The sequence below is a fragment of the Calonectris borealis genome, unplaced genomic scaffold, assembly GCF_964195595.1.
Source record: "Calonectris borealis unplaced genomic scaffold, bCalBor7.hap1.2 HAP1_SCAFFOLD_170, whole genome shotgun sequence".
Taxonomy (NCBI): domain Eukaryota; kingdom Metazoa; phylum Chordata; class Aves; order Procellariiformes; family Procellariidae; genus Calonectris; species Calonectris borealis.
In genome coordinates this window covers 1-119,099 of record NW_027441556.1, presented here as the reverse complement: position 1 = coordinate 119,099, position 119,099 = coordinate 1, and the positions used below count along the sequence as shown (strand labels likewise).

At 41.1% G+C, this 119,099-nt stretch overlaps 2 protein-coding genes across 12 annotated transcripts; both read right to left on the bottom strand.

Moving 5' to 3' along the window:
• Positions 1-7,119: 7,119 nt before the first annotated feature.
• FAM149A (family with sequence similarity 149 member A) lies at positions 7,120-55,665 on the bottom strand. 5 transcript variants are annotated; one of them, XM_075139349.1, is made up of 15 exons: positions 53,067-54,022; positions 35,204-35,314; positions 32,020-32,152; positions 30,396-30,538; positions 21,501-21,626; positions 21,169-21,345; positions 19,135-19,325; positions 17,607-17,761; positions 14,619-14,722; positions 14,166-14,393; positions 13,729-13,849; positions 12,809-12,949; positions 12,341-12,419; positions 9,146-11,504; positions 7,120-8,946 (listed from the first exon to the last, which is right to left on the bottom strand). In XM_075139349.1, exons 1-14 carry the CDS (start codon positions 53,360-53,362, stop codon positions 11,431-11,433), a joined length of 2,079 nt encoding a protein of 692 aa, XP_074995450.1. In that variant the 5' UTR covers positions 53,363-54,022; the 3' UTR covers positions 7,120-8,946; positions 9,146-11,430. The 5 variants fall into 5 exon arrangements, with proteins under 5 accessions (XP_074995450.1, XP_074995452.1, XP_074995453.1 ...); XM_075139351.1 differs by lacking the exons at positions 7,120-8,946; positions 53,067-54,022 and adding an exon at positions 55,624-55,665 and having other exon boundaries at positions 10,147-11,504; XM_075139352.1 differs by lacking the exons at positions 7,120-8,946; positions 53,067-54,022 and adding an exon at positions 55,624-55,665 and having other exon boundaries at positions 10,147-11,504; positions 12,821-12,949.
• TLR3 (toll like receptor 3) lies at positions 54,112-66,864 on the bottom strand. Of its 7 annotated transcripts, none has more exons than XR_012671591.1 (7): positions 66,745-66,829; positions 65,884-66,212; positions 63,399-63,847; positions 61,803-61,994; positions 58,349-60,174; positions 57,365-57,708; positions 54,112-55,680 (listed from the first exon to the last, which is right to left on the bottom strand). XR_012671591.1 is itself a non-coding variant. In XM_075139346.1 (7 exons), exons 4-7 carry the CDS (start codon positions 63,837-63,839, stop codon positions 57,480-57,482), a joined length of 2,688 nt encoding a protein of 895 aa, XP_074995447.1. In that variant the 5' UTR covers positions 63,840-63,847; positions 65,884-65,996; positions 66,103-66,212; positions 66,745-66,829; the 3' UTR covers positions 54,112-57,479. The 7 variants fall into 7 exon arrangements, 6 of the variants coding, with proteins under 6 accessions (XP_074995447.1, XP_074995444.1, XP_074995445.1 ...); XM_075139346.1 differs by having other exon boundaries at positions 54,112-57,708; positions 65,884-65,996; positions 66,103-66,212; XM_075139343.1 differs by having other exon boundaries at positions 54,112-57,708.
• Positions 66,865-119,099: the final 52,235 nt, after the last annotated feature.

Below are 119,099 nucleotides of genomic sequence, written 5' to 3'. Positions count from 1 at the left end.
TGTGTTAGTTATCTCATGCCCAGTAATCAACAATATTTTAGTCAAATCAATTTCTTTTTGATAACAGTGATCACACCATCGATTAGCGTGATTAAGCCGAACCCACCATTTTTTTCCCACATTGATAACATTCACATAACACCCAGGGTTTACATCGGTGACAGTTTTCGCATCCGATTGCTTTTTTCTATTTCATAAGGAGAGTTCATAACAACGTACAGTCTCGGTCGTTACAATTCCTTTGATACGTCTTCCTCTTCTTGTGAGAGTGCAGGCTTCACCGCTCGGCTAGGCACCCATATTGGTCCCTTATCTGTGGAAACACACATGTATCCCCTCCCATTAAATATTACCGAAACTGGGCCCAGCCACATGCCAGTGATTGGGTCTCGATACATTACTTTTAGTTTTGGAAGCGTTGTATGAGAGTTAAACTTAAGGTTTTGGTGATGGATTATAATCGATGGCTCTTCTCTGTCTCCCATCAGACACAAATAATTTAGGGTAAATAGGACTTTATGCAGTCTCATCTGCGGGTCCTTTTCTTCCTCCTTTTGCTTTGCTAGATAGTCCTTCAATACCTCATGCGTGCGTTCTACAAGGCTCTGCCCCGCCGGTGAGTTTGGGATGCCAGTAATATGCTTGACCCCCCATCTCATCAGAAAGGTTCTCAACTTCTGACTGGTGTAAGCAGGGCCATTGTCTGTTTTCAGTTGTTCTGGCACACCCAACACCGCGAAGCAAGCAAGGAGGTGCTTACACACGTGATGAGCCTTCTCACCCCATAAAGCCGTGGTCCATATTACTTTAGAGAAGTATCTATGGTGACATGTACATATTTGAGCTGCCCAAATTCAGCGATATGAGTTACATCAGTCTGCCAGAGCTCTAAAGCCTTGAGACCTTTTGGATTAATGCCCAGCCCTATTCCAGGTCCATGATTTCCACACTTGGGACAGGCCTGTATGATAGAGTGAGCTTCGTTTTCTGATAACCCATATTGCCTTCTTAAACCCTTTGAGTTTTGATGAAATATTTCATGACCCTGCCTAGCTTGTAAAAATTTATCTACAGGTGGTACATGACACGCTGGACTGACAAGATTGTCCGCTACCTGATTGCCTTGTCCTAAACCCAACTCCCATTGATGGCTACGGATATGAATGACACAACACGGAGCCGCTCGCTGGGAGATGGTCGATCTTAATTGAATAAACAGTTTTCCTAGCTGAGGATTATTTGTTTCCCTAATCAGTGCGTCTTGAATTCTTGGTATAAGCCCAGCTACACATAGAGAATCAGTCACCACATTCAAAGGATGATCATGCCAATTCCCTAACGCCCATACCACCACCATTAATTCTAAAGTCTGTAAGGTATCTCCAGCTTGCCCTTGCAAAATCTTTTTGCACCATTGATCTGTTTCCAACCATACGCATGCAGCTTGTCTAGAGCGTTTTCCCGCATCCGTGTATACCGTCAACCCCTCGAGTATCGGGCTATCAACCACTTTAGGTTTTTCTAGCCACTGATTTCGTTTTAGAATCTGCCACAATTTCCCTTGAGGTTGCTGAGAGTGCACCTTTCCGCTAAATCCTAGCAGAGATTCTTGAATGGCCAGCATGTGGCGTATCCACCATTCTAAATCTACAGCGTTAACAGGAATACTAATGTCTGCTGGTTCCTGTCCTGTCAGCTCTATAATTCGCGTTCTCCCTTTTCGGATTAATTCCCCTACGGCTTCAGGACGAGTTTGTATACTGAAACGTGGTTGTACCCGTAAGAAAACCCATTCCAAAATTTGAAAAAAGGAGGAATTTGGCAAGTTATCATTATTCTTGTTGTCAATGGCAGTCACGGAATTCATTCCCTGTTGTCCCTTCGTCTCCCCCTTCTTGTTTTGCCATTGACAACAGCTGCTAATGGTTGTACTACTTCCTTGACAGCACTTTGCACCACAGCTGCCATCGACTCATTTTGTTTTTGAGCCCCCGCTCTTTCCACCCAAGGAAGCATTTCTTCCACTCCTGCCCCTTTAGGCAGACTGGCTAGAATGGCCTTGGTAGTTTTATTGGCGTTATCAAAGGCCAAAATTCTAAACATTTGTTGTTTATTGTCCTCTCCCAAATCCGCGTGGTTCATTACTGCGTCCCAAAGCCTATCAATAAAGTTGCTATACTTCTCAGTTGCACCTTGTGTCACCGAGCTGAAAGAAGGGGCTGCCGATCCCGGTAAGCAAAGAAACGCATCTAAAGCAAGGTTAGAAGATAGCTGTAACATATTGACAGGAAAAGTCAGTTGGACATTTATATCCGCATAACGTCCCCCCCCAATGAGCATTTCAGCTGTGACCCCATATAATGGACCTCCTTGCTGTTGATGTTGGGCAGCAGCATTCACTGCCCTCTGAGACCATGACGATCCCCATAACAAAAACTGTGTAGGTGTCAACAGAAGCCTCATCAGACTTTGGCAATCATGGGGACACATCGAATCAGCAGAAAAAATCCAAATAACGATCTGTCGTGAGGCTTCCGATTTAACACCATACTGCGATATAGTATTTTTGGCTTGTTGTAGAATCTTCCAATCATGTGGTTCCCATTTTCCTTGACCGTTTTCCTGTACCACCGGAAAAGCCATGGGGCCAATGTTGGATGCAACCCCCCACTGTCCTTCCAAAATAGCATCCCGAACAACTCGACTCCATCGGCCAGGATGGGTAGCTGCAATAGGTCCAGAGAAACAGGGTGGCAGATTGTCTCTCGACCCTGCGTTTGACCAAGGTTCTCCTTTTTGCTGAGTCTGTGTAGTTAATTCCTCTAGTTGTTGCACAGCCTCTTTTAACAGCTGATTAATACTTTCTGTTGAATTTTTCTCTTTTCCGCTACATGGCGGTGTGGCTGCGCCGGAGGAATCACTGGAGAGAGGAGGGGCAGTGGGAGGAGGGCGGCACCTTTCCCCGCCTTGAATTGGGGGGGTGGGTGGAGCTGGCCACTCCTCCCCCTTCATGCTCGGCGGTTGAACTTCCGCTTTTGTCCCACACTGCTGCTTTGCTTTAGCCCCGGCAAACTTCCAGCTTTTCTAGCGAAGACGACATTATGACATTGGGCGTTTTAACCTCAGAGTCCTGCTCAACTTTATCACACAATTCGGCAACAGTCTTACAGGTGGACCCCGTCATACCCTTCACAGCAGGCAGCCCAAAAAATCGCGCGATAGGTCCCGCCTTGGATTCCATGCTCTTAGACTTTTCCGGTATGGGGTCCGGAGCCAGCATCTGAGCAGCCTTAATCTCACAGACTTAATCTCCTTCTCCAATTTTTCATCACCTTCAATAATCTTCTGCCACATTAGTTTCCCCAGCTCCCGCCATTCAGGCACAGAAAACGTGTGAGTGTCTTTAAAATGTCCCAAACGTTGTCCTAACTTAATTAGCTTGATAAGCTGTTTCACCGTTGTCTTGATCCCTCTCTTTAGAGAGTATACCTGCGAGCAACGTAGCAGCTGCCTCACTTTCCATGATGGCAGCTCACCCTCTGGGAGGCAGTTGGCCACTCTGCACCGTTATCTATTCTATTTGTTTGAGCAATAGAATAGTATTTCTCCCAGTCGCTTGTTTCCCACTCCCCTTCTCTTGCTGCTCTTACCGCAGTCTCGAAGAATTGTAGCTTGTAACCATCGACCTCTGGGTTACAATCCCAGCACGTTTCCGCATCCTCTGCTACCAGATGTCGGAGTGACCAGGGGTCGGAGTGGGAGGCGATCCCGGAGTAATGATGAGTCCCAATATGGCTAAGGTCATTCTCGTTTATTTCAAAATACTGCGCTACTTTTATAAGCCAGCCACACTAACACACGCACCTACGAATCCTCTATTGGTTTACAGTCAGCAAGCACACGAATCTTAATATACACAGATTGGTCAAAAGCAGGTGTCCACGCGAACGCTTTCCCTGCCTGCATTCCGTTACCTAAGCTGCTGATAGTTACATTCCTCAGCCTGCTTCCCTATTCTGCTATCGCTTCAGAGACTCTAAAACTACAATTGCTCTTTAGCAACCCTTTGCCTTATACTGTTGTTAACAAATCCTCAGTGCTTGGAATGTTCATAGGATGTCCGTTATTTAATAAAAATCCTTCCACAGGTTCCTCTGACTCAAGTGAAGATTGAAGAAGTCCTTCGCAGGCCCGTGCAATACCTCAGAAGGAAAACACACAAACCGCTGTCAAGAGAAAAACCACCTTTTTGCTGATTTGGGGAGGATGGATTTTCTCAACACCACCTTTCTCCATCTGTTTTCACGTGCTCAGGGAACACCATTTTGCCATACAGAACTGCTCCAGTGCTCTCCAACATGATGCCTAAAGGGTTTCAAGTGCTTCAGATGGGGAGCACCTTTCTTAAGTTGGGTTAATGGCTCAAAGGGGTTACACAAACCAGAGCCCATACAGACCCACGATCAAGAAGGGCACTGCAAAGCATACTGATGCTTCTCTGCTCAAATGACCTTTGCTGACCTCACTGTTGAATGCTCAGTCACAGGCTAAAGCATGCCAGTAACGCGACTGGCAGCACTAGCACCTCTGTCACAACTTGCAAATTATTTGGGTAGAAGTGGTGTCATACCCACCATAAACCCTGCTGCCCTTCCTGCCTCAGGAGGAGCCAGGGTCTCTTCTCACTGCTGCAGGGCTGCTGAGCACCTGTTCCTCAAAGCCTCCAATGCTCAGAAACCTTGTGGTCAAACAGAAGTTCAGTGAAATGGCAGCATGGCTTACACCCCATTTGCAAAAATTCACCCCCTGAATATACCATAAAAGCTTCTTATAGCCATGGTCATGTTTCTCCTGTCCGTTTTGTACCAAAATTGACTCCACTGACTGCACCAGCATTTTTAGTAAACCAACAAACAGCATAAACAAAGCAACTAAGACAAGAAACACAAATAGAGAAAGCTCAGAACATCAGAAGCTAAGGGAGGGCTGATGACCCTCCGCAGCAGAAGGGAATAAATGCTGGCACTTTGTTCCAGCACTCTCCCAGCAAACACCTTATCATAAATGTCGACTGTTGCATTCTTCTGCACAGTAAACAGCTGGAAATGAACTTTGCTACTCTTGCTGTTATTTGTAATGGTTTGTAACAGAAAGTAGCAGATACATACCCTGTCCTGCAAACGCATAAGGCAAGCTACATAGCCATCAGTCCTCTCTTTTGTTCCTTACGTCCCAGGAAGGAAGCGAGCATGCAGGATTAAGAGGTTCACCTTTTGTCTTTGTAACATGGAGATCAGCTGGGTAATTATACTCTCTTCTTTATAAAAAAACAAAAACTTGCAGTTTGTTGCCTTCACAGAGCTGATAATTAGATGAAGTGGTTAATTGTGATTCTGAGTCAAAATCTGTGTTTCTAACTGCTGATAACTCCTTCTGCAGGAAAAAAAAGAAAAACAGTGAAACAGCAGGGACAGGGTGAAAAGCCACAGGGAAAGCAGCAGGGAACATAGCAGAACAAACACTGCAAAATCCTGCCAGCAGCTGGCAATGGTGATGCTGCTACTAACGAAAAGCAGCAGCTACACTGGAAGGAGATGTAAAAGATATATCCAAAAAATAAGAAATAAGGCCTGGCATCTCTGAGGCCTAATTATGTCACAGAGATCATTACGAACCTTTACTAAAAGGTTCAGAGGAGGATGTTCTGTAGGAGAGGCACACATCTATCAATAGAGTTTTCTACCGGATTGCGTTTAGCATTCCTTTTTCACCTGGAGAGCTATTTGCTCGGTGTTGGGTTTCAGCGGGCACTCTACTGGTTAGTGAATCTTTGCTTTCATAATGCAGAGCAAATCTGCTTTTGCTCAGCCTCACACCTAAGTGGAAGCCTATCTGCCCGTGTGGACAGAAGACACGCATCCTGTCAGGCAGCTATGTCAGCCCACAAGCACGATGGTAACGCAGGCTTCTGCTGGTCTCTAGAAAGCAGGTCTGGATTCTTCAATAAGGAAATTGATAAAATCATCATTACCAGCAAGAAAAACAAGGCTAAAATGGATCCGATTCGACAGAAGGACAACAGAAAAGTACACAACACATTCTGAAAAACTGTGGTGTGCTCCTTATATTAAGTCCTCTGCTTCAGCCAAGACATACCTGACTTTTTTGCCATCTCTTGCAAAGCACACAGCATCCACAGTAAGCAAGACTAACCAGTTGCTAACTTAGCAATCACTAAAATTCATTTGCAATTAGGAAGGGCTTTTCCTAGAAAGAGCTTCCCTCTTTCTCAACATACGTGATTACAACATGATTAAACTTTACGTAGAAAGTTACTTGCACTGCAAAAAAAAAAAAAATAGTAGTCCACAACAACCATCACCTGCACCAAAAAAAGATACCACAGCATGTCTCCATTTGAAAAGACACCGTCAGTGCTGAACAGCTCAGAGATCTCCCCATCCCAAAAACTCGGCCTTCAAAGCCCAAAGCTTGATGAAGACTTCAGCTTCAAATCCTTCTGTGGATTATCTTTCCTCACACAGGTAAAGGAGATTAACAGCATTTGAGAGACAGAGACCACAGCTATGTTTTTCAGAGACAGACTAATTTCTGTGATGCTCACCTCAATCAAGCATACCTTGCTATGGTTTCTGCAACCTGGTGTTCACTGTACAGCAACAACTGCTCTGTTCTGTAGCCCTGTTCTGTAGCCATCATTTGGGACTCCTTCACAATGTGAAGTTTTGCATTATCCCCAACAGAATAAAAAAGTTTGCCTCCTCTCTAAGAAACGAAAATCTTCCAAGCCAGGAAGATGTATGCCAGGATAATAACATGCCTTGCAAGACAGCAGGCTACAGCTTGAGGCACCACCCATCCCCCAGAACACAGCCCACTGTTGTAAAGCAGTTCTAATAATGTACCAATGATGTTGTCATAACTAATACACATTACTACTAAGCAGCTACCAAAGCATCACACCTATGTTTATTGATCTATGTTGTCATGGTTTAACCCACCCCAGCCGGCAACTAAGCACCACGCAGCTGCTCGCTCACTCCCCCACAGTGGGATGGGGGAGAGAATCAGAAGGGTAAAAGTGAGAAAACTCGTGGGTTGAGATAAAGACAGTTTAATAGGTAAAGCAAAAGCCGCACATGCAAGCAAAGCAAAACAAGGAATTCATTCACTAATTCCCACTGGCAGGCAGGTGTTCAGCCATCTCCAGGAAAGCAGGGCTCCATCACGCATAACGGTTACTTGGGAAGACAAACACCATCACTCCAAATGTCCCCCCCTTCCTTCTTCTTCCCCAGCTTTATATGCTGAGCATGACATCATATGGTATGGAATATCCCTTTGGCCAGTTGGGGTCAGCTGTCCTGGGTGTGCCACCTCCCAGCTCTTGTGTATCTTCAGCCTTCTCAGTCGGTGGAGCACGAGAAGCTGAAGTGTCGTTGACTTAGTGTAAGCACTACTTAGCAACAACAAAAACATCAGTGTGTTATCAACATTCTTCTCATACTAAATCCAAAACACAGCACTATACCAGCTACTAGGAAGAAAATTAACTCTATCTCAGCCGAAACCAGGATATATGTGTCAAGGAAAAAGCATACTCCCGAGTTGGATGGCCACAGCTTGCCCCAAGTTCACGGGTGGAGATTCTGCCCACTGTTCTGTGGTTTGACTAGATCCTACAGGGCCTCCTCCTTGCTAAACTCTAGCAAGTTTAAAGAAAGCATTTAGCAGCATGCTACACAGTACATGAAGCAAGCCAGAGGTCATGGAGCATGAATAAAAAGGTCAGTTTAAGATAAGTAAGAACTTGTGATGGTGTATCACAGAAACACACAAGACTGCAAATCTGCCCACCCGCACTCTTGCAACATGGAATATTTGATGTCTGACATTTGATCTAGGAAATTTACTGTCCACATTTGATGTGCATGCATATACACAGTGACAGATGAACAGCCTGTTAGAAGCTTTGGTGGGTTGCCCTTGGCCAACAGCCAGACACCCATCTATTCGCTCATGCACTCCCCTTTCTCACAGGACAGGGAGAGAAAACAGAATGAAAAAGCTCATGGGTCAAGATAAAGACTGGGAGATTGCTTACTAGTTACCATCATGGGCAAAACAGACTCAACTCGGGGAAATTTAGTTTAATTTATTGCCAATTAAAAATAGAGAGCTGCGAAGTGAGAAACAAAAATGGAATGTTCCTCTCTGCCACTCCCTCTTCCTCTTCCTCACACTTTTCTCCTGCTCCACCATGGGAGAGGAGAGGACGGGCTGCAGCTTTTGAGGATAAACCTGCTCCAGCGTGGTTTCTCCATGGGCTGCTGGGGAACCTCCGCCCTGGCACCTAGAGCACAAACTCCTCCTCCTTCACTGACCTTAGTGTTTGCACTGCTCTTTCGTGCTCTCTTTTTTCCCCCTTCTCCTCTGTCTGTCCAGCATTTTTGGCACCCTTTCTTAAATACATTTTCACAGAGGTGCCACCAGCTTGGCTGCTAGGCTCAGCTATGTCCTGCAGTGGGTTCATTACGGAGCCTAGCGGGAACCAGCTGTGTTCTCTTCTCTGGCCTTTTCTCACAGAGCCCACCCCAGCAGCACCCCTGCTGCCAACACCTTGACACCTGCCACAGCTGAAAAGCCTATGGTGAAATAACTGCAAGACTGAAGGGGAAAATGGGGGTGAAATTTCCGCCACATTGCCCCCTAGTGAGACCAGAGACGTCAGCAACAAAGCGATGGATACACGCAAACTATCAACAACATTAATTATCTGGAAAGCATACAGATGCCTTCCCTTACAATTTTCAGGGAAGAATCGCTCAGGCCTGAACTCCTCCAGGTCAGGGAAGATCTCAGGGTCTCTGTGCAGGGCGTAAGTTATGACAAGAATATTTGTGCCTTTTGGTACTTGATATCCTCCTGAAGAGAAAAGGGAAAGGGAGGAGAAGGGTCAAAACAACAGCAAATAAGTGACTTTCTATACACAACAGCACAGTAAAAAATAAAACCCTTTACTTGGGAAACCTCCTCAGTACTCTCTCCTGCAGATGTTCCAGCACTCATCCCAACCACCTCTAGCTATTTAAAGTTCCAGAATGGCCACAAGACACGTTCCTACCTCCACTTCTTCAACCTTGGTAAAGGAGGAATGGAAAACGTACCAAACACCTCATCCAGTTCTCTGTGAACCTTCTTCTGGGCTTCAGGATTATGTCCAAGTAAGTACAGGGCCCTGTTCATAGCAGCTGCTGTTGTATCATGGCCCTACAGGTCCAGATTTACAAAGATATTCACTTCAACACATTCCTGTGCACAAGCAGGCTTCATGAATACTTAGGTGTGCAGGTAGTATGGAAAGTGAGACTTATTAGTCCCGTGACCACGAGAAAAACAAAAATCAAGAGTGAAGAACTCTATCCAACATGCTAATTATCAGGACGTTAAGATGACCCATGATTCTGTCAGGTGCCAGAAAACTGACCAAAAAGTTAAAATACTTCTGGTAGCCAACAAACATCCCTCTTCCCTCTCCTCTGCCACCTGAGAGAGTTCCACTGCTGCTCTAGTAATTAGCAGATCTTTCCTTTCCTTTTAAGCTGCAGAAGCAGATGCTTGTTGCTCTGGTCTTCTCTCCATTCAGAAATCCAGTGACTGAGCTCCATTGCTTTGCAGAGGTCAGCAATCTTCTCTCCTTCACAAAGTGCCAGATGATGAACCACTCTTCACTGTGTGGTTCCCACTTCTGCCATTACAGAACCAAACCGGTGCATATTCATCTTTTCATTTAGTCCCTAGTGTAAGATCTGGGTTGCCATGAAGTGCCACATTTTGCCATCGTTTCTCTGCATTTTGTCAATGTCTATATAGTACAGGAGGGAGCACTCACGACAGCAGAAGTATATTTTGGACACACTGCTGAAGAAGACTTAAATGTGAATTTTGAAAGTTGTGTCATCTTTGAGCTGAGATTTCTGAAGAAACTGCATCAAATTGACCTCCAAATGTATGAAATCAACCTGCAACTCCAAAGCAAAAGCATTCTGCTTTCTCAGATAACTATACCATAATATCACCGGTGAGTAAACTTAGTGTAGCCCAATGAGAAAAATACTAAGCCAGTAATTTAAAAATGCTTTCATTTACTCAAAAGAATGCAGTGCTTGATGGCCATTTACAAAAACCAGAAATGTGATTAACAGTACAAAGTATACATTACAAATGCTTTGCTTTGGATTACCAATCCTTGAACATTCATAAAAAGAAGTGAGAAGAACTGGTATTACTTCCCAAGTAGAAGAAACTGATACTATTCTTAACTGCATAATTTGGGCAACTAATTAAGTTTTTCTCCTCCTCTCTTTCCCCTTCAACAGTTCTTCAACCACATCTACTTGAACTGCTGTCTCTGTGATGGAAGGAGGAATCCCTGACTGCAAATGCACACAGTACTAATAGCCAGGGACCTGATCAGGGCTGTGATCTCTGGGCAGAACGCAATCCCAGTCACCTCTTTGATCTTCCCACTTGGGTCTACACAAAGAGCTATGAAATAATGCTTTCATCACTTAAGTACATATTTTCATGTTAAAGCTTTGAAGGCTCGGGTATTTCAAAATATGATTGATTCGTACAATAACAGGCAATATTTTTTAAGAAATCTCAAGAAGTGGGAACAGTCTTACCGACTTGTCCCCATGCAGGTTCAATTGCTCAGCATCTATAAACATGTTTGCCTGGCAGGGAAAACATTGCTTCCTGTAAACAAAGTTTATCCCAGCAGTTCCCATAGTTACTGACAATTAGAACAGCGTAAGTAGAAGCAATGAATTAATTTCATCTCAAAAGAATTAAAGGAAGAAGAAAAAGTAGGGACAGACAATATTTACAAGAAAGCAGCTGCAATAACCAGACAGACTGAAAATGGAGAAATGTTAAAACAGCAGTTAAAGAGAAGGTACCATAAAATCCTCCTTAAAAGTATAAATTTTATATATGAGTGATGTTCGGATATACTAGAACATCTTTAACACTGAGGAAACACGAAAAAGTGGGACAGGACTTCATGGCCTAAACATAACTTATTTGCTTCTACAGGTATAATAACAATTCCCTAAGGAAAGACAGAAAAAGGAGGAATGCCTGAGAAGAAAGTGCAGCAGCAGCATCTTAACTCTGCAAACAGAACAGACATCTCAACCATTTATTTCATTTTGCTCTAATTTTTAATCTAACCTCTGGTCAGACAACTTTAAAAGAAGGCAATGCAGGCATCCTGAGGATTGCAAGGCTCAGCAGAAACCAGCACTCTGCACATGTTCTTTGTAACACAAGACACTAGCTGGCAAATTTAGTGTTTCAGTCTTCCGTTCAGTGCAGGGGGTTTCTGTTTCTTCCTAAGCTGGGTTAAGAAGCAATCTGAAATCTTTTCCTTGAGGTTGGAGGGTTTCTCTGAAAGGATCTGTGGTAATGCTGTGAGCCTAGAAAAGATAAAGCATTGTTTGTTAATTGTGGTGGAATCTGAAAGACACTCCAAAATTATGTACGAGTTACTTCCATCAGCCTGCTCAGATCAATGTTTGCTAACCTGCCCTTATTCTTACATCACCTTTTATATAATTATGCCAATCATATATTTATTTAAACTCAAGGAACTTCCAAACAAAGGAAGGTTATGTACAAGCACTCAAATACCTCAGGAACTAGCTAGTCAGCTTTATTGTAACAATGGAACTAAATAAGCCAGGTAGGGCTGCTCTCTTTTTTGGTGTTATAAGTGGAAGACATAATTGCAAATCAATATTCATTTTTTAATTTATTTAAAAGAACTTTATACTTATGTTAAAAATGCATATTTTCAATTTTATTTCTCCCCCACATAAAAAGTTTACTAATTTGGGGAATTTAGATGGGGGCTAAAATAAAATTTATGTCATGAAACAGTTCACAAACATGTATTTGTGTTGCCACTCTAACAGCTGCAAAACATCTAGCCTTTACATCACGTACTCTCACCATAATTGTAAATATGCTGAAATCTTAAAAAAAAAAAAGTACATTAAGATGAGAGGGCATCCTTTTCCGTCCACGTCACAACAATGAAAAGAAGCTTTGCAGGGTTCCTAACAGTCAGTCAGGGCTCTCTCAGACCAAGTGAGAAAAAACTTCAAAAGCAGACTCAAAAGATCTTGCCAAGCACACCTGTTCTTCTTTTATGCCGAGATGGCTCTCCCTGAGCACTTTACTTCTCAACTGTACTATAGGTTAATAGGTTTTGTTGGCCTTTTGCCTTCCAAGTGATTCTTACTTTGCCTACCTATTAAAAATCCTTGACCTGTCCCTCTGTGGTTAGCAAAATCCATGGGAGTCAGTGATCTTTTCTGAGGTGTATCTGTCTGTAAAAAGGAAAGACATACTATTAGCTAGTCTGGTATGCTTATCTACTGAAATGGTTTGATTACAGTTTTTACGATCTAGTCCAGCAGAGTGAGTCCTACCAAGCTACAAAACCCGAAGCAGTACTAAAAATGCACACCTCTAGTGCACAGACACCCTCAAAGGAACTGTTTCATGCATTAGACTTGAAAAAAATCTCTTCCTCATACACTAGTCCTGCTTTTCAAGGTCCCACATCCTCCCAAAGCCTTTTAACATCCTCCTCTCTACAGGTAGCAGGAATCTCTGTACACCAGAAATCAGGAGACCCCGAGTAAAAGAGACCTTCTGTAGACCAACAGTGGGCACGAATGGAAGCTTCTTCACTTTTCCATGTCTCTATACTTACATTGTAACATACCCTGAATGTATGAGTTGTGTTGGGCCTTGAAAATTGATCAATAATAACAGTTCTTTCTCTGAGTGGCCGTTGCTCTGTAATGCCAGGCACTGCACTTGACACTCTGCTATGAGCATATCGTCCTCGAAGCTGAGAGAATGAAAAAGAGAATGCAGCTATTGAATTGGTTAAAATAATAATTTTTCCACTGCCATACAAAAAACACCAGAGAAGAAGAAAAGAAAAATATGTTTTCACTAACCAAACGCACTGATTCAAGGTAACTTAAGGGTACTGATGTTTTTCAAAGAGATTTGAGACTGTTCCCTAACATTAGTCTATAATCCCCAAAGGCTTATATTAATTAAAATAATAATAATAATACTTTACATGTATGTCAATTCAAAATACTGTTCAGAAGCAAAATAATATCAAAATATTAATTTACTTTCATTGTGGTGATTTATTACTTTCCTATCCTTCAAAAATAGGCCAGTATCAATAAGATTTATTTTTTTTTAAGTCAGTATCCTTTTCTACTTCAGTCAGCGTAATTTTCTACTTCTTATAACTTAACATTAGTGAATAAAACACTGAAAAGAGCTATTTAAATCCAAATGCATGTAAGTGTAAGGTTATTATCTGGTTGGTTGGTTGTTTTTCTCTTTTTTCTTTTTTTTTTTTTTTAAAACAGATTTTTCTGTTTTCAGAGGAAAGTCTTGCCACCATGATCTGTTTGTGAGGTTTTAAACGGGCTTCTCTTGCATTCTAATGGTACCCCAAGGTAACACACATTTGCATGTTAAGACCATGTATTAAATACGAACCAACACAAACTGTAAAATTGCTCATTTCAACCAGTGACACAGAGCAATTTATTTCCAAATAGCTTGAAGTGCTTCACCAGTATAAAAATGAACCCAACTTACAGAGCTCTGTTGCAATCGAGGTACTGAAAGATATTGTTCAACAGCCTCTGAGTTTATTGGTGGTAACTTGTTCCGGGTTGTAGGTGCATGAGCAGAAGATAAACGATCCGAGCTGGCACCCCTACAGAATTTTAAGGGTTCCTCTTTTAGGAAAAATCATATTAAAGACTTCTTCACTGAAGTAATATGAAATTATTGAGCGGTACATTTATTTATAGAGCTCAGCTACAGAAAGTAACAGCACCTAATATAGCAATAAAAAAATAAAACAAATGCCCCTCCTCAAAAAACACGGTTCTGCTTTCTTTCTTTTTTTCTCTGAATTCTAGAATCAATAATAAATCTCGGGTTAGTTCTCAAGTATTTTGCAAAATCCTTCACTGGTGAAATTTCAGTAAAGTTCTGAGGAAAGCAAAGAATAAAATGAAAAAACTCACAATTTAGTCCCCCTAAGGATTTCATCATTGTACATATTAGGAGCTTTTGAGAAGAGTTGGTCAGAAGTGAGAGAAGGTAACCTACAATGGCTTGGTAGCTTCCTAGAAGATGCCAGCAGTACCCGAGATGATGAGAGAACACTGTTATCAGCAATTCTCCTCAACCTAGCATGCACTGAATTTGGAGCGCTGGAGCCAATGCTATGCTGTTTGTCTTCTTGCTCATTCCTAGGGAAAAAGGAAGGAGAATGAGATAGGGAATGAGGATGAAGGCAAAAAAAAAGTAAAAGGATTTCTTAACAGAGTATCATTGCAACCTCTACAAATCATTGCCACATCAGTGATGCACACAAAGGAGATGACTGCCTTCTTATTGCCTTTTTATAATTGTGAAACATCTTTTACATAATATGAATTATGTCGCATTTTGAAAGTGTCAATACCAATACCTACAGTATTTTTTCTATTGTGGCAACATGCCTCTGTTGGAGCGGTTTTGCTTGAATTGTCATCACACCATTCAAATCACTAGAGAAGTTGCTAGAGAAACGGTGAACCTAGTAAAAGTAACAAATACACATTAACCTTTTTTCAAAGGAAGACCTCAAAAAGCCTGTAGTTAGGAGATATTTTACTTGTTTCTTAGAAAAGTTTCTGTTAAGATGGTTCAGTAGAATTCTCAGTAGTAGACAGGACAAATATGTTGGTTTGCTTATTTTAAACAGATTCTTACAAACAGAATTTGGGTAACTTAGTTACTGAATTGCAACTCAATTTGCAATGTAAGTTTCAGTTGAAGCCAGAGTTTGATTCTCCGAAGTTTCCATTTTCTCTCAGCACAGTCCAGCCCAAGGGCACAGATTCTAAGCATTATTTATCGCAGCATTTTACTACTTCTGGCTGCTGGGACCACTACAGAACCAAGTGTGCCAGCAGGGAGCACCGAGATTCCTGTGCTATCGCTTCCGTGTTTCTTATCTCGCTATCTAGCAAGCATGGGAAAAGAGCAGACAAAATAGAATGAAGTTGCTTGAACTGAACAGAGAGAGACAGGAAAAAACAGAAGCAGTGGCTGGAAAAGAAAAAACGTGCAAAACAGAAGCCAGGGGACAGAGGGAAGAGGCAAGCGGGACAAAAAAGGGCATTTTATCAATACAAACACAAGCTTCCACAAAGACAGGTAAGGCCTAGTGCCAGCGCGCTGGTTAACATACAGCAGAGTCCCCCTCTGCAAGAGGCAAAGGAAATGAAAAGGAATGAGAGTCTGAAACTCACAGGGTTGCGAGTAAAGCACTTTAAGTTGCACTTTCACATCCCTGCAGTCCAGGGAAGAGCCTCATTTGTTTTCTTAATTCTACCAAGAAGAAATGACTGGACCACAATAAAAGCAGAATTATTTTCTAAGGACAGAATACAGTCTATCAAGTGTTTTTTTGTAAACCAACTTCAGCCATATCTTAGTGGTAAACAGAGTCTTTAAGAACCACCAAAGAAGAATGAGATAGTAAACAAGAAAGGCACATTTAATGAACCTTCATTTTAAATGAAATGACTTATTTTAAGTATACCTACTTGCTTTTTAAAAAGAAAAAAGGAAAAAAAGGAAAAAAGGGAAAAAAAAGGGAAAAAAAAGGGAAAAAAAAGGGAAAAAAAAGGGAAAAAAAAGGGAAAAAAAAGGGAAAAAAAAAGGGAAAAAAAAGGGAGGAAAGGGGGAAAGGGGGGAAAGGGGGGAAAGGGGGGAAAGGGGGGAAAGGGGGGAAAGGGGGGAAAGGGGGGAAAGGGGGGAAAGGGGGGAAAGGGGGGAAAGGGGGGGGGAAAGGGAGGGGGAAAAGGGGGGGGAAAGGGAGGGGGAAAAGGGGGGGGAAAGGGGGGGGGAAAGGGGGGGGAAAGGGGGGGGGAAAGGGGGGGGGGAAAAGGGGGGGGAAGGGGGGGGGAAGGGGGGGGAAAGGGGGGGGGAAAGGGGGGGGAAAGGGGGGGGGAAAGGGGGGGGGAAAGGGGGGGAAAGGGGGGGGGAAAGGGGGGGGGAAAGGGGGGGGGAAAGGGGGGGGGAAAGGGGGGGGGAAAGGGGGGGGGAAAGGGGGGGGGAAAGGGGGGGGGAAAGGGGGGAGGAAAGGGGGGGGGAAGGGGGGGGGAAAGGGGGGGGGAAAGGGGGGGGGAAAGGGGGGGGGAAAGGGGGGGGAAAGGGAGGGGGAAAGGGAGGGGGAAAGGGGGGGGAAAGGGGGGGGGAAAGGGGGGGGGAAAGGGAGGGGGAAAGGGAGGGGGAAAGGGGGGGGGAAAAGGGGGGGGGAAAAGGGGGGGGGAAAAGGGGGGGGAAAAGGGGGGGGAAAAGGGGGGGGAAAAGGGGGGGGGAAAAGGGGGGGGGAAAAGGGGGGGGGAAAAGGGGGGGGGAAAAGGGGGGGGGAAAAGGGGGGGGGAAAAGGGGGGGAAAAGGGGGGGGAAAAGGGGGGGGAAAAGGGGGGGAAAAGGGGGGGGAAAAGGGGGGGGGGAAAAGGGGGGGGGAAAGGGGGGGAAAAGGGGGGGGAAAAGGGGGGGGAAAAGGGGGGGGAAAAGGGGGGGGAAAAGGGGGGGGAAAAGGGGGGGGAAAGGGGGGGAAAAGGGGGGGGAAAAGGGGGGGGAAAAGGGGGGGGGAAAGGGGGGGGGAAGGGGGGGGGGAAGGGGGGGGGAAGGGGGGGGGGAAGGGGGGGGGAAGGGGGGGGGAAGGGGGGGGGGAAGGGGGGGGGGAAAGGGGGGGGGAAGGGGGGGGGGAAGGGGGGGGGAAAGGGGGGGGGGAAAGGGGGGGGGGAAAGGGGGGGGGAAAGGGGGGGGGAAGGGGGGGAAGGGGGGGGGGAAAGGGGGGGAAAGGGGGGGAAAGGGGGGGAAAGGGGGGGAAAGGGGGGGAAAGGGGGGGAAAAGGGGGGAAAGGGGGGGAAAAGGGGGGAAAGGGGGGAAAAGGGGGGAAAAGGAAAGGGGGGAAAAGGGGGGAAAAGGGGGGAAAAAGGGGGAAAAGGGGGGAAAAGGGGGGAAAAGGGGGGAAAAAGGGGGAAAAAGGGGGAAAAAAGGGGGAAAAAGGGGGAAAAAAGGGGGAAAAAAAAGGGGGAAAAAAGGGGGAAAAAAGGGGGAAAAAGGGGGAAAAAGGGGGGGAAAAAGGGGGGAAAAAGGGGGAAAAAGGGGGAAAAAAGGGGGGAAAAAAGGGGGGAAAAAAGGGGGAAAAAAGGGGGGAAAAAAGGGGGGAAAAAAGGGGGAAAAAAGGGGGGAAAAAAGGGGGGAAAAAAGGGGGGAAAAAAGGGGGGAAAAAAGGGGGAAAAAAGGGGGGAAAAAAGGGGGGAAAAAAGGGGGGAAAAAAGGGGGGAAAAAAGGGGGGAAAAAAGGGGGAAAAAAAAAAGAGCCTTTTCTAGCTTCAACCAGGACTCCGTCCAAAGTTAGCAGAAAAAAGAACACCGTTTGACAGAAAGTTATTTTTACCTGCGAGGAAACAAAATGAGACCCAAAAGACACACTTCGTGCTTCAGAGCCTCTGGAAAGAGGAACGCTCCCAGCATCTGCTGTAATACGAACAACTGGCAAATGTGGCAGTTTTGCTCTAACAGCTTTCAGTTTTTCCACCTGTTTGTCACCCTCTGCACAACAGCAAAAAAAAGCACAGGAAATAACTTGCTTTTTGTACATTTACCAGCCATCATTTGTTGAGATTCAAACAATATTACACTGCATAGTAAATAAAAACTTTCATATAGTTTTAAGTCTACGTGATATTTAAAAATCTACCATAAATGATGTTTTTCTGAAAGCATTTCCCATTTGTTTATGCTTTCTCTGACACCGACAAACAAGTTGGTCTATACAAGTAGAGTTGGAGGGGGTTGTTTAAGAAAAAACTGCTAAGACTCTTGGAATGTTATTCAAAGTTTCCCAAAGATTTTTTTTAAAGCAGAAAAAAAAAATAGATGAACAGGAAAAAAAAGTCTATTGATCCTATCCTTGTCTGACAGCAGCTACACACTGTTTCATTTTGGGTATACACCATCATCTTATTTCAATTATAAACCCAAATTCTTTTACATTCCTAGTCCAAATACTTTGGTTAGCTACCTATTTGTCATAAGTCAACACCCTTCACAAAGATAACACAAAACTGCTACGCTATCCTCCCTAAACTATAATTTTGGGCTAAACAATCCACCTGTGGTGTGAAAAGCCCTTTTATATTTCAGTAACACCTGAAATGTTAAGTTCTGATGCTGCAAGTATTTTGAGAAATTTTGCCATTTCTCACTTTGTGGTAGACTTATATTTGAGGTTGAGTGTACCTTACATCTGAGGTAATCTCCAAAACCCACCCCCAGGTATTCTTCTGTTACTGTCCTTTTAAAATACATTAAAAGAAGAATTAAAATTTCCCTCAGCCTCCAAAGACAACACATGCACACTAAATAGAATTTGACTTCTAGTTAATTTTTCCAGTTTTTGCTTTTCCTCACTACAGTCTGTTAGAATACAAATAAAATAAAATTGCATGCGTCACCATTTCTTCATCCTATATTAAACTCATGAACTCCTGCACTGTCAGCAAGGCTGTCTATCTCGCTTTAACAATCTGACTACCTAAGGGTTCTTTTTATTAACAAAGCACAAACAATAAGGACTTTGATTCCTAGGTTCCAGATTCAGATCACGTCATCAGTGATTCCTTGCTAACAGCATTGATTTGCATCCCGAGCCAATGATTAATTTTTTTTTTTTTTAAACATGCTCTTCTGCAATGAAGCTCTTTCAGTCTTCAATTTTTCCTTTTTTTTCCTTCATTCTTCCTTTTTTTACACCTCTCATACAAAGCTTGCTGAAAAATAGTAGGACTGTTTATACTGGAGGGGGGCGCTATCTTAAAATAACCAGATTTCCCAAGCTTTAAGAAAACAAAAAGAAAAAAAAGAAAAAAAATCACTTTCCTGAGTTAGATTCAATAAATACCACATCTAAAAATACCAAATACCTGTGATACTAGTTTCCCAATTTTTTTTAATCAATTCCTCCAATATTCCAGTTACATTGCTCCAGATACAATCAAATATTTCAGAAGCCACGGCATCTTTGATACAGGCATTGGGAGAAACAGGGGGAATGCCACGCTTACTCCTCTTCTCAGCAAGACGCATTTTCTTTTGTTCCCAACTCTCATCATCACTAATAAAGGAAGCAAATTCAAATTAATTCCCATGGGTTTTAACTTTTTTTCCCCCCTTCTAATACACTGAACGAATAGAAACATACATGTGGAAGACAAGCAAGTCGGATGTACATCACAAACAAATTCAAATTCAAACACACAGAGTACCCATGGGAACAAAACCTATCGAATACATATAATGATTTCTTTTTCTTTTGCTTGCAGGTAAAAAAAATTAAAAATCCAGTCAGGGCATTACAACAGAAAGATCTGCAGCTCTAGAAGGAACAGCTTTATACATGGCACTTAGCCATTTGAGACTAAATCCTACGCTTTTTACCGTAACATAAGGGAACTATTGTCTGTTGCATTTGGCAGGAGGACTATCACATAGAACATTTCATTTATATCACGTCCTGTGTACCTGCACACATCTGCAACACTTCACCACTGATCAAAGACAAACAACTTTAAAGGATTTCTGCAGCCTGACAAGAACAGCAGAGCCCATAGCCTTACGCTCACCTCCTTCCCTTCCTCTACTGCGTGGACAGTTACCCTTTGCTTCCCCCCACCCCCTTCCTACCTAGGGAAGCACAGTGTAGCAACATTTCTACCTTGATCTTCTAATACACTTCCTAGGAAAAAAGTTTTAACCTTTTGTTTGTTTGGTTGGTTGGTTGGTTTGGTTTGTTTTAACCCCATGATATTTCCTTCTAAGGAAGTGCCTTTTTTTTTTGAGATTTCAAGGATGATCCCAAATTCATACTGGTTTCTACTATCTCCCTTTCTCTTCTCAGCCACTTCTTTCACCTCTTCCTCAAACTGGACCGCAAACTTCTTAACTATAACTGAATGGTCCAATTCACAAAATGACCAAGCTATTTTCATACCAGGCTTTGTAACTCCAAATGTTTTAGTTATGGAAAATAAGGTATTTCAGAATCTAATCCTGAAAAGGAAACAAGAAACAACGTATCAAGGAGGCACAAAGAAGAGCACCTTCAGTCAAGTCCCTCTCCCAAATTACGTTTGCTTACTTAGCAATGCTTCACTTCTTAATCCTAAATCCTTTCCAAAATGGTAGGCACCCAGGCCCTCTCTTTCAAAAACAGGACTGAAAGGGTCTACCTGGGTCTCAGTCTGGTTTCTCAGTTTTTCAGAACAACCATGTCGTTTTCCTTTAAATGCATCAAGCTTTAGCACAAAAAGTTATGCTTTGTGCCCTACTAGTCCTACAAAATCTTCCCTCTCGTAGAGGCCTTTTAGAAAACAGCACGTTACGGTCTTTATTCTACCCAGTAGCCTAGCTGCTGGAACATTCAACTGGGCCATGGGAAACCTGGGTTGCATTGTCGAGAAGACAGTTGCATTACTCCTGTCACCCACCAGAGTGCTCTAAATGCAGGTTGTATCCTGCACGCCTCCTCACAAAGATGTTATACACTGCACAAAAAGAATTTAAGATCCATTAGGGCAGACAATGAGAGCACGTACAGTGTAATGACCCTGAACAACCTGGTGGTCAAGGCACTCATCTGGGAAGCAGGGATTCCTTCATTCTACTCCCTGTCTCAAAATTAAATATTCATTCTATTGAATCTCCGTGCACAAAACACCTGAAAACAGCTAGTGGTTAAGACACATTCCTCTGACATGGGAGATGTGAGTTTTGAACCACTAGAAAGACAACATACCTAATCTTCCACATGCCCAGTAAGTGCTCTGACCACTGTGCTACTGAATACAGGAACAGAAGGAACTGTATTTTACAGAAGAGAAACACAGTTATGAACCCTGACTGGGCTCACTGATAATTTTTCATTATTTTCTTAAAAAATACATATATCTGTTATTTACAGCTCCTTGTTGTCAAAGGCAAGATATTCTTCTATTTTTCCATCCACATCATAGATTTCTTCTTCCAGGAATGAATACATGGATGAGTCAGAGGCAGAAATCCTAGTGGAACTTGAATCTAGTGATTTATGTATTGGAGATGCTGTTGGGATCAGTTTAGAGCCTGAAATGCAGAGCCTGAAAAAATATCAAATATTCAAATATTAAATATTCAAAGAAAGAAGAAAGTGCATATTTAATTACACTGAAATGTTTCAATAATACAAAAGTAATAAGTGTACATATTTCTGAAGAGGGAAGACCAAAAAGAAAACTTAAAAAAATTAACATACTCTTTTATATTACTAGTACATTCATGGAGGCCAGGTAAGCACTTAGTATCCACAGAGGTATCACTTCTGCTCTGAAAATGCTGAAAGCCTTCATCCTTCGGCAATAGGACCTGCCTTCCTAGAACCCTGAATAAAAAGGAGAGAGCGAGTGATATTTTAGATGGAAATCTACTGCATATGCAAATATCAAGAATACAAATACCTGCAAACAGTAGGCAATGCAAAAGCACACCTTACATTTGCTTTGAAAAAGCAATCTATGGAGGGGCCAGGGCCTTGTGTAATACATTTAACATTGCCTAGTATTTAAGTCATTAAAGTTAAGCTGATTTACGCAAGATGAGATTCTAGCTTATAATTTTTAAGAGCAAACAGTCAAACTTATTAGATTGTTCTAAAGTAAACACACTTCCCTTCTTATCAAAACTCCATAAGAAATGTTTAAAAATGGATGCAGAAGACAAATAACATCTGCTATGACTTCACTTATCCAACTGCAGTATCCATCAACATGAGCAGGAGTCCTAGTCCAAAATGTTTACAAGGATAGTTAAGACTAGAATTAATGTTCAGAAAATGCACAAAATCCAACATGCATAATGCACAGAGGCAGAGAGAAAAGATAAAAGCAACTCTATTTAAATGTACACAAAATTACTCTAGAAAATAATTTCTGAACACAGTACAGGTAAATAATAATCACTGCTTACTGAACTGTGTTTCACTAGAATTCACAAGGGATCTCAAAAGAACTTGCCAGTCGCAGCTGTCGGGCAAGCAGCAATGTTCAGACTCACCTGAACACATTTTCTTGAGACTATCTTTCACAAAACAGCACTTTATATGACATGAAGGTCTAAGCAATAGGCTTTTTTACTTTTTATTTTGTAAGCCAAGAACAAAAAGCTTTCTCTTGAAATAGATCTGACCTTTCTCTTTGTCGTGGTTTAACCTGGCAGGCAGCTAAATACCACGCAGTCGCTCACTCACTCCCCCCCACCCCGCAGTGGGACAGGGAGAGAATCGGAAGGGTGAGAGCGAGAAAAACTCGTGGGTTGAGATAAAGACAGTTTAATAGAACAGAAAAGGGAAAATAATAATGATAATGATGATAGAATATACAAAATGAGTGATGCACAATGCAATTGCTCACCACCCGCGCTGACCGATAACCAAGTAGCGATCGCTACTTCCTGGATCATGCCTACCGTTCATATACTGAGCATGACGTCACATGGTATGGAATACCCCGTTAGCCAGCTGGGCTAGATGTTAGTTGGGCTAACATCAGTGTGTTATCAACATTCTCCTCATACTAAATCCAAAACACAGCACTAGGAAGAAATTTAACTCTATCCCAGCCAAAACCAGGACAGCATCCACCCCTTATTCTACACCATTTACGTAATGCCTAGGTCTCACATTTTTCAATACATTTCAATTAATCACCATCACCTTTCTTGTCTTTTTTTATATATATATATATATATATACACACACACAGAGATATCATTCCCTTAGTCCATGAGCCATCCCTCTAAAATGTCCATTGAGTTCATTTAGTCCACGACTTTGGGCTCCATCTGTCATAACAGTCTTTCAAGGCAGGAGAGATGGTGTGTGGTGTTGGACTGTTGCATCCTGAAGCCAGTTCTCATTTCCAGTATTGCTGCGCTCGCCCGGTTCTATCATCGTTGCACTTAGCTCGGTTTCATCGTAGTTAGTTCATTCTTCATTAATCTGGGTGATTTTATTGCTATAGCAACCACAGAAATAATGATGATATACAATATCATATAACAATTAACATCATAAAATTCAGTTTATTGGCTATTTTCACCCAAAATCAAATCCCCTTGAGGTACACATCAGACTTCCCCTTCCTTTCTCATAACCCACCAAATGCACCCAGGTCCTTGAGCAAAAGCAATCCCACGAATGGGTTTTCCCTTGCCAGAGGCAGGAGTAACCCAGATTGTCTTCCCCAGAATATTTCTTACGTGCACGGCAGGGACTTTATCCCCCTCTACAGTACGTAAGAGTTTTGATTGGGCAGGGCCAGCTCGATTGAAAGATCCCCTGGTGTTGACTAACCAGGTGGCTTTTGCTAAATGTGTATCCCAATGCTTGAATGTCCCACCACCCATTGCCCTCAGTGTTGTCTTTAGCAGTCCGTTGTATTGTTCAATTTTCCCAGAGGCTGGTGCATGGTAGGGGATGTGATAGACCCACTCAATGCCATGCTCTTTGGCCCAGGTGTCTATGAGGGTGTTTTGGAAATGAGTTCCGTTGTCTGACTCAATTCTTTCTGGGGTGCCATGTCACCATAGGTCTTTACAAGGCCTAGGATAGTGTTCCAGGCAGTGGCATGGGACACAGGATATGTTTCCAGCCATGCGGTGGTTGCTTCCACCATGGTGAGCACATAGCACTTGCCTTGGCCGGTTTGTTGGAGTGTGATATAATCAATCTGCCAGGCCTCCCCATATTTGTATTTCAACCATCGTCCCCCATACCAAAGAGGCCTTACTCGCTTGGCTTGCTTGATTGCAGCGCACATTTCACATTCATGGACAACCTGTGCAATAGTGTCCATGGTCAAGTCCACCCCTTGATCAAGAGCCCATCTATATGTTGCATCTCTTCCTTGATGGCCTGAGGTGTCATGGGCCCGCTGAGCTATAAATAATTCACCCTTATGTTGCCAGTCCAGATCCACCCAAGCCACTTCAATTCTAGCAGCCTGGTCCACCTGCTGGTTGTTTTGGTGCTCTTCACTGGCCCAACTCTTGGGTACGTGAGCATCTACGTGATGTACTTTTACAGCCAGGTTCTCTACCCGGGCAGCAATATCTTGCCACAACGCAGCAGCCCAGATGGGTTTACCTCTGCACTGCCAGTTGTTCTGCTTCCACAGCTGCAACCACCCCCACAGGGCATTTGCCACCATCCATGAGTCAGTATAAAGTACTGGCTATTTTTTTCATTCAGCAATGTCCAAGGCCAGCTGGATGGCTTTCACCTCTGCAAACTGGCTCGAGTCATCTTCTCCTTCAGCAGTTTCTGCGACTTGCCATACAGGACTTCATACAGCAGCCTTCCACTTCCGATGCTTTCCCAACAAGGCGACAGGACCCATCAGTGAACAGGGCATATTGCTTCTTGTTTTCTAGTAGTTTATTATACAGTGGAGCCTCTTCAGCCCACGTCACCACCTCCTCTGGGGATATTCCAAAATCTTTGCCTTCTGGCCAGTTCGTGATCACTTCCAAGATTCCTGGGCGACCGGGGTTTCCTATTCGGGCCCGTTGTGCGATCAGTGCGACCCACTTACTCCACGTAGCATCAGTTGCATGATGTGTAGAGGGGACGCTCCCTTTGAACATCCAGCCCAGCACCGGCAGTCGGGGTGCCAGGAGGAGCTGTGCTTCAGTACCAACCACTTCCGAAGCAGCTCGAATCCCTTCATATGCTGCCAATATCTCCTTCTCAGTTGGAGTGTAGCGGGCCTCGGATCCTCTGTATCCCCGACTCCAGAACCCTAAGGGTCGACCTCGAGTCTCCCCTGGTGCTTTCTGCCAGAGGCTCCAGGTAGGGCCATTCTCCCTAGCCGTGGTGTAGAGCACGTTCTTTACATCTTGTCCTGCCCGGACTGGCCCAGGGGCTACTGCATGAACTATCTCCCGTTTAACTTGTTCAATGGCTTGTCGTTGCTCAGGGCCCCATTTGAAATTGTTCTTCCGAGTCACTTGATAGAGAGGGCTTACAATCAGGCTGTAATCTGGAATATACATACTCCAAAAACCCACAACGTCTAAGAAAGCTTGTGTTTCCTTTTTGCTAGTTGGTGGGGACATGGCTGTTGTTTTGTTGATCACATCCATTGGGATCTGACGACATCCATCTTGCCATTTTATTCCTAAAAACTGGATCTCCTGTGCAGGTCCCTTGACCTTACTTTGTTTTATGGCAAAACCAGCCTTCAGAAGGATTTGAATTATTTTCTTCCCTTTCTCAAAAGCTTCTTCCACTGTGTTGCCCCACACAATGATGTCATCAATGTACTGCAGGTGTTCCGGAGCCTCACCCTGTTCCAGTGTGGTGTGGATCAGTCCATGGCAAATGGTAGAGCTGTGTTTCCACCCCTGGGGCAGTCGGTTCCAGGGGTACTGGACGCCCCTCCAAGTGAAAGCAAACTGTGGCCTGCACTCTGCCACCAAAGGGATTGAGAAGAACACATTAGTGATATCAGTTGTGGCGTACCACTTGGCTGCCTTTGACTCCAGTTCGTATTGGGAGTTCTAGCATGTCCGGCACGGCAGCACTCAGTGGCGGCGTGACTTCGTTCAGGCCACGGTAGTCTACTGTTAGTCTCCACTCTCCATTGGACTTTCGCACTGGCCATATGGGACTGTTAAAGAGTGAGCGAGTCTTGCTGATCACTCCTTGGCTCTCCAGTCGACGAATCAGCTCATGGATGGGGATGAGGGAATCTCGGTTGGTGCAATATTGCCGCCGGTGCACTGTTGTGGTAGCGATTGGTACCTGTTGTTCTTCAACCCTCAGCAACCCCACAACAGAAGGGTCCTCCGAGAGACCAGGCAAGGTGGACAGCTGTTTAATTTCCTCCGTCTCCAGGGCAGCTATACCAAAAGCCCACCGGTACCCTTTTGGGTCCTTGAAATACCCTCTCCTGAGATAGTCTATGCCAAGGATGCACGGAGCCTCTGGGCCAGTCACAATGGGGTGCTTCTGCCACTCATTCCCGGTCAGGCTCACTTCGGCCTCCAATACAGTTAACTCTTGGGATCCCCCTGTCACTCCAGAAATACAAATGGGTTCTGCCCCTATATAGTTTGATGGCATCAGGGTACACTGTGCACCGGTGTCTACGAGAGCCTTATACTCCTGTGGCTCTGATGTGCCAGGCCATCGAATCCACACAGTCCAGTAAACCTGGTTGTCCCTTTCCTCCACCTGGCCGGAGGCAGGGCCCCTCTAGTTCTGGTCATAGTATCCGTTTCTCATTTCTTGGAAATGCGAGTCAAGAATTTCTTCATCACAATCCAAAGTAAGATCAAACTTTCTACTCTGTCTGTTCACTGGAAACTGGACTGTTGTGAGACAGGTTTTTCCTGAAAACTGGAGCAGCATTTTTCCTGAGAGAACCCCCTTGTGTCATTGTTTTTCCTTGCAACTCACGTACCTGTGCCTCTAGGATGAAGGTAGGTCTTCCATCCCACTGCCTCATGTCCTCTCCGTGGTCACGCAGGTAAAACCACAGGGTGCCCCGTGGTGTGTACCTTCTATATCCTCTCTCTCAAGGAGAAAAACGCGGACTCCTAATGGCTGAGATACTGGTCCATACGGGTGGAGAATAGGACATATCCTCTTTGAGTTGCTGGAACTCCTGGGACAGTTTCTCCACAGCCGAGACAAGGGAGGAGGAGACAGTTTCTTCGTATTCCTGGAGTCTGCTAACAACACCATCCACCATTGGTGCTTCTTCCTCTTTCCAGCACAGTACTGCTGGAACGAACTGGCATATGATGCTGGGGCGCTCCGTACCAACTTCCACCACATGGGTTGCATGCACTGGCCTTCATCTGGATCTTTGGGCGTTTGGTCGTTGTCCAGGTCACTATAAACCACCTCCAGCACGCCTAATTCTCTCAGGTACTGGATACCTCTCTCCATAGTGGTCCACTTGCCTGGGCGATATATAATATCTTCCTTGAAGGGGTATCTTTCCTTCACGCCTGACAGCAGTCGCCTCCAGAGGCTGAGGACCTGTGTCCCTTTTCCAATTGCTTTGTCAACGCCCCCTTCCCTAGCAAGGAATCCCAGCTGTTTGGCTTCCTTCCCCTCTAATTCCAGGCTACTGGCCCCATTATCCCAGCATCGGAGCAGCCAGGTAACAATATGCTCGCCTGGACGACGGCTGAAATCTCCGCATATCTCGCAACTCATTCAGGGATAGGGATCGGGTGGTTTCCGTCTTGTTTATGAGTTCTTCCTCTTCCTCCTCCCCTCCTCATGATGGCCCTGCTTTTCCCTTTCTAAACGACCTGACTTCCGCCTCAAAGATTTCTTCTTCTGTACAGGGGCGACGGATACCAGCAAGGGTTGGTCCTCTGGTTCAGCCATAGTACCTGTTGCTGGGGTTTGGGTAGCTGCAGTGCCTGTTGCGGGGGCTGGCATAACTGTAGTGACTGTTGCCAGGGTTTGAGTAGCCACAGTGGTTGTCGTGGGAGTTGAAGTAGCCACCGTGCCTGTCATGGGGGTTTGAGTAGCCACCGTGTCTGTTGCCGGGGTTGATGTCTGGACAGTATTCCTGAATAGTTGTTTAACCCTAAACAAGACCTGAATCACATTCAGGATACATAGCAATATGAACATGCTTGTTTGAACATCCCAAGGATATTCAAAATTCTCAGGGAATATTGTGGGCATCTTCATGAAGAGGATAGAAGAAAAAGGAGTTTCTGAAGATATAGAAGGGAAGATGAACAAGTGGGAGAAAGTGTCCCATCCTGTCTCCCCCCTAAATTCATTCATCGAGGTGAAGAGGTAAAAAGTGTAATTATTAATACTTTCCAAAAGATAGCTCCCAAAGAACAGGAATGATGGCAGTGCTGAATATGGGCTCGTGACCAATAATTTTATCATAACATAAACCAGTGTCGTGCAGTATAGCAAAGCGATGACCAACCCCACATAAAAACTGATAATCAGCAGTATAGACAGCCAGTAAGGTGCTACATACCAAAACTCCAAAAACAGATCCAACAATTCTGTGAGCAAATAAACCAACATTGTAACCAGCAAGTACTAAACTGATATAATGAATGCTTATTAACAAATTTTGTTTTAACCCGTTTGGGTCAGATGTGTCATTATCTCAACCCTTCAAGCCCCACGTTGGGCGCCAAAAAGGACTGTCGTGGTTTAACCTGGCAGGCAGCCAAATACCACGCAGTCGCTCACTCACTCCCCCCCACCCCGCAGTGGGACAGGGAGAGAATCGGAAGGGTGAGAGCGAGAAAAACTCGTGGGTTGAGATAAAGACAGTTTAATAGAACAGAAAAGGGAAAATAATAATGATAATGATGATAGAATATACAAAATGAGTGATGCACAATGCAATTGCTCACCACCCGCGCTGACCGATAACCAAGTAGCGATCGCTACTTCCTGGATCACGCCTACCATTCATATACTGAGCATGACATCACACGGTATGGAACACCCTGTTAGCCAGCTGGGCTAGCCGTCCTGGCTGTGCTCCCTCCCAGTCTAGTTTGGTAGCAGAGCATAGTTGTTCTTGACAAGGTACTGAGCAACAACTGAAAACATCAGTGTGTTATCAACATTCTCCTCATACTAAATCCAAAACACAGCACTAGGAAGAAATTTAACTCTATCCCAGCCGAAACCAGGACACTTATTGATGACAGTTCTCAAGTATATTTATTCTCACATGCTATGCTGAGTATTCATATATCGACATAGCTATTCTACAAATCGAAAAAAAGGACAGCCAGCGAGCTCTTTGAAGCACAACTCTCAGAAATAAATCTGGCATCCCAGAAGTTATTCTTTTGAGTAACTAGTCAACACAAACTGAGTTTTAACGTTTAAGCTTAATAATGAAAATTTTTTTTTTTCTTCTTAAACCACAGGATGTACCACATCCCTTAGTACCAAATGACATAGAGCTCCCAGATTTCTTCAGTTCGCTTTCAACCTCTTGGACTTGGTTGGTATTGCCAGCACTAGATTTGAATCAGAAAATCGTAAGTACGGGGACTCGCTTACTTAAAAAAATTCTACTTAGTAAAAATACTCTGAAAATATAGTGAAATGACTTAATATTTTGAGTTAATTACACAGCACTAAAACCTGTCTCCATTTTATGAATGTTCTATTAATTTTTACAGTATCTAAAAAAGGCAAAGCATGCCTTAACGCTAGTGAAAATTGCCTCAGTTTTATTTAACAGTTCTCTCTTGTTCCTGACAAAGTGTGACAAGCTTTGTTAGTTGATTTTAGTTTATACTCACTAGTAACAAGCCTCTGCAAATTATCTAAAAGCATTGAAAGCATATCACAATTATTGACAACGTTCTTTTTAACGGTGTTAACAAACTATTGACTAGAAGACAGATATATGCAGGTCTATGTTTAGAATAGCTTAGAGCCACAACATCTCACTAAGAATGACATGCCATCATTTATGAAGGCAGGACAGTACAACGCAGTGCAACACTGACTTCTGTCCCCTGTGTTGTAAGAAGCGGTCATCAGGCTGCCTAGACATTTTGCATATCTATGCAAAACAATTCTCATTAATCATGTATGCATCCTCATACCTGTTCCAACTAGTTATTGTCGGGTTAATATCACACACTGTTTTACATTGATTTACATAGCCTAGGAAGACATTATGGCTGTGCAGTATATGTGAAACATGCGGTCGCCTTCATTTTTCATTTCTTTATAGAAGACTTAGTAACAGAATTAACACGGAATTTCTTGGAATTTCACAGTATGTCTTCACTTACAGTAAAAAAAAAAAAAATTCATTACAAGATGTGTTCTTTATTTAGAAAAAGTAATTATGAAAATGATTCATTATTATTTTCTCATTACACCCTGCTAAAATATCTTTGTCTACAATCATTGTATTAAGCAAAATAAAGAGCATTAGCTGCTAGTGCATCACCACCCAAACTTACTGCGTAACTATGGCACAGCTCAGTCCCAGAGATCCAGATTTAAATGCAAAGGTGTTACTGGTGCCATACATCAGGAGCAATTCACATGTGGGTACCCCAAAAATTCAAATTAGAGTGATAACTGGTTAAAACTAGTACCAGCAAGAAATTTCCTTACCTTAGATGAGGAAATTGTTCAACCCAGTCTGTACATTCTGCCTGCAGGCTCTGAGTTTGGGAGGTCACTTTTCCTTCGAACAGCATTTCATCAATCTCCCAAAATAACTGATGCACTCTCTGTGTGTTGGCTTTATCAAATTCCTACATATTATAAAATTAATAGTTGTTAGCAAATATGCATACATATTCATATTAAAAACCCCACAATATTTAAAGAACAGGACAACTTGGACCAATTTGGCTGAGCATCTCAGAATGGATTTTCAGACGGCCTACTTTGGAGACACAATTTATATGGTGCAGTGCAAAAAAAAAAAACAAACTAGGTAGTTGGCCTGAGCAAGGTGATTTAGCAAAAAGGAACTAGCTCTCTAGGATTAGCCAACAGAAAACACCAGTTATAAGATGTCTGGACTCCTGGCTCCCTCCCTGCTCCAACATGGAGTGCAGCATGCACATTGCACCTCTGTGACCCATGGCACCAAAGCTCCCTGCTCTTTTGAGCAGCGCTTTTCCTTTCTGAGTAAAACAGCTAAGAGGGCCAAGAGGGGACACCTTCCATCTGTATGACATAGTCTGGTCCTTAGGAAACAACCCTCAGTGTGAGATATGGCCTTCCACACATCTTCACTGAAGCGACAACTCAGTACAACCAGAAATGGGCAAGTGCGGGGGCTTATGAAGGTAGCAGGGAAGAGCCTGACTTTATCCAGGGATGTGGAAACGAGCACTTAGCTGAGGGTTCCTCAGCTGTTCATAATAATATTTGGCCATTTATATTAGACACTCTGAAACACAGAAAAAAGTGGTAATACTTGGTGCCCAAATCACATCTGTTCACTTCCAGCTGAGTGCCCCAACCACTTCAGGCTACAGAAGGGATCACACCAAAAAGGAGTGGGAAAATAACTCTCACCCAAGTTATTGTATGATCCAGGGTCAGGCTTTCTCCTGGAGGGCTGGAAGTGACAGATGTCAGTACGCTAAAAGTTAGGATATTGTACAAAAGGTACAGCAGAACTACCACTACCAGCCATGGATGGCTTTTTAAAATGAAAGTGGCAGTGACCGCAATGCTTTTGGATTTATTCAACGCTGCCAGCCTGCACCAAGCATGCCTCAGAGGTCAGCCTCCCTAACAGGCTTAACCTCTCTCTGCATCATCTACGAAACAGAACTGAGCTTAGGTAAGAGCTAAATATTTACTCAGACTGGGACATTTACATGCATGCTCATGAATGTACTTTATGACTCAAAACATTGAGAATAGTTCAATTTAAACACTGCCTGCATTATGCAGTATTTGAAAACACATATTATATCACTCCCTTGGACTCAGAAATCTAAGTCTACCTTCGTTGGCAAAATAGGTTTGTTTTCCCCAAATTTCATCATTTCATATTTTTATTCCATTTTCCTTTGTTACACATCAGCTGCACTGATATCAACTTGCAAACAGAACTATTTTTTTAAAAATTCAATTAATATACTTAATCATTAGGCTATAATGAATAAAAGTGGTTAACTTCTCCTACAGGATGTGCTGCATGTCCATTTTCTGTAAAAATTAATCTATTCTACAATATTTAGATAAAGTGTACTGTAAAGTTTCTGTGACGTACATCATCCCTCCAGGAGTAAACCGAACTTCTTTCAGTAGACAAACCAGTAGTATAGCTGTTTATTCCAGACCAAGAATTATTCAGCTCTGTGGGTGTTGTACGACCACTAGATGAAAGTGATGAAAGCGTTTCACTGTGAAAAGAAGACAAATTAAAATGAAGAACACAATGGTTTTCTGTTTAAACATTTTAAAAATAACACAACTGATCACATAAATGGACAGTGATTACATATTCCTGTTGGATGCAAGGTTTTCAGGACATGCTGTTAAGAGTCGATGTGCCACATGTGCCACAAAAAGAACGGGCGGGGAAGGCGACCGGCCTGGCTGAACGGGGAGCTCTGGCTGGGACTCAGGGAAAAAAGGAGAGTTTATCACTTGTGGAGGAAGGGTCAGGCAACTCAGGAAGAGTACAGGGATCGCGTTAGGTCGTGCAGAGAGGAAATTAGAAAGGCAAAAGCCCGGCTAGAACTCAACCTGGCCACTGTCGTGAGAGACAACAAAAAATGCTTTTATAAGTATGTTAATGACAAAAGGAGAGCCAAGAAGAATCTCCCTCCTCTATTGGATGCGGGGGGGAACGTTGCCACCAAGGACGAGGAAAAGGCTGAGATACTCAACACCTACTTTGCCTCAGTCTTTAGTAGTCAGAGTGGTTATCCTCAGGGTACTCAGCCCCCTGAGCTGGAAGACAGGGATGACGAGCAGGATAAACCCCCCATAATTCAAGAGGATGAAGTTCATGACCTGCTATGCCACCTGGATGTTCACAAGTCTATGGGGCCAGATGGGATCCACCCGAGGGTACTGAGGGAGCTGGCGGAAGAGCTTGCCGAGCCGCTCTCCATCATTTACCAGCAGTCCTGGTTAACTGGGGAGGTCCCGGACGACTGGAGGCTTGCCAATGTGACGCCCATCTACAAGAAGGGCCGGAGGGAGGATCCGGGGAACTACAGACCGGTCAGCCTGACCTCGGTGCCGGGGAAGATCATGGAGCGGTTGGTTTTGAGGGCGCTCACGAGCCATGTCCGGGACAACCAGGGGATCAGGCCCAGCCAGCAGGGGTTCATGGAAGGCAGGTCCTGCTTGACCAACCTGATCTCCTTCTATGACCAGGTGACCCGCCTAGTGGATGAGGGAAAGGCTGTGGATGTGGTCTACTTGGACTTCAGTAAGGCCTTTGACACTGTCTCCCACAGCATTCTCCTAGAGAAGCTGGCGGCTCACGGCCTAGACAGGTGCACTCTTCGCTGGGTAAAAAACTGGCTGGACGGCCGAGCCCAGAGAGTTGTGGTGAACGGAGTTAAATCCAGTTGGCGGCCGGTCACGAGCGGTGTTCCCCAGGGCTCAGTACTGGGGCCGGTCCTGTTCAATATCTTCATCAATGATCTGGACGAGGGGATCGAGTGCTCCCTCAGTAAGTTTGCAGATGACACCAAGCTGGGCGGGAGTGTTGATCTGCTGGAGGGTAGGAAGGCTCTGCAGAGGGACCTGGACAGGCTGGATCGATGGGCCGAGGCCAACTGTATGAGGTTCAACAAGGCCAAGTGCCGGGTCCTGCCCTTCGGCCACAACAACCCCAGGCAACGCTACAGGCTTGGGGAAGAGTGGCTGGAAAGCTGCCCAGAGGAAAAGGACCTGGGGGTGCTGGTTGACAGCCGGCTGAACATGAGCCGGCAGTGTGCCCAGGTGGCCAAGAAGGCCAATGGCATCCTGGCCTGTATCAGAAATAGTGTGGCCAGCAGGAGCAGGGAGGTGATCGTGCCCCTGTACTCGGCCCTGGTGAGGCCGCACCTCGAATACTGTGTTCAGTTTTGGGCCCCTCACTACAAGAAGGACATGGAGGTGCTGGAGCGTGTCCAGAGGAGGGCAACGAAGCTGGTGAAGGGCCTGGAGCACAAGTCTTATGGGGAGCGGCTGAGGGAACTGGGGTTGTTTAGTCTGGAGAAGAGGAGGCTGAGGGGAGACCTCATCGCGCTCTACAACTACCTGAAAGGAGGTTGTAGCGAGGTGGGGGTCGGTCTCTTCTCCCAAGTAACTAGCGATAGGACAAGAGGAAATGGCCTCAAGTTGCGCCAAGGGAGGTTTAGATTGAACATTAGGAAAAATTTCTTTACTGAAAGAGTGGTCAGGCCTTGGAACAGGCTGCCCAGGGAAGTGGTTGAGTCACCATCCCTGGAGGTATTTAAAAGACGTGTAGATGAGGCCCTTAGGGACATGGTGTAGTGGGCATGGTGGTGTTGGGTTGACGGTTGGACACGATGATCTTAGAGGTCTTTTCCAACCTGTATGATTCTATGATTCTATGATTCTATGATGTGAAGAGTTGCAAATGTACGTTTTTTAAGTAGAGTGCAACCAGTACATGCTCCTGTTTGTACCATTTACTGCCTTAAAGGCAATTCCGTCTACAATGTTATGCTTTTATATATATGTATATTACTGCAACTGTAAGTGGACTCTAGAATATATCCACACATATATATCCACACACGTACCAAGCACTTCCACCTCTAACAATTATTTTGATTTCCCCAGTTCAGCTAAAGGGCACATCAAAACTATACATTAAAGATAACATAAGCCTTCTTTAACTCTATTAGAAGCTATCACAAGAAAATCATGCAAAACGGAGCATAACATCTCTACAAATGTTTCGAATAGCACTGAGTTACATATCCATACACAATGTCTTTTATGCTGTTAGACCTGGTGCACTTTAAACCTTGAGCTCTGGGATTCCAGCGCTCAGAAAGCTCTAGCTGGTCCCTGCCAGCTACCATCTACCCTGGGATGCAGTGAAAGCAAGGGCAGTCAGATGTGCAGGCCAGGCAAATCCTAACCAGTGCCAACTGGAATGAAATTTCTTGAAAGTTAACTGAGGTGCAACGCTGGTGAGCATTATTTGCATTTAACCATGAAGTCTGACTTCCCTCCCAGGCTTAATCAGTGCCCTTCACTATGCTCTAAAAATATGCAAATCCATAACACAAACCAGGAGTAAAGTTCAAACCCTCTAAACAGTGGGTTAGGTCAATTTATATCCTGCATTATATCCTGCAACAGTTTTCATCTGTGAGAATGACTAGAAGCATGACTAGTGAAAATGAATACCAATCTTGAAAGATCTATTTAAGCCAAGAGTCCGTTACTGAAGTACTATTTCAGAAGTGAATGCATACCAAGTATAATTGTCGATGGCTTCCTGCACATTTCTCTCAAATACTGCTGGAAGAGATTCTCCACTTTTTCCAGAAAGACATTGATTCGCAGAACCTCTGGACAGTCCCTTCCTATAAACACAGAAACACATCATTCCATAATATTAAATATGGTTAACTGACACCTCCACTGGAGAGGAAAAAAAAAAAAAAAGATGACAACAACTCTGTTGAATTTTTTTTCAATCCTATCCATCAACGCAAACATTTGCTTGAAACAAACTACCTTGTTTTAAAATAGTTTTTATTTACCTTATTTACAAAAGTATTTTTCAGAAAAATGTACATTTAATTTGAGATTTATTTTACCCCACAGGCATCCTCCTTCAATTTTGCACTTTAAAACTTGCACGAAGCACACAAAACGCAGCAGCACCTCACTATTGCAGGAATAGAGCAAAGGCACAAACCAGTAATTGTCCATACAGTAGTTATTTAGCTATGTGTTTCTGTTCAATCATTAACATAGAGTCCATTTTCTCAGATGTCTCTCTGCATAAAAAGAAGTTACAGATATGGTGCCAAGCAAACAGTGGTCTTTACTAAAACTATGAACTCTCAACTTGGCTGTTTTAAGGGATCCGAGATATTAGTGTATCAGGAAACATGGGAATTTTCTCAATATATTTACAGGCCACAAAGCATCAGTTCTTCCAGTACCAAGGACTCCTTAACGCTATCTTAAAAACCAAGCCACAAACTTTCTAGTATTATGCCTTTCCAGCATAAGAAATGCTAGAACCTGTCTTTTTTGGTTCTCCAAATTCCTGAACACATGCTCAAACTTTAAAACCATCTCTTACAAACCACAGATAGAGCAAGACAGAGGAATGCCTGCACTTTTATTGCTAGCCTTAAAAGAATACCTTTTAATGAAGGAAAAGGCTTTTTTTTTTTAAACAGAAAGTGTTTATAATCATACATTTCTATAATCCCTCTAAGTTCTATCATTAATACGTAAACCAACCTCTTCAGAATATATGGTTGTGTTAAAGTGTTCCTCAGAAACACTTTTACAGCAAGAGATTACTTCATCTGTGGAAGTTTCTATTTTCATCCCATAAAATCCTCAGGTTATAACCATGAATAGCAGCACGATTGCATCAAAGTACATTTGTGAATGAGTAACTGTAAGAAAACAGCTCACAGTTCAAGAATTTTCTTGATTTCTTTAGCCAAGAACTGTAGGTTGGCCCTGCAATAGTTAGGATTGCTCTGCCTTCTTCCTATCCTTTCTGATATTTATCTTGCCTTTATACAGATTACAAAGATACACACACATCACACATCCTACTCCTATGCCTTGGCTAATAAGCCACCAAAAACCTACCACAAGTTTAAACATCAGGGAAGACCTTGAATTGCAAATCCTTGGAGGCTGGTACAACAGCAGTGGACAGTATCTCTACGTGTTTGCTTTGAATTTCCTCCCTCTTCCCTAGGCATCTGCTTTTGGCCACTGTCAGAACCAAGAGGCCCTATGAAAAGTGGTACAGTTCAGTCCCATGAAAACTTCATTTTGTCATAACACCAAGATCTACCTCCCAGGCAATAACAGAGAGCTCACAGTCCATCTTCTACATGGAAAGCTGGTTCCTTCTGTTCACGTACATCCCTCTCTGCCATTTCATTTGCCCTGTTACTGCTCAGATAGTCTTATAAGACCTTTCTCGATATTTTTTCATAGCTGACCCTTGTCCTTAGTATTTTTCCATAGCTTAATATCACCACCAAGCCTTCTCACTTCACTGCTCACCCCTTTATCTGGTCAAACAGCTTGAACTGCCCTGGACAGATCCCTATGAAACACCACTGGAGGAGGAAACCATTTACTGCTACCCTCTTGTTTCCCACTGTAGTTACTTGCCTGTGCAAGAACCCTTTCCTCCTGTATTCCAGGTGCTTCATTTACTCGACAGACTTTTAGCAACCTAAGCTAACTACACTGATTGAATCTCCTGTATCTATAAGGCTTTCTGACTTCTCAAGGAACCCCAGGTGGAAGCTTTTTGTGGCTTTGAAGGAAACCTGAACCTACAAACATGAAAAAACAGAAATACCACCAATAAAATTTCACAAACTTTCTCTGTGAAACAAAGCATATGCATTACACTTAATGGCATAGTACATGATGCAAGGTGGAGCAAAAAAGTGTTTCTGCTACATCGTTCTACTGCGTGCAGTGGTACTACTCCTCCTGACTCCTTGGACCACATTAGAAGGTGGCCAGGTACCATTAGAAGGTAAGCCAGGAAACGACTGTAATAAAACAAAACGAAAGGAAAAAACCCTCCCAGCACATCCGTAGCACACTTCCCCAGCGCTGGCAAGCGAACACCGGGGACTGCAGCAGCCCGCTCCCGACTGCTCTCCAGCCCTAATGAAAGTCTCTGCAATTGCAGGCATTAAACGATGACGTACAAAATAATAACGCTGTCCGCCTACACCGCCAGTGCTTCAGCCGCCCGGGGAGGGTTAGCAAGCCGGCCCCGGCCCCCTCCCTGCGGCAGGCTGCAGCCCCCCGCAACCAGGCAAGAACCAGGGCGCAGCCCCCCCGGTCCGGCCGCCCACACTCACCCCACGACGAGGAGCCCCTGGCCGCTGCAGCAGCCGCCCGGCGGGCCGGCGCCCCGCGCCCTGCGCATGGGGGGGTCGGGGGCGGCGCAGCGCGGCGCAGGCCCCCGGGCGGCCCCTCGCACCGCCCCCGGCCGCTGCAGGGCGGCGAGGAGGAAGAGGACGAGGAGACGGCGGCGGCCCGGCAGCGCCCGCCCCGCAGCGCCTCGCCCCCCGCCCTGCCCTCGGCCCGCGGGCGGGCAGCGCCGGGGTGGCTCTGCAGCGGCACCCCCGCGCCCCGGGGCAAGGGCTGGGCTCCCCCAGGGCTCCCGACGCAAAAGGGCGCCCGCAAAAGTAAGCCTCAGCCTGAACGGGAGGGGTGCGTATCTCCCCCGCCTCTGAACACACAGCCAAAAAAGGCTCGTTTAGGGCCCTTCTGCCCAGGGAGGGTTTCCCTTGCCTTTATAGATAAAAAGTTACGCGGTGCTGGACAACTGAATAACAATTTTCCTTGTTAATTAATTGAGTTATCCTCCAAACCATCCCTGTGCAAATCATCGCTCTCCCGGAGCACGGGTGACAGGGCAGAGTACAGGCTGTCAGCTGCAGATTCACACTAGACCATTCACCTCTAGCTCCACTATATAAATTCTGGTGTCTATGTATTTTGCTAAAAGCCTCTCTCAGAGGAGGAAGTACATCTGTTCGTAAGCAAGAAGAAAATGAGTATTCTTACTGGGAAAGAAGAAGAAAGGCAACATTAAAAATCCTGAAAATTAAGACTGGAAAAGTATGGTCTGTGAAACCTCTCGCTTCCGGAAAACAAACGGCAGCATTTATATGATATTTAAAGTTTCATAACCAAAAAAAACACTACACGCTAAGAAAAGTGTATGGAAAACGACTATGCATTTTTCCTCTGACATTTAAAGAATTCTTGCCAAACATAGTTTTTAAAAAAGTCCACATTCTTCTGATCCAGTGAAACATTAAGATTTTACTTTTACATGTGTTGTAACAGCTCTCCTTGCCTTTAGCAGTCATTCTTCTGTAAGAGTAGGTTTATCTGAAATCTCACACACAGAAAAAAGCATAATTCTTTGTCAAGCTACATGTATCCAACAAACAGCTGAAGATCTAGAACATGTCCAGGTTAAGAAAACACAACATTAACTCTAAATACTGCACGTATATATGTTCATGGAATGCAACTTTTACAAACAGAACACTGTAAATCTCACAAAACAGAACTACAGTTGCACTTCCAAGAATATTTAGAACATGAAGCAAATTATTTCCCTGAAACCTGGCAGAAACCTGAAGATTTTCTATATCTTATTTCAAACTATGTATCCTGAAACCCTGTTTTGAGCTAAGGGAACTGAATGCTGTAATGCTATGCAGGCTCTAAAAGGATTTCGCTATCATCTAGTTTTGGTCACTTCTGTCCTAAAGATCACACATGTACAAAAATAGTCGTTAAGAGTCTTTTGCTTTTTTTTTCTATTTTCTAATCTGCCAGAACAGATTAGAAGAAAGGCAACACACTGCCTAACAAAGGGCCAAGACCACACACCCCTACATAAAGTCCGAGCAGGCAAGCTTTGCAGCAGAGATTTACACTATCAGTCCAGGGACAATGCGTATTTGCAGACTCCTCATGTTCACATATGCAAGCAGCAGAGAATGGCAAGCAAAAATGCAGATACAAAGTCATCAATCACTTTTTTTTTAACCCTTGTGTCAAGGGTAACGATTATGGACGTTACATAACTAATTATGCTACAAAATCTCTACCGCGAGGAAGACTGATATCCACAGTAATTGTCTGTGCCCCAGCTGACTGCCGTGGTCACCTCAGCTTCCTCCCCCTTCAATATGCCTTACAACTTACACTTCAAAACATTAAAAAAAGAAAAAAAGGCATTTCCACAGTGGCAGAACTCCAGTTTGCACAAAACATTGAAGGCAGCACTGGCTGTTACTTCAGCTCAACAAAAGGTTTCAGTAGGGGAACACGTTAGCACATGGGATAGCCTCTTCTAGCTGAAAAAGTGAAAAGAAGCACATTCACAGCGCAGACAACTGAAAGCAAAAAGAAGAAAGAAACCCTGTGATCTTTTCTCTAAATCCCCAAATCTCGTGGGACAGGCATTTCCAATAACAGTTTATTAATAAATAGGCACATAACATAACAATGAAGTGTGTTTAAACTGGTTCTACTGCGTGTAATTTGTTTCCTTTAAAAACAACATTCACAGCACAGAGCCAATGCACAAAAATAATTCTATACTAGGCTGAATTAACCTCAATCAAACCGTTGGACGTGCTGTTTATTTCAGACTGCTCTAAGTCACTACATTTCCTTACAGGCGAGAAAATAATAGTCTCAAACAAAACTGTGTCAAAACAAAGGAAAATATAAGGCTGCTCGTGAGTTTGAATGATGTGAAAAAAGGATCGTGACTGAAATAGAGCAAAATAAGAACGCAAAACAGGACGAGAGAAGGCCTGAGCAATTGAAGCAGCTTGTGTCTTCAGTCAAATTTCAAGATCTTTGTTTTTTATTTGTTTATTGTAAAGAGGCATGGGGGGGCTAGAGCCTTGTGGGCAGGAAAAGAGTCTTAAATTTGGTCGATCTTACATTTATGTATTCATTGCAAGACATACACAAAACGTTTGATTTTTCTCCCCTCTTTCCTGAAGCAATACACAAAATTTGCCTAGCTGCTTAGATCAAAATGGGATAAATATAATAAGCCCAGAAGTTTCACAGTTGCATTTAGAGGTCGAACTGTGCTCCAGAAGCATTTATACCATCAACCTCAGAATGCTATACAGAGGTAAGAGAGCCCTTTGGTCTACATTAAGAAGAAAAGAAGGGGGCATCAGATACAAGGAAAAATAGACTAAACAAGAAGAAAAAGTGAGCCCGTATGGACAAAAAGCTGAAATTTAAAAAAAAAAAAAAATTAGAGCTTCGGCTTTCCTTTCCTATTACAAGTCAGGAAAAATATGTCCCACCACACATGAAGGGCTTGATATGAAGGCATAACAGAAATTTTAAAAGAGAAGTTGCAGGCTTAAGACAACACAAAGGCAAGAGAACTGATGAATATGGAAGGAGAAATGTTTTGAGATTAATTGAAAAAAAGGAAGATGAGGATGTGAAGGAAGAGACCTAGCATAAGATGCACAAGCCATTACATGGGGTTTTGAAGACAAAGAGCTGGAAGGTGGTATGTGAGGTCACAGTTCTGAAGGGGGACAGGATGTATGATTTCATCAGTAGCAGATTATTTTCACAGCTGATTTGAAACATAACTGCTAGTTTTGAGGTCAGCATTATGTAAGGTAGGTTTTGATTATTATTCCCCTAAATATATTATTTTCGTTTATCCACTCTTAAGCTCATATCCCACATTTTCCTACATTCACTTAGTGTAAAGACTGAGACTACTAACTAAAAAGTTAGATTTTGTGTAACCTTTTTGCTTTTTGGAAGGCTTGTTTGTCATTGCAACTGCAAGAAATAGTCACTGGTCAGCCCTCACACACTGCCACCAAGTTATACAAAAAACGTTAATAGGAAAAAACACAATAGCAACTGCATTACTCTAAACCAACGCCTTTCTTCCTCTCTTCCCACCAAGGCAATGATAATTTTATGGATAATTAATTGAGAAGGAGTATATTATTATTATTATTACTACTACTACTTCCACCACCCTAATTTGGAACTGGAGAGTGTTATAAAAGGAGATGCCAAAAGGCATTCAACCAGAGGAGTTTAGAAAAGTCAATGAACAGAGAAAAACACTAACTTTACTAGCTATTGTACATGTACATGAGACCTCTCTAACAGATGAGTAGACATCTATTTTGTAGCCACAGCCTCTGATAAAAATATTTATTATACACTGCTCCATTGCCAACAACGTATAATATCCTGATCTCTAATAAAGCTGCTGCCTTGTTGTCTAAGAGAATTCATTTTCTCAGATCTCCCATCTTCTTTACATATTCTTTTCTATTTTGGAAGCATGATTTGTAACAAATGTAAATATACTAAATACATCATACTCTCATAACATGACATGCTTTATCTTAAAATCTGACATTATTAATTTCATTCATATTCTCACTTTCTGCTGGTTGTTCCATCCCATGCTTAGTTTGTAAAACCAAGAGATAACTATTATTTCTATGACAGATTTATAGAAAACTTTGATATGAGTGAGACTATTAAAAAAAAAAGGTCTCTTTAGCATAAACGTATACATCTGTGGGAAGAAATTGATTTTGAAATCACACCATCCTTTGTTACACTGGTTTGGGACAATTACCATGGGAGCCTATTTCTTATTCTTCTTTGAAGCGATATAATGAACAGAAGTTGTTACTCCACAAATCCACCCTGCTTAAATATTCCTCTGTAAAGGGTTACTGGCAACACAGTGCCCACCTGGAGCAGTTTCATGGGAGTGAATAGACCACTCCTGGTCACTATCTTATTCACAGAGCAGAACACATAAACTTCATTACAAACGACACTGAGTTATCGTCACTGCACAAAAGGGCCCTTCCACATGTCCCCCAGCTGCTTTCTGCATCAATGACGAACAGTATTCCAGGCATGCAATGCAGCATTGTAGTTGAACTTTATACCACAGAAAGTACAAAGCTCATAGGAAATACACACACCCTCTTCCACCTAGGTGAGGTAGTCATCTGTCCAACTTGGTTGCAGTTGACCCTGCATTGCTTGACAAGACAGATGTTTATTTACTTATTTTTTTCAGACAGACTCAGAGGACCTTTAAGAAGATAAGAGCACTTCCACCCTCTTGTAACAACTTCAGTGACCACAAATTGCCAAGTATGACAGACAGTACTGAACATCGTTGGCAGATCCTAGAGGAGGTATATCTGAAGACCCTGCTGTAGCAACAGTGCTCAGGGCTGAGCATACTTACGTGTGGTTAATACAACAGCACCAAATGCTTCCTTCAGCAGTCTGGACCTTTTATGAGACAGATCCAGTGACTTTCACAACTGTTGAAAGCACTCAGTTTGGCTCAGCCTTTAATTACTTATTGCGGCATTACAAAGGAAATCAAGGTAGTTGACAACAATGCGTGTTCCTGCTTACAATCCCTAATTCTTCAGCTTTCTCAAAGTTAAGACAATTATGGTATATCTTGAAAAGTCATCTCTGGAATAGTTTAGCTGAGGTAATCCCAGTAGGTACACAGCAAATGAAGCAGAATCATGAGAAATTTAATAGATCTTTCATGTAGCATTCGGCAGAAAATTATTTTAAGACAGCTATAATATCCATTTTGCCTGTTTGCTTAGAAATGACATGGCTCAATGAGGGAGGAAAAAAAGTCTGCCGTGGAAGGAGGTATAGCAAACATTTACCTTCTACGCTTCCAGCAACATATCATCTTTATCATTATCATTACTGAACATGCCAGAGGCTGTGTAGCAGATTTGACAGCTAGCAGAGATACACAGCAAAAAATGTCAGCACACGTCTTTGTTGATCAGTGTCACTCCAGACCCAGAGATGTTTTTCATTTTGCTCTCTTACCTATTAACGAGCATTGTCAAAAGCATTTCAGTACTTTCAGTCATCTTGCTCATTGTTCAAGGAAGTATTGACTTCATCTGAAGGTTGAAAATAATAACCTTTACAGAGTTTTTCTACTGTTAGCCTTTTATTGTACCACTCGATTGGGCCCTTCCTTTTTCAGAAATGGCACTTACTATCTTTGAATCTATATACGGGTTACTGATGCTTTGATGATTAGACGACCTTGGGAGCATTCATACAGTTGAACTTTTAGTGAATTTTCAGGTGACAATCTTTTTGATCTGACCAAATTAGCATAATTTGCCACAATGTAAAGTTCTTCGTATGTAGCTAAAAAAAATCTTTTCCTAAATAATCATAAAAGCCATGCTTGGTTCTAAAAGAAGATAGCTTTAGAATACACTGCCTTCAGCTCCAGAAAGGAGGTAACCTTGAAAGACTTTGTCAAAGGAATATCATTGCTTATCAGTGCAACGTAGCTGATCAATACACATCCTCATTATCTCATGATAACACTGCAATGACTATGGTCTAGGTAGGCAAATGGCCTCCAAGATTGATCTTATGATCAAATCCTTCATGATTTGGTCTTATAACTCAGTTTTGGGTAGCAATTGCATAATGGCTAGAGGGGAAAAAAAAAAAATCTTGGCCAGCAGAAGACCCCACTGCAGCTCGGAACCACTATTTCTCTTTGCCTCCAAGTAGCAACAGGTTGTCTCAGAACCTGAATCCCAGAGCACAGAGGTTCCTTGGTACTTTCCCGCATCACCTTCTACAACTTGTTAGTCCTCTGTGGCAGCCTTCTGCACACAGCGTTCACTAGCTGCACTCAAAATCACCTCTTTTACCCAAGAGCTGCTTCTCCTTAGGGTTAAGGTCTCCACTTGATATTGCATCTGGAGGGAAGAAAAATCAAAAATAAGTGAACATAACTTTCTTTTAAACCACTGACAACACATATAGCAGTGCACATATAGTATCCTCCTGCATCTTCAGGGGTACTTCTGAAGAGGTGGAATAAGGGAAAAAAAGGCCATCACACAAATAAGACTCTACACTGCACTGGTGAAGGCCCACCTTAAGTACCGTGTGCAGTTTTGGGTGCCTCAATATGAGGAGGACATCAAACTATCAGAGCGTGTCCAGAGGAGGGCGACCAAGATGGTGAAAGGTCTCGAGGGCAAGACTTACAAGTGGCTGAAGTCACTTGGTTTGTTCAGCTTGGAGAAGAGAAGGCTGAGGAGTGACCTCATCACAGTCTGCCACAAGGTGGGCAGTGGAGGGGGAGGTGCTGATGTCCTCTCTCTGGTGACCAGCGATAGGACACATGGAAATGGTATGAAGCTGCGTCAGGGGAAGTTCAGATCGGACATTAGGAAAAGGTTCTTCACTGAGAAGGTCAGTCGCAGGTCGGTGGAACAGGCTTCCCAGGGAAGTGGTCATGGCACCGAGCCTATCAGAGTCCAATGAGCACCTGGACGATGCTCTTAGTCATATGGTTTAGTTTTAGGTAGTCCTGCGAGGGAGTTGGACTTGATGATCCTTATGGGTCCCTTCCAAATTGAGATATTCTATGATTCTAAGAATAATACCCTGTACATACAACACAGCATTCTAGGTGGATATTTGTACTACACAGACTTAAGTGCAATGTCTAATATTAGGCATTTTCATATTGAATCCTGAAATAGATTTAAGGCTTTTGCCACCATGATCTGCGTTGAGTTCTGCTCCTATCTTTACAGGACAGAGTAACAACAAACTGTTTTGATTTTAAAGCTAGGCTTAGTTCTTTAAACTGTATGTATATAGTAAATTTATTCTTCTACAAATTTTGAATATATTTCAAAATTATAAAGCCTTTAAGATGGCATGAGCTTGCTGAGTATTATATATTTTTTATCTACTTTTAATTTTAGTTCATTGTGAAAATGGAAACACAACTATAATAGTTGGTTCTAGGAAATACAAACAATTTCTGAGAACAAGATATGCATATTAAGTACCTCTTCTATTTATAGAAGTAAATCTGACTTTTTAATATAAATTATGAATTAAGAAAAATACTATCATTTTAATTAACTGCAATAATAAAGAATGCTAATTAGTGTCTTAGAGAAGGTGCTTTGTTTCTTTGGATCTGATAGGAGATATGTACTGCTGCAGGATCAAGTGTCTGTGAACAGACAGGGAGGGAGGGAGTAGCACCCTAACAAAACATTTGCAAGTGGTCCACAAGACTTTCCCTTTATATATTTGTCACTGATATACGTTTGAAAATTCAGTTAATATCTTTTCATAACAGACTTCTTTCATCAGCATAACATCAAAGAGCTCAGAAAAACTTTCATTTCAAGCAATGAAGTTGTTTAAGACTCTGTTTTAAATACCTTACAAAATTTTTCGGTGAGATCAAGACATTGAGTTTATAATGTTAAAAAAAAAAAAATATATATATATATAGCTACTGCATCTAGTCTGCTTTTCACACAATGAAAACTGTACTTTCACTTTTATTCACTTAAACTTCCAGATAATGTTCAATACACTAATTCATCTGCTACATTGCCAGTAATACTCGGTATCAAACTTCAGCAAGTGCTCCAATATTCTGCCAAAACATTACACTCCAGAAGCCTCTCCCTCCAATTCTGTAGCCATTAGCAACAAAAACAAGGATACAACTGAAACGCTGCCAGTACGGGTACACACCTCTTCCAGCACTTATCTCAAGTATAATCAATCTTTCGGTAAGTTCCCAGAGCAGCATGTCCTTATTTCAATGTTTTTTTTTCGTATCAGGAGGCATTAAAGAGCATATTTCACACATTTTAAAGCACGAGTGCTCACTATCTAAATATGCTGAAATAGAGGCGTGTCAGCCAGAGCAGAGGTATTGCATGCTGATGATGGACAGTGTTCAGTTAGGTAATCTCCTGCTGCACATCCATAAGAAATCCCTCATGCATACTAACACTTTCTGATTATTAAGAGCAGCCATCGAGTCACTGTGCTAATCCTCTATTCCTCGCTGGTTGCAGCCTGTGGGACATGATGCCACTACGTCACCCAGCAGCTAACCAGCTTTCTCCTCACGTTAGCACCTATGAACTGAATACACATGCACAGCAGCGTTCAAGCTGTGTGTCCATAAACAGGTCAACAGACAAAGGCATTTCTTCTTAACATAGGGGGGGAAAATTATGTACACTTTAATTTCACGTTATGGAAAGATAATAAAGAAACCAAAATCATGTTCAAGTGTTGAACAATGCATTAAAACCTCTGGTGACTGTTGAGATAAGAAGATGGTTTTAGATAGTAGATAGAAAGACAGTAACCAATCTATTCAGAAGAAGCTACATGGCCAAAAGACGACGTATTTTGAAGACTATTAGGAGTTCAACACACCTAGCCAGGAGCGGGAACAGTAAGGATGTAAAAGCTATCACTCATTCAGAAAGTATTGTGAAAGGCAATGAGCAGGAGGAAGAGGGGGAATAACAGAAAAGGAGATGAAAACAATGGAGAGAACATGAAAGCCTCTAGAAAGAGGCTGTAAAATAGAAAGCAAGACAAAAGGTTTGGGTTCTTTATGTCATGTTTTAGTTCTGTATTACCCCTTGTAGCATAATAAGCTGTAATAAAAAATCTACAAGAATTTACATTTTGGTGAAGAAAATTAAAGTTCCAAGTATGCTTTTTGTAAAGCGTTGGAATACAGTCATGTCATTAAAAATATTAAAGTAGTCAATCAGTATGACTTTGGGCAATTGGTCACATTAAGTATTTTTACCAGAATGTGTTTTCCTTGGTTACAAACTAGACATACTTTGTAAATATATGTTGAACTCTAAACACATACTCTCTAAATCTGTACACATGGCTTGCTTGTATTCCATCTCAGCAGCTATGCATTATTTAATGTTTTACTTCTGCACCGCTTAGGTAGTTGGGACACATTTTAGTGAGTGACAAGTACAGGTTATTGAGGTAGAACTTGTTCAACTTTCACATATGTAATCCCATATTTTTAATCTACTAAAATTGTGAAACGCTTTCATATGTGCTTCTGTTTTATTTACCAATGGACAGTTATTTGCTGACCATACAACTGAATGCTGTGTTTCATTTTGCCTCACTATGAAGATGTCTGGATGAAAACATTGTAACGATATTCTCAGAGATTGTTAAACTGTCTCATTGCCAGATATTTCATTGCACTGTTTAAAGCATACTATTAAGGATTTATCCCTTACAGTTTATAGAATAAAAGCATTCCAGGCTCTCTGAATGGGGTATAAAGTGTGCGTATACATATTTTTAGCAGAAATGCTAAAAAGCTTTACACGTTAATCCTCGCATAGTTCCAGAGCTTCTAAGAACTATTTAGAATGTGCTTTTGTAAAAAATACAAGGGTAAGGGAAAAAAAATATTTTTAGCAATTGCTTCCTATATTGGTCACTTAAGACTTCCCTTTCAGAAGAAATTATCTGGTAAAAATAATCTGTGTGTCAACTTGTGTACATTACACAGATGTGTTTTCAAGTGAAGGAGTCAAAACAGTACAGAAATCCTCACCCCTATTACCCATATAGCCTACATGTATACACATGCACAAGTACACACACCACTTCTAAAATTTTCCAACAAGATTCTGGCAACAGCTAGAAAAGACTGGTTCATTCAGTCCCAAGTTCAGTGTTTTGTGAAGACAGGAAATCTCTAAATCCTTTAGAACTTGATCAAGCTGACAGGAGCTATTTCACCACTGAAAAGACCACGAACTTCCAACAAACTACTGCAGGATCCAACAACCTTCTATCTTATCAGAAATATTGCAGAAAAAAAATACTGGTGCCACTATGGGCCAAAGCAAAACTAAAAAGTGTAACCCCACAAACAATTGCACGCTGACGAGCAATAAAAAAAACATTATAGACATTATAAAGTAGAATGCATTTCTAGCCCCCAACTCACAAGATTTTAGAGGAATTCACAGTCACAGTGAGGTGTAACAACAAGGGCCCAGGTCCCATCCTCTTCTCCTTTCCATGGCTAATGCTAGTCCCGCTCACCGACCACTGGATCAGAAATAAAATGCCTGGTTGTAAAAATACCACCTTCGTTTTCTATAAACGACACAGACTAATATTAAAGGTACACAAGAGTAAGTTCTTAGCATCTGAAAGCACTAAAAGAACTTTGAGGAAAATTGGGATTCTTTGGTTTTAGCTTTTTTTTTTTTGACATTTCTCTAGCTGATTAGCTACTTGCTGGAAACTTCATAAGACTTTACCAAAAACCTTATCTTACATATAATATTATAAAATGCTAGGAATTATTTTTACTTCCATCCATCTAGAGGAACATGGACTTCGATAGTACCATGTAAAATTACAATTTACCTCTAAGCTCTTTTGCACTTATTTGCAATGAAAAAAATAGACCACGGCAAACCACCACGTTACTACATTTATTCTTTCAGATCAGTACAACAATAGAAATGAGCAGCTAAGTAACACTGCAATGCTTTATCTAGGTTAGTATGCATTGCAGCGTGAAAGAGATCTATTGCTTTCAGTGGTTAAAACAGGAGACAGGAAATCTGAGTTTCCATCTTCTGCAGCTCATCAAGTTACTTATACCCACATTTTCAAAGTTAATCATTTTGAAGGCCAAAGCTTGAGCTACTGAGAAATAAAAGCTAGCAGTAGATAGTGACATTTTTACATCGCAGATAAAGCTACCCTTCTCATACCAAGTTCACAAACACGTTTTCCACGTGTTAGAACTATCCTGAAAATGGGGAGCAGTGCAATTAATTTCTACAAAATATTACCCACTCCTAAACAACATAACTTAAGCCTTGCCCAATTTACCCTTAGATCAGCTAAGGGCTGTTATCTCCTCTAGTTATTGCAACATGTTAGGATAGCAATAACGACGTTTCTTAAAAAAGGAATCTACGCTTGGTGTCACCAGCATATTGTGGTAAGCTTAGCACAAGGCATCTTATTATCCTCCCAGGTATTTTCATGATCTTATATAGCAGAATATATTTTTTCAAACAAAGTAATAAAAATGGATTTTTTTTTCCTCTATTTGAAGAAAAAGAGATGTATTCATTACCGCTCCTTCAATTTGATTAGAAGGATAAGAAATCACTATGTAAATAAACAGTAAATGTAAAATCCTACAAAGTGCTGCTACGGTTTAGCCCTACACAGTATTAGGACCAGTTGTTGGTAGTTGCAGAGCTCAGAAAATTCTCCCAAAGTACCTGGGAAAGATAGGAAGAAATCAGTGCTAGACGTTCACTATTTTGCACTCTCAGGGTATTTTGATTGCTATCAACTTGTCAGCACCTAAGAAAAAAATAGTAAGACATAAAATGGATCCTTTCATTTATTAACCAACTACTCCTAGTTAAATGGACATGAACCAGCAATGTGCGCTCGCAGCCCAGAAGGCCAACTGTATCCTGGGCTGCACCAAAAGAAGCGTGGACAGCAGGTCGAGGGAGGTGATTCTGCCCCTCTACTCTGCTCTGGTGAGACCCCACCTGGAGTACTGCGTCCAGCTCTGGAGCCCTCAGCACAGGAGAGACGTGGACAAGTTGGAGCGGGTCCAGAGGAGGGCCACAAAAATGATCAGAGGGATGAAACGCCTCGCCTATGAGGAAAGGCTGAGAGAGTTGGGGTTATTCAGCCTGGAGAAGAGAAGGCTCCGGGGAGACCTTATTGCGGCCTTTCAGTACTTAAAGGGGGCTTAGAAGAAAGATGGGGACAGACTTTTTAGCAGGGCCTGTTGCAACAGCACAAGGGGGAATGGTTTTAAACTAAAAGAGGGTAGATTTAGACTAGATGTAAGGAAGAAATTTTTCACAACGAGGGTGGTGAAACACTAGAACAGATTACCCAGAGAGGTCGTAGATGCCCCATCCCTGGAAACATTCCAGGTCGGGTTGGACGTGGCTCTGAGCAACCTGATTTAGTTGAAGATGTCCCTGCTCATTGCAGGGGGGTTGGACTAGATGACCTTTAAAGGTCCCTTCCAACCTAAACTATTCTATGATTCTAAATTGCTATTGATGAAAGTACACTGGCCATTGGCAATGTCTTCTGAAACATTTTAAACAGGAACAAAACATGTCAGAGAGGAACTTCATTTGCATAAGTAAAAGCTTCCTATGTGTAACTATCAATAATATCATATTCTGTAACTCACAAATTCAAATCTGAACTCTAAGCAAGGAAAACTAACGTTTTCAATATTTAATTAAGATGCCTCTCCTAAAAGCTTAAGTGGAACCATCTAATTAAAAAATGCTAATGTGCAGGTATAGACTTTCCTTGTCAAAGTGCTGTATCTTATTCCTTCTTCTACATCTTTCTGGTTTGGTTTTGTTTTTTTGAAGACAGATGATACCTTATCAGAATAAGCTTGACTGCTATGAATAAAATATTTGAAATGCCACCATGCATACAAAAGTATAACAGTAGGGGATAATTAGGGGATATCAGTTAGAAGTGTTTCAATAGCAAGCAAAAATAAACATTTTGCTGCACACAACCAGTTTTAGTGTAATAGGGTTTACTCTTCATCCCAATACAACCAATTAGTTTGTCTTAAAGTGAGTTTCATCCTTTTGGTTTTTTTAATGATAAAAGTCATCAGCCCTTCAACAGGAATACCGGCTCATACAGCATTATACTTGGCTTTATTTTTGGTACTAAAAAAAAAAAGAAAAAACTACTGAGAAATTATAGACAAACAACACTGATTTGGTTCCAGTATTGTTTATATAAATCATCAAATACCTTCTAAACAGAACTCTGTCAATACACTTCAAACCAGATTAACCTCCCTATTCCAGAAAGGCTACTATTCTACACAAATGCAGAAAATGTTTAAGCCTGAAAGAGCTTACAATTTATTCCGAAACAAAAGCAAACGCATTAGATGGGAGTAGGGGGAAATAAAAGAAGTGTATCAGGGAGGGTTTGTGTTCCTACTTGTGTTATTTTCACAGTGTTACAAAGCTTAGTTACATGGCAATTATAATATTTCAATTCATTTCCTATTTGTTAAAATAAATTCATAAATATCTAGATAAAAGTATGTATTTGCAAATATGCATTGTCAATGGTTATCCAGGAAAAAACAATCTAAAGCACCTTTACATGATGCTGACATTAGGACTGGCAGTTACAGTTCAGACAGCAATCCTGGAGTCATCATGGATTCAATATACAGTGACAACTAAAGCCACCAACAAAACACTGGTCCACATCAAGGAGGATATTGAGACAGAAATGAAAAACATCACTTTGCTGCTGCGTAAAACCTTATCGTGTCCACAAACAGAATACTGTGCGCAGTTCTCGTCCCTGCGTCTCAAGAAAGACATACTGGGGTAAGAGTAAGAGACTTTCAAGACATTGTTGCTACTAAAACTTACAGAAACAAACAGGACCAGCACATTCAAAAACAGATCAACCACATTCACAGACATCAGGCCCATAAACCAATTCCAAAAGGACTAAATAGGTGCCTACTTTCTAACATACCTACTCTAATGACCGTGGACGCTGGGCAAGAAGCACAATTTCTCTGCCAGGGAATAGCTAGAGACTGATCAGAAAGCCAGAGAACTATTATTTAAATATTATGCTACATGGAAACCAAACTAAAAGTAGAGTTCTAAAACCCATCTGAAAGTTTAACAGAGTACTAAAGAGATTTCAGTCCTAAAAAGTTAAAAACTTAACTTTTCAAAATATATTAATTCCCACTGACATCTGACAAAATATTAAGTGTTTTTCTGATTGTCAGTAATATCAGACTAGCATAGTTTAGTACTACAGAGGCAGCAATTATAGATGTTCATGTAATATATACAGTAGCCTTTTTTTGAGTACAAAATACTCCACCAATACAGTAATACAACTATTACTAGCTTTAGTAAGCTCTTCTGCTTTACATATGCTAAGAAACCACTTTCTGCTTTACTATACCTTTGCTTCAGCAGAATATCACCAGTTGAATCCTACAGCACACATACTTAACAGGTTTCTTTATCTTCAGCAAAACCTAAACGTTGTCAAGGTTGAACTTGAAGATTAAAGGCAGAAGCATCCAAACAACGTTTCATAGCCATTATCGACACTTTAGATTTTTACACGGCAGTGACTGAAACGTGTGCTTTCAGCTGATGCACAGCTGCAACTTCGGGACAGATTTTGATACAACTCGTGCACCTGCATGTGGTATCTTTACGATCCCCACTCAAGCTCACTCCCTGCGCTCCGCCTGGACTTCGGCTGCTCTCCCTGCTCAGCCTCTCCTACAAGCCTGGGGCGTTGTTCCCCAGGACGGGGCAGTTTTCTTCCGCCCATGCGGGGCCGGGCTCTGACCTCCGTTCCCCCGACATACAGCCGCCCGCCAGCACAGTCCAGCTCTTTGCTTCTTACAGGCGCCGAAAACGGCTCTCGTGCGAATCATCGCTTCTGCTCTTTCCTACCTCTAGCATACCCCTGGGGGAAGGAACCTCCAGCGTGACCTCTCAGGACACGCACAGGCGGAAAAGGCTGGTGGGGGGGAACCCCACAGGAGAGAGGGGCGCACAGCCTCCACCCCCCCAGGTTTAGGGGGCGAGCACTCACGCGGGGCGCCGCGGGCTGCGGGCCACCTCCTCGCCGTCGCTCTCCGCCGCCGCCTCCTCCCCGATGTCGGGCAGGGTGATGAGCAGGCCCTTGGCGCCCGCCCGCCCCCCGGGCTCCTTCTCCGCCGCGGCGGCTGCCGGGCGCGGGGGGCGGCCGCCCGCTCCCCCCGGCGGCACCGCCGTGCCCGGGGCGCAGCCCCCGCCGGACGGGGGGCGCGGGCTGGGGGGCGGCGGAGCGCGGGGGCTGGGGCGCAGCTTGGCCAGGAGGGCGCCCAGGTCCAGCGCCGCCACCTTCATGGCGGCTGGGCGGCAGCCCCTTCCCGCCGCCGCAAGCCCGGCCGGGGCTGCCCGCCGCCTCCTGCCCGGCCCCGCCGGCGTTGCTAGGCTAAACAAACCCCGCCGAGGCACGCACCGCCCTCGGCGGGCTCCAAAAAGCCTGCGAGCGAGCCGCCATCAGCCGACGCACCCGAGTCATATGGAAGCGTAGGGCAGCGACCTGTTGCAGCCCGTGAGTTAAGGAAATAAAGCCTGGCATTTTCCTTTAATTAAAATCCCACCTAATATTAAAGGGCAGAAACCAACCCCGTTTGCCATGGTCGCATGGCGCCACCGCATCTTTCCTTTGGGCGGTGCACGCGTCTGCGCGGAGAAAGGGTTTAACATAAACGGGGAACGAGATCGACCCAATCCAGTACACCTTTTTACACCATGTCAGGCAACCGCAGAAGGGAGCTGCGAGGAGAAACAGCCGGCGTGCAAAGATGCTACCAACAATCTCAGGCAGCTTAGAGAGCAGTAGAGGGTGTCAGGATCAAAGACCATTCTCTCTTTTGTCACAAATACCAGGCAGTAGGAGGCACCCGAGGAGGGGCTGGGGCAAATACTGGGCCAGCTTTGCAACACAGGGTTGTCTGTCTGGATGGAGAGGAGTGGTGATGCCAGCAGCAGCATGGGAACACTGTATTATGGACAGGGCAAACATTGTGTCAACTCAGAATATGGCAGGTGGCATGGCCCTTGGCAGCGTCCAAAAGAACAGCACAGGCTGAAAGACAGTACAGTTCCTTTATACGTACAAGCCCAGGATCATACATCAAGCAACTAGTTGCACTATCAACTTAAAGCTGGCAGCTGCTAGTAGATGACAGCTACGGATACGAAGTGGGGAATTTTATCCCTGCCTTGTCTTCCTAGCACATCAAGGAGTGCAATGAGCTGGCAAGGTAGGGCACACACAACACCAAGTACAGGACTGAGATTTGAAATTGGGATATTCTTGACCTTTTTTCTTACAAACTGAAATAAATATGTTCTGACCAAACCTCATGGAATAGGCCCGTATAAACCTAAGAGCAACACGATCTGTGTTTACTCCTCACTGTGCCAAAAAGCCTTGACTGAGCCACGATGAAAGTAGCACAACTGACCGTGTTGGTGTGTAGTATATTTATCTCAGCTGCAGCCCTGAAGCAACACTGCAGAAGATCTGGAATAGAACCTGTTATGAACATCACTGTCTGTAACTTGTTCATTACTCCCTGTCATTCAAGAACCACAGAAACAGTCAGGTTCCACCCCAAATCTACAGACTTGAGCATTCTGCCTCGCTCAAGTCCTTCAGATATTCTGCTTTCAGTACAGATGATTCCTCTTTAGTCCTAGGTAATATCTTTGATACTACAAGTTTGGAACTATTTTTCATTTATTTGGTATCCAACTCCTCAGCAAATCAGCATACTATAGTCTGATGCTGCCCACTGCAAAGAAACTACCCACCTGAGATATAGACTGTTAATCCGGAAAGCACTTACAACTTGTCACCACAGTAGGCCCCTCAATTTACTTTCAATAATATTGTCAAACAAATGTACAGGAGCAGAGCAGAAGTAGGTAGCTTTCAGACAAACAGGGAAAATTTATATGAAAATTTATGTCAAGTATAATTGATGATTATCATTGGCCCTGTGCTTATTGCTTTTGTGCTTTTTTTTTAAACATTAACCTAATTCTCATTGTGAGCCTTTATAATATCTTTTTCTGTTGTAAATTATTTTAAACTGAATGTAGATACTAAAACAACTGTTTAGAATGCATCATCACATTTTTATCATTTAAAATTATTTTCACCCATCAGCAAGTACTTTTAGTTTGTATTCTTAGCTATTTTACAAAACTAAGCATCCATAACACATTTTCTCAAGGTTCTGAGACTGATTTTGGGGGCATTTGTAATAACAAGAAAAATCTTTACAGAATTTAGACACGCTGTCATTTGTCAGGGCTTAAGGGCCAGAAAAGACCATTTGATCATCTAGTCCGACCTCTTGTATCACATTTCACCTTGGCATTTCTCCATGCATTCTCTGCATCTTTATGTCATTTTTAATATCCATGTGAACAGCTAACATTTTCTAAACAGTTTATATTGATGTGGAATAAGAAATTCTGCTACTATGTGTCATTACAGATTTAGGAAACATAGGAACCCTTTCACATGTTAGTCTTTAAATAAGAGAAAGAACGATTGACATGGTGCATACCTGGCACCCCATCCTTACCAACTTGCCTCCTCAACTTTCATGGCCAAAGCAGGAAGAAAGAATTTGTCACTTCACCTGAAAAGGTCAGAAAGATGAGATGAAAGCATCACAATGGGGATAATCCTATTACTGTAATTAGGGAATCATCATCTATCACTTCAACTGTAAACAAAGCCTTTTTTGTTTTCACCCAGGACTTCCTGAGCAAGTGAAGACAGTCTACAACCCCCTTCACTCTGCCTGTGCATGCAAAATCTACTTCATTAATTATTTGTCTCATTTATGTTTTTTATCATAAAAATATTCTTGAGCTATTGAAGGATCACACACCTACTAAAAATTGACAATGTTTTATAAGGTCCTTGGAGCAGCAATTAAATATGAACAAAAACATACAAATGACTGTCTAGTGTCTAATTTACAATAAATTGTGCTCAAGCACTCCATAAAATTGTAACCAGCCTCAAACATTATGAACATCCTTTCAGAGCACACTTTGCTGGTTCTCAGCTCTCTCCAGATCAAGCTACTAGCCCATATATGTTTGAACCTTAATGCTCTAGCAATTGCCAACTAGCCCATGTTTCTGTAAAGTATGTTAAGGAAAAAACAAACTAGATTAATATATAAGAAATTAAACTACAGGATTCTACCTGATTTCTTTACAATTTTCTTTTTAGATATCAAAGGCAAAACTATATACAAGTCATAAAGAAAAAGGAAACAAAAAATTTGAAATTAATCTACTTTTGAAATTTTTCTCTCTACCTGTAACTGTAGCCACAGTAATATTTCTGATATGGTTTAAAACTATTTCTTTTTGGGGGTTATTTTTTGTTGTTGTTGTTTCACCATTATTAAAGATTGTTGTTGTTTTACCATTAACAAAGATTTCAGTAATGAAATCACAGTAGCAAAACCTCCCCCACAAAGTTGTCTTCTGGTTATGCTACAGAAATATCTATGCCTTTACTCATTTTAATACAGGTGCACCAGCTGTGCCTTGGCCATGTTTCACATTCATTTCAAGTTCTATTTAATGGCCCACATACAGTTGTATGCGCATTCACAGAATTAGGGTGGCATCTCAGAGTATAAATGTCCTTCTGCCAGCTCACTGAATTTCAGTAGGGAAGAGTAAAATTTTTTTTCTAATCATACCACGTTGATTAAATCATTTGACTCATTAGTCTGAAAACCTGTTTTTGATAGTCACCAGTACTAGCCCCACCCAGAAGGCATAAGCAGTCCTTCACTGTGTGTTCTGAACAGGCTGCTCACAGGGTCAAGTTTCTTTCTGCGGCTTTCTCTTAAAACAAAGGTTTTAAAAATCACTTTGAAACTCTGCTATGTTTCTTGGTTTCAACTACAGAAATAATTTTCCATGTTACCCACTGTGCTTCACATAGAAAGCTTTCCAATTTTAATTTCACTGAATCTCCCCTTGTGTTATGAAAGCAAGCAGTGTCCACCCTACCTTCTACACAAAATTTGCTATTTCATCATTATTGCATTCTCTTTTACATATCCCTTTAAAGTAGAGAGCCTATGTCTTTTCTGCACTACATCAGATGGACATTTTTCCTAGGACATCAGTCATTCTCACTGCTTTTCAGAATTTCTACCACATTTTTGATACACAGACTGAAATGACTATCAATCATGATCCATTTTAACATGTGACTTCCGTGCAAGTGAATTAAAATATCAGCAAGAACATGAATATAGACAAGTAAATTTAAATGATAGTGACTCTTACATATCTTTCCAGCATGACAAACTTTTTTCAGGTTTTCCTGAAGGCTTGATAGTTTTCCAATGATAGAAAATATGCAACAAAATGACCCCATAATTCAAATCTGTACTTTCAAAATTCAGTGTGCTTTACTATTAGATTTAAGTGCCATCACTAATTGCTGATGAAATGCATTGACTCTTTCTTTCTGGGCTGGCCAGTTCAAGATGCAGTGAGATTTGAACATCCCTCTTCTCAGGTGAAGTGCATGATATAACTTGTAATCTTGGATATCATGAAGAAAGATCAATATGATGGAGTCCCGACTTTGTTCAATAGCTTGCTGGAGAGCATGATACACCTTAAAACTGAAGCAAAAATAAGACAAAAATATACGTTTTCTTTCATGTGGAGGGAAAAAATGACAAACAGTTCTTTTAATAGCTCACATAATAGCACCTGCAAACTCAAGGACTGGACACAAACAGGGGTCTTAATGTCTCTTCTATGATATTCTATGTCATTACTTATGTTAAATTAGTTACCTTCTAACTAAAGAAAAAAATCATCCTCTAAAAATATAACCTAAGCCTACTGTCTTGATATAGCCTTGTTCAGCAAAGTTCCTTTCTTGTCAAGATCACTGTTAAGAAAGGTGAAAAGTCTCACTTAAAGACAAATAAAAATTGTCTTTGGATGCTAGTGATCTCACCCATTATTGCTCTTTATCAAGTATGTAATTTTAAGGAAAGGTGACAGCTTGGCTTTTTGAAAAAAATATATTGACTGAGAGATTCAAATTTCCACTAGTGCACATGTGGAGCAATTAACTTAGGAATTATTCTGAAGTTACAATATATTAAGTAAATATATTAAAGTAGAATTTGCATGATATTTTTATTAAATGGTATTTTTGATTAAATGACACAGCAAAAAATATTACCTTGTTAAAAAAAAATCGGTTAAGAAATTTCCTCCGTTACATATAAAATTTTATAGCCTACTCACTTTTTGCACCAGGGATCCTGTAAAAGCTGTTCAGTCACAACAAAAATAATCTTCCTGCTCATTTTGATACTGTTAATTGTGGCTTCAAATTCAGATATGCCCGCTTCAAAGTCCCGTTCTTCTAAACAAAACCTGGTTTGAAAGTGGTTTTTTTTTTCCAGAGAGATGAAATTCTTAGACACCCAGTTCTTGTCCTGTCTTGCATGAATAACATAGGCATCATAAGCAAACTCTTCCTGTTGTCTGTCAAGTTCTTTAAAACCGAGTATTCGATTTACTGAAATATTCCAGTAGAAAGCTATTCTCCACCCTTCAAAATGGATGATAAGAACAATAAAAATTACTAGCATCACAATAGTGGTAGTGATCACAAACAGAAGTTTAAATGGAGCACTGTCTTTGCAGGCTGAGCTATCAAAATGCAACACCAGACTACCGTGATACTTAGGTGGGGTGTTGCAAATGTACTGGGACCTCAATCCAGGTATATATGCTTGGGTAACATTAAGCCAATCAGCGAACCAAGCAATGCTTTCACAGGTGCAATCAAATGGATTGGAATCCATCTCTAGCATTCTCAAGCTCTTGAAAGCTGGGCCAAACACTTTTTCTTCAACTGAGGTTATCAGATTTTTCTGAAGTTTCAATGAATTCAGAGAGGCTTGGTCATCAAAGAGAGTGGCTGGAAGTAAATTCAAATTATTTGATTCTAAATCCAAGTGTTTTAATTGAAACAGACCCTTGAAAACCTGAACTGGAATCTCATCAAGCCCATTTGATTTTAAATTAAGAATACGCAAGTTGGGAAGATCTTTTAAAAAAAGAACAGGGCCACCTGGATTTGCATGTTTCCAAAGTCGGGCTAAATTATTGTGCTGCAAGTCCAGAATGTCAAGTTTGTGAAGTCCATCAAACAAGTCTTCTTTTATGTTTGCTATATTGTTATTGCTGATGTCCAGGATAGTCAGATTTTGTAGAGGATGAAAAGGCGAAGGAGAAAGTGCCAGATTACTGCAACCTACCTTCCTCAGCATAAGTTTTCTAAGGCTTGGGACAAAAATGAATGATTCACTTCGCAAAGCCAAGTTTTTGTTATAGGAAAGATAAATATCTTGTATATTATTGAGGCCTTTAAACTCATGACCTGTGAGCTCTTGACTAATTTCATTGAGACCAAGATCAAGAATTTTCAGGTGTCCCAAGCAGGAAAATGCCTCACTTTCTATTGTAGAGATTCTTGTTTTTGTGAGGTTGAGAACCTGCAAACTGGAATTAGCAAGTGATGAAAATGTTTTATTAGTTATTCTTTGCAAGTTGATGTTGCAGTTACAAAGACTCAGGTATTTCAGGTTGTTCAGACCTGTGAACGTATTAGCAGTAATTCCTGGAAAATTGTTATTATCCATTATGAGGTACTCCAGCTGGTATAACCAATGAAAGGAAAAATCTTCAATTTTCCGAGTAAGTGAATTTATGAGATTCAGATGTTTGAGGCTGGATAATCCATAAAATAAACGTGAAGATACATGAATGTTATTATGCTTCAGGTTTAAGTATTGTAAACTTGAAAGCCACTGAAATGAGTCATCTTCTATCACAGATAGAGAATTTTGGGAAAGGTTTAAAACTGTAAGATTTGTTCCTTGCAGTCCCTGGAAAGTTGACTTGCCAATGTATGAAAGCTTCACATGGCTTAGTGAGAGGTTCTGAATCGCTGTGTTTGATAATTCTGTACAAAGTTTCTTTGTGTGATTTTCACCAAGTTCAACATTGTTCAGTATGAGACCAAACAGATTTCCAATTGCATGTAAACATCCCATGTGAAACTGAAAGGAAAAGAAAAAAGAGGTTTGACTTAAACAAGGGGATTATGTAAGAAAGTAGCCCCATAAAGGCAGAATTTGGAAAGGTTTTTAAACGAGATTTTCAAGCAGAATATAACTCCTACACTCAGATTTTTCCACAGCCAAGTTCAGACAAACACTTCTTGGAGTTTATACTTCTTGTGATAATAGTTCTAAAATTTGTAACATGATTATCATAATTCTGAGTAGTACTCTTTTAGAAGAAGATAGAAAGTCGCTTAGTGAGATGCAAGTTAATTACAACTTTCTATCCAACTAGTAAAACTCTGTCTCTATTTCTAAGATACTTCTAGTGAAAATCTCTTTCTTCAGCTTTCTTTTATTGGTATCTGCTAGGGATACCACATACACTGTAAAAAAGTTATTTAGGCCTTCAGACAGCCAAGAAGTTTCTCAGTGTGAGCAGAAGCTACACTCATGAAATGTGATACTACACACTTGCTTCCACAACATAAATCACAAGCCTCCACCACAGTGCTGGCCCCTCATCAGATATCATCAGATATCTGATTCAGATATCAGCTGAATGATGAAATACTCCATTTGTCAGAATGATTCAAATGCATAAGGCTGCTTTTCAGACAGCAGTACTGTAAAATCAGAGCAGGTTAAACTAGCATAAAGAAGCACTGCCCAAAAAAGGAGCAGTCCTGTCTAATCCACACGCTGTACCCCTGTGCCAATATGACCATACATGCAGTCACATGCTGAACCAGACAGGGAACCAGCCTGACTACAAGCTAACCCAGCCAAAAAAATCTGTAGAGTTTCTCCAGTGATTCAGTGCACGTCCTCATTAAGGCTTGTACCAGAAAGAGGTAGGGATGAAGTGGCCAAGGTAAAGAGGACGGTGGGATTGCCTCTCAGCAGTGGTACAAGCTTACGCCACTTTAAAATATTCTTGTAATTTCAATATACATGTTCTTTACAGACCAATCAATTGGGAAAAAAACCCAAGCAAATTCAATGCAAATTCAGTATTCGTATGCTGTGGGTCAACCGGTTTAGAACTGCAAGACTTATCATCACTCTTCAAAGAATCATATTGTAACACTGAGAAGCAGGTCAGAGAGAACAGTGAGGTAGGTAGCAGAGAAAACACCCACTTGGTTTTTGAAAAGAGTGAGTATACTTTTCTGCAGTTATTATTTCTCTGGGGTACCCCATAGGCACAAATAAACGTTCTCTTTGATTAACTAGGAAGTGAGATCTAGATTGTATAACTAGCCTTGCGTAAGATCGCACTTTCTCCCCACTCAGAAAGTATGTCAGCTGTTCACCTTCAGCGCGTACAAAAAAAAATCCTGCATAGAAAATACCTGGTAAGGGTTCACAGAGCTACTTGATCTAGCTCTTGCTTGAGGCCTATGATCTACATGGAACCAGCTCTTGCTGATTTCAGTGGGAGAAGAATAATTACGTGTATCACTACTGGAGGTCAGGAGTAATGCCATATACTATAGAATGATTTTATCTTTGACCTCAGTGGATCAAAAATGTAATGTAAATGCCATACAATCATAAAGGATAAATCAGGATAGTTCCATTTTATACTTACACCTGTCGAATTCTGTTTAAATGCTTCCTACCTCTTTCAGCGGATTTGATGACAAATCAAGACTGTTCAATGAGGTGTTGCTAAGAAAACGGAAGTCTTCCTTTTTTAACTCAGTGATTTGATTGCTATCCAACATGAGCTCACGAAGGTTCTTCAACTGTTGCTGCAATCCTAAGTTTGCTGACTTCAAAAAATTATGAGATAGGTCCAAAATATTCAAGTTCTGAGGAGAAGATGCAAATGAAAAAGTATAAAATTCTTTTTACTTTATATAATACAAACCCATTTTGAAATATTGCATTAGAGTCTAATTGATTAGAAATTAGTTGCAATACTACAATTAAAATAAATTTGTAATAGAGAAATGGCAGCTTTCAAGCTCCTGCAGGAAGAAGCCTCCTGGATCTTCCCCACATGTAACTTTCATTGTGTTCATGGTCTTCACCTGCTAAAATATCTACTGCAAACCAAAGAATTACTTTATCTAAATTCCTTAACTCACTGAAAGACCTTCTGCTCCAGATAAACTGATAAAAGCAAAAGCCTACAGCTGGCTGCAGTTACAACTACTGTGGTCCACCCCCATGAATGGAAGTGAGGAAGAGGAGCGTAGTAGCAGCCTACAAAGATCAATGCTGTACAACTTGTAATGCTCCAGCTCATGCCCAAGTGCACAGATTCCTCCTGCACCTGCAGGGGAGGAGATGCTACCCTAAAGGTGACTCCACAGAACGTGCCTTGAGGTGCCCCAAGCCTGACCTCCATCAGTAACAGGGCAGCAGCAAAGCAAGGAAGGCCAGACCTTCACTTCTGTTCCCAGCACTGAAGCTGGCTGTATTCATTTTTACTTAGTTGAGAGTCAGGAGTCCTACGATGCAAGCAAGTACGTTTTATGTAACTGAACTGGAATACTGAGTTTAGCAGAAAAGTTCAGACTGTTCAAAACAACATGCACATTCATTAGAACATTGTATAACAATTAGTACCCACACATGGTCTCTATTTTCTTTTGTCCTTAGGCCCTTCCTTTTGCATGATTCCCTGCTTGGTGCAAAGACAATGGAATAGTCTTTTCCTGCCTCCTGCGCGGGTACCCCAACCTCATAGATGCTACAGAGAATATTTAACCACATGTAAACTACCAGGAAAAACAAAGGTAGAATAAAAAGGTTTTTGCTCTTTCTTAATCCCCAAAGTCCTGGGAGACACTACATTCAGCCTAAGCCCTGGCCTTCATGGTCTGAATAATTACAGCTTGACCTTGAGAATTTAGGCTAACTACCATTTTTGGAACCCAGGAAACTCAGATTCCACACCATCCACTTCGCCCTATACGTCATCTGCTGCTGCTGTTCTCTCAGCACAAATCCTGTATGGAGAGGTGGCTCGATGGGATGCAATAGGGAAAAGCGGATGGAGAGCATTGACTCATAAGGATGGCTGAGACTCCAGTGTGCTCTAACACAAGAAGCCACTAGGCCGCCTCTTCAGAAAAACCATGAAGGAAGATTATATGCTGGGTATTTTCAGATGCAAATAGGCAGCTGTTCTGTACACACACTGGAAAACACAGTAAATTCCCCATTTATACTTTATTTACATGAAAAGGTGCGTTTCTAAAGCTTACCTCCAGGGTTTTGAAAGGATCATTTTTTATAACTATTCTGTTGTATCCTAGATTGAGCTCAGTCAGGTTGGTGCAGGAAGCAAAGACTCTGTCAGGGAGCTTATACAATTCATTATGTTCTAACTTCAGAATCTGCAACAGGGGCACATTTTGGCACAATTCTGGTTGCAATTTAGAGATGCTGTTGTAGCCTGCATTCAAGTAAACCAGCTGGCTGTACTTGGTCAGATTTGCAGGACCTAGCTGTCTTAGCTGATTATGAGAAATGTCCAAACCCGTTATATTGTCTGGGAGATCAGAAGGAATTTGAGTCAGCTTTAGGTGACTGCAGTCAGCCATTTCATTTCGGATCTGACATTGCTTTCCAACTGATGCACACAGCAAGCAGACAGACACCAGTCTGACAGATAAGCTGCTCCACCACAGAATAGCACTTCCCATAATTTTATCTGCAAAGGCAAAATGAACACAGTACAAATTACAATCATTCTGACACAACTTATATCTTAAACTGAAGACTAAGCAAGCCAAGCTCAAAAAACATGTAGTTTTATAGTGAGCAAACACCCAGTATTTTTCATCCATAAAAGAGCATTCATTTCTGCAGGGAAGGTATGTCTAAATCTTTCTAAATTAAGATTTTTCTTTAAAAACAATAGTATTGCCTTACGTAAAAATAATTATGTTCAAAAAACTACCAACACTTTATTTATTATCATTGCAAATTTACAACCATTTTCCCTTTTCTGATTAATTTTGCATTGCTTTAACATGCATAAAATACAATAAATATGACAAATTATACACAGGCCCCTCAGTGTTAATCACTGAGCTCTGCGCTTAACTACACTTAAAAATATTGATAGTTACATGCAGTAAGAATGCCTAATATACCACTTCTTTGTTTTACAGTTCTTGCCAGTTTTTGTTTTACAAGCCAGCCACACAAAATTCTAACCGTCTTTCCATCTCATAGTGAAAGAAGGAATACTAGGCTATAGAAAGGTGTATGACAAAGTAAGAGCAGACAAAATAAATCAGTACCAACCTAATCAGAGAAAGAAATGGAGAAAAGCCAAGGTGTAGAGAAAACACTGTCCATAGATTCAATACATTTATCCAAATACTTCCAGGAAAACTTACATATTTAAGAATTTATATACCCCACCCCATAGGTTTTGAGCATTTCCATTAGGATATCAACCTCTGGCCACTGGTGCTCTACTCTTCAATGGCTCTGCTTGTTTAGGCATTTCTGATGAATCTCAGACTTTTTCATATTTTATTCAGTTTCGATCCAGTATTCATAAGATTTAAATTCACCTGGTGATCTTGTAATACAGCTTTACTGGATAAGGAAGAAAATTAATTCCGCACAAATTCTGACTGGAATAGAGCTGTAAGAGCTCAGAAGGGTTTTACTAGCCTGCTGAGTCATAGAGCTTGCCTAATTAAATAGCATTTCTGCTAATGAAGAGAAGAGTCCAGTGTTTCTTCCATATCATTCTCTACTGAATTAATCTTTAGTAGAGGGAGAACAAATACTCTGGGAGTTCTTGCCAGAATATTTTTCTGTGCTTTAGCAGAGAACAGTAAGCTTAGGTGCCTCCACTTCAATTTTTTCTTTTTTAAAAAATATAAAGCTTATACTTTCACCCCTGAAGCTTTGAGTATCTCCACAATCTCATCTGTATGGCCTTCTGCCAACAAATTTGGAACCTACCTCCCAACCTCAATTTACCAATGAGTTAAGGCTCAGCATGATGGGCTCCCAGGTAGAGAAGACTATCGGTGCCCCACTACAGAACAGGCTATAGAAGGGAATTTAAACTTACCAGACTTAACAGGAACCTAGAAGAGCTGCTCAAAAGACTCACTCGCAGGAATATGAGCTTTCTTAGTTCTGCAGCTCACATTTTCCTTTGCTTGGAACCTGTATTTAATTAACATGATCTAGCTTTGAGCACATTAGATCATTGCTCAACAGCAAACAACGAAACAAGAAATTATCCCAGCACATTTATACAGAAAAAGAAAAAGCCTTCGGAACTGATGTTTTTTAAAGAGAAGAGTTTTCACTACTGTAACAAATCACTCTGAGGAACTGACACTGCAACCTGCAGCCAACAGGAGTTTAGCAGGTCAGAGCCCAGCAGAGTCTGGCTCCATAGATGACCTGCCTTTTCAGAGGGCACACATTAGGACTACTTCAGTGACAAAAAGCCATGTTATAGTGGCCAGAGGGGAACCCCGTGAGTGCCTCTGTGGGAGCAATCTGGCCATCTAGGGAGAGACATCAGTAAAAGCCAATGGGAGTGGGAATACAAGCAAAGGAAAGAGTGACCTAAAGCATTGCAAAGGCATACACAAAGCACTGCAAAAGACAATTTAAAATAAACCTTAATGAAAAAACAATTCCCTGCTGGGCACTGCATGTGGGCCTGACCCACCTCCTGCAGCTCACACAGCCTGGCTCTCCACTCACCTGCCACTGGCAAACAGAGACGGGGAGGAGACAGCAAATAACTGAACTGATAGTCCTGCAGACATCCTGGCCTGCTACAGCTGCTGCTGAACGGAGCACCCGTATCCCTGTAGCTAAGGAAAATAAAGGACCACTTGTCCTGCCTCATTCCTCTGCACCCCAGCTGCTGGAAGAGCTGAGGAAAACAAAGGGGAAGCTCGTCTGTAAGAAAAGCTTTACCTCTGGCCTGCATCCTTCTGAGGGTTTGTTTTAGGGAGATCAGATAGCTGCCAGGCTCCTCAGCAGTTATTGCCAGCTCATCTTTAAGTTTGAAAGGTGCAAGAAACATACTGCACAAACACAAACCGAGTTCTTTGGCTGACTTCCAGTGAGGCCAGAAGGGCTGCCTTTTTCTGCTTTTTTCATTGCAGGAAATCTGGAGTCAGCTTTAGGTGTTTTAGGCTTTAATTGGGGATCCAGTGAAGAAAGCACACACCCATTATCACTTAAGGGACAGTCTTACAGAATAATATTTAATAGACAAAAGAAAGAACGACAGTTTTAATGTTATGAGTAAGAACTTTAATTTAGCAGGGGAGCATCCAGCATCTCCCAGGAAGGGACATTCCTACTTCACCTATACTGCCTTATCTTTTTTTAAAAAAACACAAAAATACCTCCTGCCAGCTGGGGACACCACATCCGGGCACAAGCACCAAAGCACAGTCATTAAGCAAACACCAATTGCACCGACCTTGCTAACCTGCAAGTTAAGAGAAATCCAAGATCAAGGAAATCGCCCAAGCTCCTGAGCAGTAGTTTGGCTTTGTACCTCTGATATCTGCATTTATTAATAGAAAGTGAAGAATGGCATCCGCTTACCGCTGCGGGCTTTATCTCCTTCAGTTTGGGGGCATCCAGGGACCCCACAAGTTTCTCGGCACACAAAAACCATGGGGAAACACGCTCCCCAGAGGCGGAAGAAGTGAAACCGAAAGCGGCGACGGGCGGGGCGCGCCGCGCCGCTGGAAGCCGGGGTGAGCGGCGGAGCCGGCTGCGGCTCCGGGGAGGCGGCGGCTGCCCCCGCCAGCCGGCGGAGCGAGCGGGAGGAGCGTCCCCCGCGGCGCGGCAGACGCCACTCTCCCTTCCGCGCCGAGTTCCCCTGACCTGGAACGCTTCTGAGGTGCCGAGGGCGGAGATCGCCCCTAAGCTCAGAGTCGGGCTGGCACTTGCGATTTGCTGACAGAAGCCATGTAAGCACACAGATGTGTCACAGACGAGCAGCATCACACAATCCCACTCGTAACTCAATTACAATTTATTCCTAGCTAATTCCAGTGTCTCTGAAAATCCTTCAGGACATATCCCAATAGCAGATATGCTGACTGACAAATTACTGACATAGGAATATTACTCTTTTAATGTAGAAACAAAGCATCAATAGGTTCCTACAGAGCCACATAAAGTATCCTTTTTTAAAAAGGAATTTGTATATGTGAGAAAGTAATATATCACATTTTTAAGAGAGATAATAAAATATTTTCTGTTGTATTAAAAATAAGAAACTGTTTTCAAAAGTCCAAGTAAAAGTTTTTGTTTTCAAAATTCCAAGTAAAAGTTTTAGTTACAGCTTGTAGATGTGTGTCCTTTTCACACTGTTTGTGAATTCACATGTCCCTACTTTCCCAGGGACCCGACCGTCAGTTTCCCAGACTTGACAAAAGGTCCTACTGCTTCAGCTACATTGGCATTGGTGAATCCTCTGCAGGGCCATACTTAGGACACAACCACAGCACCGAGTTCAGCTTAAATGTTTAAATAGTAGTGCTGTCCCTCTTGAGTAGGGAGTGGGTAGCTGCAGACTCACCCAGAATTCTTTATTCAAAGCTCTAATTCTTCATTCAAAGTGTTTGAAGTTAGTCTGCAGGAATGTGTAAACCACCTGCCCACCAGGAGCTCTGGGAAGGGAGGGGAGACTGTGGTGGTTTCTATCCTATATCCTGTTAAATCTGGGACCACTGACAGATTTGCTGTGGAGCCCAGGGAGGTAGGCTGGCTACCAAAGAAGTTAGGGCCCTTACTTTCTAATTCCCGCTCTCTGAATTTTTTCAGCAACTGCTTAGTATAAATTAATATTTATTCTTGGAGTTCGGACACTGAAACTGAGACCAGAACCAAGCTCCTATGGAGCTGAAAGGCTCTAAAGCCTGTTTCATTCCCATTTCACAATAAACCATGATCCTCTCTTTCATCTTGCTATGGGAAGAGCAAATTTCTGTTCCATGCTGCCCTGTGTGCTTCTGCACTGGATAAGGTCATCTGATCACAAACAAGCACAGCCACCTGAAGTCACATGAAGTTACTCTGAAGAGGATTTTCCCTTTCTGTTTTGTAACTCTGCTGTTTTGGAACAGAAGAGATCACATTGTCATTAAAGAAACATAATAATTAACAACCTTTGCAGATCATTATTCCAGCATAGCAATACCATCAGGTATTTTGCCTCTTATCTCCCCCTACACCATACTCATACTACAGATACTACTACAGATAAAACCTGCTCTTTGATCTCGCCTCACAATTTATTCCCTCTCAATCCTCTTTTCCCTATACACATAAGGGACTATTAGGAAGCTGGAGTTGTTTCAGGCGCAATGGAGGAAAACCATCTGATGCTGGTGAAGCCACTAATTTTATCAGTAATGCCTTTCCAACACTATAGCCTTAGAATAATGTCAGTGGCTCGGGGAGACAACAGCACAAGGGTGCTCAAAAACTCCACTGGGGTAAGAACATTTATTTTATTACAGAAAATTTCAAAGCAACAAAACTCTTGTAGACATTTTGCAGCATGATTTACAAAAACCAGCAGATACTACTGTGCAAGGTAGACTCTAGGGCATACACAACTAGTGCAGGTTCAGCAAATACGGTATTTCTGAGGCAGAGGACAAAGTGGACACATCTGTGCTTATTTCAGTGGTGTGACATCACATCAGGCTCTCAAGTTGCCACAACTCCACTGTAGCTTACTTTAAACTGTACTCATATTTTCAAGTGCTGGAAAGGAGCATGGCAAACTCATAACGGAGGGGAAAGTCCAGCACTTCACATACCTAGAGAGTAATTTAGGAGAGAAACAGCACAAAACTAGGCAATGCTCCCACATGGTGGTTGAGGAAAGCAGCTCGAGTCAGTTGGTTCTGAATGGTGACAAAAGGCAGTCAGGCAAAATTCTGGAGATATAGTCATTTCACATATATCTTTAACAGCAGAGTAACCAGTTGCTGCACAGATCTAGTGTAAGCTTATCTGGGCTATAAGAACAGTAGGGTGGGGATGTAAGTGCAGTATCTCACAGAACATTCCCAGAGCAAACATGCCACCGAAACTTAGAAAAAAGCAAAAAGGAAATCTATTGATCTTAACCTGATCTTCAAATACATACAAGTGTTTTATCTTAGCACTGGCTAATTGGGCTTCAGTGTTTTTGTCAGACTGCAAGCATCAGGGGGACGACCTAAAATGACAGAACACATGCAGACACCTCTCATGATTATCAGTCACTCAAATGGTGGAAGCACTATATGTTGTGGTTGGATTTAGACATCCCATGCAGCAATGAATGGGTTCACACGAACAGAATGTAAAGAGGTCTGAGAGTGAGCCAAGCAACCAGGAGAAAGAAAGCAGGAAAGAGTAGAGAGCTGAACTGTTAAGATCTGAGGCAAGTCTTGACAAGGGACATCCTGCAACATCAAGGCAACTAGAAGGGAGGACAGTGTAAGAGAGCAAGCTTGTATCTACCTCCTGAGAGAGGAGAATAGCTGCTTTTCGTGTGTTGTGCTTACATGAATTCAGCTAAGTTCAATTGTGCTGTTGGAGAATCTAACAGGTCATGTGCCTTTTGGGTGCAATAGTTCCTTTAAGGCTGCTCAGTCATGACTGCTAATTTACAGGTTGTAAAAAAACCTGAATTACAACATTAGCTGTTTGTGGACACAAAAATGGAAAAGGAGGAGCACATCTGAGGACTAACATGCAGATCAACGGGGTAAGGCAAATTATGTTCATTAGCATTCTCCCAAACTTCTGGGTGCTTATCAAAGACAGGAGAATTTGTTTCCATGAATTTCTTTTTCTTTTTTCTTTCCTAGCTGAAAACATGGCCTGGGCAGGTAGCCAAGAACTCCAGCCAGTATTTGGGACTTAAGCTATCTAGTAGCCAGCCATGAGCGCAGTGGCTCTAGCTAAACTGTTTGTCACCTGGAAATAATATGCAAAATGCCATTGGACATGCACAGATAAACTCTCTAGCATTTGCTCACCAGCTTTGACACTGTGGTGATACCTTCCTGATGTGTTGCACTGACTGTAAAGATCAACTGCAACTGCAGAACAAGTTACATTATCTGAAAAATTCTGGCACAGTAAGAGCATTCACAAAAGCTCGTTTCAGTACAATTAGGTTGCTTTACTTAGCCTAGCAAGGAGGCAATTTAGAGAACTAAGAATTCAAATCTAGGATGGATTCCTGTTCAAAACCACCTCTCCTCTCTATATTGGGGCAGTTACAAAGACAGCCTTTGCAACCCTTTTCTCTGCATCTTCCACTGCTCTAGCAAGAACAAGGATGCATCACTATCGGTATGTGTGCTATGTTAATGCCTTTACTTTCCATCCAAGGAATTCTAATCCCAAAGACAGAACCCTGGAGCTAGAGAAATGAGAAGTCAGTCACTTTTAAGTTAACCTTTCAGTCAGGGTTAGAGAAAGTCAAAATGCTTCACTTCATTATTTCAACATTTTTTTTTAAAGAGATATCACAATGTTTCATGTTTGTACCACTGGATTTATGTGTATATATATATTTTGCTATTGCTATTAAATGTTTCAGCTTTTTACATACTGAAGTAGTAAAGAGGCTGAAATTTAGGACTTGGGTATTCTCACGTTGTGGAAATATTTTTTTGGCAATTTCTACGTCTAAGAACTCTCTCCGAAAGGTGACAGCCTTCTTAAAATCTTGTTCTTATCTAGCTTTCTCAATTAAGTATGCATCTCCCCACAGTATTTAATTATTTGATTTCAGAATCCCTTCCTTTTTCGCTGTGCCCCCTTTTTCTGGCACATTTTTCATGTTTGTTTTCACAGTATATTTCCAACAGAAAATCTATATCCCAGGGCAGATTTGCCCCCACACCAAGTGATTTCACTGTGAATGTAGCAAACTTTAATGATAAAGTAAAAATGCCAGCATTTGATTTACACTCATGCTTGCAACACAGATAGCAAACACTAATACAAGTCTACCACTCTTAGAAATATTTTCCCACTAAAGACTTTGAAGACAAAGTAATCTCTAGCTTCTAAAAGTAAGCTGTATTTAAAAGAATCACAGCTGCATTCGATCTTTCCATTCACTAAAATCTCTACTCAGTTATATCCAGTATTTTTTTGCATTGCATCTTTTTCTCAGTAGTCACTACGTCCTGAAAGCCCAAAATGCTCACTTAGAGCTCACGGAAGGTAAGATGCACAGAAGTGAATAAACATGCAAACACACCTACATAATCCACCCTTTTTTCTTCCCCACTCCCAAGAAATATTTGGCAGTGCTGACAACTGACTTCAAATCCAAAATTACTTCTTTATAATGGCCCCTGATACATCTCTTGTCCACACCTATTCTCTATTGTCTCTCTCATGAAACCATGGAAACAGTGGCAATAACTTATTCTTCAAGTTATTTTTTTCTCACCAAAATATATTTTCAACCCTACCAAATTTCAGTTGTAGGAAAGGAGACCCCATCAGCTGCCAGGTATTAAATGTTTCGAAGGTATATCACAACATACATACAAGTTGCTGCACTTACAAGGTACCAGACAAATCATGAACATGCTTTCAAATGCAGTGAATATTCATTGTCAGTATTCATTCCAGAAATGACATGGTGCCAGTGGACCTCAGACATGTGATCCTGCTTCTGTATATTCTGCCTAATCATGCAGCATTTTTGGCAATGCTTTGTTTTATTGTGAAGGATCCAACGCTAGTTATGCATTGCTCCCAACAGGATTTTTTTTTAACTTGTCTTAGCTTAACTAAAATTGTATTATGTTGCTTTCAGTAGCTATAGCTTTTGGTTTGCTTAGCAGGATAGCCAAAGAAATTGTAACAGTCTTTAGATACCAGATGTTTTAGGGGAACAACTATTTGGACAAAGTTTTTGAGTAAGAAATACCAAATCATTTCAACTTTCTCATTTAATTTTGACATGCTAGAAAGTAGTTTATTTTAGTAATGGTAAACATGACTCATTTTAAATGTAACAAACATAACACAAAAACGATGAAGCCAAATAAAAGTATAAGATGAAATAACGTGATTCAACATTGTTGGGAAAAAACTTCTGCTCTACAGGTGTTTTGAATTTCAATTTTTCATTCGGAATTGGAATGAACACAACAGCCATTTGAATCCAAACAATGGCTCTTTTAGGCTCATAATCAACAGTGCCATTATGTAGCCCATGCTCTTTACAAGTAAGAGGAAGAGTGAAAGTTAGGAAAACATTTACAGAGAAGAAAAACAAGAAACATCAATCATAACTGCTATTAAAACTATTGGGCTTTAATTATAATCTTGTTAGATTAAAATCTGAGGACTAAATCCCAACACCAGTGCATTAGATCATTATTAAATTCATCTGCAGAGCTCAAAAAACATCTGTTGCTACTCAAAGATTGTGAAAGCTTTTATCTATAAATAAAGCATGGAGCAATATCTTTCAATTCCTTCTCCTAGCCAGAACAAAGGCACAAAAAATAGAGAAGTATGCCTTATTGTAACTAGATTAAAAAAAAAAAATACTAGGTTTAACAGTTGATACACATTTCCAATTTCATTTAATTTGTAAGGCAAGTTTTATGTAAGTATTGAAAATATGACTATTTCAGACAGCAATTATATCTACAAAAAGATGAAATCCAAGAAAACATTTTATAAGCAGAATGTAAAGCACCAGGCCTGATTCAGTGTATTGAAATTAGAGACTATTACAATTTTTTCTATATTGCACAAAAAGCATTACCTGGGGCCAGTTTCTTTTTGCCTACTGCTTAATGCTTTGTGCATACAAAATGTATTTGGAACATTTATTTGCAAATACAAATAGGCATTTGCACACAAATTATATGATCCCATGCATGGGAATAGCTGTGCTGTTCTCCATTAGCCATACTGATAAGGGGGTTTAATTACCTTAGGCCCCAGTCACTTGGCTATAATTTTCACCCAGTGGGGAATTGAACAGAAAAATAGTATGACATTCAGACTGATTTGAATTAGGGAAAGTTAAAACTGCAGAACAATGTTAAGAAAGTATGGGTCACCACTCTGTTCAGCACAACTAAAACAGCATGCCTGTAACATTGGAAACTGGTTATCAGTTGGGTTTCTATATTCTCAAGTATCAGGGGGTACTTGGTAATATAAATGGGCAGAGAAGGCAAAAAGAAATCTTCCACTGTGTTGTGCATCTATGCAAACAATGGAAAATGAGATATAGAAATTATACACTTAAAATATGGGTCCTTTCTGCAGTAATGAGACTTCACCCCAGGCAGACTGAAACCTAGGAAGCATAAGGACCAGGGATCAGAATGGAGCATATGGAAAAATCCCATCTTGCCCCACAGCAGGTGACATTGGCAGAATTCTGACCTATTTACCAGAAGTAAGGATTTATCATTCACTGATTGTGACACAGGGAAGACACAAGATGACTTGACAATGAAGGACACCACAGGGGCTATTTAAAGTGTCTAATGAATTGTTAATATCCATTTGAAACTTTGTATTATGCAACCGATTGCTGATCACTGTTAATTTTAAAAGATACTGAGAGCTAGAAAGATTCTGCAAGAGATGATTTTACATTCTGCAGAGAATCCTGCCAAGCAACACAGCCAAATAAAACTGAAAGTGACAGTCCATGTCATTGAGACCTGCTTCCTGCTTTTGCAGACTGTTCAAAAACAGTCTAGATCAGGAGGATCTGTGGAACATCTGCACATGCCACTGTCACAGACCACAAAACACTAAGTGCAATGAACTTAAAACCTGGAGTACAAATTGAAAAACAGACAGACTATTACACAGGAAAAGTACAGGAGTGAGAACATTGCCAGTGATAGTTTTCTGCAATCAGAAAACTTGTTATGGGACTGTCTATAACATGTACAGGGCAAAGGGCAAAAGAGCCAATCATCCTACCACATGGCTTAGCTTGGAGTACATGAATGGTATACCCCTGATACCTGAGAGCACTTAATGTAATGAAAGCAGTGCCTCCTGTCTGAACACCAGGAGTGACAAATCTACAACGCTTCAAGAGACAGGAAAAAGCCCTAATGCTCAGTTAAAACTAAAATATTCCTCTCCAAAGTGAAATGAGAAGATCCCATAGTTCAGTATACAAATGTGTTGTGGTTTAACCCAGTAGGCAGCCAAACACCACACAGCTGCTCGCTCATTCCCCCCGCAATGGGATGGGGGAGAATTGAAAAATAAAAAAGTAAAATTTGTGGATTGAGATAAAGACAGTTTAACAGAACATAAAAGGAAGGGAAAATAATAATAATTAATAGTGATGATAGAATATACAAAATGAGTGATGCACAACACAGTTGCTCACCACCAGCCGACTGATGCCCAGCCCATCCCCAAGCAGCGATTCCCCCCCCAACCAACTCCTCCAGTTTATATACTGAGCATGATGTCACATGGTATGGAATACCCCGTTGGTCAGTTGGGTCAGCTGTGCTGGCTATGCTCCCTCCCAGCTTCTTGTGCACCTGACAGAACATGGGAAGCTGAAAAATCTTTGACCACTGTAAACACTACTTAGCAACAACTAAAACAGTGTGTTATCAACATTATTCACATACTAAATCCAAAACACAGCACTATACCAGCTACTAGGAAGAAAATTAACTCTAGCCCAGCTGAAACCAGGGCACCCAGAAACTGAAGAAAGGAAGCCTCAGATTCCTCAGCTCTCGGTGACTGTTGAGCCGCTTTCTTTTGCAATCCTTCCAGTGAACATTAAAGCACGCTGGTAGAAACATTTGTAAGCAAAATTAAGAATTAAGTTTGGGTTTATTTTCATAGAATCATAGAACAGTTTGGGTTGGAAGGGACCTTTAAAGGTCTTCTAGTCCAACCCTTCTGCCATGGGCAGGGACATCTTCAACTAGATCAGGTTGCTCAGAGCCCCGTCCAACCTGACCTTGAATGTTTCCAGGGATGGGGCATCTACCACCTCTCTGGGCAACCTGTGCCAGTGTTTCACCACCCTCACTGTAAACAATTTCTTCCTTATATCTAGTCTGAATCTACCGACTTTCAGTTTAAAACCATTCCCCTTTGTCCTGTCACAACAGGCCCTCCTAAAAAGTCTGCCGCTGTCTTTCTTATAAGCCCCCCTTATGTACAGAAAGGCTGCAATAAGGTCTCCCTGAAGCCTTCTCTTCTCCAGGCTGAATAACCCCAACTCTCTCAGCCTTCCTTCATAGGAGAGGCGCTCCACCCCCCGATCATTTTCGTGGCCCTCCTCTGGACCCGCTCCAACAGGTCCATGTCTTTCCTGTGCTGAGGGCTCCAGAGCTGGACGCAGTACTCCAGGTGGGGTCTCACCAGAGCAGAGTAGAGGGGCAGAATCACCTCCCTCGACCTGCTGGCCACGCTTCTTTTGATGTGGCCCAGGACACGGTTGGCCTTCTGGGCTGCGGGTGCACGTTGTCGGCTCATGTCCACCAGTACCCCCAAGTCCTTCTTGGCAGGGCTGCTCTCAATCCCTTCATCCCCCAGCCTCTATTGATACCGGGGGTTGCCCCGACCCAGGTGCAGGACCTTGCACTTGGCCTTGTTGAATCTCATGAGGTTCACACGGGCCCACTTCTGGAGCTTGTCCAGGTCCCTCTGGATGGAATCCTGTCCCTCAGGCGTGTCGACCGCACCACTCAGCTTGGTGTCATCTGCAAACTTGCTGAGGGTGCACTCGATCCCATTATCTATGCCATTGATGTGTCCATCCAACCAATTCCTCACCCACCGGACAGTCCACCCATCAAATCCATACCTCTCCAGTTTAGAGAGAAGGATGTTGTGGGGGACCATGTCAAAGGCCTTACAGAGGTCCAGATAGATGACATTGGTAGCCCTTCCCATGTCCACTGATATAGTCACTCCAACATAGAAGGCCACTAGGTTGGTCAGGCAGGACTTGCCCTTGGTGAAGCCATGCTGGCTATCTCGAATCAGCTCCCTGTCCTCCATGTGCCTCAGCATAGCTTCCAGGAGGATCTGTTCCATGTTCTTGCCAGGCACAGAGGTGAGACTGACTGGCCTGTAGTTCCCTGGGTCTTCCTTTTTTCCCTTTTTAAAAATAGGGACTATGTTTCCCCTTTTCCAGTCAGCAGGAACTTCACCAGACTGCTACAACTTCTCAAATATGATCGATAGTGGCTTAGCAACTTCATCCACCAGTTCCCTCAGGACCTGTGGATGGATCTCATTGGGTCCCATGGACTTGTGCAGCTTCAGGTTCCTTAGATGGTCTCAAACCTGATCTCCTACAGTGGGTGGCTCTTCATTCTCCCAGTCCCTGCTTTTGCCTTCTGCAGCTCAGGCGGTGAGGCTCAAGCACTTGCTGGTGAAGACTGAGGCAAATAAAAAAGTCATGGAGTACCTCAGCTTCTCCATATCCCAGGTAACCAGGTCTCACGTTTCCTGCTGGAGAGGGCCCACATTTTCCCTAGTCTTCCTTTTATCCCTGACATACCTATAGAAGCTTTTCTTGTTGCCCTTGACATCCCTGGCCAGATTTAATTCTATTGGGGCTTTAGCTTTCCTAGCCTGATCCCTGGCTGCTTGGACAATTTCTCTGTATCCCTCCCAGGCTACCTGTCCTTAGTTCCACCTTCTGAAGCTTCCTTTTTGTGTTTGAGTGTGTCCAGGAGCTCCTTGTTCATCCATGCAGGCCTCCTGGCATTTTTGCCTGACTTCTTCTTTGTTGGGATGCATCGCTCCTGAGCTTGGAGGAGGTGATCCTTGAATATTAACCAGCTTTCCTGGGCCCCTCTTCCCTCCAAGGTTTTGTCCCATGGCACTCTACCAAGCAGATCCCTGAAGAGGCCAAAGTCTGCTCTCCTGAAGTCCAGGGTAGTGAGCTTGCTGCGTGCCCTCCTCTGTGCCCTAAGGATCTTGAACTCCACCATTTCATGGTTACTGCAGCCAAGGCTGCCCTTGAGCTTCACATTCCCCACCAGCCCCTCCTTGTTGGTGAGGACAAGGTCCAGCATAGCATCACAAGGTCCCGCATAGCATTTTGTTTAAAGACATAGTTTCAAGTCACCTGAATACCTGTGCTGGAAAGTGGTCTGTGTGGCAGTGTGTTGTGCTATCTTTGCTCAAAGCAGCTAAAGTCTTGCATACTAAATGTTTTCAACTGTTCACAGATGTGTGATACAGTAAGAATCATTAAATCATCCCCGATTTACTACAAAACCAGTCTGTTTGCAAGTGTTTAAAGATATGCTTGAAAATCATTCAATTTGTAAAAAGCTTCCACTCAGCTGCAGTACTGATTCCATGGGTATATCTTACATTGAAAGTTATTTTGAACTACATGAAAATATATTAGAAAATGTCACATGGAACAAGATATTGATTCTTGTGTAGGATAGCCTTCTTACGGTTTACAGATGTTACACCACATGCTTATACACATCAGATCTCAAAACTGGATGAAATCTGAATTGCTGGGTTGCTTAACAGATTAGTGTGTTACTTTTTAAAAAAATATGAATTCTGAGCTAAAACTGAAGTTGTTTTTGACAGAATAACAGATTTTAGAAATATATGTAAATATCTAGCCAAATATGCTGTGCATGTATTCATAGTTATTAGCTTTATACTGATGATGTCTGTATATAGCAAGGTGGCAATCCAGTTTGAAAACTGTTCTCTTTTGATGTGAAGTACTGCCACTTTGCTACATAAAAGAAAAACCCAGAAAGAGTTCTGAGTTTGAGTAAAAATTTGGCCTCAAAGGACATAATTTCCATCAACTCATTGGGAATTTCATTTTATTACAAGTTGATACTTGTATTACTGTTTCTTCTTGATATCAGTCAGAGCTAAAATATGACTGTAGCCTGGAACAGGGATAACCCATTTTAGAGTTGGATTTTTTTAAAACATGTCAATCTCTCCAAGTTCCTATAAAAAAGTTCAACATATACAATCACACAGTCTTAGACCTAAACCCAAAACCCCTCTCCAAAAAAATGTAGGACTAGAAGGTCAGGCTGCATACCACAGGACAAAGTAACCATTTCTGTATCAAATCTTTACCAGTAGCCTTAGCTAGTTTTTCCATTCCTTTCAGATGCAGAAATCTTTGTGGGGTCTCATTGTCTTCTCAACATCTTTTAACATGACTGAGAATGGAGATGTTAATATTTTCTACATTTGCATAACCATCCCTATAAAGGGAAATGTCAACATGTAAGTCTATTTGTTATATCCATGTTATTCACATTATACTCAGTCTAAACCTGTCTTTTAGACACAAGTTTATGGACTTCTTGTAATTGGATCAATATAAAACAAGTGAAAACTAGCACACTGATATTTTCCTGGATGTGAAGATAGCCTGAAAAATCTTCTCAATCCACAGATTTAGTGGTTTGTGGGGTTGGTGGGGTTTTTTTTTGTTGTTGATAAGGCTTCAATTCTGTTTTCTGGCTATTTGGTGATGAAAGCAGGGCCACTCTTTTGGAATTCACTTAAGGAGAAAGCAAAGATAAGGAGACAGACAACTAGAGGAAATTATGAAAAGAGCATTAAAAAGTTCTGGGAAAAAAATGGTCACATTAGCGTTCTCATTGCAGCCTATAGAAACAATATCACATTAGAAAAAATGCAGGTTCACAAGCAATGCTTCCTGGACTGTCTAGAAGCCTCTGAAGTAGCAGCTCCTATATGCATCTTGCATGCTAAAAGATTTGAGAACACGGTGGGGTTCACCGGCCTGCAGCTCACTGCTCGTACACAAGACAATCTAAGTACTTGGGCATCCAGGAATTTGGGTGAAAAATGAAACTTCGGTACATCTGAGTATTAAGTGCAGCATGGATGGCTTATGTCAAGCATAAGGTAAAATGCATACAGGGAAAGTAAAGCACATATGTTGTGTTGCCTAAAGAAGTGACCTCACACTGACTTACCCTTTTAATTACACCACACAGGTTAGATATTGTAAGATGTTCGTTGTGACAGGTTGTTCCTGACCACACTGGGAAACCCTTTGTAAAATGAGGGTCACCTACCTACATAAACATGACCACAAAAGTCAAATTCATTTCTCTTCAGTGAAGTTCAGCACCTTTAACCTATCTGCCTAATATCTGTACCTATAATGAACACAGATGCATGTGTATACAGAATCAGCCACAGTGTCTCAAAACAGTTATTTGTATCTCCCAAACGATATAACTAAAGTATCTACTTTGGAAGTGATCTCCCTTACAATACTTATAAACAGACAGTAGATACTATGCATCTTTGATTTGAATTCCTTGTGTTAGCACAATTGAAAAAACATTCAGTTAAAAGCACCAAAACAAAAAACGAAATTTTCATTTGGAGAAATTATAGGAGGCAACAAAGACAGCAGATTTGATTATATATGGTACTACATGGCCAAATACAGAAGTATAATACTGAATCGGTTAATTGAAATTCCTTTAGCTTTTGAAACACGTGACTATTAGCCACTGCTTTATTGTGGCTAATAGTTGAAATAAAAATAGCTTGGTACAAAAATAATGTATCCAGAATATTTTAAAATGTTTTTGCACTACACTACTTAGCAATTGACCTAATAACAAAATAATGAGAAATATTGTATTTTGGGTACTTTAATTACAAGAAAGTTAGGGGAAATGCATTAAATCACCAATTTATCTTTTCTACATAAGACAGTAAAAGTATTTGAAAAGCATAGAATTATTATTGGTACTATTTCTTTTCCACCATAAAGCAGTTTATAACTGCTTATATAAAATGTCACATTTTATTAGATTTTGAAAAGGCAGCATCAAAGTATCAGGTCAGCAGTCACTTATTCATCAAGCCACCAAATTTGTCAGGGTTTTTGTACCTGCAAAAAGCCACCACTAGATGTCAGCATTAACTGTCTGCAAAACACAAACGAACCGTTTAGTTTCTATTTAGGGATAGATACAAACCCATAAGGTAGCCCATGAAGTCCGAAGTTCCTTAAAGGAAACGTTTAACCTAAAGATTGATCCTGCAACTGGTTCAGCATCAGGGCTATATGGCTGGCACGGCTCAACTTGCTGAACTAAATTTACAATTACAAAGAAATTCCACATCCATATTCTTAATAACTGAACATTTAATACACATATGATGAATCATTTTATTCAGCTGCAGCTAAGAAAGCCAAGCCCACAGCCTTGAAAAATCTAGTATGTGTACTGCAATCACTACTTATAAGCCTGCTGCTGCTACTGAATTTATCAGAATTTTATCTAAATAACATAAGGAGTAACATATGGACCTAACTGCATTTTAACAGCTTTATAACAGAGTAATTCCTGTAAAACTGAGTTGCATCATTATGGCAGTGGTGAGATACCTGACAAACATGGCTTATTACTCCTAAGATACAAGCATTAACCTTCCCCAAGACTGCCCACAAGCTATTTATCATATGATTTTCTGGTGGCTGATTCATTAAATTTATGCAAAAACAGAAAGCTGCAAGCACTTGAGATTTTTTTGGCAACTGACAAAGTATCTGAGAATTTCTCTCCTGATTCAGTTAAGTGTCTATCTGCTTACTTTGCTTACTGCCATGGGGATAAATGCCTTACCAAAATGCCTTTAACTTGTTTTTCTTTCTGAATTCTTGTGCTTATTTGTAGCAGCAGGAAGGTCTGAACACCAAATATGAAAGTCCCCAATGTAGGAACATTGGTAGTGGAATCTAGACTTTTACACTGCTCCTCAAAGCAATTTATGAAGTTGATTCACACATGGTAACAAGTTGTTTTGAATTTGCAGTATAGTTAGTAGAACGTTTTTTGGACTTAGATTTCAAGACAGATTTCTGTATTTAAGATGACATGGATTGAAGGGAGCAGTGGTGAATAATTCTCGTATTAAAAGTTAATACTTTTGTCCCAAATAATGTCAGTAGGAGATTCATGTTATTAGTTTGATTGCAGCTAAGGGTAAGAGCAAAGTGTTGCAAATAGCTAGTATGCAAATCAGAAGGAATTCTATCCTTTGATGTTCCCCTACAGTGTAAGCATGGGCAGGCTATTTTACTACCCTTTTATCATTTTTCCTATCCTATAGGTGGAGGTGAAACTTGCTTTACATTTTTAGAGAAAACTTGGGCATCTGCAGATGAAAAATACTGCATATTATCAGCTGCATTTGTGCATGCAATCAGGAATCAACAGCCTAGAATCTCACTGGTTTTTCAGATGGGTTCTTCCTATGAGATTTTTTGCCACCTGTCTTGAAAGTGAACTGACCATGAAATTTGTAGCCTTAACAGCTTTCCTAAGCAGATTATTGTATTGCTGTTTTTTCTATTCTCTCTTGTTCCATTGAAATGGCTATTACAGGCAGTTGGATGTTGTGTGAAATAAGTTTCAAGTCCCTTACAGACAGTATCTGAATTTATATAGCACCTGACAACCTTAAACTCTGGGCCTTACCATAGTGTAAGTGCTGGTTGAAAGATTCAAATTTGAAATAAAAAAAAAAAAATCTGCAAAAGATCCAGAGGGCAAGTTCTATAGTCCTTGAATCCAAGAACACTTCAAGGTGTACAAAAGCACTGCGCTGGTTTACCTATGTTAGAATAGTTGGACATATGTAAGCACATAGCAAAACTGTCTGAAGTAAATGGTGCTTCTTTGAGCTACACTGTTTAACCTCCAAATCATTTCTGCTACCAAGGCCATTACTATAGATACTCGGGAAAGAACAGGGAAGAGACAACAAATCCTTAAGCAAGACAATTCACAGCACAGTTCTGTTAACTTGTTTACCTCGTAGATCAAGTCAGAGGTGAATTGCAAACAATAAAAAATGAGAGAGGCAGACAAACTATTTACAAACTTAAAAATAAAGGGGTTCAAATCTTCTTTTACTTGTCTGTTAAGTCACCTGGATGATTTTTGCTACAAATAGTTATCAGCAAAAAAAGGATAAATTTCACAGAATCTGCGGTTTTAAATCTAAAATGAGTGTTACGCTTTGAAATAATGTCTTTTCAATAGGTAATTTTCACTAAGTTAAACAAGTACAAAAAAGAAGCTGCTGCAGAGCAGCACGCTCCACCAGTATTGCTGATTGCAACCATTACGCACACATGATTTGGATTCCCAGACCACCTGAACTTGGCTTTAAATCAACCTTACATCAAGAGTAAAACTTTGGGGTAAGAAAGCCTTATTACTTTTGCATGTTAGTTCAATTAAGTTGACAACTGGAAGCTCTTACATAAATATGACAGCTAATGACCCTCCCTCTAAACAAGACGAGATTTTTTTAAAAAAGACTGATTCTTGAAACTATAGCCTTAAACACAAAATAGTGAGACAAGCAAGAAAGCTGTGAATCAGGAACACCAAATATACAAAAAATTTTTGTATGTTTTTCCTATGTTTTAAAACTTTGCATATGTTTTTAAATTATCTCATGCCTCCTGTTACAGCCTGTTTGTACATTCGCAGAACAACAATTCAAAAGCAATTTCTTTCCATCTGAAGCCATGCTCCTCACAATATTGACAAGGTCAGCGAGGTCCACGGGAAGTCATTTGCTGAGTAAGTGCTAGTCATGCAATTTGCAGCTGCTTGGATGAGCGGTTTTAATTTACAGCACACTTTTCAAGTTGCCAACCTGCTTTAAGGAAAAATACCTGAGTTACTCCCATCAATTTTGTTGTATCCTCTCCATAAGTGAGAATGTTACCCAGATTTTTAATGCCAGATACAAATAGGATTGTGTTTTCATGTATTCTGTGAACTAAAATGGAAAGTAGTGCCCACTTTATATAATTACAGCCACTTTTCATTCCTGTCACATGTAATATGAGATGAAGAAATAAGAGATATCAGAGCTCTGAAAGCAGTTCAGGGACATAATTGAAGGAGTGATTAATGCTTCTGCACAGAAAGGATCTCCTTAATCATTTGGATACCGAATAGATCATGGCTCTTTAAAAATACTTATAGTAGACATTGGAACACTGTTCTCTGCCAGTTACCCTGCCCTGTTTCACGGAAGTTTTACATCAACAACTTTAAAAGTTGAAAAGGGGAAAAAAGAAGGTCAAAAGGATATCAAAAAAAGTGATTTGTTCTCTTAAGCAAATAAAACATTGTGTGCACAAATACATTCCTGTACAGTGCCTGGAAACACATCACAGAAGGGTTCTCTAATAAAGTGATCATATTATTCATTAACATTTAAAAACTATTCCAGCATACTGCTCTGTGGTATGTTCTCAGTCTGCTTTGCTGCAGTTAAGAAAAAGGTCCAAGGTTCATAGGGGAGGGCTTGTAAGCAGCTCACAAACAATGTGCTTGAAATTCCTTCCTTTTGTAGCAGGAGTGCAAAACTACAGTTGAATAATTAAGCTATTGAACTAGGATTTATGCCGAAAAGACTAATTTGTAAGCTGTGCCCAAAGTGTCTGGGTTTGAAGTGATTTGCATATTTCTTCCTCTGGTATTCTAGGAATGCTATGGGAAACTTGCTACCCCAGGTCTCAGCAGTAGGTTTCTCATGCATACCTTTCCAAACTTGTCTTTGAAAGCCTGAAAGCAATGAGTGTGACACGCATCAGTGTTATATTCATGTAGCTTATGAATACAGGTATTCATGAAACAGGAAGTTAACCTGAAATTTCTTACAATGTACAATGAGATTCTGTTTATCTAGGTTATATTAAAAATTAATCCTAATGATTTATGCAAAAGCATAAGGGCTCTGATAAACATAAGTAATGAAAGCCAGCCAAATGTTTATTTGCCAAGATAAAAAGCAGACTTTATATCTGTGAAATAGGAAATAGTGATGACACCGCACAGAATGCAGGGCAGCCCTGGCCATTCCCCTGCACACACTTGCTATTCAGTACTCTAGTACAAAGCCTGCTCTTGTAGCTGGAACTGAGCAAAAATAGAACTTGACTGTGACACTTCAGTATTCACATTATATTCCTTATTTCATTGCATAACAAATTCATTAATTTACTCATGGGAAGTCATTAAGCTATCAACTCATATGGAATTACTTTTAAAGGCTAGTTTAAGGAATGCACATAAATTATGGCAGAAGCATTCACTTGGATCAAGTCAATGATACCGAATGGGAAAGCTAATGCAATGCAGTGGCTATTCAGGTTCAGTAAAAGAAACAAGCAAACAAGCTAGGTGCTCAAGACACTGTTGGATATAACTAATTTTTTACTGCAGTGTACACATCCAGGGTATCTTCTTCCAGGGTTTGACATTTTATGGAGATTTGTTTTGCTTTTGACATACTTTTTTACTTCTTGTGTGAGCAAGTATGCTTGTATCCCTTACACAGACCAAAGCAGAATCCTTTGGAAGGAGAGTGTAAGACATACTCTCTTACTAAGGGGCAATCGAGCATGCCTAAGGCAAAGAAGGTTCAGGACACTGCAGGGTGTACAGCTGTATCAAAGAGGCCCTGCAGGCATTCAGTGCTGCCTTACTGCACTGGCCTGCCAAGCACCAGGAGCAGTGAACCTTTCTAGTACCGACGAGTGTGGTGGGGAATGCATGCAGTCATCTTCGGCAAGCCCCTGAGACATGCTGAAAAGAGACCCCTCCCATCACCTCTATTCACTATCAACGTTGTGCTGTAACAAACCCTTCCACAACTACAGATCATCAAGAGGGATGGAACTACATATCCTTAACCTCAAAGCACAGCACCTTTAAGTTAGTCCACTTCAGAAAATCATCACAGTAAGCCTTATGCTGTAAATAAGTTTATAACTAAAGTAAATATAGCCCATTAGCTTGTTAAAAATGTGGAAGTTTTTTCCTCTGCATCTAAGACACTGCTTGAACACTTCAATTTTCTTGGTACGATTGGTATTTTTTACTTTAGAATGTCTAGAAAGATACTTTCACAGAGGTTATGAGACCACATTTGCCTGCAGATGACATGACAAAGCCACATAACAGAATCAACTTCTTTGCCGCTTGTACAGTGTTTTACAATTTTTTGTTGCGCTGCATTTTTTTTTTAATCAATCAGCAAATTTTTCCACAGGAACAGCTACTTAACCAAACCTTTCAATGGGTAACCCATTGAAAAGAATTTAGGGCCCTAGATTAGAACAACCATCTCATTTCTTAATAGCAATGTAGCCATATTAAGTCTTCTTCATTTACTCAAAATTCCTGTGCAAATCTGCCATTGCAACAAACACACATGTGGTGTCAAATGCAACCTGCTTAACTAGCTGGCTTGTAAACTCTTAAGTTTTATTTTGATACTACAGATGTTCTTGCAATGAGATAGAGCAAAGAATGCTTTCACTTATGACTATAAAGCACCTTCTAATTTCTTTTGCTACTAGGCAAATGAAACACTACTAAGCATTAGTAAAAGGGAAAAAAAAAACTCTACAGATGCACATACACAAGAACAATTTTCAGCAGGCCTAAGTACAAATATGGCAAGTAAAAATAGGGGAACAGTGACATTCCAATTATTAATTCAGAGTGGAAGCATAGCCTAACTTCATGACCAACAGCTGCATAAAAAAACCAGGCTGTTCTGAAGGAAAAAGTCTAAATACAACATACATCATTCCACCAGCAACTTGGAAAGAAAACATGATTATACCAAAGTTTGAGGAACTTTTTTATAAAGTTATGTAAATTTTTATGCTATATAACACAGGAAACTAATCTCTGCAGTCAATCACAACAAGAAAGAGTCCTCAGGGCATACCCAACCAGTGCATTTCTAGATGTTCAAAGCTTTGTCTCTTTGGAAGCGGACACCCTGCATTTAGGGAGGGAAATTTAAAGGTGGTGTTTGGATAAATATAACCTTTACAGAAGCCAAAAGCCCATCATATGGGTTGGAAAGAAGTAGTCAACGATCATTGCTTGAATGGATTTTGTCAGGATCAAGGCAAGAATCCAACAGTACATACCACCAATGCCACCCACTTACAGCACTGCACAAATAAGGTTTCAGAAAATAAAACCTGGAAGAGGCACTTAGTACAAAACTACCAGCCCTCACATGAAACCCACATTTTCTAGGAAGTAACAGGCAAATACATGGCAAAATTAGGACAAAGTAACTGCTTATAAGTCTGTATAAACTCATTTTACACCTGTACTTACCCTTTGATTTAAGGTTGCCGTATTTAGAGTTGGCAAGGCCATGATATGGTTTTCTGATTTTCATAGTCTTGCCCAAATCCAAGCCATTTTGCCAATGAAGCCTAATGCAAATTCGAAGAAAAACAGAGGTTTTCAGTAGAAGCACTTTTTAAGGTTAATCCTGACAAACCAACACGTTGCAAGGCAAGTGCAAAACTCCTGCACCTGAGGAGGAATAACCCTATGTACCTAAACAGACAGGGGTCCATTTGGATGGAAAGTGGCTTGGCAGGGGAAAACCTGGAGGTCCCAGTGGAAAACAAGTTGAACACAAGCCAGAAATGCACCTGTGCAGCAAAAAAGCCAACACTTTGGGCTGCATTAGGCAGCAGGCTGATGGAGGCAGTTCTTCCCCTACAGTCAGCACTGCTGAGACCACATCTGGACTGCTGTGTACAATTCTGGGCTCCCTGGGTACAAGACAGATATAGACATACCAGAGCAAGACCAGTGAAAGCGATTAAGGGATTGCAGTGTTTTTCATATGAGAGGCTGAACGCTCTACGATTGTTCAGCCTGGAGAAGAGAACAATCATGGAGGATCTCTGTGTGTGTATAAGTATCTGATGGGAGGGTGTAAAGAGTCCAAGCCAGACTTTTCTCAGTGGTACCCAGTGAAAGGATGAGGCAATAGGCACAAACAGAAATACTAGAAATTGTTTAAACAAAAAATTTTTACTCTAAGGGTAATGAAACACTGGACAGGTTGCTCAGAGAGGTTGTAAGTCTCCATCCTTGGGGATATTCAAAATGAGACTGGACATGGCCCATATCAACGTGCTCTAGGTGACCCTGCTTTGTGCAGGGGGTTGACTAAACAGTCTCCAGAGGTCCCTTCCTCAATCCTCAACTATTCTATGATTCTACAAAGAATCAATGAGACTTCACATCATCCATTTCAAAGAGCTCAGGCCAACCTACCTTCTTAATGGGTTTTCACTTGGTCATCTGAGTCTTATTAAAGGAAAGCACCAAATGTACCACTTACAAGGAAAGCCAATTTCAGGCTTCCCTTTATTTTATATAGCATTGTATATGATACTGAAGAACATTCACTGATAATATTGTTAGAGAGCCATGAGCCTTAACTGCAGATCTTTACAGAGTGCCAATGGGAAGCTGAAACACCCTATGTCAACAAGCACGCATTTAAGCGGAGTTAGTGTAGACTACGCAATACTACAGCAAACTAAAAGGAATTGGTGCAGAAAGGCAGGCTATCTCCGAAGATTCAAACTTTAGACTTTAAATACAGTTGGCCGTATTCCAGCAGGAACGAGGTATAATGGTTCCTTTGAAATCAAGGGTGAACATCTTCTCCAAAGGAGGCTGACATTTTGCTGTAACCCATTTGTATTGTATTGTTCTGGTGGCCTAAAGTCAAAAAAATAAATACTCCTTCCAGTGCCTGTCAGTAGGTAAGAATCGGAAACATGACCTACAGTATGGCATTCTCTGCTTCACAGAGCTCTAAACGGACCAGAAGAGGGAATAAGTTATAGTGCTGGAGTTTCATTAGTCAAAGATGTTCAGAGGTGCTGAAATGAATTTCTGCTGTCTGTTCTGTTAGAAGTGCTGGGGCCAAGATTAATTTGCCTAGAACGGCTTCTGTTCGGTGGACATTGCTGTGAGTACTAGTGCCTAAACTCATTAACATTCTTTGCCTTACGCTATCCATCATATGTTGAGGTCTTCAATCTCGTCAATAAAGAAATTCAAAGTATTTACATGTTTAAGAACATACAAGTTAATATCACTAAAAGAAAATAACTGCTGTCATTTTCTTGTTTGAAATGCTTTTGTACCGGAAAAAGGTGAGGGGGCAAGACTGTTTCCTCCACTATCATTTTTCTCATTGTTTTAGCTTTCAACTAAAATACAGGGAAAAGGATACTATATATAGCAAAACCAATAAAATTAGTATATATAAATCAACATTATAGAATTAGAAGACTCTTGGATTGTTATTACTTTTATGTAGGTAAAGATAGAAAATTTGAAAATTCTTTTGTTGCAAATATATTCAAGTAAGTTGTGAGCAATACCTTTAATTTTGACACTCTACTCATTATATATCCTGAATGATGCACATATGGGAAAAGTAGGATATGATCATGTGAGTGAATAAAGTTCTCTATATTGACAAAGCCAAAAAAATTAATGAACTTCAGACACCTGATTTTTCAATAGAAGTAACCATGTTTACTGTAAACTTTTCCTTACTTCCAAATGCTTTTATTCCTTCTGAAGACAGTAATAAAGTAACTTATTCACAGGCAACCATAATATGGTGCCTTCTTTGTCAACGGCAATTTTTTAACTCTGACCAGTCTACCACATAGGACTAAGAAGCCAACACAAGCATAAGAAATCTGACAGTTGTTTTCTCTTCAGTCCTACAGCTGGAACATCTCCCATTCCATCTTTTCTGAGCTGATATTAGCTACTGACTCTGTATGCTGCACCTGGGAATAAAAATACAAGAAACAGAACCTTCCTTGGGGCTCTGGTGATCTAGAACTTCATGGATGCTCCTGCAAATTAAGAACTTCATTTCAAATGACTGGCAGTATTGACCAGGCTGGCAATACTTACTGAGCAGAGGAAAATTAAAACAATTTCATTTATTCAGCATCTAAAGCCTGTTGCAAGCAATGATATGGCAGCCACTCAAGAGAAGATATTGCAAGAATCCTTTACAATAAAACCTGAATATAAGGTGGTAACAGCTCCCTACCCAATATCTTACTGTATTGTAAAGGGTCGACACAGCCCTATTGAAATCAATGGAGGTTATGCCTGTTTGCATCAGCAAAGGATCTGGCTGCAACTACTTAGTGATCAACAGTTCAAGTATATTCTAAAGAACCTGTTAGTTTTGCATTCTCCTGACTTTGAAAACTGTTCAGTTCATGTATAAAAACTTGCATTGTTCTGGAACATGGATCTACTTGCAAGAGGTGACTCATTCTTTTGCTGGGGACAGCATTAAAAGTAAAGCAAACTCAACTTAAGTTAGAAAGGAAATAACAAATACACTGGCAGACAGGACTAAAAGGCTCACTGGTGTCACACTGTTAAGTCCTAGAAAATTACTCTATCATTCTGCTGCCTGAGTCTAAGATTCTTTCCTTTCTTCTTAATCTCACTTTCTGGCCATTATCCAGCTTACTTGATTCACCTCTCAACTTGTAGCCTCTGTCGATCTTTAGAAAAATAAGCCCTTTAGATTTTTTTTTCCTTTCTTCTTGTTGCCAAGGATTCTGTTTAAAAAGCATGCTTGCTTGACTTTCAGGAATTTGCACCAATATAGAATAGCAATGAGTTACAGCATGTTCAAGAAATGCACACACTTCCAAGCACAGAAAGAACTGATGACCAATAATGCAGCAAAGGTATTATGGTGCACATATTGCACTATTTACTTTTTATTTGCAAGAAGGTTTATAAATATTTAGTTGTACTGGTTTAAAACCAACCAAGATCCTCATAAGCCTGACAAATGTTTCAGTATGTGTTATCAAGTACAATATTACAAGCCAGGTGGATATGAAAAGTATGTCTGGAAAATTGACAACTTTTTGCTTAAAAACAGTACTGCGGAGGATTTCAGTAGAAGTAATTTTTCATGCTAATCCTCACAGTAACTGGGGATGCTGTCAAACATTAACCCTCAAGGTCATGTCTATGTATTTCATATTCCAAAACTTCTCATTAAGCCCAAGCATAAATCAGGTTTTCAGTCTTTTGAGGAAAGGGGTTTAAACCAGAAGAAACGGAGAGAGAAGCAGCTTTCCTTCAGTTTTTGCATCACCTAGGACAGCAACCTGTGCCTTCCAGAAAGGAGGATGATCCACACTTGGCTAGGGTTTCTTCCCATGTCTTCTCCTGGAACTGTTCTTCCTTGTACAAAACACGCCACCTGCTCCATATTTTAAATAGAGGCTTCCATGCCAGAAGGAAAAACGCTGTTGCAAGTACCAGATGAAGTTTGTTTTTCAATGCACTGTTTCTCCAGTCATTCCAATATGTGAACCATGTCACCCAGGCTAAATTTCACTACCACCTCTGTGGCTTAATGCTCCCTGCTGTCTGACTTTCAGTCTCTAGATATGTCCAATAGAACATGCTAGGCTCACGGATTTAGGTAAAGGCAGTGGCAGCTTCCTTGCCCTTAAAGCTTCTTCTCATCTTTATTAGCATAATAGTCCTTTCCCTGGCATCTATCTTTTTGTAATACTGATTAAGAATAATGCTTCTAGTTTATGGCACAATTCAGACACTGATGCTCAAATGGTTTTCTATTGGGTTAGAAGCACATTAAAAATATAGTTCAGAATAACATTCTAGTCTAAGCAGGAAATTTTTAATGTTAGTTATTTCACTGTCAGGTGTGTATAAACTCCCCACCCCAAGACGACTGTGTCGGTACATTCCTTTATTGTGAACACAGTTTTAATGTGATAAGAGTTCCATCAGAGCACCCACCTTCCTGCTAAGTTTGCCATTTATGGAATCAGAGTCATATACCTCAGTTTGTCTCCCATCATGACATAAACTATGAGGTAGGTACAGTAGAAACAATACTTTTCAGAAGCAATGTACTTACTGCACAGATCATTCACAAAACTCTCACCAATTTCCTTTTCGTCCTGGGCAGGGAGAAAAGACCAACACTCTCTCAAAATGGCAGTTGAAAATAAGCAGCCACCAGCAGAATATTGATCTGGCCTGTGGCTCATTCCTTTGCCAGCCCAAGAAATTCTTGGATGGTCAAAAGCAGGGTGCAGGCCAGGTGAATTGCCTTGGCAGCCTGAGATACGGCCCACAGACTATTACATCACTGTATTTATGCAAGTGTAATGTTATGCAGGGAGTGCAAACATCTGTGCATAGATAAAGCCTTGTAAAAGCTAACAAGATCTTTCACTTTTTGCTGTACTCAGAGCTTTCGTATTTTTCCATTACCCAAACTATTTACAATACTCCAGATTTCAATACTAAAGCGTATGAAAAGGCTTTTGCTGTCCATTATTCTTAAGGTAATTCAATTTTTCCTTCTAAAATAGCATCTACCAAACTAAAAGTGTTGTGCAAAAAAGTCCAAAAAATACTTTCCCCTCCAAAACATATGAGCAAAAAGTTATTGAATTGTTCTATTTCACCTGCTACTTCTATCTTTGAAGATGATTACATTTCATTCAGAATTTCATTCGGAGTACTTGATGTCAAATCAAATCTTGCCCAAGAAGAGTTCCACGGAAACAGATTGCTCATGCATAAAGATATACATTACAGGGTATCTCACCCTACCAGAACTTTACATACTTGGTCTAAGTCTCAGGATATTCAACTACATCCAGAAGCAAGTCTTAAGAACTGTTTTATTGAGTGAAATTCATCTTAGTTCTCATTGGATAGATGACTTGACTTTATCTTAAAAATAAGACAAAACATTTTGAAAAAGGCAAAACAGCTTTGAAGCAACACAGTGTGAACAACACTTAATCTGGTTTTGTTCTGTGCCAACAATCATTCTGGAAAATAGTTTGAGGATAATATGCCCAGCTGTGTATTAGATAATAATTTGATATATTGTTCTCAAATGATATTGTGAGTCATGCCTAAGGGCATACTTCATAGAACTGAAGGAGTCAAATATGGAAGTCTCACTAGGTTTTCTAAAGAAAGCAAATGAAGCTGTTAAATTGAGTCAAGATGGACAAAAGGTAAAATTCTAATGTGATTTATCACAAAAAAAAGAACTACAAATGTCCTATTATTCTTTACTGGGACATTTGTGAGCTACCATTCAAGATTAATCCATCATCAACAGAAAGGTTTTATTGAGACAAGCACTTATAGCAAAGTCACCTTTATCTTTCACAGTGAGAAGGTCAATTGTCTTCAAATACACCACCACCGGTCACTCATGTTATTAGTCTAAAAATCCCTGAACCTTGTTGCCAAGTACCTCATTTTCAGATACACCTCAGCAAAACACAGCACTCCAACTGTTAAGCAAACATTATGTCTGTTTTAGAGTTTACCCTGACTTTCAAAGGCAATGTACAACTAAAGGAGCCCTGGTAAAGAAAAGGGACAGCAACATACAAGTTAAATCAGTGTGTGCTTTACTCACCTTTTTCCCCTTGTGTACCTTCGGTATCTCTCCTATTACTGCTCACAGTAGGTGGCAGTTAGCAAAGGCAAGAAAATTAATCTAGAATTCTAGGCAAAGAGTCCATTGCTTTCCAAACGTGTAACTAAATACAGTCTACAAATTTTATCTGCAATTATAACACATCACTGCATCCTTCCTTTCTGTTATGAAACTTACATAAAAATATTATTTAATTGCAATGTAAAGATCTTTAATCAAGCATGAACACTTTTAACTATGAACACCAAATTTAGTCTCTCACTTATTGATTCTATTGGCTCCTGAAATCCTGTGTGTATAAGGCACTGTACCCACTGAAAGGCCATGCTAGCAAAAACTTTGTCACAGTGCAATACAGTCATTGCTCTTTAGGTGAGTCACTAATTGTGATATGAAAAGGTCGAGCTGAAAGTAACACATGATATATTTGAGGGCAATCATCCTTTTCATCCAAATGCTGCTAAAAGATTAAGCAGGACAGAACACAGGAGACTTTTCAGTTAAAATAGAAGACGCCCAAATGCAGCTTTCTATGGAAGCTATATTACTGCATACATAAAGAATCTCAAAGACTACATTATCCAAGTCAGAAAGGATTCTTTTAATCTTACTTGGTATCAATAAACCAAAACAGTTTCAGAGAAAGACAAAACAGAGCCTACTTTCATACAAAGCAAATGGTAGCACAAGAAAAATAAGGAAGTGTGCTGCTTTGAGAAGGAAAGACACCTTTAAAGGATGGCATAGATTTCTAAATTGCCTCAAAAGAAGTTTAAAAGGTGCCCTCTGCACCTTATGCTTCATCCTAGCCACAGTAAAAAGGTAAAAACTCCTACATTTTTGTGCTGGGGCAGGGAGAAGGAGTATTTGTTGCAAGTCATTGATTGCTATTTAGGAACAGATTAACAAGGCATTTGGGCATCTCCAGCACTGCACATTTTTCTCACTTCTGAACTCTTCACCGAGACAGGACTGCTGATGGCAGGAACATCTCCTTTTCATAAGCTCCCCTTTGCTGTGCTTCCAATTGAGTCATTCACAGACTGCTATCTTCCTAACAGGCAAGGGTAGACGCTCAACAGCTGGCTCACAGCCTCTACCTGACTCAGTGAAACCCTTAAGTGTATAATGAAGGCAACAGATTGTTCACACTGCTCCTTATCAGACATAAAACTCTGGATGAGGAAAGCAATCTGTTCCCACAAGAAAATTTCTCAGTTAAACAAAACCATTGCATATCTTCCTGCTGACTGCTGTATCATGAACTGTATCTGCAGCCACTAAAGTTGCCTGGGTAGATGTGAGCGTAGGTGTACTTGCAGGCCTACTGTATGAGCAAAATTACCATAGCAATTACAGCTCCAGAAGTACTACCTTAAGGCATTTAAAGATAAACCTGGTTTTGGTGGAACAGAAATTTAGCAGTGCATGCCAACGTCACAGCAGTCCAGAGTGCACAACACCAGGCAGAGTCAAGCTTAGCACCTCACAGGATAGTTCTCTCCTTCAACAAACTGGGTCAGTATCTGCAATTCAGAATCTAAATCTACAAACCCAGCATAGCTGAGTAACAGCATAGCTGAGAGAAGTCTTCAAAATAGTACTGTTAAGACAGGACACTGAAACTCATTTCTTAAAAATCAGTGATTCTAACAGTAGACGGATCACATCCTTATCTGTTGCTGCAGCACACTTTTGTAATTATGTCTAAGAGAATTCTAAACAGCCATGAAAAATAACAATGTAAAACAATATTATCTTTTAGGGTAACTGTTATAACAGCATACACAGTGTCTTTCAAAACCAATAAATCCACACAATTATGAATTGCAGCTTTCAGCATAAAGATACTTTGTAACAATTCCTCCAGTGCTATTATTTTTAGTAGGTTTTCCGAAGGGTGAACCTATAACCTGTATCTCAAGTAAAGAGGATTTAGGTGTTAAAGAACCACACTTACTTGTCAGAAGTCCCCTTCTCTTCATTTCAACTTTTGCCCACCACCTCTTTCCTCTCCAGTAAACAAAAATTTGGACATTAATCAGTCACCTTTGCCCTGACTGTGAATATCCCAAGTATAACAGTGTGCTTGGCACAGTGGGCAATATTTGGAATTAAAGTAGTTTCATACCAATCAAGTTAAATTGTAACCCAGACTAACCTCAATCCAAATTCTAAAAAGACCACCAGCATTAGACAGAACAAAGTCAGGGATTCCTAAACTGGGAATTACAGCCAGCCATAGTACACTAGGCACCACAAGGACTTGCAGCTTCAGAGAATCAGCTTGCAAAAGCCTAACTGCTCAAGTTCATCCTCCTGGTTCCATCTGGATGTGGCATAAAGGCAACAGCAAACAGAAATCCCTGCTGAGTTGAAGAGACTGGGAACAGGTAGGTGCTGAGAGGGGATGCAAGATGTCTGGGCAACGTGGAGCTTCTGCCTCTGCTAGGCAGTAATAAAGTAGAGAAGGGAGGGAAAGAGAAATGACATATCAAAGTGTAATACTCATAAAAACAGGTGTTCTAAAGCAGGGATTCAGAAGAGAATAGTCAGAGTAGAAGCTAAAGCCTGAGGTGGGCTACAGTAGTTTGCGGTGAACTTGTTTTAAAGAGGGGCTCAGGTGGGTGGAAGGCTCCAGAGAAAGCTGTGTCAGTCTAAGAGGCAGCTAAAAAAAGCAGCACTGAAAAAGCCCTTAGAGCATAAGATAACATGGGATGTTAACTGTTGCTAAGGTTGTTGCTTACTTTACTTCTCCCTGTAAATAAACCTAAAACGTGGGAAAGGTAGGTGGGAAGTTAACTACCCCTTAGTAAGAAGGTCAAGCACAGAAGTTCAAGTCATCCCTCCTGCAGCTTATGCCATCATTGCAGGCATCTGCTACTCACAGGCAAGGGTCCATCCACCACCCATCCCCACTTGCTGGAATGGCCTTTTTTCAAGATGACCCCCTCAAACATAAATCACTGCACTCATCACACTCCTGCTGCCTACAAGGCCCCCACAGCAAATGGAAGTTGCCCCAAGCCAGTGGTCACTCCAGGACAAGGCTTTCTCTTTATCCCACAGAACATGCTTTTTTGCATAGCTACAAGCCTGCCTAAACAGGCTTCACTTTGCTCATGATTCCATCACCACAGCAAGCTCTTGCCCCCCATCTCTCACTTCACAATCCCCTGCCACCCCTAGACAAGGCTCCTCCCAACATATCCCCAGCCCTTCTTTAAGAAGGCTACCCCCACCTGAGGGCCCCTTTTCATAGGGCTACAAGCCTGCTCAAACAGAAAGCATTCAAGCTTATGAACACTTCTGCTACCACACCATGGCCACAGCAAGTGGAAGCTGTGCACTGGCATTCACACCTGGACAAGGATCTCTCCCCAACGGTTCCCTTCTGAGAAAAAATTTCAAACACAGTTGGACATAAAGCACTTTCCTTGTGAACACCACTGCCAGTGCCTGCTCTGGTTTCCCTCCTCTCCTTCAGAGACCTTGGGGAAAGATTTGGCCCTTGACAGAGGGTCCTCTGTGGAGAGTATGACCTCCCACAAACACCACTCCCTTTGCTCCTCAGCGCCAGTGCTGCCACACATTTCTGCCACCTACGTCACCTTCACAGAACATGGAAGCTACATACAGGCTTCTGTCCTACCTAGGGGTGGCTACCTCCCACCAAAGGACCACTTTTTTCACGAGATTACAAGCCTGCTCAAACATGAGTCACTTAGCTCAGTGGTAAAGACTCCCCACATAACAGGTCCTGTCTTGGAAGCCAAGCCCACCCAAACGTGAGGCACTCAGCTCACGAATATCATCACTGCACTTTCCTGCCACCCCCACACCATATGGAATCTTCACACATGCATGTGTGAGTCTTATAGAAGGCTGCTCTCCCTCCAACAACTCCCTTCTCACAAGATTGCAAGCCTGCCTGAATACCTCAGCCCATGAACCCGTGCTGCCAGAGCACACTTCGCCATGCCACCCTCAAAGGCATTTGCTCCTTCTGGGCAAATCTCCATCTTCCCCTTCAGCCCCCCCCCCTCCCTGATCGCTTTTCCAGTGATACAAGCCCACCCAAATGCCTCTCATACAAGGCACTTTGCTAGTAAACACCATCATCACTGCACATCCCTGCCAGCTCTGCTGCCCTCACAGACCATGTAAACCTCACACAGGCATCTGCCCCTCCTTGGGGAGGCTAATCTTTTCTGCAGTGGACACTTTCACAATACAAACCCATATGAACACTATTTAGTTCACAAATATCATTGCAGCCACACTCCTGCCACTTCCACAAATGGCAGCAGCACACAGGCTTCTGCCCCCCACCACAGCTAAGGCTCCAACCCCTGCAACAGGTCCCTTCTGCTGACATGAGGCCATCCAAACATGAGACATTCAGCCTTCAAATGCCATTGCATACTCCTGCTGACCCCATCACCCTCACAGCACATGGAAGCCATGCAGGCATCTGCCATTCCTGGGCAAGGCTCTCCCCATCCCCCAAGCAGTTCCTATCTTGGGAGACTAAGCCCATCCAAATGTCTCTCAAACTTGAGGAGCTTCACTTGGAAACACCACCATACCCTCTGCTCCACACCACACACACCACTTCCCCTCCCCCCTCCACCCCCCCAGCCATGGAAGGCATATAACAGTGTGCACCCTTCCTGTGCAAAGCTTCCCCATCATCCTCCAGTAGGTACTTTCTCCACAATCCCGCAGTCTGCTTCAAACAGGAGACACTCAGCCTCTGAACACTACTGCTCCTGCTAGTCCCACAGCAACTGGAAACCACTCACAAGCATGTGCCACTCTTGGGCAAGGCTGCACTCCTCACTAGCAGTTCACTTCTCACAAGAGTGCAAGCCTACCCAAAAACTAGTCCCTTGCCTTATGAAAACCATCACACACTTTTTCCACCTGTGACAGCCACACAACCATCTGCCAATCCTTAAGAAGGATTCTCCCCCACCCCCACTGCACATCACTTTTCCCTAGACCGTAAGCTCCCCTCAAAGACAAGGCATTTAAGCTCATAAAGGTCATTGCCACCATACACTCCTCCTGTTCATGTCATCTTCACAGCATACAAAATCTGCACATAGGCACTGTCCCTCTCTGGGGAAGCTACACCCTATCGGGGAGGGTTCCCTTTAAAAAGACCATGAGCCCTTTTGGACAAAAGGCATCTAGACATTCCTGCCACCTCCACAGCAAACAAACTGCATATTAGGCATCTGTTTCTGTCCAGCAAGATATCGCTCCCTCACACGTTTCTTTTCACCAGACTATATGCCCCACCAGACTTGAAGCACTTAATTTAGAATGCCATTGCATAACCCTGCACCTTCCACAGCACATGGAAGCTGCAAGGTGTGTGCCACTGCTTGCAGAGATTTCCCCCCACCTTCCCATCTACAACCCCAACACTTTACAAGCTGCTGTCACTACTGCACACTCCTGCCTCTTGTATCACCCTCACACCCACCACTCCTGGACAAGGCTCCGTTTCTCCATTTCCTTTTCATATTTCTATAACTCCACAGTTTACTTCAATTGTGAACACCATCACACCCTCCTGCCACCCCCACAGGAAACTCAGGCCACACACAGCTCTCCACCCCAGGTAACACCTTCGACCCTTAGGGTTCCTTCTCCCATGACACATGCCCACACCAATGCCTCCCAACAAGAGGGCCTTAGCTCAAGAACACAGGACCTGCACCTCACTGTTTCTGCCAGCGCCACTCTCAGAGTTGACTACCACTCCTGGGAAAGGCTTCCCCTACCACAGGGCCCTTTTTGCAAGGATCCTAGCTGCCAAGACACCTCCTAAACACAAGGCATGCTGTTTGTGAACACCACTCCCACTGCATGCTCCTTCTACCCCACCTCCTTCACAGCATACAGGAGATGCCCACATGCAGCTGACCCTCCATAAGGAGGGCCTCCCCTCAGACCACCCCCCACCTGGTCCCCTCCCAACTGCAGGCTTCACAAGCAATCCTGCATGCTCCCGTCAGGACTATAAACTCACACAAATACAACTCTTCCACTTCCCCAGCAAACAGAGGCAGAGCTGGGGAGCACCCACCAAGCCTGGGCATAACTCCCCTCCACAAAAGGTTCCCTTTTTGCACTATTACAAGACCTTCTGAAAACACTCCATTTAGCCAGGCAAGACGCTCATGCTCTCCCCCTCAGCTGCCCCCCCCCTCCCCCAGCAAGCAGGACCAGGCACAGGTGCCCACCCCACCCCACTACCAAGGATAGCTTCTCATGGAGCCACAAGCCCACACCAACATCTCCCAAGACAAGAACCTTTGCTCACGCACACCACCCCTATTGCACACTCCTTCTGCCAGCACCACCCTTAAAGCCACCTACCACTTCTATGAAGGCTCCTCATGCCTTGAGGCACTTTCCAGAAGGCCCTGTGCTACCCAGACAGTTGCCACAAGGCATTCAGGTTGCAAACAGCATCATATGCTTCCAGCTGTATGTCACACCCTCCATGTCACGCCCCACCATCACCCATACCGCCCCAACAAGCCTCCCTCCTAACAGATTGCAACCCTCAGCAAAGCCATTGACAAGGGTACCGTGCTCAGCCCCAAACAGCCGTCCCACCACCTGCTCCCAACCCCTTTCCTGTAACAAGTACCTCTGTGTGGGGCTAGACTCTCCCCCGAAGTTTCAGCGAGGACCCCCGGCCGCAGCACACAGACTCATCCCCCCCGCCCCCCGACCACCCTCACAGGAGCGGGCGCGCAAGCTGCCCCCTCCCCTTTCACAGCCGGCCCGCCGCCCCCGCCCCCCATCCCGCCTCCGCCCCCCATCCCGCCTCCGCCTCCACGGGTCTCTTCTCGCGAGATTACGCGCTGGTGCAGAGGGCCGTTACGAGGCGCGTGCTGGCGGTGGCTGCCGCATGCTGCCGCTGGCCGGCCCTGCTGCCCGCTCCGCCATTATGGCAAAGGGCGCCCGGCCGTCTTCTGGTGGGCTTCCTCACGGCCCCCCGAGCCTCGAGGGGGCCTTTGCTGGTATGTGATGTGGTTTTAATCGCGTAGCGCGTTTTATGTATAGTACAGCAGTAAAAGTTACAGGAGTCTGTGATGTTTTTTCTCAAAAATAGTTCGGGTTGGTTTTCTTTTTCTTTTTTTTTTTTTTTTTTGCATGTGGAAAGGGAGACCAACTATTTCTGGTAAAAAGCGTTTATGGTTGTTGGAGAGATGTTTCTTGTAGCTACCTTAATCTTACAGCCCTATAACTGTAGCTCTGATCTAATTTAAAATCATAACTAAAAAACCAAACTGTTTACTTAAATGGACAGGTGTTTTTCATGTTTTGTTTTTTTTTTTTCATATTTAGTCCTGAATCTTAGTGCCCAAATTGTTGAAGACATTGAGGAGCTGCTTGAACGCAAAATAGTTATGTAGGGCTTTTTTGTTGTTTCTATGTGTGCAGTTGCAAAATAATTGTACTTACAAAAAGCACAAGAGGCGGTGCAACTGTTTATTCTCAGCATTTCTTGGGCTGCTGATGATTAATTCTTAACGTGTCACACCTCACCCTTAAAAACTTGTAATATAGGCCTGAGAACTTCAGAATGGTATGAGTAGCTCCTTGATGACTGTTACTGAACTGTTGTTTTAGTAGGTGTGATAATAGCTATAAGGAAGTGATCAGGATAGACAATAAAGGCTTGTTTTGGAGAGTACTTTCTCTTACTTCGTAGAAAGGTTCCAACACTGCTTTACTTTATAGCTTGTTTCTTCTTGTCAACTTTTTGACTGTTTTTTTAGCAGTCATGTGCCAAGGCTAAAACATTAGCTTCTGTTAGAAAACATTAATTTTCTAACCTTTTATCCTTTTCTTAAAAGTTTGAATCTAGTAGTGATGTAAGTCGCTAAGATTATGAGAAACTTAAATATGGAGAAAGAGAGCATACAGCTATTGTTTGAGATAAAGGGCCAAACCAATTTCTATAATCTAACTGTATCCTTTACTTTCTGCAAAATGAGGGAAGTGAACTTTTGGTATCTTTAAGGAAAGGTGAAACATCTTAACCCCTAGCGAAATTGAATTTCTCAGTGAGAACTTAGTGGGTGTTGCTGCAGAGTTAAAATAGGGCACCTGTTCTAGTCTACCATAAAGCAGAGCATTTAACTTGGCAATATTTGTTCCTTGTGGAAATGAGTTCAACTGTTTGCTGTAATATCCGCCCAATAGTGCACAGGTTCCAGAGCATTAATAGCTATGAAAGCTTGCATTCAAACCATAAAAATTCTGGACCTTGTGACTGAATGGTAGGTGTGATTAAAAATGTAACTTTTGCTGTTGCTAAAAGCGAATTCTGTGGTGTGAATAAGGCAAGCTTGTTTTTGCCTGGTTTCCTCCTGATTTTTCAAGTTACGCAGCTATGTGATTTTACCTTGGTTTTTTACTGCACCTTCCTAATTATGTTGCTGATGAGCTTGAATAGGGTCTTATTTTTCCTCAGAAGGAGAAAAGCCTTTATGAATGAAAAGTTAAATGTGTACCATATTAAGTTTTTAATTTGCTTGCCCTGGTAATTTGTCACGTACTTAACTTTCAAATGCCTTATTGAAGTCAATCATTGAGAAATTATTTCTGTGAGTTTTCATTTCAGTGCTGAATTGAATTAGTGATACAAGCTTTGAGCTGAGTTGAGAACATAGTCAAGATTATTTTTTTTTTTTAAAGTGTGGCTTGTGTGCTTACTACTGAGGACAAGAACTGCTTCAGTATCTCCTCTAGACTTTTTCCAAGCCTTTTATTGCTGTCATAATATTGGGTTAAAGACAGCAGAGTCAAATAAAATACCACGAATTGGATGCTTACCAAAATACAGTAATCCAAATACTGAAGAAAAAAATATTGCAAGGAACAAGACTAGGCTTCACACTAATAAGGATTTAAGTACAGATAAAATCACTGTAATCTGTCAAGAAATAGTCAAAGTTGTAGTAAGAACTACAGTTGATTTGACCCTGGATAAAGCATCTGTAGACAGAGTTTAGTTTTGCCACTATGAACTAGCTGTATATTCTGTGGCAAATGTGTTTTAAAAACTAGCTGATTATTGCTAGTAAAGTGCTCTTAGTATCTGTGGCTATTGAGTAGTTGAGAGAATGTTTTATGCATTTGTGATGCTTATAACAAAAGCGAGGAAAACTAGCAGAGCACTAACTCTTTTATCGTGGCGAGTTAGTGAAAATATGAGCTATGCTTGGCTCATAAATTAAGGCAGAATTTAGCCATCCTGACTGATCTCAGTGTAACTCCTCCGCCTAGTGCTGCTGGGCAAGGCACAAGAGTTAGAGTGTAGCCCATTTATTACAAAGAAGCTAAATCCTAAATCTCTGGAGCGGAGAATGAGCTGGAGTTATTTGCGCAATGTTATTGACACAAGGCTGGAGGGGAGTTTGCTTTTAATGGAAACTGTATCAGCTTTGGCAGAGGTACAGAACTGTTCTTGAATTTCTGGAGAAAGTCTTACATCTTTAATATTTTCATTTTTGAGGAAACAGTGAACTGTTTCAGTGTAGATTCTGAAGAGTAGTGTATGTGTAAAAATATCAAGCCAATCATATACCAACTAGATGCCAAGTTAAACTATGGTTACAACTGCATCTACTGCAAGAAATGTAAAAGTGACCTTTCAAAAACCAACTGACAAGTGAAAAGCCTCTGTAGTAGCACTTAGAATAGGTATTTTTAGATATTTCTAGGTGCATGTGGCTTAACTGAAGATTCTCTAACTCTTCGCTGGGAATACCGATTCAGTTATACTGCTGTAACAAAGTGAGTTAGCTGCCTGCTTTGCACTTCTTGGGGGTACAGTCTTGGAGTTACAATTGTCTTGGTACAATCCACAGTGAGGATTGGAGACAGCAAGGATGAAAACTACAATGGCAAAATAATTCCAAATTAGATGTGATAGGATAAGCAGTTACTGCTAAGTCTTGGAATCTGCCATAGTATCTGCTGACAGGTAAAGATGGAGACAAAAGCAGACTTTGCAGTCCTGGTAGCCTCAGGTGGTCCACTTCTGTTTAATAATGTACCTAAATATCACAAATAATTCTTTCTAATATACTGCTTTCATTAATCCCTTCTCTTGAACATCACTTGTCTCCTAGGAACTTCCCATTTAAGATGTCGTTGGGGAGAGAAGAGATGGAACAATGTCCTGCTCTTAAGTCAGGAAATACAGTTCTGGGCAAAAGAAATGACAAGTGTCTTTTGTAATATAAAATGGTATTTCAACACAACTGGTCGGAAGCCTCAGCTGACTTACTAGCAAGGTGTTCTTAACTGGGACGAAGTGCTACAAGTAGTCTTATCTGCTGTTCCTGTAGTTACTCACAATGCAGTTACATTCCTTGTTAACTCCAGGGCATTTTTATGTAAGAGTGACCCCAAAGTTTTTTAGTGATATGGTAAAACTGATATAGCAGAAGCAAAGCTGGGAGGAGAGCAAGCGTCAGCTCTGGTGCTTCTGCCAGGTGATTTGAGAGGTAAAGATGCTTCTGAGGCGGGACAGTTTTATTCTTGTGTAACTTTCTCTTCCAGACTTTTGTCTCATTTCCTCTCAGAGACAACAACAGCTTGCAAGTCCTTCCAAGGCTCTGTCAAATTTGAAGTAGGCAATGAAGACATTGGTGCTTTTTCAGCCCTAGACAACTGTTTGCCTTGTGCCTTACAGTACTGAGCTGTACTCACTAATAATAAGTAGTGGGATATCATGAACAAGTGGAAGCTTGCACAATAATGTTATTCAAACCAGTGTGTTATAGCCAATATAAACTCAAATATATTTAATGCTATCGTGAGTCCCTAGCAGCCTTCCAGATTGGCTGGTAGACTCTGAAAGCCCTCTTTATTGTGACTTCGTAAAACCCTGGCATATTAGATTAAATGAATGGATGTTGTGCTCTTAAGCTTTTTTTAATGGTGATGAAAATCTTTGTCAACTTTGCTTTCTACAGTGTAGCCTTGCATAGGCCCACATGTTGTATTTGAATGTGTTAATGAGAATCTTTGAGATTGGAGAAAATGGCAGCCCCCTGAGGATGTGAGCACCTCTTGGGTTTTTTCTTTAATCTCAAACTTGCACTTTTTCTTCATTCATTGAAGTAGCTGCTGTTTTTTATGACTTTTCTCACTTTTGCATGTAGGATACTAACACAGACCTCTGTTCAAGGCTTTGCATTCTAGCAGTGTTGAAATCTGGCTGCTATGTATGTTGTATGTATGTACCTTGAGGCCAGGTCCTATGGATAATGTACAGAAACACTGTATTTAGTAATAGGGTGCTAGTTCCAGTAGCTATTTAATTTTTTGAATGTTAGGTGTTAGGAAAATAAGTGAGAATTGTTTAGAAGAGCTTGCCATTTAAGAACTACACAACTCACTATTTAGTAACCTAAGGGTGTGGGAGAACAAACTTGTTTGTGGGACTGAGCTTGCAAGAGAAGGCTACAGCAGAGAAAGGAGGCAACTAATTCACCACTACAAATGTGGTGCAGATAAATCTGTCTATGCTTTCTTGAAGCCCAACTGCCTCTTTCCCTCCTAGCTCTGGTGGTGCTCCAGGTCTGCAAACAGGGTTAGTTCCTATGCAGAATTGAGTCTGCTGTAGGACTGATGCTTCAGAGAGCAGCAGCATGTTAGTGCCACTAGCTTTTAGCCTGTTAACACACCAGCTGGTATTTTTCAAGTGCCCTTCAAGTAGCATGTAACATTTTTAAAGAAAAAAGAGTAGAGCCCACAAAAATAGTGCAATGGGGAAAATTACCTCATTTTTACTCTGTTAAATATTTGTAACGTTCACTTGATCAATGCTTTTTTCAACTCAGCAACCTGCTAACTTATGTTAAAACTTGCTTTAACTGGAAGCAATTATTTTTTTTAACAGCCAAAGCTGCTAGAATCATGAAATACTGACACTCTTGGTTTCTATCTTAAAAAGGAGTTTCTAGTTTTATGGCTACACTGAAAACATGAACCAAAGCGCACTGTGAAGGTGGTGTAAAGACTTTCTGGGTTATTGCACCCCCGTTATTAACTTGACCTATTTGGCAAAGGGAAATAACTGATCTTTGTTTTTAATGTTGAGCCTTTGATTTAATAATCCAAGAAATTTGAATTGTAGCACATGGTCTTCCTTGTTTCTGCTATGCATTTGTTGTGACTTGAGAGGTGTTTCCTGTGTGCTTCCAGAATCTGTTATGATTACAGGCTCCTCTTCACTTCATACTGTTCTCCAAGCTATTGCTCTAAAAAAATTAGCTTTCTGTGGAACTTTTTAGATTGCTTTTGTACAAGGCAGGTTTAAGGAAAGATACTGTTCTTGTTTAAGGGAACTTCATGAGGAAGACTGGCATAGCTCGTTAGAAGTCACTTGTCAGTCAGCTTAGGATATTTGCAAACTGATAATATCTGTCATGCCTAGAGAATACCTGTGCCAAAACTTCTAGCATTTGTGAAAACATCTTCAACTAAAATAATGTAAAGTAGCAATGTACTGAGATGAATATACTAGCTCTTTCTATATTAAAGCTTACGGTAGAGTTTTTATAGATAAAGGTCTTTTGTCTTGATGTTTGATCTCTCTAACAAACCTGTGAGTTCAACGTTTTCTTCTGATTCTATAGATGTTGATGTTATCTGAGCTATGCATTTTAATTTCACTTTATGTACTTGCTTTAGCATTATGCATTTTATCACTGGGGAAGATTCCACTTCATATTCTGCACTGCAACTTTCTCTACTGAATAGAAAAGAAAGTGTATATGTAATCTACCAAACACAGATTTAGAATGCTAATTCTAATCCCGCTTCCCTCTGAATGCTGATTGAATTTAGTCTTAGTGAATTGTACTGCTGTTAGATTTCCGTTGAGTTACTTTTAATCCTTCTGGATGGTTAGAATGTGCCCAGCTATTGTCAGTGCCCTGCAGTTGGGCAAATGTAGCCGAAGTTTTAAATTGGTGATGGTTGACCTAACACAGCTTTGTTATACATAAATGCATAAAGAAAATGTCAATTTTGTAGATTTCTTTAAATAGTTGAATGTAACTTGTAGTTGAATAAAATGCTTTGCTTAATCTTAAAAAGGCAAGGAAGTAAACAAATTGTTCCCTGGTCACTTTGCATTTTCCAGTACAACAAATGTAGTAAAGGTGTTGAAGTTACTTGTAAATTGTACATTAAAGGCAGGTGTTGGGTCATTTGCTTTCAGAAATGGAGACGTTGGAGAATTTTGAAGACCCTCAGTCTCGCTTTCAAAACTGATGTTTACAAGCACAGAACTTTAGATGTTACTGCTCCCACTGGATTAAATTGTCCATGTACCCTTTCACCTTGATGTTGGGAATCCTTGAAAGTAATTTCCAAGCTGGTTGCAAAACTAGATTTATTTGAGTATAGGCATCTAAATTCCAAAAAGTGATTCTGGGAGCCAGAGATGTTACTTGATCTTCAGTTAACCTTGGGAACTGGGATTTATTAGCCTGGGGATTATAAAGTGTGTGTGTGGGGGAGGGTTAAAAAAGGTTATCATATGGCTTTTGTACATACTGAGAAAGCATTGTAGCTTTGGCAAGCCTTAGCCATGTTAGCACCAATTCACACCAAACCCCAAACAGGATTCATAAATTGTTTCTCTGCCTGGAAGCTGGTTCTGGCATCTCTGCTCTGAAAACATGTTTAACACTACTACCTGGTTGAGTTTCTAAACATCCAGTTGTCTTCCATAGGGGAAGGTGCATAAAGATGCCTTTGCAAGATAGCCCAGTGCTAAGAATTTACCCAGTGTGTGTGTGGGTTGAGGTTTTTTTCCCTCTAATGTGAGGAGGCTCTTAACCATGTTTCCTGCTTCATTTGTGACTCCATGCTCTAGCAGGCTATAAGCTGCTTTGGCTGCTTGTTGAGAACTCTTTACTGCGCTGAAAAATGTTTCACAGGCAGGAAACAGCGTGTAAGTACAGGAGTGGAGGCTTGAGTCCTGGTTCCTACTCTGCTTGTCATGTACCTCAACTAACGGCTATCATAGATGTTTTTATCACAGCTACTGTGGCAAGAGTGAGCCCTTAAAAGGTGTACTAGTAACTGTTGCGTGTATGAAGACGAGATTAATTTAAATTTGGATTACACTTTGCACAGCTGCCCAATAGCAATGTGTTGCAAGCTTTGAAGGGCTTGGGTTTTTGGGGTTTCTTTTAGAGGAACATCTGAGAAGTCTATACCAGAATACTTAAGGTTTTTAGTGGCAGAATTATCATTCTCTCTAAATAGATACAGTATGCTAATTTATAATATGCTGATATATAGTGCTTATCAGTAGGCATTCACTAAGTGCTGCAACATCAGGAGAATGATAGTCTTTATTGTTAAAAGATCTGTATGAATGCCTGTTAACATCAGGAAACACATTCTGGTTGTTTCTCTCTCAAAAACTGAGACTAGTAGATACATGTTACGTGCATCCCGTTAGTTACATTGTGTTGGTAATTTTATTTAGTCTTGTAAAATCTAAAATAGATGCAAGAATGCTATTCTTGTTTAAGTGATGCAATTCGTAATACCCTTCTAAGATGGATTAGGTAACCTTATTTAACTCTATCCTCTAGAGGTCTTTAATAACCTTAACATATCTGTCATTCCCATCTGTTTTAATTTAAGGCTGATTATGCTAACATGCCTTAAAATGGGAAACCACCTGACCATTCAATATTGTTTTAAGCAGATACAGCTTATAGTATTTTCAGAATATAAACACAAAGCTTGCTATTGTGAAGCTAATTGATTTTATTAGGCTTGTCCTTGTTTGGTCTACATGTAAGTTTGGAAAGCTATTAACCTTTTTTGAGAAGCTTTTCTTGGTTTGGAATTTCCCCTCCCCCAAACCAGCTCTTACTAACCTGCTACTGTTCTTGTAACTGTCAGTTTTCTGAATGCATCCCCTGGGAAATTACTGAGCCCAGCTGAAGGGTAAGGTGGGAGCAGTGAGCTCAGCAGCCATGCAGTCAGACTTGCAAGGAGGTAAAGGTTTGATGCTTCCCAATAAGTAACAGATTTATTATGCTTCTTCATTGTGCATGAATGCAACACACATGTTGTAAATGCCTTACGTGGTAGTAAAGGCTACCATGCAGATCAGAGAAGAAAGGGCAACACTGGAGGGGTCAAGCATATAGGTATTATAACCTTACAGTATCTAGCAAGCAGACTGCAACATTTCTGTGCTGGAGTATTCTCATTTCAAGGTATTGATATTTTCATTACAATTGAATGCTTCATTCAAAATAGAAGAATTACAGGGATTGCCATAGTATTGATGAGTTGGGTTAAATGATGTATTTCAAGGAGGCACTTCTGTTATGTAAACTATCCATTTTTTAAATGGCTAAATTACATGTATGTTAACTGTTTTCCATTGACTATTTTATCTCTTGATTTAAAATAAAGCTGGAAGAGCTGGCTAATCACAGAAGTCTCTTGTTTCTGCTGCTTCTGTAACTCGGTTTTGTGTATTGCTGTGTGACAAGTGGCACTTACTTAAATGTGTAAGCAGAATCAAAAAGAAACTGCTGACGGTGGGAAAAGGCATATATCATTGCTGATCTACATGAGTGTATTTAAGGAATGGTGAAAGGGGGACTGTAAACTGCAGTGTAATGGGTGGGTTGAATGATTATGCAGTGGATTGCAGTAATGCAAATGGAAGTTCTGCGGAAGTGGACTGCTTTAAATATGCACAATGGTAACATTGAGTAGGGGCATGAGGACTGTCATAGTATTGTGGTTCAGAGTTAGAATGAGCAAGCAGGTATTGGTGTGTTGAATACTTTTGTTCATTCCAGGACAATATAAAAAACAGTTCAATGAGCTGAAGCTAAAGAACCACAAAAATTTATTTGAACAGGAGTGCTACAGTATGTTTTTTCTCTCAGTGAATATCATCTTTTGTCTTCTGCCTGTAGCATCCATCTGTCAGCACAGATAAGTGTAGTGCATTTGAATAAATGCAGTACTTTTAAACTGTGGCTGGCATTTCTTTTTTGATAGTTTTGTTATTGCAATACTCGAAAACAATAACAATTATATTTAGTGTAAGTGTTCATAAATAAAATGTGATATATCGTTAATTATGTTGAGTCAGTCCACATGTGCCACAGCATGGGGTTGTGGGTAGTGAACATAGGTATAATGCAGAAACTGACAGCATGTTCTGAAGTGATAGGGACAAATCAGGGTTCTGATCTTTCCTAACTTACTATGATTGCATCTTCTAAGCTCATCTAGGTTTGTATCCTACAGTTCCCTCAGTAGAGGCTCTGGTTAGTGAATGGTTTATAGAACAGCTAAGCAAAGACGAGGAAATGAAGTATTCTTTGCATAAACAGCAAAACCTGCAGTGCTGAGGCTATAGAACCAAGATGTAGAACAATCTAGTAAGACTACTATTAATCTAGTCTGTTTTGTGGATATATGATATGCAGGAATAAATTGCTTAACTACTTGCATCCATAATTCTCTAAACTTTAACTACTTCATGTTCTTGCCACAGTGCTGGCGTCTCTGAAGTTCGATGGATGCAGGTTATACCTCGTGATATTGGTTGAAATATCTTTTATGTCAGAAGCTCACCAATCACTACAATAGATTTCCAGTTCCAGATGCCATACTTTCTTTTAAAGTCTTCCGAACAAACTAAAGTATTCTCTCTAAAATATAGCCATGCACTCTACAAATAATGTGTTCTCAGCTGAACTGCTAAACACAGACAATTCCATTTCTTTCCCAGCTAATGGTCAATCACACCTTTTTGTTACCTTGCTTTACTTTTGCTACCTATCCATTTTTTCTTTGTGCTTTGTACATATTTCTCTTTGTGCTTTGTACATATTTTGATTTGTGGATTCTTTACAGAAAAAAAAAATATGAACTTCTCATGATGATAGTAAAGGTAGGAAGAGTTAGAGATAGACAGGATATTAAATAACTAATATCTAAGAATTAGGTTATCAAACTGAGTTAGATAGTGAAAACTAAATGTTCAATTCCTTGCCTTCAAACATCTTTAATTGTTAAAAAAAAAAAAGTCTCAGTGTTTTTCCAGCTGTTCTGTGGCACTTTTGAGTATTTCAGTTTCCCCAATATATGAAAATGTATATATTGGAGACATTCAGATAGCAAAAGGACTGGGCAAGTACCTTAGCTTTTCTTTATTTTGTACCAAATTAAGAAAAGTTATCAATGTATCAATGATTTACAGTTGAGAAAAACAGTGCTTGGAGGGAATTTCTTGAGGTTAAGTAACTTTGAACTGCGTATTTATGTGAAAGAAAAGCATTTTCTTTAAATAAATCCTTGATACTTTTCTTCTTAGAGGAATGTTCAACTTTTTCTAAGGACCCAAGTGCCTTTGGTACTGTGCAAAATGGAGAACCTGATCTTAAATAAACACTAAACAAAGCTATGCATCAGCCTGAAAACTGATTCCCCAGGGTGGACATGGTAAGGGCAAAGATGAATTCTTTGGAAGAACAAGGGGGAGAAAATAAACAAAGTACCAATACTATGTAGAAAAGTTAATGCACTTAATTTTTTAATTGTATTTCTCTTCAAATGTTTTTCTTGGCAAGGCGACAAGGTTCATGGGAAGTTACTTCCTAGAAAGTTCAGAAGACTGATAGATTGTAGTTGAGCTTAGGCAAAGAGCTTGACATATCTCTCTCCTTGTTAATGAAGGAGACTCCATAAAATTAGTAAATGATTGTTTCATAGCCCTCTTATAGATGTGTGTTTCTAGATACAGCTTCTTCAGTTCATAAGCTGTTCCTGTATGGTTGGGATTCCACAAAGTACTTTCTTGGGTGATTGCCTTAACTAAAATTTTTTGAACCTGCCTCTCAGAGTGAGAATGCAACATCTTCATCAGTTAACCATCTCCTTTCATTCTGGTGAGCTTTGTTAAACTACTTTTCTTGCCTATGCTTCTTCATCCTTGTTTCTGTGCCTGTAAAGAAATAATGGGATGAATTTTTTTTATTTTTACTTTCTTCTTCCCGTCTCTGCTGGTTCACAAGGATCACTTTCTTGGGATAGCTTCGTGTATTTAGCCTTCATTCACTTCCTATGGCACATGCTGTAAAGTGACTATAGTCTTGTAAAATATCTGTTTTCTGAAATGAGTCTCCCACACATATGCAAGCTGCTGATCAGTTCTTAATTGTACTACAATGGGTTTTCTTTAGATGTCTGGCATAGCAAAGCTTTATCTTTCTCTGGAATTAAAATGCCAACTTTCCTTTAAGTGTAATGCCATGGGCGTTCTCATTACGCTATGTAATTATGCTGACTGTGCATATGTATTATAAAAGATTCTGCAGAAATAACTTATACTGAGGCATACCTACTCATTTTGGAGGGGGGGAAGTAAATTTCCTGAAATTCTGGTTCTGTTCAAAGATGGCTAGAATTCATCCTTTTCTGGGCATAAAGTGCAACTCTTCTCACAGTTGGCTGCTTCTAGGCAGCTTTCTTCTCAGCATGCTGGGTACTTTAGATTGTGGGGGTTTTTTTGTTTTGGGGGTTTTTTTGGTGGTTGGTTTGGTTTTTTTTTTAAATCTTTGTGTCCTTCATAGGGTTATAAATGCCTCAGATGTGTTCCCAGACTTCATTGCTGAAGCTGAATCCCCAGATATTGTGGGCACGCAAGTTCTATGTTGAGGTGCTACATCCTATGAGAGAATTCATCCAAAGCTTCTGTCCACAGAAGTATGAATTAAGCCGCAATGCAGTTCAAATGCTCACTTGCTTGGTATGCCTATATCTGGATATAGAAGAGGCTATCAGTTTAGAATCGCTCTGTTTTCAGTGAAGATTTTTTCGTCCTTGAGAAATCAGGTGAGATACTTCAGGTGGTCATCCAACTCAGCACCGTGAAAATGAGACTGATGATAGGAGCTTAGCTCGATTACCAAACTTGTAACACAGGTCTTTAGTATATGTGCTCAAATTAATGCTTAGACTTGTATGTTAGACTTATCTAAAGTCCTGATCCTGGAATCTGCAATACTCTATAAGGTATACTTCAGGCCAGCAACCTTCAGCTTATTCAGGAAAATGGCAGGTGGGATACCATGGGAGGTAACTCTGAAGCCAAGGCATTGGGAAAAGCTGACAAATTAAGGACTGTGTAAAAGCAGGAACGGGCCATCCTGATGATCAGGAAAACAGATGTACTGGGAGACTGGTTTGGCTAACAGGAACTTAAAACAAACTCCAGTGCAAAAAGTATACTGGAGGAAGTAGGAGGGACATACTGCAGAAGAGGAATTTGGAAAGAAAATACTGGCTGTGTAAGCATGATGTTAAGCAAGCCATAGCTCAACTGGAATTGAGACTTGAAAGGGAGAACAAGAAAGGCTGCTGCTGCATTAGTAGGCTGAACATGGTAAATGCAAGTGCTGCTGAGTGGTGTGTATCATTGAGTGACAGTACGCATGGATAAGACCGAAGTACTTGCTACTTAGATTTCACCAACAAGGACTCCCAGTTCTCTCTCTTTAGTGAAAGGTTTCAAAGAGAAGGGCTACCAGCAGTAACTGGATGAGAGTTGAGGCAAGGATTTCTTCAGAGAATTCAGCATGGACAGAGGTCTTGATGGGCTGTGTATAAGTGCGCTGAGACAACTGTCTGCTGTCCTTTTGAGGCTGCTCGCTTTAGTCTTTGCAAGGTTATGGAGATGAGGAGAAGTTCCTGATAACTAGAGGAGGGCAAATCTTGTACCCCTCTCTAAAAAAGGCTTATACTATACTTCAATCCTGTGAAGTATAGACTGGTCAACTTAACTTTGGTCCCTGGGAATGTCATGGAACAAGTCCTCTTGGAGCACATTTCTGACCACATGAAGGCAGTGATCAGGAAGAGTCAGCATGGATCTACCAAGGCTAAGTCTTGCCTGACTAACCTGATTGCCTCCTAGAATGAAATGGCCGTATTATGGATGGGGTGGATGAAAGTAATTTACCTTCTCTTTACCAGGGCTTTTTACACTGTCTCACACAGTATGTATGTTCCTGTCCGGGTTAGGATGTTGTGATCTAGATGGGTGGACAACTAGAATAGGTTAAAAAAAATCAAACAAACTTCCATGACTGGGCTCAGAGGGTAGTGGTCGATGTGTCATATTCTCTCTGGAGGCTGGCAACAAGTGGTATCTCATTTCTGAAATTTAAAGGGGGAAAAGAATTTGTAAATCATTGAAGTGTTCCAGTTTGTCTCAGTGTTTCAGTGCAAGATAACTTTCTTCTGGGTTTTCACATTAAAAGAAATTGAATATTATAGTTTAAAAAAAAAAAACACAGTTGCTGAAGTTCCTGCAAATCAGAATATCTTAACTATTTTCCAGTTTTGATTCGGTCTTAAATTGAACTTTCTATTTTTAAGGATTCATGTGTAAGCTGCTAATTTTCTTGCTAATACCTTTTTACTTTTAATAGATTTTTTAAATGGAACTAGGTGAATGTGTCTGTATCTGGTTTTGATCGTGTCAATTTCTTATTTGTCTTTCCCTACTCTTCCCCTTTATTATGGTCTTGCCTTTCCATCTTACTTAATGCTGGGCATGGTGAATTAATTGTATCAGTAGTAGCATATGGTTGCGTTTAAAAGGTACAAATATTCTGCCATTAATGTATATTTAGTTAAATGGGATAACTGAGCACAAAAAGGGCCTGCTTTTTCTACAGATCTACAAGAAGATAGAGAACCATAGTACTCCATAGTACTCACGGAGTGAGAGGCAGGAAGTGTGGGAACATCTTTATTAAAACCTTATTAACAGACTCCATTAGAAAAGAAGGTTGAGGCAGCTATTCTTATTTCATCTTTAAAGTAAATACGAAGACCAACAATGCTTCTTTATAGATATAGTGAATATCAATACAGATTTAAGATCCCTCTATTAATGGTACATAAAAAATAATTTATAGAGAGGCTCTGGCTATGTTTCCATTAACAAGTAATGCAGCTAGACAAGACGAAATAAAATACATGATGCCACAGACGTGTTATCCACACTGTACTTCGAGTGGAAATACTTCACAGGATCATGCTAGGGCTAGTCTGAACTGAGTGTTGATGAAGGGTGTGCAATACTTTATTGACCCTGCGCCTAGTCCAATGCGGCGTGCCATAGGATCAATGGGATCAATGCTTCATGGGTATGTTTAAAAATCAATTTCCTTAGCAATTGTTACATTCTGTATTTCCCTACTTACGAATTTATGAAACTTGGATTACACTTAGACCTTAAATTTGCATTCAGTAGTACACTTGCATCTTTTTCTCCAAAAGTATTCCTTGTATTGTGGTAAGTTAGCAATTTATATCTTTGCATAAAAAATCTAGTAACAAACTGAAGAAACTGTCTTTTCAGGAAAAAATAAACCAAGATGGCTTATCTACCCAACAAATGGTGTAATTGGTGTTCCTGAGAGATACTTGTCTGAATTTTATCTTTTTATTAGCTTTCAGAGCATATCACATACTAGGTAATCATGGTTCTGCTAAGAAGTTAGGCTTTTTAGATTTCCATATGTTTTCTTGCTTGTGTAGACCCTCAAATTTATTATTACTTGTATCTCTATCTTTACACATGTAAGCTGATGTATCGGAGATTAAAATCGGTTTATAATGTCAGTTATTTAAAAATAATAAACTAGAATACTAGCTAAAAAGAAACACTGGCAAGTCTTTGTGTAACCAAATTAAAAATAGCTGATTGATGATCTCAGTTTAGTTGTGGTAGCTATATTGTTTGAGAGGAGATAGAGTAATAGCTGATGTAGAGAAATAAGTTAACAAAATAACTACTTTATCTGGTAGTTCTTCATATTTACTGGATTTTAGCTGTTTGAGTAGCCAGCTGTCAGATACAGTGTTTCTATTACGTGCCTTGCTTGAACAGTATACAGTATTTAAGTAATTGGTACTATTACTAGTTAGGAGAAAGAATAATGTCAGGAGGGGAAGATTAATCTTTAGACAGAGCAGTGAAGGATCAATTGACGTAATCACAAATGCCTCAGGGCTATCATATAAATACATTACCTCAGTTAAGATGAAGCCAAATTTTTATAAAATTTTCCTTTTAATTTCTTGTGCTTGTTAGACTTAAAATCAGAAAGTGGTTTTTATAGACATATACACATTTTGTGTATACTTATTTGGATATTGAACACATGCTCTCTTTCTGTAGAAATGTGATTGCTTGCAAGTCTGACTGGTATGGCATACAAAATGTGCCAAGCTGTTTTTATATGAAGGTAGTGCTGACAACTGTGCTATAAAAGCTTGAAAACTGGGCCCTGTGTTTCATGGCAACAAACATGGGGAAGCAGAGGTTTGTAGTTCTTGCCAAAAAGTCTGTGAAACACACCAAATACTTCACAAAAGTATGTGAATAATATTTATATAGACCTAGAGTTCTAGTGCTTCAGGGAGTCCTTTCATAAAATCCTGTTTGCATTTGGCACTAGTGACTCTGTGGTGGTGTAAGTGTCAAAACAGCATTTAGATATCAAAGAATTAATCCTCAAGATTAGTTTATGGAATAACTATTAGGAATAATGTACAAATATTAATATCACTATCCACTGTACAGGTGAAAAATTAGATGCATCATGAAGATGTAGACATAATAATCTGGAATCTAGAAGAACAAATCTGCTTTAGTAGTCCATGCAAGTGCTGTGTCCTACTTGAGATAAAACCGTGAGGAAGCTTGCCAGTATTGGTCAGAAAATGCTCTGTGTCTAGGGATTTTCAAAATACTTCTCAATTGTTGGATCACTTTGCTCTATTGGAGTGGTTAGGTAAAAGTATATTTGGGAGGAGCAGTGAATGAACGGTGTTCTTGATGGATAGTGTAGCAGTTCTTTCGGTTTTCCCATGTGAATGTTGATGAGTTTATCCTGAGCCATAAGTGATGTGGAGAATGATTCAAATGTGACATAAGGCGTTGCCAAAACTTGGTGAAAAAGAAAAGCTGCTGCTTATACTAATTTCAAGGATTTGGGGGAGAGGTGTATATTCCTTCGATATAGACCTCAATTCTCTGCAACAAGAAAATTCTAACCAATCTCCATTAAAATGAGGAGATATCATTTGAGTTAGCTTACTTTGTTAGCTCAGACTGTTGAAATAACTGAAATGAGTATTTTACTGAAATAGTCACAATCCTTGTGGAGAAAAGTTAAAATAGACTGAACCTGTACCATATAATTATAATACATTTTATAGTTTATTTGCTGTACACTGAATATAATAACATCTTGTTAAATTAATGGTAAATGCTTTTCTGCAGTATCCTAATAATCAGGTTGTTTATTGTTTATTTTGCATTTGCCCAGAAGATGCTGTTTAGTTTGCATTTCACCAGAAGATATTATTTCCTTATGCTATGTTCAAAAATATACAAATCCTGCTCTGGCAGGAGCCTATTACCAGTTGCTGTGAAGTGTAGGCAGACCAACTAAGTAGTAATGTCTTGTCATCTCAGCTACATGTTAGATATACCAACATCAAAGCAATTCAGTATGGTGTTCATACATATGCTGAGTGTGCATTGGCCTTGTGCAGGCTGTACACAGGCACTGAAGTTCTAAGTTCTTGCTCTTCCTTAATGTCACCGTGCCTTTTAGTATAGGGGGTTTTTGCACTATAGATCACGTCTTACCTATTTCAAGATTAATGCTTGTATGTCTTCAGTGAATAATTTGGCCAAGATGCTAAATCAGAACATAAAGGAAATGGAATATGCTATGTACAGGTACACTGATTTAGCTAGAATTTGGTACTTTTGTTTATAAAAACTTTATAGATAACTATAAACAAATGCATATGACTGTAATGCTCAGTTTTTCTCATGGAGTAAGGAATGCATGTAAATCAATTACCCTAAACTGCCTGTTCAAGGATCCTGTCATCTAACTTAATCTTACGGTTTTTAGAATAATCCTGTAGAAGAATATAGAGCTCAGTTCCACCTCCACCACAGAATTTTGGACCTAAAGCCCTTTAGGATTAAAATCCCACAAAGGACTTTGTTACTTAAAACTAAACACCCTAGTATTTACTCTAATGCCATTACATTTAGTGCTCTGTGCTTAGTCTTACTTCACAGTGTATAAGAGAGACTTTGGGGCCTTAGAAGTGGATCTAAAATTAGACAATACATCGAGCTACTGCCTGGAACTATTAGTTAAGCATTTCCTAGGATGATAGGAGGGTATCTTGACTCATGAACCAAGGCATGCCCCCAAAAAGCTGGTTTACAATTGTGAAGACTAAGGGGTGGAGGGAAACCTTTTCTGAAGGCCTAACAGAAATGGTTTTATCTAAAATATCCTTGGCATCCTGCCAATGTGTTAAAGTGATGTAAACACATCGTAAACATCATGTAAAACTGATTAGGAATTTTTGATCAGAAACATAGAAATATACAAATGGCTGAAGCTTAGGGGTATCAGTGACTAGGAACACCAGTAATGTCCATTAATGTGTACATACTGGATTGTAATGCTTAGTATTTTAAACAGTTCCTAGTAGCTCAGTTTTGGTTTTTGTTTGGTTTTTTTTTTAAAGTATTATTTTTAGAACTTAAGCTTTAACCTAGCTGTTGCTCTCAGATTTTTGATCTCCCCTAAAATTTCATACTTGCTCTTTTAAATTAGGGTAGTTGTAATTTCCTATGGTTATTTCACTTTAAAAGACGGGACAGAAATAACATTTTGCAGGCTCCTATTAAATGAGAAAGGGCATATTGGAAAGCTGAGCTGAAAAAAATCTGCTGCTTTCAATACATTGTGAATTGTTGAATTCAGATTACTTTAAGTAACCATGTAATATGTTGCAAAGGTGGAGTGCTAATGAATACACAGATTCCAGGAGAGAAGATACTGTGTGCTGAAGTAAACTGATATTCTCCAGCTTCTATTAAACTGTTCCCCTGAAAAGACCTGAGCTAACATCAGAAATGGTGGGAACTGGCTTGCATTCAGGGTTTTGTTCTGGTCTATTCATATTTAGTGAAAAGGGATGGATTGAGAGAAACTCTTTTATATGCAGTGTAATGGTTTACCAAGAAGGTATGAAAACATGAAGAAAGATCTATTGAATTGAGATTGAATTGAATGAAAATACACACACTTTTGAGACTGATAGTTAAAAGCATCTTCTAGCCTTATGTTAGCATTCAGATATACTCCGACAACTGACCTAGCTTCATACAAGCTAACATAGGACTAGAAGCACTTAAACAGAATTTATGCTGTACCAATTTGTGCTAGACCAATTAGTTTTATTGACACCATCAGATTGCATCCAGTCCCTGAATGTGTGACCTCTGAGAACCAGTTTATTTTGCTTTGGGTATTTCTAATGACATTTTTTGCACAGTCCTTTTCAATGCAGCATTCTTAAGGCAAGCCATGAAATTATTTTAATAGTGAGGATTCACTTATGGTAATAGAACTGTTGTTATGATTCTTTCAAGCAGAAATAACAATTGACATCTTGCAGTCAAAACTGGATGCACAGACCGTCATATGAGTTTCCATCTCGTGCTGAGACTTTTATGATCAGCTAGTTTGGGTGCTACGAAAACCTGTAGCAAATTAGACTTCTGTCTCTGTGTCTCTGAAGTGCTTAGCTTTTACTTGAATGACAAGCTAAAACCATTTAAATGCTGTTACACCAGTTGCTTATGTTAATTAGCAGTTTCCTTTGATATGTGAACTGTCTACTGACTTGTCAAAGCCACAGCTACTTCTGGGATGGAATAGTTTCCGAGTTCCCCCAACACTGAGGGTGAAGAAGGAAAAGGAGGCATTAGAAATCTGACACTTTCTAAAGAGAAAAATCACCTTAAATTGAATACTACTTACCTGATTTCTAAAACTAGCACTATTGAGCGATCATGTTGAACATGAAATTAAAAGCTGTATGAAACATTTATATATTTTCGTTTGCATAAACCAATTTTTTCCAAGTTATCTTTATAAATGTTGTTTGTCACCCTAGATAATGAGCATAGGACATTAAATATCCCCCAAAGGGGAAGAATGTGTTACCCAACTCAACTGAAATGAGCTTGAAAACAATTTTCTAATTTGGGACAGCTTTCTTTAGAATGAGGCCAAGAAGTTTTCTAGAGTTTGATATATCTTTGGTAGAACATAGCTGTGACCACATTCAGTGTGCAAGCATAATCAAACAGTCCTTCTGCAGAGTTGATATCAATGCAGGTGTGTATCCCTTTATGGTCATCCAGACACATTAATGGATGTGTCCTTGATAAAATAGGAGCAGGAAAACCCTAGTTCTATTGTCAGATCTTTTTGAGATTACTTTTTTAATGGACTGACTTTGTGCTTTGCTGTAGTGGGTTAACCTTGTCTGGCTGCCAGATG

Coding starts and splice junctions, on each gene's coding strand:
- TLR3 (XM_075139343.1), bottom strand. CDS start 66,211: ATGTTTCTTGCACCTTTCAAACTTAAAGATGAGCTGGCAATAACTGCT. Junction 63,848..65,883: donor TCTCTGTTTGCCAGTGGCAG/GTGAGTGGAGAG, acceptor TTGCCTTTGCAG/ATAAAATTATGGGAAGTGCT. Junction 57,709..58,348: donor CAGGATCCCTGGTGCAAAAA/GTGAGTAGGCTA, acceptor TTTTTGCTTCAG/TTTTAAGGTGTATCATGCTC.
- FAM149A (XM_075139349.1), bottom strand. CDS start 53,362: ATGAAGGTGGCGGCGCTGGACCTGGGCGCCCTCCTGGCCAAGCTGCGC. Junction 21,346..21,500: donor TGTACTAGTAATATAAAAGA/GTATGTTAATTT, acceptor ATATTTTTTCAG/GCTCTGCATTTCAGGCTCTA. Junction 14,394..14,618: donor GCCACAATAGAAAAAATACT/GTAGGTATTGGT, acceptor CTTTTTCCCTAG/GAATGAGCAAGAAGACAAAC.